We start from the raw sequence: 120,922 nt of genomic DNA, 5'->3' as shown, positions 1-120,922 counted from the left end.
CCGAGGAGGACGGGGGAAGCCTCAATAGGATCCGGAGGCTTCCCCCACCTGAGATGAGTATCCCCCCAGGGGAGTTTTTTTCATTACAGATTTTCTTTAGAGTAAGAACTCAAACATATTAAACCCCTAAAAATTATTTAAAATTACTTTTTTATTGCTCCTGAAACTTTAAAGGGACTCCGAGCAGTGCAGAAACTATGGAAAGATGCATTTCATTTTAAAGCTCTCTTTCTCCTCTTTCCAATGATATATAAACCGCTGCCCTACGCCTTTTAGTTTTCGCTATTTTCGCAATTGAAATTGCTGCGGCCGCGATTTAAATCGCGAAAATAAAGAAAACTAAAATGCGTAGGGCAACGATTTAGGTGTCGCCAGAAAGAGGAGAAAGAGAGCTTTAAAATGATATCCATCTTTCCATAGTTACACTGTATTACACAGGCCGACTTTTTCTGCTGAATGGAGCTGCTGACACTGGGGAAAGTGTCGTCCTGTGTAATACAAGTAACTATGGAAAGATGGATATCATTTTAAAGCTCTCTTTCTCCTCTTTCTGGCGACACCTAAATTGTCGCACCACGTCTTTTAGTTTTCTTTATTTTCGCGATTGAAATCGCGGCCGCGGCAATTTCAATCGCGAAAATAGCGAAAACTAAAAGGCGTAGTGCAGCGGTTTATATATCATTGGAAAGAGGAGAAAGAGAGCTTTAACCACTTGCCGACCGCACGCTTATACCGTGCGTCGGCAAAGTGGCAGCTGCAGGACCAGCGACGCAGTACTGCGTCGCCAGCTGCAGGCTAATTAATCAGGAAGCAGCCGCTCGCGCGAGTGGCTGCTTCCTGTCAATTCACGGCGGGGGGCTCCGTGAATAGCCTGCGGGCCGCCGATGGCGGCTCGCAGGCTAAATGTAAACACAAGCGGAAATAATCCGCTTTGTTTACATTTGTACGGCGCTGCTGCGCAGCAGCGCCGCAAGGCAGATCGGCGATCCCCGGCCAATCAGCGGCCGGGGATCGCCTCCATGTGACAGGGGACGTCCTGTCACTGGCTGCACAGGACGGATAGCGTCCTGTGCAGCCTCGATCGCCGGGGGGGCAGCAGGTAGGAGAGGGAGGGGGGAATTTCGCCGCGGAGGGGGGCTTTGAGGTGCCCCCCCCGCAACACCCAGCAGGCAGAAGAGATCAGACCCCCCCAGCACATCATCCCCATAGGGGGGGAAAAAGGGGGCAATCTGATCTCTCTGCCTGCTACCTGATCTGTGCTGGGGGCTGCAGAGCCCACCCAGCACAGATCAGTAAAAACAGCGCTGGTCCTTAAGGGGGGGTAAAGGGTGGGTCATCAAGTGGTTAAAATGATATGCATCTTTCCATAGTTTCTGCACTGCTCGGAGTCCCTTTAAAGCAAACCTAAGCTGAAAAATAAAAGTCAAAATGAACATACGCCCGTTATACTTACCTCCCGCATAGTCTTCTAACATGAACAGTACCTTACACATCAGTTGTCTTTTCAATTATAACTGACAGCAACTGATATAGTGGAAAAGGGTCCTAAGGCTCTCAGCTTCAGGAGATTACAACTACATCTGGTCAGAACTGGAAGGAATTGTTGTAAGAAGAAAATTATGAGCTTCTGAGAAAAAACTGAAGGTGAGGTTAGTATGTAATATTCATTTGCAGGAACATCAAGTGTTTATTTTAAATAATTTTACTTGGTTCAGGCTTCCTTTACATTTCTGTCACAATACTAACCACGTTGGGAATTTAAAAGAAACCTAATGACATCAAGTACATTTTTAGTGATTTTTGCACCACATCGAAATATTTTTGTATTTTTGTTTTGTGAAAAGTGGTATTGAAATTTGTAATGCCTGAAGGTGTCACTGTTGCTGTCTTTCTGATGCTGAAATGAGGTGTAGCTTACTTCAACAGGAGAGAAAGACCTGTCAGAAGGTTTTTCCAAGGCTACCATAGCAACAAAACACAAGTACACATTTTATATAGTTTATTTTATTTTTTACATTGTAGTTAAACCAAACATATCATATGCCTGTGATCCTGCCAGCTAATATAATAGTTGTTTTCTTTTGCCCAACCCTTATTAATACACCTGCCTCTATTCCATTCTTCACACCTGTTTATATTGTCAGGTGTAAGTGAAAGCATACTCAAATGACTTTCTTTGTGTTAATGTCTTTTATGTACCAAATAAAAGGATGGTTTATATTTAGGTTATAAGTGAGAGCCATGTAGGAATGTAGTTGTTTCTGGAATGTGATATCAGAAACTCGAAGCTCCCCTTTTTAACCCCTTAAAACACTTTCATATGTGAGGATATTCATCTGTTTATTTGCTTTGTTCTCAGACCATTCTTGACCTAATTGTCCATTTTTACTGAAGTTTCCATAGCTTATCCATAATGTTGCTCATGACTAAACCATATGCTGGCAGGTCAAAGGAGAGATCCATACTCAGACTTGATAAGGAACAGTGAACAGTTTATTGTCCCATCACACACGTACAGAGATCTGATCATATACAGGCATGTATATCTGTCCTAGCCTTGATATAGGGGACCGGATTGGCCCTGAAATGATTGTTGGTTTACGGTCAGATCTCTGTATGTACGTGTGTGATGGGACAATATACTCTTCACTGTTCCTTATCAAGTCTGAGTGTGGATCTCTCCTTTGACCTTGTGGATTACAGTTGCCTTGGGATCCTGCACCAGCATCCGCTGAACAAAGGTGTGCGCTTAAACCAAATGCTGAACCTACACTGGCCAAAAATAATGGATGCAAAGCAAGCTACTGATAATGTCAGACTTCCATTAAACATGTTTCAGGATGCTAAGCTGTTCGACAATTGTTGAAGGGAACTTGTTAACCTGCATTTTACACAAGGGTCGATGGGCCGCTACCCATAGTGTGAAGCGGACTACCAGTTTATGGCCCCTGAGATTGCCCCACCAGATACAGAACAGAGAACAACATTCGGGGGAGCTGGAAAATGAGACTGAAAGTAGAGCTTAGCCCCCCAAAAGTAGAGTCAAATATGGGCCAGAAGTCAGGCCAGGCAGCAGGCAGACACAGGTGAATACTTGATGGTGCACTAACGTACATATGCCCCAAACTGCCACCACAAAGCCACAGAGGGATGCATGCACATGTAAGGACACCCACACGCCCCATGGTATAACCAGAATAGAATAATGCTGTTGAGCCTTGATTTCTCAAAGGCCTTTGGCTCTGTGGCATGGTCATATCTGATCTTGCTTGACAATGAAGACTATCCCTGACACCATGATTATATTTTCCATTCAGGCTTGCTTTAATTAAACTTGTTGCATTGAATTGTACTGGATGGTAAAAACTAGCTAGCATGCCACTGCCCTAACTTTAAAGAAAAATGTCACTTTTCTTTAGAAAATCTCAATTCATCTCTACATATTGGAAGGATTAATGGCCACGTGATCTGTTTGATTACCTTATTTTTGTGCACTCTTATTGACAGTATTTCTAACTAGGAGATAGGAGTGTAAACATTTACTGTCAGACAGTGGACTAGTGCAGGTGTTAAATATGAGCAATAAAACTGCTGCTTTGTGCAACTAAATACTCCTAGAGCAAGGTGGACGTTTCAGGACAGTATATGGCAAAAGTACTCCAAGAATAATCTGTTTTAGAAATTCTTAGCTGGCTGCAGATTGCAGTGTAAAGATATGTTTATAATATTAAACTACAAAATGACTTTAGCAGCCTGTATTTATGGCTATTGTATTACTTGACTAACATAAGGGGCTTGATTCACTAACCGGCGCTAAGTGTTAGCGCCGGTGTGAAAAGCCCTTTTTGTCCGCTAGTGTGCGCAAACCTACTTTGCGCGCGGCCCCGTGCACCGGGTGCGCCGATATTAGTGCGCGGTGCGATGATAACGTTGCACCCGCTGGCCCTTAAAAGTCGCACCCGATGCGACGTAAATGACGCATCGGGTGTCCCCGAAGTGGCGCATCATAGCACTGCTTAACGGGCACCCGATGTGTCATTTTTGTTGCATCAGTGAGACTTTTAAGGGCCAGCAATGCGCACTATTATCCGCGCAGTGAGCGGGATTATTTCAACTGTGTGGGCGCAAACCACCTAACGCCGTGGTTTGCGCACACTAACACTTAGGGCAGACTAACCTGCTTAGCGCCGGTTAGTGAATCAAGTCCCTGATGTCTTAGACCTTCTACAACCATCTGTGCAGCAATAAAACAAATGTTTGGTGCTCTAGGCAAGGTAAGTCTTTCCAAATCTTGCAAATAGGAAAATGATAGTGTTTATTCATTTGTTTTGTAGCCCCCAATAACAAATTGATACAAAAAGGTTGAATCTGAAAATAAGTCAGATACAAAAATGATAATCAGCCCAAACGCACAGAGCCTACGTAACACGCCCTGCAATTATTATCATATGCCAGTGGGTAATCATCATAGCACCTGAAAAGTCAGTGTTGGTTTCATCAAATCAGAGCACCTTTTATACATGGTAGCCATAGGTGTACTGGATTCTTTCTAATGTTTGTAATGTATGTGCGTATAATAATGAATGTTTTTATATAGCAGTGTTGCTCCTGGAATTTTTCAAACGTTTTGGGTATTTTACTATAACCCCAAGTTGGTGCTTCTGGAGAATTTTATGGTGAACTAGGTTTATAGATATTTTGTTTTCATAATGCTCTTTGAATAGATCTGTTGTCTAAAAATATCTGGGGCTTTCTAGAAACAGGCGTGTGTATGAGATCATGTTACACTGTAGTTGTACACAGGTGGAGTCCATTAAGCTAATTATGTAATTCACATCAAGGGAGCAGGGAGAATACTTAGTCCTCAGAGGGAGAGAGGTAAATTATGTAAGTATTATATTTATAGAACAGCAACAGCAGCAACATGTGGAATTCTCTGAACAAAAGCATAATGATGTAATTGTTGGGGGATCCATTTTTGTACGTACCCAGTTTATTGCTTTTCTACATGATGCTATTAGTTTGTCTGCTAGCTCTGTAAACTGGTTTCTGCTGCACCCCATTTTTCTTGTGGGTGCTGCAGCACACTAAGGACTAGGCAAAAAGCGCTCAAAGTAGTAACACATATAGTCCTATATATGCTGGTGGTCTTCATACATTTAACAGTTCATCAATGTCAGGGAAAACATTAGAGAGTCGTTCCCCTCCTCATCACCAGACTCACAGCCTCTCAGGCACAAATGCTGGGCACTTGGAAATCCGCCCCCTCAGTTTTAGATGTACCTCAGGGACGTTGCTAGCCCCAAAGATCAGTGGCTTGTGCCCCGGATCTATTCTGGGGTCCCCCAGGCTGATTCAGCTGTGGTGCCTCAATGGCAGGCTTGCTGGGAGCTGTGGTGAATCAATTGGGGGTATGCTGGGTGCTGTGGTGCCTCTATGTGTGCATAGTGGGTGTTGTGGTGCCATGCTGGGTGCTGTGATGCCTTTGTTGGGGCATGCAGAGAGCTGTAGTTCTTCCATGGGGGCATGCTGGGTGTTGGGGTCACGGGTGCCTCAATGGGAGGCCCATGAGAGCATGAGGGGGTCCACTAGAAGGTCAACAACCTGGCAGTAGGCCAGCCTACCCAACAGAAATTTAGACCAGCCAGCAAGGAAGCCAGATAACTCTGCCTAGTTATGTTGAAATGAATACTTGCATGGAAAATCTATGAAACATATGTTTAAATTACACTGACTATTTACAGTATGTGATATGCTGCATTTTTATTTATTTATTTTTTGTATTAATGGAAAGAAGGCTTCATCCAACATTTTGCTGGGCAGACCTACTTAGACCACTGTTAAGTTCATGTAAATTTGGCTCCACCCATGACCACGCCCACATTATGGTGCATGGCCACACCCATTTTCTCTTAGGACCCTAGCAACACCCCTGATGTACCTCCAAATAAAAACGCTGGACATAGTGTAAAAGCACTAGACTTCTGTCATTTATTGTAAAAAAAACAAAACAGCTGCAGAGCTATGGAGCAAAGTGACTTTACGTGCTGACGCCACTGGACGCGGTGACATGCGCGTTACGCGTGGCTGCTTGAACTACACAGCCGTGAATGGCGAAGGTTTCACTATTGCGGCAGTTTTCCCGTTTAGGCAATAAGCGACTGCTTGGAACGAGCGGCTTGTCCCAGGGGGGTGCTGCTTGCTTGCAGCACAAGAGGCCTTGCCAATTTTTGTTTTTAAAACTTTTTACAATAAATGACAGAAGTCTAGCACTTTTACGCTATGTCCAGCATTTTTATTTGGAGGTACATCTAAAACTGAGGAAGCGGAATTCCAAGTGCCCAGCAGTTGTGCCTGAGAGGCTGTGGGTTGGCCTATACCCCAGATGCGCAGTCCGGGCCTGTTGGCCTTTGGATCCGGTGAGTCCGGTGAGTCTGGTGATCACTGGGGGGAATATCTAATGTTTTCCTTGACATTGATGAACTGTTAGGCCTCTTGCACACTGCATGCATTTCCGATTCAGATTCCGCTTTTTAATCTGTTTTTACATTTGATTCCGATTTGCAGTTTGCTCCCTGCACACTGCAAATCGGAATCTGAATCAGATGTAAAAACTGATTAAAAAGCGGAATCTGAATCGGAATCACTTGCAGTGTGCAAGAGGCCTTAACTGTATGAAGACCACCAGCATATATAGGACTAGGGGCTTGATTCACAAAGCAGTGCTAACCTACTTAGCTCGATTCAAAGAGTAAAGGGTTGCCGGCACTACAAAATTTGTAACCGTATCACTGGGAATAAGGAAGGAGAGATGTTCTAAAGGCCACCTTGTTATTGTAATAAATACTGCGTGCTCATGACAGATGAATGGAATACACACATTGGATCAGCATCAATAGGAAAAACAGTTGAGTCAGGCACTGCAGTGATTGCTGTATTTAATGGTGTTTCAGGTTGAAAAAAATCACCATAGTTGTATCAAAAATTGTGACATTTAAAAGGTAGGTACAAAACATCATCATCAATGAAAAATTCGTCAAGTGCAAAATTCGTCAAGTGCAAGCATCTTGTGCATTCAAACAGTTGCAAGAGGAGGATGTCCTACCATGTCAAGTGGTGGCGGTGGTGGGTGCAGGGCAAAAACGGTAGCCTAACGGCCGTTTCGCACGGCGGTGCTTCTTCCGAGGCTGATCCACGTTTATACACATGAAAACACAGGCTTTTATTTCCTGTGTCATGAACTGGGGGCGGGTACGCTATGACGTACGCATTTCCGGCCGCATGTGTAAAAACGTTAGCATTAACCAGCCGTTTACGCGTACAAAAGAGAAACGCGTTAATGTACGCGTAAAAAACGCGCGTCAAATGCGAACTATGCATGTCAGCATGGAACGCATGCGGACGCGTAATTCCGTATGCGTGCAATCTAGAAAAGAGGCGTATTCACAATCTAAAAGGAGCAAATTTCTCCGGATTGCAAAATTAATCGCGAGAAAATAGAGGGGCCGTTTGAGGCTAACTGTGAAGTACAGTGACTCAAACGTGCATGTGGAACGTGAGATTGCATAAAAACACCGAAAATGCGGGGGGGATAAAAAGGAGGAAAAGATTACTGGACAACGGGAGCAATTATTACAAGGATCATCCATCCTTGTTGCAAACCTGTTTGCGAAAAGTAGCAACATCTGAAATTGCATATAAAGAAATACATATTTGCTTAAGAAATAATCTCATTGCATAGATGGCTACAGTTATGGGTCTAAGAAACATGCCAAGTCATTGTGGTCGTTGAAACCCAATGGGCCTAGGGCTTCACTTTTAATAATCAATAACGACTCTTTTCTTAATAGGAGTCGAGAGCGATCTCCGCCCCGTTTGGGAATCATAACTTGTGCCAAACCACAAAATTTTAGTACGTTTGGGTTGCTTTCATGTATTTCTCTGACATGCTCTATCATTCTCGTGGCGCCTTTACCGTTTTCGACGGAACGCCAATGTTCTTGTATTCTCTCTTTTAGGGGGCGAGTGGTTTTACCAATATAAAATCGGCCACAAGGGCACCACAGAGCATAGACCACAAATTTTGTATTACAGGTAATTAAGTCACGCACTGTCCACTGCAAGGCACCTACACGATAAAACGTGCCGGTGCACATAAATTGGCAGTGGGAGCAGAATTGACATCTGTGGTTGCCCTTAGGCCGACATCTTTGTAACCAGTTCTCGGTGGAATTAGGCGTGCATTCACTTTTAGTGACATAGTCCCCAATTGTGGGCGCACGCCTGAACGCTACTAGGGGGGAAGGAGGCAACAAAGATTTCAGAATGGGATCTTTTACTAGGACGGACCAATTCTTTTTGATAACGTTTCTAACTGTGTTGGCCATTTGTGTATAATTAAACGTGAAGGCGATTTTGTCATCGTGTTTAGGGCCTCGATCCTTGAACAGGAGGTCATCTCGATTTTTATGTAGAGCTTCACGGAAGGCAGTATCTAGATCATTCTCAGAATACCCTCTACTGCAAAGTCGCTTCTTCAAAGCATTTCCCTGAGCTATAAAGTCTTCCAATTCTGAATTATTTCTCCTCAGACGGAGGAATTGGCCGTAAGGCAATGATTTAGTAACATGGTCAGGGTGGAAGCTGTCCCTTCGCAGGAGCGAGTTGGTTGCTGTGGGCTTGCGGTGACCTCTCGCCATTAGGCGAGAACCGCAAACCCGCAGCTCCAAATCAAGGAAGGCAATTTTGTCGGGGCCTATTTCAAACGTAAAGGCCATATTGACCTCATTCAGATTGAGATAATCTACAAATTGGGTAAATTCTGAAGGGGACCCAGACCAGAACACCAGGACGTCGTCCACGTACCTGGACCATCTCCTGATACAGCCTCTGTAGGGATTACGTCTACTGTAGACGTAATCCTCCTCCCAGGCCGCTAGAAATATATTAGCGTATGTGCATGCGACCGGTGTTCCCATTGCGGTACCTGACACTTGCATATACCACACGCCGTCAAATTTAAACGCGTTATGAGTGAGAACAAAACGCAAACAGTCACATACAAACGTGACGTGATCATGATCGGACCAAACCTGGTTTAAAAACCGTTCGACTGCCTCTATGCCAGCATTGTGGGGTATGCGGCTATAGAGGCTTTCAACGTCGATGGACATTAATAAGTAACCTGGTGACCATTCATAATTTTCGATTCCTTGAAGGACCTCTAAAGTGTCTGACATATGTGAAGGCACTAACTGTAAAAGAGGCCTCAGGAGATGGTCCAGGTAACGAGAAAGTCTCTCGGTGACAGAACCGACACCTGAGACGATCGGGCGTCCTGGTGGTCTGGTCCGTGATTTGTGGATTTTGGGGAGGCAGTACCATACTGGTTTTCGTGGAAATTCAGGAAGCAGATTAGTTGCTAAACTTGGGGTCAGAAAACCCCTTTCGACCCCTTGCCTCAGGAGTGACCTTAACGCCCCTTGATATTTGAAAGTGGGATCAAAACTAAGTGATGTATAGACTCGGGGGTCCCGCAGTTGCCGCATCGCCTCCTCCCTATATTGGGTGGCCGACATGACAACTACGGAGCCACCTTTGTCCGACTTTTTTATCACTAGATCGGGACGATTTTTTAGCCATTTAAGGGCTCTAATTTCAGGCTCAGTAATGTTTGGGGGCAATTTAGGATAGCAAAGTGCTTTCATTTCATTCTCCACTATGGTCTGGAAGTGATCTAGGCTTGATCCAGTTTGTACCGTAAAGGGCTTGATAGATTTACAAGCCCTGTACGGTTGTTTTAGTTTAGGTAGGAGGATAGGCTGATTGGGAGGGAATATGGGTACGGGAACAGAGGTTAAGGAACCAGGGATGGACGGGAAGGGGGGGGTTTGGGATGGTGGGGAGGAAGGGGAAAGAACAGGGGGGGTGGGATCAGTGGAAGGACAATCAGACATCATGTTGTCTAGTTCCTCCTCTATTCTTGTATCGAGTTCCATTTCCTGTAAGATTGTTAGAATGTCCTGATCTTCTTTTGGCCATGTAAACTGGGTACTGAACCCCAAAGGGCTAATTTCATCAGCTTGGCTCTGAATTTTCATGCTGTTAGGCGTCTGAGTCCCCTGCTTCTGAAAGATTTGCTTAATATTCACTTGTCGTATGTTTTTGTATAGATCCACTTTAAATTGCGCAAAATCAAACTCTTGAACGAGTGAAAAATTAAGTCCCCTCTGAAGTAAAGGTATACATCCGTCTTTCAGCTCCACATCTGAGAGGTTGATAACTTCCAGATTGGGTGATATTTCTGTGATTACCGTCTCGGATAACGGCGCCTGTTTTGGTCTCTCCATGTTACTCTTTTCCTTTTTGGCTTTCTTTTTACCTCTTCCCCTCCTGATGCGCCTTCTAAAGGGGCCCCCGGTGTATCTTTTGGTGTTCCCTTAGGGGTGATAGGGACTTTCTGAACTGGTACTTCCTCGCCACTCGAGTCTGAGTCGGTAGTCCAATACCCAGATGGTGGCTTGCGGGGTGGAAAAGGGAGACCGAGAGCCCAATATAGTGTAGTATGTTGTATAAATAGAGAAAAATGTTAAAAGTAAGTATTATACTTACAAACCTGGGTTGCTCTAAGGCAACCACTGTATACGCAGGTGGGGAGATTAAGCCTGACCCCACTCAGGACTAAGATGTCGCTCTCTGTAGATAGGAAAAGAGGGTATATCACCCTTCCACCAAGGGTGGACAACTTAATATGCAAGGATACAGAGGCGCCAGTAGGATTAAACAAGATAAAAGGTTTAAAACGGTTTAGGTGGCGGTGGTGGACCGTCCACACACAAACAGACAAAAAATCGCTGTTGATTGTAGAAAAAAAATTCACAATTTATTCACATACTCCTACATAAAAGTGCAACGCGTTTCACGGGCAAACATCCCGCTTCATCAGGCAATAAACGAACGGAGTATCTCACAGCTCTGAGTATATTGATAGCTTGGCACCTCTGTGTGCACAGAGGTGCCAAGCTATCAATATACTCAGAGCTGTGAGATACTCCGTTCGTTTATTGCCTGATGAAGCGGGATGTTTGCCCGTGAAACGCGTTGCACTTTTATGTAGGAGTATGTGAATAAATTGTGAATTTTTTTTCTACAATCAACAGCGATTTTTTGTCTGTTTGTGTGTGGACGGTCCACCACCGCCACCTAAACCGTTTTAAACCTTTTATCTTGTTTCATGCGGGGTGGAGTTTGCCCTCTAGGAAACGGTTTCCTTCTAAAGGTAGCTTGCCAGGCGAAATATTTACCCGGAGCAAAGTCCTCTTTATCCCTAAGAAATTTTCGTAATTTTCTTTCTTTGATGTTGTTTTGCAGGGAAGTTAATTTTTTATCGATTTTCCCAACGGTTCCGGAAAACTTTTCAGAATTCACCAGTGTTTTATATTGCTGTTTAATCGTGTCGATTTGCTTAGTAACATGGGCATGTTCCTGTTGCGTTCTTTCTAGAACAATTCCTTGAAGTACTGCGGCATGAGTTAGATAGGCCTTCCGCCATTTTTCCACGAAGGCGGGGTCATCTTGATACTCAGATGGTTCCTCATATTTACGGAAACCTCTTGCAGAGATTTGATAATGCTTATATTGCTTTAAGGTCTCCACTGTCCAGAATAACTTGACCTCCCTCTCGCATAGTCGGTCTAGTCTGGTTTCCAATACCCATGCACCCACCGCTTTATTGGTTTTAGAGGCTACTGACAGATTCTTAAAGAAGTTCGTCAGATCCGTCCTTCCTGAAGCGACTGTGTTGTCGTCTTCCTCAGTGATATCCTCCTGGATTTCTGCTTCCTCATCTATATCGATGGGATCCTCTCGGCTGGACATATTCGTGTGCTCTGGCGGTCAGTACAGGTAGATCGATTCAAAGAGTAAAGGGTTGCCGGCACTACTAATTCATCTGTCATGAGCACGCAGTATTTATTACAATAACAAGGTGGCCTTTAGAACATCTCTCCTTCCTTATTCCCAGTGATACGGTTACAAATTTTGTAGTGCCGGCAACCCTTTACTCTTTGAATCGATCTACCTGTACTGACCGCCAGAGCACACGAATATGTCCAGTCGATATAGATGAGGAAGCAGAAATCCAGGAGGATATCACTGAGGAAGACGACAACACAGTCGCTTCAGGAAGGACGAATCTGACGAACTTCTTTAAGAATCTGTCAGTAGCCTCTAAAACCAATAAAGCGGTGGGTGCACGGGTATTGGAAACCAGACTAGACCGACTATGCGAGAGGGAGGTCAAGTTATCCTGGACAGTGGAGACCTTAAAGCAATATAAGCATGATCAAATCTCTGCAAGAGGTTTCCGTAAATATGAGGAACCATCTGAGTATCAAGATGACCCCGCCTTCGTGGAAAAATGGCGGAAGGCCTATCTAACTCATGCCGCAGTACTTCAAGGAATTGTTCTAGAAAGAACGCAACAGGAACATGCCCATGTTACTAAGCAAATCGACACGATTAAACAGCAATATAAAACACTGGTGAATCCTGAAAAGTTTTCCGGAACCGTTGGGAAAATCGATAAAAAATTAACTTCCCTGCAAAACAACATCAAAGAAAGAAAATTACAAAAATTTCTTAGGGATAAAGAGGACTTTGCTCTGGGTAAATATTTCGCCTGGCAAGCTACCTTTAGAAGGAAACCGTTTCCTAGAGGGCAAACTCCACCCCGCAAGCCACCATCTGGGTATTGGACTACCGACTCAGACTCGAGTGGCAAGGAAGTACCAGTTCAGAAAGTCCCTATCACCCCTAAGGGACCACCAAAAGATACACCGGGGGCCCCTTTAGAAGGCGCATCAGGAGGGGAAGAGGTAAAAAGAAAGCCAAAAAGGAAAAGAGTAACATGGAGAGACCAAAACAGGCGCCGTTATCCGAGACGGTAATCACAGAAATATCACCCAATCTGGAAGTTATCAACCTCTCAGATGTGGAGCTGAAAGACGGATGTATACCTTTACTTCAGAGGGGACTTAATTTTTCACTCGTTCAAGAATTTGATTTTGCGCAATTTAAAGTGGATCTATACAAAAACATACGACAAGTGAATATTAACCTCTTGAGGACTGCAGGGCTAAACCCCCCTAGTGACCAGGCAATTTTTAGTTTAAAAGGCCACTGCAGCTTTAAGGACAAGCTGCAGGGCCGCACAACATAGCACACGAGTGATTCCCCCCCCCCTTTTCTCCCCACCAACAGAGCTCTCTGTTGGTGGGGTCTGATTGCTCCCCCCATGTTTATTTTTTGTTTAATAAATATTTGTGTTGCCGTATTTTTTTGAAAAAACCCTCTTCCTTTAAGTCCCTTCCCTCCCTCGCTCCCTCCCTCCCCACAGCCGGCCAATTACGGCGATCGGCTGTCATAGGCTTCTGCCTATGAGAGCCGATCGCTCTCTTGTCCCCCATGGGGACAGCCGTGTCACACGGCTGTCCCCAGTGCAGCGCTGCTGCTGATCGCAGCGCTGCATAGAGTAAATAGACGGCGATCACGCCGTCTAACAGTCTCCCGAGCGGCAATAGCCGCTCGGAGACTGAAGGCGGGGCGGAGCTCCGCCCCCCAAGCAGGAGATGCGCGCGCAGCCTGCGCGCGATCTCCTGCAAAACAGAGCCCCAGGACTTTACGCCAATTGGCGTTAGGCGGTCCTGGGGCTGCCGCCGTGGCCACGCCTACTGGCGTGACGCGGTCGGCAAGAGGTTTAGCAAATCTTTCAGAAGCAGGGGACTCAGACGCCTAACAGCATGAAAATTCAGAGCCAAGCTGATGAAATTAGCCCTTTGGGGTTCAGTACCCAGTTTACATGGTCAAAAGAAGATCAGGACATTCTAACAATCTTACAGGAAATGGAACTCGATACAAGAATAGAGGAGGAACTAGACAACATGATGTCTGATTGTCCTTCCACTGATCCCACCCCCCCCTGTTCCTTCCCCTTCCTCCCCACCATCCCAAAACCCCCCCTTCCCGTCCATCCCTGGTTCCTTAACCTCTGTTCCCGTACCCATTTCCCCTCCCAATCAGCCTATCCTCCTACCTAAACTAAAACAACCGTACAGGGCTTGTAAATCTATCAAGCCCTTTACGGTACAAACTGGATCAAGCCTAGATCACTTCCAGACCATAGTGGAGAATGAAATGAAAGCACTTTGCTATCCTAAATTGCCCCCAAACATTACTGAGCCTGAAATTAGAGCCCTTAAATGGCTAAAAAATCGTCCCGATCTAGTGATAAAAAAGTCGGACAAAGGTGGCTCCGTAGTTGTCATGTCGGCCACCCAATATAGGGAGGAGGCGATGCGGCAACTGCGGGACCCCCGAGTCTATACATCACTTAGTTTTGATCCCACTTTCAAATATCAAGGGGCGTTAAGGTCACTCCTGAGGCAAGGGGTCGAAAGGGGTTTTCTGACCCCAAGTTTAGCAACTAATCTGCTTCCTGAATTTCCACGAAAACCAGTATGGTACTGCCTCCCCAAAATCCACAAATCACGGACCAGACCACCAGGACGCCCGATCGTCTCAGGTGTCGGTTCTGTCACCGAGAGACTTTCTCGTTACCTGGACCATCTCCTGAGGCCTCTTTTACAGTTAGTGCCTTCACATATGTCAGACACTTTAGAGGTCCTTCAAGGAATCGAAAATTATGAATGGTCACCAGGTTACTTATTAATGTCCATCGACGTTGAAAGCCTCTATAGCCGCATACCCCACAATGCTGGCATAGAGGCAGTCGAACGGTTTTTAAACCAGGTTTGGTCCGATCATGATCACGTCACATTTGTATGTGACTGTTTGCGTTTTGTTCTCACTCATAACGCGTTTAAATTTGACGGCGTGTGGTATATGCAAGTGTCAGGTACCGCAATGGGAACACCGGTCGCATGCACATACGCTAATATATTTCTAGCGGCCTGGGAGGAGGATTACGTCTACAGTAGACGTAATCCCTACAGAGGCTGTATCAGGAGATGGTCCAGGTACGTGGACGACGTCCTGGTGTTCTGGTCTGGGTCCCCTTCAGAATTTACCCAATTTGTAGATTATCTCAATCTGAATGAGGTCAATATGGCCTTTATGTTTGAAATAGGCCCCGACAAAATTGCCTTCCTTGATTTGGAGCTGCGGGTTTGCGGTTCTCGCCTAATGGCGAGAGGTCACCGCAAGCCCACAGCAACCAACTCGCTCCTGCGAAGGGACAGCTTCCACCCTGACCATGTTACTAAATCATTGCCTTACGGCCAATTCCTCCGTCTGAGGAGAAATAATTCAGAATTGGAAGACTTTATAGCTCAGGGAAATGCTTTGAAGAAGCGACTTTGCAGTAGAGGGTATTCTGAGAATGATCTAGATACTGCCTTCCGTGAAGCTCTACATAAAAATCGAGATGACCTCCTGTTCAAGGATCGAGGCCCTAAACACGATGACAAAATCGCCTTCACGTTTAATTATACACAAATGGCCAACACAGTTAGAAACGTTATCAAAAAGAATTGGTCCGTCCTAGTAAAAGATCCCATTCTGAAATCTTTGTTGCCTCCTTCCCCCCTAGTAGCGTTCAGGCGTGCGCCCACAATTGGGGACTATGTCACTAAAAGTGAATGCACGCCTAATTCCACCGAGAACTGGTTACAAAGATGTCGGCCTAAGGGCAACCACAGATGTCAATTCTGCTCCCACTGCCAATTTATGTGCACCGGCACGTTTTATCGTGTAGGTGCCTTGCAGTGGACAGTGCGTGACTTAATTACCTGTAATACTAAATTTGTGGTCTATGCTCTGTGGTGCCCTTGTGGCCGATTTTATATTGGTAAAACCACTCGCCCCCTAAAAGAGAGAATACAAGAACATTGGCGTTCCGTCGAAAACGGTAAAGGCGCCACGAGAATGATAGAGCATGTCAGAGAAATACATGAAAGCAACCCAAACGTACTAAAATTTTGTGGTTTGGCACAAGTTATGATTCCCAAACGGGGCGGAGATCGCTCTCGACTCCTATTAAGAAAAGAGTCGTTATTGATTATTAAAAGTGAAGCCCTAGGCCCATTGGGTTTCAACGACCACAATGACTTGGCATGTTTCTTAGACCCATAACTGTAGCCATCTATGCAATGAGATTATTTCTTAAGCAAATATGTTTTTCTTTATATGCAATTTCAGATGTTGCTACTTTTCGCAAACAGGTTTGCAACAAGGATGGATGATCCTTGTAATAATTGCTCTCGTTGTCCAGTAATCTTTTCCTCCTTTTTATCCCCCCCGCATTTTCGGTGTTTTTATGCAATCTTATGTTCCACATGCACGTTTGAGTCACTGTACTTCACAGTTAGCTTCAAACGGCCCCTCTATTTTCTCGCGATTAATTTTGCAATCCGGAGAAATTTGCTCCTTTTAGATGGTAATTACGCCTCTTTTCTAGATTGCACGCGTACGGAATTACGCGTCCGCATGCGTTCCATGCTGACATGCATGGTTCGCATTTGACGCGCGTTTTTTACGCGTACGGTAAAGCGTTTCTCTTTTGTACGCGTAAACGCCTGGTTAATTCTAACGTTTTTACGCATGCGGCCGGAAATGCGTACGTCATAGCGTACCCGCCCCCAGTTCATGACACAGGAAATAAAAGCCTGTGTTTTCATGTGTATAAACGTGGATCAGCCTCGGAAGAAGCACCGCCGTGCGAAACGGCCGTTAGGCTACCGTTTTTGCCCTGCACCCACCACCGCCACCACTTGACATGGTAGGACATCCTCCTCTTGCAACTGTTTGAATGCACAAGATGCTTGCACTTGACGAATTTTGCACTTGACGAATTTTGCACTTGACGAATTTTTCATTGATGATGATGTTTTGTACCTACCTTTTAAATGTCCCAATTTTTGATACAACTATGGTGATTTATTTCAACCTGAAACACCAATAAATACAGCAATCACTGCAGTGCCTGACTCAACTGTTTTTCCTATTGATGCTAACCTACTTAGGCGCTAAGTCCCATAGGCTTTAATGGCCACTTCGCGCGGAGCGCCCTGCGCTCTGTGCAGTGTGCGCATAAAGTTTTGCGCGTGAAAAGCGGGTTTAGACGTGCTAAGGGGGTATTCACAGGTGTGCTAACAGTTAGCACCGCTTTGTGAATCAAGCCCTATATGTGTTACCACTTTGAGCACTTTTTGCCTATTTCTTAGTTTACTAATCTGCTAAGCACTAATAGCTTGGTGAGTGCTCTACCTGGAAGGACTTTTCACTATCAGCTTATAGCTGTGTGAATTAGGTCTATATAGTAGTAGCACTGAATTAATCATTGATCAACATACTCTTTGTGAGCGCTAGTATATGTTTGCCTATTATTATTTAGTATTTATATAGCATTGACATCTTCTGCAACGCTGAACATAGTATATAGTCTAGTCACTAACTGTCCCTCACAGGAGCTCACAATCTAATCCCTACCAGAGTCCTATGTCTATGTAGGTATCATGTAGTGTATGTATAATAGTCTAGGGTCATTTTTAGGGGGGAGCCAATTAACTGATCTGTATGTTTTTGGGATGTGGTAGGAAACTGGAGTGCCTGGAGGAAACCCATGCAGACACGGGGAGAACATACAAACTCCTTGCAGATGTTGACCTGGCTGGGATTCGAACCGGGGACCCAGCGCTGCAAGGCGAGGGTGCTAACCACTACGCCACCGTGCTGCCTATTGCTGAAGCACACAGACAGTTTAAGAAGGGGGAGCCTCGTTATTGTGACCCTGTCACCTTCATACACATAGGGGAATATTCATTCATCTTTACAGTTCGCTGACAGCACACATAACACAGTTACACAAATAAGTATACACACTAGGTTTAGAGTGTGACTATAATGTGTTTTACGGGCTGACTTGGTCAGCACATACATAGTGTGTATAATGCAAGACACTCTATTTTAGTTACACGTATTCTCCAACTTGCATAATGTGGGAAAAAATTCATTATTTTTCAGTTTTCGGCCATTATAGTTTTTAAATAATGCATGCTACTGTGATTAAAACCCATGAAATGTATTTGCCCATTTGTCCCGGTTATAAAACCGTTTAAATTATGTCCCTATCACAATGTTTGGCGCCAATATTTTATTTGGAAATAAAGGTGCATTTTTTTCAGTTTTGCGTCCATCCCTAATTACAAGCCCATAGTTTATAAAGTAACCGTGTTATACCCTCCTGACATAAAAAATTAAAAAGTTCAGTCCCTAAGGTAACTATTTATGTATTTTTTTTAATTGTAAATTTTTTAATTTTTTTTAATTACAAAAATAAAAATGGGGAGTGTGGGAGGTAATGAGTTAATTTTTTGTGTATAAGTAATGACGCTTGGAGGAAGAACTTGGAGGCTGGGTTTTTTTTTTCACAATGATCGCGCTGCTTATCGGCAAAGCAGTGGATCATTGCGGGGCTTAGATCAACGAACAGGAATGGATTTTCCCGTTCATTGATCTCCGGGCGAGCGGCGTGTTTACGAGCGGGAGTGCGCGCTAGAGCGAGCGGGAGCGCGGGCAGCGGCGGGAGCGCGGAAAGTACGTATTTCTCCGTCCCTGGGGGTGAAAGGATGGAAAAAGGGACGGAGAAATTTGTACGGGCGGGGGTAAAGTGGTTAAGATCAGTATATCAATACCCCATGGTGAGGTCATTTTAGAACTGGGATACTTTTCTCTATGTTGAATGGTGCTGCTATGTCAAAAGACCCTCCTAAGGTGCGTACACACGCACTACTATAAGGAACGACGGGTCTATCGGACCCTCCCGCTAGGCGGGCGTCCCAGCGATAGTAGAGTGTACTGTGTACAGTCTGTCTGCAGACTGATAAGGCTGTTTCTTAGCGATCCACTCAGCGGACAGTGTTATCGAATCTGACAAAGAATTATATGGTGTAGATGGGACTGATTCTGGCTCATTCTCCCAGCAGCTTATGACTCTTTGCACAAACGACTCCCTGCACCGGGGTCTGTGTGGTTGCCTGGCAACAATGTAAACACATATTGAGAAGCTCAGCAGAGCTCAGCTGTTATAGCTATAACAGCGATTCCTGCTAAAAGTGGGTTATACTACTGAAAACTAGGTAGGCAGCAGTTATGGTTGTGAAATGAAAGTAAAAAAAAAAAACACCCTTAACAAATGGATTAGCCTCCCAGTCCGTCATCCGTCACTATTTACATTACATGTTGTATTGATGAAACCATTCTTTTTTTTTAAAAAAAAAAACTTTTTACACTATTTTAGAAGGATGTTTAATAGTTTATGCATAAACCACTTTTTATTTTTTTCCCCATTCGCGAAAGAACCCCATTAACATGCAAATATGAAGAGATTGCGTGCTAGGTACCAGCAAAAATTTACCTTCAAGGCCCTGTATTTAAGCAATAACCTAGCGCTGTTATAGAAGGAAAAACAATCACGTTCACCACTTTACTACTGGTAGTCCACCTGTCTTCTTCTGCTTTTAGTGATGTTGTGACATTTTATCTCATTACATCTTGTCACATAGTTTACCCAACACACACAATCTTGCCACCATATTTTATGATCATATTTTTATGGGCTCTTCCTCGCATGAAGGCCAGCAGACTGGCTCCCAACTTGCGCCACTACTCCAGGATGCCCGTACTGTGCTGCCTCACTTCCTCTGTTCCTTGTTGACGCTCCATCCTATACACTTTTCCACAAGAGGTCAGCGCTCACAGCTAATCAAAATGTAGAGTGTCCTCACTCCAAATGGAAAATACCGGTTCGCCTCCTCTATATACAATAATAAACAAATTCAAGAGGTAGCGCTCACAGTATAGGTAGTAAACAGTCCATTCATAAACAATTGCTAAGACTAATAAAATATCTAAAAAGGCTCTAAGTAGAGATCCATCTCCAAAATATGACACCAGTCACTCCCGATGATAATATGGAACTGCTTCTTTTAGAATAGGGAAGAACCACCACCGACACCCTTTGTGTGCCACTCACTGCAATCAAAGACCATCAAATTGGTCTATATGCGCATTGGGACCGTTCCCGGGTCGTCCCCCACCTCTCAGGCAAAAATGACAGGGAGATTCTTCCTCCGCAGTTCCCTCTACTAAAGCTCTGTGTCTTGTCAGTAACCTCAATGGAAAGAACTCCACATAGTGTAAAACCGTAGTAAAAATGTATTTATAAAAACCATATGCACTCACATGTCCAGAAGTAACATCAGCGCTTAGAGTAATTTATAAAACGGGCTCTCCCCCGTAATGGTGGCCAAGCTGGCAGGCTCCGGATCCCGTGTGCCTCACTACACCTCCGCCGCGCGCTCCGTAGGTGGTGAACATCGCCCTTTGCTTCGCCTCGTCGCCACTCTCACTCCGTAAGCAGATCCCACTTCCGCATCAAGCTCCACCCGATCGATTTCGTTCATTTCGCTCCATCCTATATAGTGACTCTTCAGGTGCCCCTAATGAGTCACTCTATGTGACGAAACATGTAGTCACTCTATGTGATCTTGATTAGTCACTCTATGTGAGGAAACATTTTGGTTGGGGATTCAGCAGTGCGGAAATGTTAACAGAAAATTATAAAACACGCATATGTAATGGCATAAAATAAAAGCAAGTTCAGAGTTTGGATAATTTGAACACCAAAAGCCAAGTCTGTTGTTGCCAGGGTCAGTCGACTCATCAGTGACTTTCTCAGATATCTAAAACAATGCTAATGATAGTGGGGATCTACTTTCAACTGCCCTGTAGTATTTTTATCCTGTAATCTGTGGAACGTTCTCCTCCGTTTAAGGAGGAAAGACATGGGACACGTGGGATGTACTGTACAAAAGGGATTGACAAAGTCCTAAAGTGTCCTGGATGGCATGTGTAGTTCCCTTCAGCTTCTAGTCTTCACAACACAGTCAAGTTTGCAATCAATCTGTTTTGCATGTTTAAGTGCAGCAAGGTGTTTATAGGCATGATTCATTTACATTTACAATGTAATGCTGATAATGCATGTAATTGTTAGTATGAGTCATGGAAGCACGTTATGCAGAGGATGTATGGATTGTCCATTTTTCATGCAGGTACCTTGGATAACCTATATTGTTTGCGTAATGTTCTTACACTTTTTGTGTTAGGGTCCTGTTAATCTCCACACTGGAGGTTGGTGTGGGCGCTCCTAGGGTGTGGAGTCTAAGTGACCACAGATCTTCACCAGAGAACCCTGAAAGGGATAATGAGGCTACCATGCTGCCTAGTGGCCACTGGCCACCAGGTTACAATGCCCAGGACTGCCATATCAGTAATGGAAAGAACAGGAAGGAAAACCCTGCAGTGTGGAAAGGGAAAACTGACAGGACTTGCAAGGCAGACTGGACAGGAGAAACCAAAAGGGCGGACTGGATAGGAGGATCTGCCAGGACAAACTGGACAGGAGGAACCGGCAGGATAGCCTGGACAGGACTGACTGGATAGACTAACAGGGCAGTAGCTGACCGGCAACCTACCGCCTGACAAACAGCATGGCAACATGCCGCAGTTGTATAGTCTGTAGAGTGAGAGTAACACGTGTTACACAGTTTGCATAACTCACGCTGACATGTATGAGTGTTATTAATGCATTATTAATGAATGAGCAAGGTCCTATGTTGCATAACTACAAGTCCAACAAAGTAGCCATTGTAGATTGTGAGAAAAAAACAGTTTTGTGTATGTTATCTGGGGTAAATTAGAGGTGAGAAATCAGGTCAGCAGTCATGTGCAAGCGAAACCATTCACTAGGCTACTTTTATGAGGGACTATAAAGATAACTCCTAATAACTTTTCCTTTGCAGCATCAGGCTTAATGACTGTAATATGACCCATACATTCCTCTAAGAGTAGTCACATGACGCGCTGTGTAGTCACAGCGGAAGAAGAGGAAGCCTCTACCGCCGGCTGCCTATGAAGATAAGGTATGTATTTGCTGAGGGAAAATGGATCCGTTCAATCATTGATCAGATCCGTTTTCACTATGTGAATGGGCCACGGACTGAGCCATCCGGATCCGGTGAAGCGGAGACCGGATCCGCTCACCGGATCCTTTTTGGCAGACAACGCAGATGTGAACCGGGCCTATGTCCATGCCCATCCTGAAACCGATTGGACACCACAAAAAGTATGGATGATCACTAAGCAACTTGACAAAGGCCAGAGGAGGCCGAAACAGCGGTCTGTTGTTGCTATCATGCTTGCACCAATAAAACTCTAAAGCGCTATAAGTACTTTGTGTGGTGCCGGTCGTGTGTGTGAAACTAAAAAGTATGGATTGTAAAAATCAATTTGTATCCTACCTAGCAACAGGAAGGGCTCTCATTGGTCCGCCTTCAACCAATGAGAATTTCCCTGTTGCAGCAGGATTCCTATTGGTCATTTGCAAACCAAAGGGGTGCCCCCATGCTTTTTGTGAGCGTTTTCCATGCGGCAATGAACGGACAGTGTCCGACATGGGCTTCCAGTTTGCAGCATTTGCGGTGCGTTTGCGTTACAGAAACATGCAGCAGATCAGAACTTTGCATTTGTGATCTGTCTGCATTGCATTTGTGTTCCGATTGACAGTGTGAACCCATCCTATTAGTAACATAGGATGAGTTCACGGTCTAATTTCGCGGTTTAATGTATTCTGTATTCCTGCATTATTTTTCTGCAGTGTGAACGGAAACTGCACTATAGTCCGGCAGCTGTCTCTGCTAAGTGCTACATGTTTGTGTTCACACTGTTACATCTTAGAGGCACTGCTTTGGCTCATGCAGAATAGTTGTGCCCTTCTTCATCCATTTCGCCTTCCTGTCAACAAGCTTCATAGGGGTGTTTCCTGTACTGTGTTGTTACATGGAATAATCTGGCCTTTACTTCACATTGACCACTTAAAATGGAAACAGTAAAAAAGGGCACAGGAGGCTAGTGGACAAATCGGGTGCCGCCATCCACTCCCATAATAAATATCGTTTACTGGGCGCCGAACGGGAAAAAAGGGCGCCCGAGAATAATAACGTTTTCCAACGACGCCCGAAGATTTTTAATGTTTTATAACTGCTTGTGATGATTTACGTTTCCTATTTGAATAAAACATTATTTTAAATGTTATCCCTTACTGTTTGTAAAACATTATTATTCACAAAATAAAGCGATCAGTACGTAACATAAATTGTAATATATTTTATCCCTTACTGTTTCTAAAACATTATTCTACACACAATACAGTGATCACTAAGGAGGGTCTTAGGTTTAGGCACCACCAGGGGGGTCTTAGGTTTAGGCACCATCAGGGGGGTCTTAGGTTTAGGCACCATCAGGGGAGTCTTAGGTTTAGGCACCACCAGGGAGGCCTTAGGTTTAGGCACCACCATGGGGGTCTTAGGGTTAGGCACCACCAGGGGGGTCTTAGGTTTAGGCACCACCAGGGGGGTCTTAGGTTTAGGCACCACCAGGGGGGTCTTAGGTTTAGGCACCACCTGTCTAGGGGTCAGGGGTAGGTACAGGGAGGGTTACTTACTATTTTTTTTTTAAATGTTATTATACATTTCACTTTTTAAACGGAAAATTAACGTTTTCACAATTGCCGATTTCATGCACATTATTTAATGATTTATAACTTTATAAAAACGAATATTTAAATGAAATATAGTACATTATATTTTTAAACGTTATCCATGTTTATCGTTTAAAACCCCGCGCCCTTTTTTCCCAGCACCCCTTTTTAACGTACGCACTTAAAACAACACCGATTACTAACTTGGCACCCTGAATAGTAGAGAGGCACTATGTCACTTTTGATCTTTATATGTATTGCAGCTTCAATCAACCTTGGAGGTCCTGGTGTGAAACTAAGCAGATGTGTGTGAGGTGAAAATAATGTGACATAATATAAGAAGAAGCACTCCTCTGTGTTGTGTTTACACTTATAGCAGGATATTTACAACAGGGGAATTACTACACTTACATTTTCCATACTTCAGCAAGCAGCTTTTATAGTCTCTTACTGTAGTGGAAGTTTAATAACTTTCTGGTCTTTCTTTCTGCTTTCACTGCTTTTCTTTGATTTTAGCATTTGGAAGTAAGTATTATATCAATTCAGAGACTGGGAATACATTTTAGAATAACATAAACACAGTTTTAGAAGAAATGCATATACTGTATGTAGTCAAAGGAAACCAGAGATCAAAGCTAAATACAATTTCATACATACCTGGGGCTTCCTCCAGCCCCCTCCGGCCTGATCGCTCCCTCTGCGCAGTCCTCCGCCTCCTGGATCTTCGGTACGGGGTCCCAGTAACTTGGCCAGTCGGGGCTTATTGTGCATGCATAGCCTGGCCGTGAACGCCCGCCCCCATTGCCGGAAGCGGTCTGCGCCTGCGCAGTATTAATGCGCAGGCACAGAACTCTCCTGGCTTCGGGAGCGAGATGGGGAGCATGCGAAGCCATACTGTGCATGTGCAGACTTGCCCCTACTAGCCGAAGATACCAGGACCCCGTATCGAACATTCAGAAGGCTGAGGACTGCTCCAAGGGAGCGATCAGGCCGGAGGGGGCTGGAGGAAGCACCAGGTATATATGATTTTTTTTAAGCTTTCGTCTCTGGTACACTTTAAGGATCTGCTCATCAGTCCTGAAAAAAACACAAGTAAAGAGGAAAGAAGGGCATTGGTTTCAAAAGAGGGACTTTCCTTCCAAAAATAAGGACAATTCGGAGCCATGCTATAAAGACTACTATGCATATGCTCATGACTTCAGTTTGGTTTCAGGTTGCACTTAGTTTTTTTTCATAAGCTGATGTCCAAGATACTGAATACTAGTGAATGGCAAACTCAGTTCACAATGAGAATTAATTTTGGTTAAATTGAACAAAGACGTCTCAATTTAAGTCAAACTGACAACAAACACATGTTATGCAGAAAACCTGTTTAGGCACTAGAGTTAAATATAGCTGTATCAGCATCAGGGCTGGATTTAAGCCAAGGCCACCTAGGCCATGGCCTAGGGCACCACAGGAGTAAGGGCATGAAAAGCAGCAAGCAAAACTGATGCAACATTTGCAAGCTTGCAAATGTTGCAATGTAGGGAAATCAGGCAAGCTTCTGAATGCGGTACTCTGCTGCTAGCTGCCTGTGTGACTGTGCGACAGCCATCTTGCTCTCTGTGCACGTTTGCATTGTGGCTGGCGGCTACAGACTTGGGCAGCATTGGAGACAAAAAGGAAGAGGAAGCTTCTGCACTGGAGACGAGTAGAGAAATGAATGACACTGATGGCTGCTGCGGCGTGAAGGTGAGCTGACTACCTATACTGAAAGGAGGGGTGGTATAAGGAGGGATAAAGGCAGTCATCTGGCTACCTATACTGGAGGGAAAGGGGGGAGGAGTCATCTGGCTACCTATACTGGAGGTAAAGGGGGGAGGGGTCATCTGTCTACCTATACTGGAGGGAAAGGGGGAGGGGTCATCTGGCTACCTATACTGGGGTGGGGCTCATCAGGCTACCTATACTAGAGGGAAGGGGAGAGGGGTCATCTGGTTACTTATACTGGAGGGAAGGGTTTATCTTGCTACCTATGCTGAAGGGGGGCAGCTGCCTTGGGCAGTAAAGAGTACAAATCCGGCCCTGATCAGCATAATATTAATGTATAAAATACTGTAGACAACATAAGACATTTAACACTGCAGAAACTGTATTATTCCTGCTCAGGTGAGGGCTAAGCCTGCCTTGCCAACAACATACATTATTCAGAATTATAAGTTTGCCAGCTCATGCCCTTAATTACTGTCATAGAGTTGTGAAGTTTTGCTGGTTACCGTAATTGCATACAATTAGTGTCTTACCTGCACTTAATTAGCCACAGAAACTAGATAATTCATATGTGTCAGTAATTAAAAGGGTGAGTTAGCAACGCAGCAGAATGGTCTATTGCACAAACCCATCCTTCCCTTGCTTGCCTGTCATCCACAACTTACAGAGATGTCAGTAGTGATCAGGGATGCTTAACCACCCTGGCGTTCTGATTAAATCGCCAGGGTGGCTGCGGGAGGGTTTTTTTTAAATAAAAAAAAAAATATTTCATGCAGCCAACTGAAAGTTGGCTGCATGAAAGCCCACTAGAGGGCGCTCCGGAGGCGATCTTCCGATCGCCTCCGGCGCCCAGAATAAACAAGGAAGGCCGCAATGAGCGGCCTTCCTTGTTTTGCTTATATCGTCGCCATAGCGACGAGCGGAGTGACGTCATCGACGTCAGCCGACGTCCTGAAGTCAGCCGCCTCCGATCCAGCCCTTAGCGCTGGCCGGAACTTTTTGTTCCGGCTACGCTGGGCTCAGGCGGCTGGGGGGACCCTCTTTCGCCGCTGCTCGCGGCGGATCGCCGCAGAGCGGCGGCGATCAGGCAGCACACGCGGCTGGCAAAGTGCCGGCTGCGTGTGCTGCTTTTTATTTGATGTAAATCGGCCCAGCAGGGCCTGAGCGGCAGCCTCCGGCGGTGTTGGACGAGCTGAGCTCGTCCAGACCGCTCAGGTGGTTAATAAGATGATAATACTTTCAAGTTGATGCAAGGGTTATGCTAAATATATGCACATTTATGCAGATTAGAATTAGACCAATCAAATGTAGTAGCGGATTATTTTGATTTGTTCAATTCCAAGCTACATAAATGTGCACACAATAAGCATAACATTAATGTAAACAAGAAATTATAAGCATCTCATTGGTATCTCTTGTGCTGGTTGCATGTAGCAAAATGAGTTAAAGAAAAAACGTAACCTAGGATTGAACTTCATCCCAATCAGTAGCTGATACCCCCTTTCCCATTAGAAATATTTTCCTTTTCTCAAATAGATCATCAGGGGACTCTGTATGGCTGATATTGTGGTGAAACCCCTCCCACAGAGTGATGTCAGCACCTAGGTACGGACATCACACTGTGGGAGTCTTGTTGCATTGTGGGAAATAACAGCTGTTTCCAGCTGTCAAAAATGCATAATCTCTTTCCACAGACATCACCTGCCAGCAGTGAAAATGTTGCCATGTAATAAATGTCAGAATGTAAATCGGGGAGAGGAAAGATTTATACAATAGGCAAAAATTTACTAAATCATTTATAAATAAATATTGTAAAAACTAAGCACTTTTTTTCACTACGTTATTTTCACTGGAGTTCCACTTTAAGGTGAACATGAAGTGAGAGAAATGCAGAGGCTGCCATCATCATTCCCTTGTAGTTGCCTCGCTGTTATGCTGAGCTTTTGACTTTAGTTTCTTTTTTCTTTAATCAAACACCTGCAGCCCAGCCAAAGCATCTGATCTGCATGCTCATTCTAGGCCAGTAACTTAACCACTTGAGGATCTAGCCTTTACCCCCCCCTTAAGGACCAGCGCTGCTTTTTCAGATCTGTGCTGGGTGGGCTCTACAGCCCCCAGCACAGATCAAATGACAAGCAGAGCGACCAGACCACCCCCCTTTTTTCCCCACTAGGGGGGATGATGTGCTGGGGGGGGTCTGATCGCTCCTGCATGCTGTGGGTGGCGGCACCTCAAAGCCCCCTCCACCGCAGGATTCCCCCTCTCCTCCCTCCCTTCCCCGAGAGATCGGAGGCTGCACAGGAACGGATCTGTCCTGTGCAGCCTCTAACAGGCTCCCCGCTGTCATGTGACAGCGATCCCCGGCCGCTGATTGGCCGGGGATCGCTGATCTACTACAACGCTGCTACTGTAGCAGCGTTGTAAAAATGTAAACAAAGCGGATTATTTCCGCTTGTGTTTACATTTAGCCTGCGGGCCGCGATCGGTGGCCCGCAGGCTAATCACGGAGCCCCCCGCCGTGAAATGACAGGAAACAGCCGCTCACGCGAGCGGCTGTTTCCTGATTAATTAGCCTGCAGCCGGCGACGCAGAACTGCGTCGCTGGTCCTGCAGCTGCCACTTTGCCGACGCGCGGTATGAGTGCGCGGTCAGCAAGTGGTTAAAGTATTAGCCAGGTTCCCTTTAAATTTGTATTGCAGCGGCTTACACTGCTCATAAATCAAAATGAAAAAGTATTGTCAAGTTTAATTTAAAATCTGCTCTACTACTTTATCTTCATAGAATTTGTAAAAAAAAAAAAAAAAAGCTAAAGCAGAGAATCATGAATGTCCCAAATATACCTTTTATAAAGATAAAGGATAGATCTATTTATAAGTTACACCTTTCAAAGATGCCTGTCTTTAGCCCTCCTAAATTCTCCAAAGAATCCTGGTACCTTCATCCTCCCATCTGTACCTGCAACAACGTGATGATTGCAGGAGATGGCCCTTGCCTTATTTAGTTACCTGGTGCTGCTCCTTCCAGGTGATGCCATCTAATATCAAGCATACAGGAGACAAAGCTTGAAAGAAAGGAGGAGAACCGAGAGCCCAATATGGTGTAGTATGTTAATGAGGTGATGTCTGATGCAAACACACACAATGGTTATACTCACAAGGACGGGTCGCCTCCAAGGCAACCACTGGATAAGCAGGCGGGGAGAATTGTAACCTGACCCCGCTCAGGGTTAAAGAGGAGCTGTTAGGTATAGGGTCTCAGAGAAAATAAACACATATATCAGTAGCTAAAGAGTGGCTGCACTTACATTACATATGCATTTCACTGTCCACGTTTGGATTTCACAGAATTTGTATATAGTATATGCAGAGATAGATGCTCCTGACAGCTCATGGCAGGCTCCATGTTTTTCTGTCAAATGTGTCGTCATGTCCTGCCTGCTTCCTGATCACAGATAAGCTCCTACTTGAACAACACAGTGTGCAGTGAATATTAATGAGCCATGTGGCTAGGAACAATAGCTGACTCCTGCAGTGTACTCTGCCCGAGATTTATCAGTGCTACGCGATTACAAGCTGCTGTAACGTCTCATTAGCAGCCGAGGGGAGAGCCCCAGAATGCTTTGCAGTATGGTATGCGGCTTGCGTCTTCTTAAGAATAACAGACTTGCTGATAAGCACACATCAAAGGTAACTGAGATTTTTATCTTCACTAATTGCTTTTGGGCTTCCTTCTAAACTGTTTAACACAGGAGAATAGAGGTTTAAATTAGCTTCTGCAGCCTGACAGTTACTCTTTAAGAAGTCTTTCTCTGTAGATAGAAGGAAATGGGGATACACCCCTCCACCAAGGGTGGACTAAACAATTATGTGGTATAACAACAGAGGCGCCAAGTAGAGTAAAATTTGTTAAAATTGTTAAAAAGGGGGGAAGTGGGTGGACTCACCTCCCTTCTGAAAAAATGGCCAGACAACGGGCAGGTTACTTCAAGTTTAAAGTAACATTTATTATGAGCTCCAAAAGTGCAACGCGTTTCACGGGTAACAGTCCCGCTTCTTCAGGCAAACAATTTTTGGAGGGAGCTGGGGAAGGGAAACAAAAGAGAAAAGGGGAATGCCAGAGGAACGCTAGATACAAGCACCCGAAGATGCACCAAAACTACAAAAATGTCATGAAAGACTTACAAACAGCGGTAAGGCTATGCATAAATCATAAATTGCATAATAACTTATATAATACTTTACAGCAGAATCCATAACACATAAATAAAATGACTGTGCAATTGTAACAGGTACATGGGGGTGCATCATAAAAACAAACGGCAATAATATAGTCAGTGGGTATGAATGAAGGTGTTGTTATGCATATAGAATGGATTGTAATGGTGTTATTCGAAATGCATATGTGAGGTAGCGTGTAAAGTAGCATAGCGCTGCAGTTAACTCAAGGATTTTGTGTGCTTAAAAGCCACTGAGCTGCATATAATATGGACAAGTGCAAAGTAGTGTAGAATATACAAAACATAATGGTACTATGCATCAAAATAAATGAATATACTAAAACAATTATATATGTACATGTACATTGGCAATGTGATACACCGTTCTGATAAATTAGCTATCAGTGGAGGAGGGGAGGAGATGTATAAGAATGTGCTTATACAACAGTGGTAAGACTATGCATAAATTATAAATTGCATAGTAACTTACATAATAAATAACAGCAGAGTCCATAGCACATATATAAATATATATTTTTTATTTTTTTTATATTTATTTATTTTATATATGTGCTATGGCCTGCATACAGCAAGTTAGAATAACGCCTTTCCGTTACAATGCAGTACTGTGAACAGGCCCATAGAATTGTATGGGCAGTGAGTTGACATGCAGAATTATTCTGCAATGCAACTGAGCACTGTGACCTAGCCCTAAGTCCATATAAGAACACTGTGTAATATGACATGTGCTGTTGTCCATCTGAAGTATGTTTACCTAATTTTAAAGGAGAACTGTAGTGAGAGTTATATGGAGGCTGCCATATTAATTTCCTGTTAAACAGTACCAGTTGTCTGGCAGCCCTGCTGATCTATTTCTCTGCAGTAGTGTCTGACTAACACCAGAAACAAGCATGCAGCTAATCTTGTCAGATCTGACAATAATGTCAGAAACACCAGATCTGCTGCATGCTTGTTCAGGGGCTATGGCTAAAAGTATTAGAGGCAGAGGATCAGCAGGGCTGCCAGGCAACTGGTATTACTTAAAAGAAAATAAATATGGCAGCCTCCATATACCTCTCACTACAGTTCTCCTTTAAGACCTGTTAATGAATGTATCATTTTTTATCATGCACTGTGGCAAAACCTTAGAACTGAAAGAGGATGTGCACACTGCATTATTTTTCTCATGACTGTTACCTTATTACATCTGCTGAAATAGCAACTACTGTACTGCAAATGTTCACATGTAGTTTGTATTGTAAGTATCCTCTGATTATGTCATTTGTTAATAATGTATCTGATATTTATAAAGACGTGAGGAATCTCATCACTAGAGCTTCATCTGATCTTTTTTGCCAAAATAGCGAGAAGTTTAATTATTTTTTTTTGGCAGTAGTCTGTTTATTGGATTATGGATCTCATTTATGTACAGCGACATTGCATGCAACTCAATCTGGGCCAAATGTCCTGTTGATATGCACACTCATTCATCTCTGAGTATTTCTTCCCCTCACTTGAACTGATTAGGCCGCCTGACTCAGGATGGTCAATGAGAATCAAATAACTCAAAATTTCTGTAGGATTATGCAAATGATGTCTGCACATTTATACAGTTCGAAAAAAGAACCAATAAAATCCTGCCAAGGTGAAATTATATTGGTTAATTTTAAAGCTGCATAAATTTGTATACAAGATGTTCACAATCCTGCACCAAGTTATTTGCATCTGATTGACCATCCCTACACTTGACTAGAGATGAAAGGTTTTCAGGAATGCAGGAAAGAAAACATCCAGCTAAAATTGCCCTACTTTCCTGTCTGACACACTAACCCAGACACACTGACTACCTAAAGAGGAACTCCAGTGAAAATAATGTAATAAAAAAAAGTGCTTCATTTTTACAATAATTATGTATAAATGATTCAGTCAGTGTTTTCCCATTGTAAAATCTTTTAAATTCCAGATTTTGACATGTATCACATGGTGACATTTTTACTGCTAGCAGGTGATGTTGCTGCTGCTTGCTGTTTTGGCAGTTGGAAACAGCTGTAAACAGCTATTTCCCACAATGCAACAAGGTTCACAGACAGGAAACTGCCAGGAGTACCATAGTTACATAGTTATTTTGGTTGAAAAAAGACATACGTCCATCGAGTTCAACCAGTATAAAGTACAACACCAGCCTGCTCCCTCACATATCCCTGTTGATCCAGAGGAAGGCGAAAAAACCCTTACAAGGCATGGTTCAATTAGCCCCTAAAGGTAAAAATTCCTTCCCGACTCCAGATGGCAATCAGATAAAATCCCTGGACCAACATCATTAGGCATTACCTAGTAATTGTAGCCATGGATGTCTTTCAACGCAAGGAAAGCATCTAAGCCCCCTTTAAATGCAGGTATAGAGTTTGCCATAACGACTTCCTGTGGCAATGCATTCCACATCTTAATCACTCTTACTGTAAAGAACCCTTTCCTAAATAAATGGCTAAAACGTTTTTCCTCCATGCGCAGATCATGTCCTCTAGTCCTTTGAGAAGGCCTAGGGACAAAAAGCTCATCCGCCAAGCTATTATATTGCCCTCTGATGTATTTATACATGTTAATTAGATCCCCTCTAAGGCGTCTTTTCTCTAGACTAAATAAACCCAGTTTATCTAACCTTTCTTGATAAGTGAGACCTTCCATCCCACGTATCAATTTTGTTGCTCGTCTCTGCACCTGCTCTAAAACTGCAATATCTTTTTTGTAATGTGGTGCCCAGAACTGAATACCATATTCCAGATGTGGCCTTAATAGAGAGTTAAACAGGGGTAATATTATGCTCGCATCTCGAGTTTTTATTTCCCGTTTAATGCATCCCAAAATTTTGTTAGCTTTAGCTGCAGCTGCTTGGCATTGAGTACGATTATTTAACTTGTTGTCAATGAGTACTCCTAAGTCCTTCTCCAAGTTTGATGTCCTCAACTGTATCCCATTTATTTTGTATGGTGCTAGTCCATTAGTACGTACAAAATGCATGACTTTACATTTGTCAACGTTGAATTTCATCTGCCATGTATGTGCCCATATAGCCATCCTATCCAGATCCTGTTGCAATATGACACTATCTTCCTGAGAGTTGATGATTCTGCACAATTTTGCATCATCTGCAAAAATAGCAACATTGCTCACTACTGCATCCACTAGGTCATTAATAAATAAATTGAAGAGCACTGGACCCAGTACAGACCCCTGTGGGACCCCACTGCTAACAGTCTCCCATTTTGAGTACGATCCATTGACCACAACTCTTTGTTTTCTGTCCATTAGCCAGTTCCCTATCCATGAACACAGACTCTTCCCCAGTCCTTGCATCCTCAACTTTTGCACCAGACTTTTGTGGGGAACAGTGTCGAAGGCCTTTGCAAAGTCCAAGTATATCACATCTACAGCATTCCCAATATCCATATTCGCATTCACTACCTCATAAAAGCTGAGCATGTTAGTCAAACAGGACCTGTCTTTAGTAAACCCATGTTGATGCTGAGAAATAAGATTATTTTCTACTATGAAGTCATGTATAGTATCTCTTAGTAACCCCTCAAATAGTTTGCATACAACTGATGTTAAGCTTACAGGTCTATAATTTCCTGGATCAGATTTTTTGCCCTTCTTAAATAATGGGAAAACGTGGGCTGTACGCCAATCCACTGGGACTCTGCCAGTTGCAAGAGAGTCACAAAAGATAAGATAAAGGGGTTTAGCTATAACTGAACTTAATTCCCTTAGGACCCGAGGATGCATGCCATCCGGGCCAGGTGCCTTGTCTATTTTTAATTTATTTAGTCTTGCCTTCACTTCTTCCTGCGTTAAGTATTTAATATTACAGTGAGAAGATTGAGACTCTTCCGCATCTGTAGTTTGCAACAGTGCTGTTTCTGTGAAGACAGAAGCAAAGAAAGCATTTAATAACTCTGCCTTACCTTGGTCATCCACCATTGAGTTCCCCCCCCCCCCCCCCCTCATCCTTTAGGAGTCCTATACAGTCAACCTTTCTTTTTTTAGAGTTAATGTACTTGTAAAACTTTTTTGGGTTAGATTTGATATCCTTAGCGATTTGTTTTTCAGCTTTAATCTTTGCCTGCCTAATTTCTTTTTTACAATTTTTATTGCACTCCTTATAATTGCTTAGTGCAGCCTCGGTCCCCTCCTGTTTTAAGGCCTTATAGGCATTCTTTTTCCTCTTCATTTTATCTTTAACCTTTCTATTCATCCATAGAGGCCTTTTTTTATTCCTAGACATTTTGTTTCCATATGGGATATACATACTACAATATTGATTGCGTATAAGTTTAAAAGCTTGCCATTTCCCTTCAGTGTCTTCCCCTTGTAGTACATTATCCCAGTTCACCAAACTTAGTGCCTGCCTAATCTGATTGAACTTTGCTTTTCTAAAATTCATAGTTTTAGTGGTCCCGCTGCCCCGTGGCCTATCAGTCACCAGATCAAACGTTATCATGTTGTGATCACTATTTCCCAAATGTTCTTGAACCTGCACATTTGATACATTATCTGGTCTATTAGAAATTATCAGATCCAGTAACGCATTCCCCCTAGTTGGTTCAGTTACCATTTGAGTCAAGTAGTTGTCCTGTAGTGCTGCCAGAAATCTGCTGCTTTTACCAGAATGGGTAGCCTCAATACTCCAGTCAATGTCTGGAAAGTTGAAGTCGCCCATAATTATGACCTCATTTTTACTTGCAGCTTTTTCAATCTGCTGTAGTAATCGCAGTTCTGCAGCTTCATTAATAAGAGGTGGCCTGTAGCATACCCCAATAAGCAATTGGCAACTTTTATTTCCACCATGAATATTTACCCAAACGGACTCCACATCTTCGCAATCTTCCTCCATCTCATCGTTGAGGACAGCTGTAAGAGAATTCTTAACAAAGAGACAAACCCCTCCACCTTTTTTCCCTGTTCTATCCCTCCTAAACACATTGTATCCTTTTAAATTAGCTATCCAGTCATGGCTTTCATCCATCCATGTCTCGGTTATTCCCACAATGTCATAGCCTTTGTCATTCAGAATGAACTCTAGTTCATCTATTTTATTTGCAAGGCTCCGAGCATTGGTTACCATGCACTTTATATTTTTACCACCACATTTACCAATTTTGTTTACATGAAATGGGCTACTTGAATTTTTACCAACCTCCTTAACCTATTTTGGTTTCTGGACGTAGAAACTACGTCCAGAAACCATGTGCGCTACCGCGCGCCCCCGCGGCCGATCGCGCGTGTGCACGCGCACTCCCTGCCGCGGATTCGGTAGACAGGGAATCAATATATCGGGCTATAAAGCCCGATTACTGATTCCTCTCCCCCGCTGAAAAAGCGACAGCTTCTCTCGGAAGCTGCGCCTTTTCTGGCCGTTCCCTTCCTGATGCGCCACTCTAAGCGTGTGTTACGCTTAGAGTGACGTCATGTAAACAAACTCATGGCCGCCATCTTGTGGCCAAAAAGTAACACTACACCTGAAAATGAAAATAAATTAAAATCAACACACATTTACATTATAAATCTATTGTTTACCCCCCACCCTCCCAAAACTACCCAAATAAAATGTTTACTATAAATAAAAAAAACCATTACAATAAAAAAAAAAAAAACATGTAAATATTTACCTAAGGGTCTAAACTTTTTAAATATCAATGTAAAGATGAAATATTTCTATATGTTTTTTATTTTAAACTTGTTAATAGTGATAGATGCAAAATGGAAAAAATGCACCTTTATTTCCAAATAAAATATTGTCGCCATACATTGTGATAGGGACATAATTTTAACGGTGTAATAACCGGGACATATGGGCATATACAATACGTGAGTTTTAATTATGGAGGCATGTATTATTTTAAAACTATAATGGCTGAAAACTGAGAAATAATGAATTTTTCCATTTTTTTCTTATTCTTCCTGTTAAAATGCGTTTACAGTAAAGTGGCTCTTAGCAAAATGTACCCCCCAAAGAAAGCCTAATTGGTGGCGGAAAAAACAAGATATAGATCAGTTCATTGTGATAAGTAGTGATAAAGTTATAGGCTAATGAATGGGAGGTGAACATTTCTCTCGTGAAAACCACGGAACCTGAATGGGTTAATCTTTACACTGTCCCCACCCCCCTCTCCACCTTCCATAATGATAGGTTCCCACTGTCTTTTTACCTCATCTTGTCTACGTAATGAGACTTTATCCTCCCGCCTCCCCCCAGATCCTAGTTTAAAATCTCCTCCAACCGTTTAGCCATCTTCTCCCCCAATGCATCTGCACCCTCCCCATTAAGGTGCAGCCCATCCCTGCTGTAGAACCTGTAGCCGACTGCAAAGTCTGCCCAGTTCTCCAGGAACCCAAACCCTTCCCTCCTACACCAATTTCTCAGCCACTTATTTAACTCCCTAAGCTCCCTCTGTCTCTCAGATGTAGCACGTGGCACTGGCAGTATTTCAGAAAACACCACCTTGGAGGTCCTTGCTTTAGGTTTATCTCCAAGTACCTGAAAATCATTTTTGAGGACCTTCCATCTCCCACTAACTTTGTCATTGGTGCCAATGTGTACCATGACAGCCGGGTCTTCCCCAGCCCCACCCAGTAATCTGTCAATTCTTTCCGCTACATGCCGAACCCGAGCACCCGGGAGGCAACAGACTGTACGGCATTCACGGTTTCTTCGACAGATTACCCTATCTGTGCGCCTAATAATTGAATCCCCTACCACCAGTACCTGTCTAGCCTTAGCTGCACTCCTATTCCCTTTCTCGTTACAGCAGTCTGCCCCTTGGTTGCTAAGGAGCACATCCTGCTGCAGCATTGCTACTCCTGAATCATCCTCCCCAATATTACGCAAACAAGCATACTTATTAGTGAGGGACAACTCGGGAATAGCCTCCCTGCCACTTTTTCCCCTACCCCTTCTAACTGTGACCCAACTAGCGGCTGCCTCTGCTTCTTGATCCGGCTGTACTCCACCCTCCTCATCTTCAACGGTTCCATCCAGTGTCTGGATCGTGAGATCCAAGCTCTTCTCCATGTTGTGTATGCGTCTCAGTGTTGCGAGATGCTTATTTAGCTCTGCGACTTCCGCCTCTAACTGAGCAACACGCACACACCCTGGGCAACAGTAAACACCCTCAATCCGCTGATCAAGGCATGCATACATGTTGCAGGATGTACACTGTAAAGCATAGTCCAACATGATGACTTTTGTGTGGGGAAAAATTATTTAGAGTAAACTGTGGCGGTAAAAGATGAAACGGGAGAGTGAGTGTAGCTGGGGAGGAGGAAAGGGAGAGTAAGTGAAGTTGGGGAGTGAGGGGAGGAGGGGGTGGGGGGAGTGGAGGGGAGGAGGGGGTGGGGGGAGTGAGGGGAGGAGGGGGTGGGAGGAGTGGAGGGGAGGAGGGGGTGGGAGAAGTGGAGGGGAGGAGGGGGTGGGGGGCGGGGAGGAGGGGTGGGGGGGAGTGAGTGAAGTTGGGGTGGAGTCCTCAAAATTTAAAGACTACACCACAACGTGCCTAGCACATTCTAACCAATGCAAAAAAAAACGCAATATTGGTTAAAGGTTTTTTTTTTTTTTATTTTTTTTTTTTTTTTTTTAGTCCTTACCTACTTCCTCTCACCACTCTCTTTGTGCCTGTGTTGTAACGCCTGTTTTTAACGCCTATGCCACTTGTGTCGCAGCCACTTAGTGAGCAAGCCACAGACTGAGCAAGCTTAGTGCTGAGTCCTGAAGCTGACCAAATACCTCCTGTTGCAGCTAGTCCCTCCCCCTAGCTAATTTCCTGCTGCAAAGCAAACTAGAGGGAAAAGAAAAAAAAATTGTACTTTTAAAAACTGACACTTGCTTGCTTAATATCAGATGAACCACAATAGACAATCCACCAGATATCGCAGCAGCAAAAAACAATATACAAACAGCAATGTAAAATAATTAGTGCTCACAATTCCCAGCAGTGAAGTGAAGCAGCCCTCCACCAAGCTTAGAGCTTTGGCCTACACTTCCTGTTTAATTTAATTTAACACCTGTGTTGCAGGTCCTCAGAGTTTCTTGTGGGAGGGGTTTCACCACAATATCAGCCATACAGAGCCACCTGGTGATCCGTTTGTGAAAAGTAATAGATTTCTCATGTAAAAGGGGGTATCAGCTACTGATTGGGATGAAGTTCAATTCTTGGTCACGGTTTCTCTTTAACTAAAATACTGTAGTGAGGAAGTAGAGAGCAGACTTCCAGATTTTGCAGGTGACAAGGGCCCAGGGAATTCCATGATGGGTGTTCAAGATGGTGCATCAGAGATTTGTAATGAATCCACAACCAACATTCACTTCTGTAGATCCACCACATCTGTAGATGCACCACCACATACAGTTTCAGATGATTCATCGTCTCAATTCTGATGTCATACATGAAGCCTGTAAGCACTATTATATATTAACTTTTCAACTTTAGCACATTATTTGGTCTCACCGACCGTGTCTATTCCAGTCTTCAGTCCTGGTGGCAAGGTAGACACCTACATTGTTTTCATGGATTTGGTATTATATTTTGTAGCTCAGGAATCTTCCACAGTAGCAGTGCTTCACTGGGTACATAGCCTACTTTGTTGTTTTCATAACACAGCAACGTTTTATATATTTATGATGCCCTGTACCACATGAATTGTTTGTAAAAAGAGATCTCTTTAAAGTGAATATCAAAATATATTTTGCTATTGAAAAACTAAATTCAAGCATGTTTTTTTGATTTTATAATGTAAAGATTGTAGCGGCAGTGTAAATTCGTGTTATTACAGCACCATCACTTCCTAAATGCTAGACATGTAATTTCTTATTGGCCTTTTAGTAAAGCAATGTATAATACCATCTCATACATCTTATAATAAATAGTTTAGTGCAGAATTTTCATAGCACTATTCTTAACTTAGAAATCACAAATAAAGGTTGCAGTGAAAATCAGAGCCTTTTTCCTCAGAACATCATTTCACCAGTAGAAAATAGAATAAAACTATAGCAATGCCTAAAGCCTTATATACTTGCTAGATGAAACTCAGCTGAGGTTTCCGATAACGACCGCCTCTGTCAAGAATCTATTACATGCAGAGGCTGCGCCAGGGGTGTGCCTTGGGGTGCTGAAGCACCCCCTAAAATTCCCCGAGCACCCCCAGCCGCTCGCCACCCCGCTCTCGCTCCCTTCTTTAGTGCTACAAGAAAATGACCGCCGATGTCCACGAGTGCGGACATCGGCAGGCATTTTCTTGTAGCACTACAGAGGGAGAGGAGGCGGGGAGACTCAGACGCCTGAAGCAAGAGCAGTGCCGGCGGGAACAGCCATAGAGGTAGCGGCCGCCAGCTCAGAAGGATGCACGAGCGGCGGCCGTGGGAGGGGCGAGCAGGCTGGGGTAGCATACTACCTATGCTGGGGGCAGATCTAATACCTACACTGGGGCAGCATACTACTTACGCTGGGGGCAGATCTACTACCTACACTGGGGCAGCATACTACCTACCCTGGGGGCAGATCTACTACCTACACTGGGGCAGCATACTACCTACCCTGGGGGCAGATCTACTACCTACACTAGGGGAAGCATACTACCTACGCTGGGGGCAGATCTAATACCGACACTGGGGCAGTATACTACTTACGCTGGCGGCAGATCTACTACCTACACTGGGTCAGCACACTACCTACACTGGGGGCAGATCTACTACCTACACTGGAGCAGCAGCATACTACCTACGCTGGGGCAGATCTAATACCTACACTGGGGCAGCAGACTACTAGTGATGGCCTGAACGATTCGCATGTGAACTTATTCGCACGAACATCACGGGTTCGCGTTCACGATCTAACGCAAACTTTATGTGAGTTTGACCCGCCCCCTATACTACATCTTTGGGGTAAACTTTGACCCTCTACATCTCAGTCAGCAGACACATGGCAGCCAATAAGGCTGCACTCTCTCCTGGAGCCCCTCCCCCCTTATAAAAGGCAGCAGCGTTGTCCGTTTTCTTACTCAGTCTGCTGCTGAATCAGTGAGAGTAGGGAGAGAGGTTGCTGCAGAGATAGGAAAAGCTTAGTTAGGCTCTTGTTAGGCTTGTTAGCTTGCTCCTTGCTGATATTTATTGCTAAAAAGGACCCCAAAACAGCTCTTTTGAGAGCTAATGTTCTGGTGATGTGTTTTTTATTTTTGTGGGCCACAGACACTTGCACATACAGCCCTGTCTGTCGCAGCTGGCCCTTGCTAATTGCTATACTGTGCTAGGCCCAGCACAATCACTGCATACCTGTTCACTGTACCTGTGTGTGTGACAGCTGCACATTTGTAATACCAGTCTGTGCATACCTGTTCACTGCACCTGCATGACAGCAAGCAGTTTTATATACCAGTCACTGCATACCTGTTCACTGTACCTGTGTGTGTGTGAAAGCTGCACATTTGTAATACCAGTCCGTGCATACCTGTTCACTGCACCTGCATGACAGCACACAGTTTTATATACCAGTCACTGCATACCTGTTCACTGTACCTGTGTGTGTGACAGCTGCACATTTGTAATACCAGTCCGTGCATACCTTTCACTGCACCTGCGTGACAGCACACAGTTTTATATACCAGTCACTGCATACCTGTTCACTGCACCTTTGTGTGTGACAGCTGCACATCATATTGATACCAGTCCATGCATACCTTTCACTGCACCTGTGTGACTGCACATTGTTATACCATACCAGCAGTCACTGCAAACCTTTTCACTGAACCTGTGTGACTGCACATTGTTATACCAGCAGTCACTGCATACCTTTCACTGCACCCGTGTGACTGCACATTGTTATACCAGCAGTCAGTGTATACCTTTCACTGCACCCATGTGACTACACATTGTATTAGTCAAGTCAGTGCATACCTTTAACTTCATCCCCCCCAATGTGGACAAACGAGGCAGACCCAGAGGCAGGCCACCCGGCAGGTCTGTTCAAGGTCGTGCTGTTGTGATTTTGTGTGGCCCTGGACCAAAGTACAGTGTTCAGAAGGCACATGCCATCAACCCCCAAGATTGTCAGGACGTAGTTGACTATTTAACACAGAACACCTCATCTTCCTCAGCTTCCGCATGGAACCGTGACATATCTTCCTCCTCCTGCTCTGATTCTTGCACCCCACTTAACACTCAGTTGGCCGCCACCACCGAAGTGCCATCATCCCAGGGCTCAATGGTGTGGAAAATGTTTTGTGTGTCTGCCTCAGATGAGAGCAATGCCATCTGTACTCTCTGCCACCGAAAATTGAGCCATGGAAAGACCAAGACCCGAGTAGGGACAACTTCCTTACGAAGGCAAATGATGACAAAGCACAAACTGCAATGGGATGACCACCTGAGGAAAAGCAGCACACAAAAGCAAAGCCACACACCGCAGTGGAAGATACCAGGCCGCAATTATTTCTCAAAAAAGGCGATACCCAAACTGTACCATGATGTTGAAAGGCAAGTGGTGTCATGTCTGGCACACAGCGTTGGGTCAAGGGTCCATCTGACCACGGATGCCTGGTCTGCAAAGCACGGTCATGCCTGCCCGAAGACTAAGTCAGTCCCCACACGCAGCATCTCTGCCTGCCCCAGTAAGTCGGTCCCCACACAGCATCTCTGCCTGCAGGCCACTTGACTGCCTTCTCCGCCACCACCAACAGGTTCCAGGATTCCAACAAAAACAATAATATTTTTTTCTGGTGTGTGTACATGCCTGCCTAATTTTTCTAGCTGCACTGTGGCTGCAACAACAAAACAAAAGGCATGTACATGTGTCAATTCCCCTTCGTGATTGTTACCTTGCTGTGGTGAAGGGGCTTGCGTATCACAATGAAGCAATGACCGCCAGCTATATGAGTGTGTTGGGGGCACACCCAAGATAATAAGGTCGTTGCTTCATTGTGGACAGACCAAATTCGATCAGTTGAACAGGCACTGTTGTTCTGTCATTGAGCTTCCTCAGCCCAGCCACCATATGGGCTTGAAAACCGCCATGGCCTGCACCCTTGCCATGGTGCGCACCAGTCCACCATGGCCATCACTACACAAACAGCTGTTTGCGGCGCCTAACACAGTGAGTTTGGTCTGTCAGTGTGAAGCAGTACACTAATTACACTACCTGATTGATGTATACACACGCAAGATGTTTTGAAACATCTTTTCCATCACTTTTGTGGCCATAATTAGTGTTTGTAGTTTTGAAAGTTTGCCTGCCCATTGAAGTCTATTGCAGTTCGCAAAGTTTGTATGCATCTTTCATGCAGGCAGTAATTCAGGATATGGCACTGCAGCTTGCAGCCCCGTTGCTCATAACATGTATAGAAACCAATCAATCTGACATATATTAATATTATTACTAGTTTATAAAGCTTACTTTTAGGAAGTATTATATGACACAGGAACTTTAATTTTTTTTTTTTTTTACTTCTTTGGGCTGACCAGATTAAAATCTGGTCATTTTCGATATCTTGACAGGTTCCTTGCCGCACCTTAAAGTGACTGTGTGGTGACAGGGATGTGGAGGCTGCTATATTTATTTCCTTTTCAACTATGCCAATTGCCTGTCTGTCCTGCTGTTCTTTAAAGGATACCCGAAGTGACATGTGACATGATGAAATAGACATGTGTATGTATAGTGCCTAGCACACTAATAACTATGCTGTGTTTCTTTATTTTCTTTCTCTGCCTGAAAGAGTTAAATATCAGGTATGTAAGTGGCTGACTCAGTCCTGACTCAGACAGGAAGTGACTACAGTGTGACCCTCACTGATAAGAAATTCCCCTTTTTATCTCTTTCTTGCTCTCAGAAGCCATTTTCTGCTAGGAAAGTGTTTTATAGTTGTAATTTCTTATCAGTGAGGGTCACACTGTAGTCACTTCCTGTCTGAGTCAGGACTGAGTCAGCCACTTACATACCTGATATTTAACTCTTTCAGGCAGAGAAAGAAAAAAATGAACACAGCATAGTTATTTGTGTGCTAGGCACTGTACATACACATGTCTATCTCATCATGTCACATGTCACTTCGGGTATTCTTTAACAGTGTCTGAATTAACTCCCTGAATCAAGCAGTTAGGCCTGGTTCACACTATTATGTAGAGTACAGAAAAGAACACCCACGGACCCAAGGGCATATCAGAGGCCTGAGCCCCCCAGAAAAATTATTGTGGTGCCCCCCCATTTCATGGCTGGACAATCCGTAGTGACTAGCTATTCTGCTTCTTCTCCCCCCTCTTGTGAAGAGTGAGAGCAGGAAGCACTGCTATACTTACCTAATCCATAGCGCATCTGGTCTCCACTTCCTCCTACGAGCCGCCTGCGAGCTCTGTGCTGCCACCCTTAAGGTGGCCAAACACTGGCCTGATTCGCGGCCGTTTCGACAGCAGATTCGATCCTGGGATCGAATCTGCTGCCAATCGTTTGCGGTAAACGCACCCGCCGATCCGATTTCCTCCCGAAATCGGATTGGTCCGTCGATCGCGCCGTGCGGGAAATTACCCTCGATCGCCCGCGGGTAGGGAGCGCGTCGCTAGCGGCGGCCGATCCGATCAGGTATACATTACCTGAAGCTGGCTCCCGGGCATCTTCTCCGCGCTGCACGGCTCTGTTCCGGCTCCATCTTGGCGCTTCCTGTGTCACTCCGTGACCAGGAAGTCCAAATAGAGGGCGCTCTATTTGAACAGAGCCGTGCAGCGCGGAGAAGATGCTCGGGAGCCAGCGTCAGGTAATGTATACAGGGGGGGGGGGGGGGGCAGGCGGCAGGAGTAGCTCAACAGATTGTGATCGGTTTCAGGCTGAAATCGATTCACAATCTGTTTGCAGTAAAGGCAGCCATACGATCCCTCTCTGATCAGATTCGATCAGATAGGGATCTGTCAGCTGGTCGATCTAATGGCAAATCGACCAGTGTATGGCTACCTTTAGGCTCCTGATGACATGACATTCATTGGGAATCTTGGTACGTCAGCATGAGGCACATGAATGCCAGTAGACCAGGTGCAGTGTGCACTAGGTGCCTACTCTGCACAAGAGGGGGGTAGGAGGAGCAGGCCCCTGAGCCTTACTAAGCCTTACTATAGTCATACTATAGCAACTGACCTACATACTCATTGTGCAAAGTTGTTTAAAGTATTGGAGGAAGAGAATCAACAGGATAGACAGGCAACTGACATTGTTTAAAAGGCTGAAAACATGGCTGTTCCTACATTGCCATTTTAGGCAGAATTTTAACTTTTCAGGCATTTTCGGGATTAGGTGGTCAGTGATATGCATACAATTCCAAGTTGATGCAAATTTTATAGTACATTCATGCAAAAGTAACATAGCTCAAAATTGGGCCATCAAATGCAGCTGCAGCAGGAACTGCACACATTTACACCAAGTTATCATAATATTTGCATTAACTCCGAATTAATTGCCTCTTATTATTGACCATCCTTACATATCTAGCATGATGGTTTATTAAGTAAAAATTGTAAAATATTATTTTACTTTAGCGTCTTCATGGGGATTTAAACATTAAATCCAAGGAAACAGAGAATTGCCAGTTCCGAGGCAGAAAGTGTAGTGAGTGAGCACCACAGCTATGTCACAAACTGGAAAGGGCAGATGGAATGAACATAATAGTTTAGCTAGACATAGGAAAGTAAGACAGTGAAACACCATGAATAAATGACAAGTGTCAGTGTGGGAAGATAGGCGTTGAGGGAGAATGCCATGACATTAGCTTGCTCTGACTGGGCAGTGAACAGGAGTACCATTTATAATTCAAACTTATCATCTGCACAATTTTTCATTTCTCCTCACACTTTGTCTCTCTCCAGCCAGTTGTCTGACTCATGCTATGCGTGTGAGTCAGATGGCTAGACAAACAGACTACTTGGTGTGCAGATCCTTTAGCATTCAAGACAATGACATGCAGTATCTGGGTACCGCCAGGTAGAAATTGTTTAACTTAAAGATAATGCTTTGGTGCTGTTAATCAAGCAGTTTGTTTATCTTTCACAGGCATTTCAAGAGCATGAGTCATGCAACTAGAGAGGGTTAAAAATAGGGTTAAAAATATTAAACATGTACCTGCGATTTATAATGTAGAGCAAGTGTCGCAGCGTTTTGCAATTTTGGTTCAATCAATGTTCAATAGATTTCCTGCTGAGATCTACTGAATATTGATGTGCTGTGTACGGTAGGGATAAAATCAGATTCTGATCAGAGAAGAATCGATCATTTTGCCACATCGGGTGACAAGTCTAAAAGTGTAACACCACCTTAAAGGATACATGGATAGACGCTTTACTCACCTGGGGCTTCTTCCAGCCCTTAGAAGTCTAACCGTTCTGGCACCACAGTTCTGCCAGCCATGCTCGAGACCACCCCTGTCCCCACCATAAGATCATAATCCGCAGCTGGGTCGTGGTCTTCTACACGTGTGGTGTGCTTGCGCACCTCTCGTGATTGTGCTCCCCTGGCTGGGAGCACTCTGCGCATGTTCAAGTGTTTGTGAACTGGCAAGCAAAGAGCGTTCCCAGCCATGGGAGCACGATCATGAGATGCGCGAGGCCTGCCTGCGCATGCACAGAAGACCATGACCTAACCGCAGGTCGCCATCTTATGGGTGGTACAGCAGTGGCCTCCAGCACGGAGGAACTTTGGCGTTGAAACCGTTAGACTGCAAGGGTCTGGAAGGAGCCTCAGGTGAGTAAAGAATTCCTCTCATTTTTTGCCTCCTGTAACCTTTAACTGTTCTCCAAATGCTCAGTTTCCATAATGTTTTGCAAGTAACAACAGCAATTTTAACACAATTGTAAATGAAAAAAATGCTGGTGTTGTCAGAAGTCTTGACTTTTGTAGCAGTTGACACAGTGGGAAAACCTTAATGAAATTATAATGTAGACCAGAGCTCACCAACCCTGTCCTCAAGGCCCACCAACAGTGCATGTTTTACAGAAAAAACACAAACATGCACAGGTGAGGTAATTAGTGTCTCAGCAGAGCCGATTACCTACCTCTCTGGATTTCCACAAAACATGCACTGTTGGCGGGCCTTGAGGACAGGGTTGGAGAGCACTGATGTAGATTATAATTTCTTGATGTTATTAAACTGAAAACATTAGCCTAAAGCAGCGATGGCGAACCTATGGCACGCGTGCCAAACCCGGCACGCGTAGCTGAATCTGCTGGCATGCCATCGCTGCTGCTCTATGTCCCGTCAATTGCATGAACTGGCCACGGCGTCTACTGTACTAGACACCGCGCCAGTTCATAGCCCGCAGCCCCGCTCCAGCCTGCATAGTCTTCCGGCAGGCATAACAGGGCTACGGGAAGATGGCGTCCGAAGCCCAGTACTGGAGACTATTTGTGTCTCCAGTACAGGGCTTCAGGCGCCATCTTCCCGTAGCCCTGCTATTGCATTCAGCGCGGGAGATATGCAGGAGCAATATCCCTGGGAAGCTGCGCCCCAGAGGCCGGCCAGGAGAGGAGACTTCTGTTAGGTGAGTAAATTCCTTTTTTTGCAGGTGAAATGTTGCTCACTGCATTTATTTTCTGGTGAAATGTTGCCCACTGCGTTTATTATCTGCTGAAATGTTGCCCACTGTGTTATTTTCTGGTGAAATGTTGCCCACTGCGTTTATTTTCTGCTGAAATGTTGCCCACTGCGTTATTTTCTGGTGAAATGTTGCCCACTGCCTTATTTTTTGGTGAAATATTGCTCACTGCGTTTATTTTCTGCTGAAATGTTGCTCACTGCGTTATTTTCTGGTGAAATGTTGCTCACTGCGTTTATTTTCTGCTGAAATGTTGCTCACTGCATTATTTTCTGGTGAAATGTTGCTCACTGCGTTTATTTTCTGGTGAAATGTTGCCTACTGCGTTATTTTCTGGTGAAATGTTGCTCACTGCGTTTATTTTCTGCTGAAATTTTGCCCACTGCGTTATTTTCTGATAAAATGTTGCCCACTGCGATTATTTTCTGCTGAAATGTTCCCCACTGCGTTATTTTCTGATAAAATTTTGCCCACTGCGATTATTTTCTGCTGAAATGTTGCCCACTGCGTTATTTTCTGATAAAATGTTGCCCACTGCATTATTTTCTGCTGAAATGTTGCCTACTGCATTATTTTCTGCTGAAATGTTGCCCACTGCATTATTTTCTGCTGAAATGTTGCCTACTGCATTACTTTCTGCTGAAATGTTGCCCACATTGCGTTTATTTTCTGGTGTCTGGGGTAACTGTTGCTGCATTTATTATTTAATGGTCATAGTTGGCTATATTTGCTGCTTTGGGGTTACAGCGGGTATACTAATAAATAGCATCACACAGTTTCTGCACACCCAGGATGCGAATCCTCGTTTCACCACATCATGGCGGAAACACTGCTTTCTTATGCCATGCTGTTACATCATTACATTAGCTCCGCCCATGCAATGTCATGGCCACGCCCATTTTTTCGGCAAACAACCCCCTCCCCTGTCCAAGATGGAACCCAGAAAAATCTGGTCATTGTAGGTTTGAGGGCCTGGTATTTGTCATCTCTTATGTACTGAGGAGGGGGGGGGGGGTTCATTTTGTTCAAATTGGCGTGTTGGCACTTTACGAGAGACAAGAGACTTTTGAGTTGAAGTTTGGGCACTCGGTCTCGAAAAGGTTTGCCACCACTGGCCTAAAGATTTATTATTGGCCGATGAATGGCTTGTTATACTTATTTATCATCATCACAAAATAGTGAACTGACACATTTAAAACATTCAGAGATTATATTTGAACTTTTTTTTTTTTTTTTTTTTTTACTCCTGAAGTACCACAGTCATGACTTTGAACTAAGAGAAATCTGTTTTAAATTTCCATAACATACATATGTGGACACAGACAAGTACAATGAAGGATTTGTTTGAAATGAACGATTGAAAAGAGATATGTGCAAATCCGATGCCATTTTAAATAACAGGTATTGATATGATAATACAGATGCATTGTGGGTAATGACACGCTGTCCTAGTTGCAGCCTTCTTCTACCCACTGAATCATAAGATGTCACTTGGTCAGTAGATCGATGGTGTCAGGCTATCCTACTGCGGGGTCTCCTCCCTGTCAAAGCAAATTGGAGATCAGGTATTATCTATGACATAATAATAGCTATGAAAATAGTTATTTTATATATTTACATAAAATAAGCCAGTATTCCAAAAATATTATTTTGTAATCAGGTATCAGCTTCATTTGCTATGATAAACTAGAGAACATGGGGGCTTGGCACACTTAGCTTGAATTTATAGAGTCATCTGGTATTAGGTGATAAAAGTGAAGCAGGAAAAAAGGGCACAGAAGCCATTTCGGTAAAAATGGTGCCGCCAAGACACATTTTGTGGCATAATAGAGAAATTTGGGCACATGGCAGAGGCCGCTAGCAGGAGCCTCAAAGCGCAGATTTTTACCTTCTTTGCCACAAATAGCGGCTTTTAGAATAGCCGTGATATGCAGCTATGAAGGTACATTTCTGAGCCCAGAGGCTCCCTATTAGCGGAAATTTTCTGAGCTGATACAAATGTTTTTCTAATTACAGCTTAAAAATGGTCCAATCAAATAAGTTGCTGCCAATTTCGATTGGTCTGATTGCAAATTGCATACAGACTGAAATAAATTGTCATCAAGTCGGGAAAACATAATATATCACTGATCATGATTAATTATTTCTAATTGAGTGCAATTGCATGCATGGTCCCACAGTTGCCTTTCAGCAACCCATGATATAGTCCAATATGACCTAAGCAGGGTTTGCAAACTTACTGACTCACAACTAACAGTTTTTATCAAACCCAGGCCAAGCGTCCAGGAGAAGTTATATTCTCAATGCTCTCTACCTTTAGATGTCCTTAATAGATTAGGCCTCATCGGCTTATTTAAAGTAGTACTGTATAGTTTGTGTAAGGCATGCTCCCAACTTGGAGCAAATGCAAAACGCAAGCAGGCCGGGAATGTACCACAGGGCCTTAAACGCCTTTAAATAAAATGGTCAAATGTATAATTTATACAACTTGACAAAGCTCTGATTTACCAATACCTGGGGCACAGGAATAAGGGGCACATTGTTAGGTACAGTACTTTTCCATTTATAACATTTCTTTCAAAAACCAAAGTTCATTTTTGAAAGGCTATTATATCCCCTACACAAATCTTATTAAAATTGGTGCCTAGAGTACATATTTCATTGTTTTCTTTTATTTCATTAGTATTAGGCAGCTTGTAGGGGTTGAGTAGTGATGAGTATTGCTTTTCCTATAAGTCTACTAATGAGAAATAATTCCACATGATCGATGTATATACAGTATAAAGGTCTGTGGTAGTGTACTACCCAGACTGGGGCCACTATGGTCATTTTTTAAACAAAAAGCAGTTTTATCTATATATATAAAATCGGATATATGTGTGTGTGTATGTATGTATGTATGTGCCGCAATCACATGAAAACGTCTTTACCGATTTGAACGAAACTTGGTATACCGATTCCTTACTACCTGGGATGAAGAGTAAGACCCCTGAAGAGTTGCCATAGCGACGAAATGCGTAGGGCGGAGGTACGGAGTGGTGCAACGTTTGACGTCACCGGACTCAGTGAATGATCGACGCGCCTACACTGTTTGATTTAGCGGCGGTCCTTGCGGGTTCACAAGCCGGGGTAACGCTTTTTGACAGCCGATCCGCATTGTGCATTGAGCTGCTTGGTATCCCCCAGTCCCGTGCAGCTGGGCTCGCTACATGATTTAAAAAAAAAAAAATTTAAAAGTGCTGCGCCGCCCCCTTGCCGACACAATTGGAACGGCAAGGGGGTAATCTATTTTTTAAATAAATGTGGGGTCAATCCCTTAACCCTTTCGGGACCGGCCGCCTAACCCCCCCCCTTCTGGATCAGGCAGCCGGATCCCTGCAGGGTCTGGCTGGGCAGTGTCCCCCCATGGTGGCCAGGTGTCCCCCTGTGTGCAGCAGCCTTCACTCACCTTCCAGGCTCCAGCGATGAGCCGCAGCCGATCCCTCCGCTCCGGCCGGCATGTCAGCTCCTACTGCCGCTTTGTTCCGGGTCGCGGCCTGATGACGTCATCAAGCCGGGACCCGGTGCTGACGTCAGAAGGAGCAGAGATGCCGGTAAGAGCGGTGGGGGGTGCCGATCGTCGCGGGAACGGCAGGGAGGTGAGTGGATCCTATTCTTTCCCCCTATCGCTGCAACTGTCAAATTGATCACTACGATCCGACGGCAATCGTAGTGATCACGTGATCAGCAGCAATACGCGATGGCTGCTGATCACTGAGGGGAGATGCCAGCTGTAATATGACAGCTTAATCTCCCCTTTCCGATGTGCACAATCGCGTCGGGACCGATCATTAGCGCGGACACTGAATCAACATCCGGTCAGAACGGTAGCACCACCTGCTGTACGTTGATTCAACGTACCTGGTCCCCGAGGGGTTAAGCACTTTTACGCTATGTGAAGCTATTTTTCCACTTGGAGGTAACAGCAACATCTACCTGAGAAGCAAGCCGGGAGTAGTCGCTGCCGAGGTGTAGAGATTGCCGGAGGGGCTGAGGGGTGGCCTATATCCCTGAGGTGAAGTCGGGCCCATTCAGGCCATACATTCTGGTGAGTCTCTCCACGTTGGGGGGGGGGGGGGGGGATAGCACCATTGATGTTACGCTGCTGCTTCTGTTTACTACCAGCCACAGTATTTGAATACTGATTTACAGTAGAGACTTCTTTGAGCGCTAACCCAATTAGTCCTTTATTACCTGGGATGATATGTTCTGGGGGTCTCGCGTCCCCCCTGCCCACTTGGGCGGAGCTACAAACAGCAAATCAGATTTCACCCATTCATGTCAATGGAAAAAATGTAAAAGGCTGCCATTCTCAGAGAACTCAAACCAGAGTCCCCACACTTGGCACAGTTGGTCACTTGGTGACCGAGGTTACTAATCCAGGAAAAGTAGGCGGAGCATAAAACAGCCAATCAAATTTCAGCCATTCATTTTAAATAGGAAAATGTAAACTGCAGCCATTCTTACACTGTTAATAGCAGGGCTTTCAAGCTTGGCACACTTGGTCACTGGGTGACTGGGATTAATATTCAGAAAAGTGGGTGGAGCCTACAACAGCCAATCAAAATTCACCTATTGATTTTCACAGGGCCACCATCAAAAATTTTGGGGCCCCTCACACATCATCGGGCCTGGCCCCCCCCCCCTCCCTGGTTCCTGTGCCCGCCCAGTAGCCGCCCCACCCCCATGTCCGTGCGCGAAGTGCACTGCGGCGAAAAATGTGCATGGCTCCAACACTGAAGAAAGTGGCATGCATAGCGTGATGCGGCAAAAAGTGGGCGTGGCCATGTTGTGGGTGGAGCCAAATACTAGCAAAATACAGATAGTCCCCAGTTAACAAATGAGATAGGGACTTGTAGGTCCATTCTTATCCTTTATCCGTTCTCTTTTGTCCCCCTCTTTTCTTCCTGTGCCTCTTTTGTTCCCTTCTGTCTCACCTCAGTTTGTGCCTCTTTTGTGTCCCTCTGTGTGACCTCATGTTCCCATCTCATCTCTTTTCTCCCTGTGCCTCTTTTGTCCGCCTCTGTTCCCCCTGTGCCTCTTTTATCCCCCTGTGTTGCCACTTGTCCTCTTCTGTCTCAGCTCATCCCCCTGCCCTAGCCAGGTATAGGTGCCCACAGTATAGGTATCCAGGCATAGGTGCCCCCAGTATAGGTAGCCAAGTATAGGTTCCCCCAGTGTAAGTAGCCAGCAAGATACAGGTGCCCCAGTATAGGTATTCAACTATGGGTGGTGCCCCGGTATAGGTAGCCTGGTATAGTTGCCCCCAGTATAGGTAGCCTGGTATGGGTGGTGCACCAGTATAGGTAGAAAGCTATAGGCATCCCAATATAAGTAGCCAAGTATAGGTGGTGCCACAGTATAGGTAGCCAGGTAGAGGTGGTGCCCCAGTATAGGTAGCCAGGTAAAGGTGGTACCCCAGTACAGGTAGCTAGGTATAGGTGGTTCCAGCCCCAGTATAGGTAGCCAGGTATAGGTGGTGGCCCAGTATAGGTAGCCTGTAGCCAGATATAGGTGGTGCTCCAGTATAGAAAGTCCGCTGTAGTGGGCTCACTCATCTACTCCCCACGTTCAAGCGCTGATGTCACTCTTCTCTCAGTGCTGGAACGCGGTGTGCTGGTTAGGGAGCCACAGACCGTAGCCAGCACACGCGGCCCTTCCAGCGCTTTGGGGGGGGGGAGGGGCAGGGCCCTCAGACGTCCTGAGGCCCCTCACTGCAGTGTCAGTTGTCCCCCCCCCCCCGATGGCTGCCCTGGATTTTCAAGGGGAATATTGAAACTGCTGCCATTCTTACACTGTTTATGGCAGAGGCTTCAAACTTGCACCAGTCAGTCATTGGGTGACTGGGGTTCAAATTTGCCAAAAGGGGGCGGAGCCACAAACAGCCAATCAGATTTCCTTGGTGAATAAACTGCTTCCACCCACTTTTTGTAACCTGGCTTCACCCACTTTTTGTAACCTTAACACATGGTCACTCAGTGACCAAGTTTATGAGCTTTCAGGTTCCTGGCATCAAAAATGTGTGAATACACATTTTTCCTTGGTGAATAAACTGCTTCCACCCACTTTTTGTAACCTGGCTCCACCCACTTTTTGTAACCTTAACACATGGTCATTCAGTGACCAAGTTTATGAGCTTTCAGGTTCCTGGCATCAAAAATGTGTGAATACACATTTTTGATGCCAGGAACCTGAAAGCTCATAAACTTGGTCATTGAGTGACTGTGTGTCAAGGTTACAAAAAGTGGGTGGAGCCAAAACCACACTTCACTGGTCAAATATAAACCGCAGCCATTCTTACACTGTTAATGGCAGGGCTCTCAAACTTTGCACAGTTGGTCACTGGGTGACTGGGATTATTATTCAGGAAAATAGGTGGAGCCTACAACAGCCAATCAAAATTCTCCTGTTGATTTTCATGGGGAATATTTAAATTGCTGCCATTCTTACACTGTTAATAGAAGATACCTCAAACCTGCTACAGTTGGTCACTGGGTGACTGGGGTTCAAATTCAGAAAGGGGTTGGAGCCACAAACAGCCAATAAACTTTGCTTAATTTCACTGGGAATATACATATTATCGATACCAAGGACCCCAAAGCTCACAAACTTGATAATTGAGTGACTGTATGTCAAGGTTAGAAAAAGTGGGCAGTGTCAATAACTACATTTTTTACATGGGAAAATGTAAACTGCAACCATTCTTACACTGTTAATGGCAGGGTTCCCAAACTTGACCCAGTTTGCCACTGGGTGACTGGCATTAATATTTAGAAAGTGGGAGAAGCCTACAACAGCCAATCAAAATTCACCTATTGATTTACATTTCTACCATTGTTACACTGTTAATGCCAGAGGCCTCAAACCTGATACAGTCAGTCATTGGGTGACTTGGGTCCATATTCACTAAAGGGAGTAGAGCCACAAACAGCTAATCAGATTTGTCAGATTGATTTCAGCCATTCTGTCATTGGCAGGGTTCTCAAACTTGACCCAGTTGGTCACTGGACGATTGGGATTAATATTCAGGAAACTGGGTGGAGCCTACAACAGCCAATCAAAATTTAATTATTGATTTTCAAGGGGAATATTTACATTGCTGCCATTCTTACACTCTTAATGGCAGATGCCTCAAATCTGGTACAGTCAGTCACTGGGAGACTGGGGTTTACATTCTGTAAAGGGGGCGGGCCACAAACAGCCAATCAGATTTGTTTAATTTCAACGGAAAAATGCAATTTATTGATGCTAAGGACCCCAAAGCTCATAAACTTGGTAATTGAGTGACTATATGTCAAGGTTATAAACAGGGGGCAGAGCCAAAAACAACTAACTTTTTACATGTAAAAATATAAACTGCAGCCATTCTTACACTGTTAATGGCAGGGTTCTCAAACTTGACACAGTTGGTCACTTGGTGACTGCCTGGGATTAATATTCATAAAAACAGGTGGAGCATACAACAGCCAATCAAAATTCACCTATTGATTTTCAAGGCGAATATTGAAACTGCTGCCATTCTTACACTGTTAATGGCAAAGGCTCAAATTCACTAAACGGGCGGAGGCACAAACAGCCAATCAGATTACTTTGCTGGATAAACTGCTTCCACTCACACTATTTTGATGCCAGGAACCCGAAAACGTACAAACTTGGTCATTGAGTTACTGTGTGTTAAGGTTACAAAAACTGAGTGGAATCAAAAACAGATTTCCCTGGGAAAATGTAAACTGCAGCCCTTCTTCACTGTTAATGGCAGGGTTCTCAAACTTTGCACAGTCGGTCACTGGGTGACTGGGATTAATATTCAGAAAAGTGGGTGGAGCCTAAAAATGCCAATCAAAATTCGGCTGTTGATTTTCAAGGGGAATATTTAATTTGCTGCTACTCTTGCACTGTTAATGGCACAAGCCTCAAACTTGGTACAGTTGGTTATTGGGTCACTGAGGTTCAAATTCAGGAAATGGGGTGGAGCCACAGCCAATCAGATTTGTTTTGTTTTTTACTGGGAAAATACAAATGATTGATGCCAAGAACCGCAAAGCTCACAAACTTGGTCACTGAGTGACTGTGTCCAGGTTACAAAAAGCGCACAGGGCCAAAAACAAATTTCACTGGGGAAATGTAAACTGCAGGCCTTCGTACACTGTTAATGGCAGGGTTCTCAAACTTTGCCCAGATGGTCACTGGGTGACTGCGATTAATATTCAGAGAAGTGGGTGGAGCCTATAATAGCCAATTAAAATTCATCTGTTGATTTTCAAGGGGAATATTTAAATTGCTGCCATTTTTACACTGTTAATAGCAGATGCCTCAAACCTGCTACAGTTGGTCATTGGGTCACTGGGGTTCAAATGCTGGAGAGGGGTGAAGACACAAACAGCCAATCTGATTTGTTTAATTTTTATGGGAATAAACAAATTATTGATGCCAAAGCTCACAAACTTGCTCATTGAGTAATTGTGTGTTAGGGTTAGAAAAAGTGGGTGGAGCCAACACAGCCAAATACATACCCGGGCAAGGCCGGGCCATCAGCTAGTTGTTTATAAAGAGAAACAATGAACAGAGTGTAGAACAACATAGAGGCTCCAATGAGGAGGCCAGTATAAACAGTAGTTGACAGTTGTTGGGATAAAGCTTTACAGTTATACATATTAGAAGGCATACAATATAAACAACTATCAAGCAGTATTATGGATGTATATACTAGGGTCATTTGGCAATACGATTTGTATACACGAATCCTTGAAGAGACTCTTGTGCTGAGTAAAGGAAGAAGAAGAAGAAGGCAGCAAGAAGGCAGGTGAAGAAGTGAGAAGAAAGATAAGTGAGGAGAAGGCAAAGAGAGGTAGAAAGAAGGTTATGTAGGCTACGAGATCATCCCTCACCCAGCTTTATACAATTAGAAAACTGAAGCAAAATGGGCAAGGGATTAATACACTATTGTCATTTTTAGCAGAATCCTGCAGTATTTGTTTTTAAAACAGTTGAGTGCTTTTTTATCAGATACAGATCACACATAAGAGTGCATGGTTGTGTATGGATGTAATAATCATTGTGACTACAATAGTAGTAGTAGTAGTAGTAGAATCTCACATAGTTTGGTATTCTCGGTCTGGTCCACGGAGGTGCTTTAGGGCGAAGTATCCCACAGTCTGCAGCACTATCACCAAAACACCTCCTCCAATAAAGCTCCCAGTGTGGAAAACCGGAGGAGGAGCCATTGTGTCGGAATTAGGGGAGTCTAAGGAAGAGAAATATTTATGATGTTATTTATTAAGCAACATGAAAACCATGAAATACAGTACATCAGAAATACTGTACATCAGGTTAAAAGAAGCATTTAATGATATATTATTTTAGCTGTTATAAGTTTCCAGTTCTTTGACTGCTATGCTGACCGTCTGTTAATTGTGCTCACTGACAAGGCACAAGTACGGATTTAATGCAAGGCACTGTTTTAAGGACAGAAATCGCATTGAATGCTAAATTGCAGGACTAAAGTGCTTTAAAACATCTTGCATGGGTATACATCAATCAGGGAGTGTAATTAGAGTACTGCTTCACACTGACACACCAAACTCACTGTGTAAGGCCTGGTTCACATTAGAGTTCGCTGTCCGGATTCGCCTGATCGGATCCGGACCGTATACTGTACAAACGGAATGTACGTTCCGCATAGCAATGCAAAGTCTATGCGGACGTTCACATGTGTCTGTTCCGTACAGAACGGAGCCGGATCGGATCCGGACACTTTTCCAACATGCTCTATTTTTCTTGTCCGGATCATCCAGCCCACGCACCCGGACCGGAGCCTGACTGCACCATCCGGAAATAGAAACCAATGGGAAACGGAAAGCACAGAACACACTGGCTACAAACACCTGACGTTCTACCCCACTTCCTATGCGTATTCTAGCGGCCATTTTGGATGGGGACACATGGGCCAAGCATTTGTGGAGTGGAGCAGCAGTGACTAACGTGCTGGAGCTGTTTGGCAGTATGTTGGAGGTGGAGGTGAGGCCTAAACAGCGGAGGACCTGATTCTACAGGTGCACCTTCTGCTGATCTCCCAGACCCCAACAATTATATAGTTTTATTTATAACTTTTACCAAACGGATCCGGATCGCAACCGTATATATACCTGATGCAACCGGACCGGATCCGGATCCGGTCCGGACACCCGGTCTGTTTGGCACAGAAACGCAAGTGTGAACGGAGCCTAACGCACCGCAAACAGCTGTTTACGTAGTGACGGCCGTGCTGGACTGGTGTGCACCATGGTTGTGGAGATATATTGAGGTGCTGATGATATTAAGGATAACAGGAACATATTTCCTTCATTTTTTGACTGTAACATATGGGATTGTCTGTTAGCCAGTCTTCCTGGAATTCCGTATAAAGTGTAAATTACCTATCATTGTCTGCTTCTAATGAGGAAACCCTTAATTAGACAGTTGCTGTGAAGCCTATACAGGTGGTCAGACCATGTTGTCTGAATAATGCCTCAGATGTGTATTGGGCTTGGGAGTAATTGGTCACCTGGCCAGAGTAAACTGAAGTCTGTCTAATGTAATTCTGTATGTAGATGTCCATTACCTCTGCCCCATTGTCCAGCAGGGGAAACTGTGTCTACTGCTAATTACCTGCCAATTGAGGAAGAATAGGCTGGTCGGCATGGCTTTTGAGTCTGGTGTCAGCCATTGGGACAAGGCAAGCCTGCTAGAGTCTTGGGGGCAGGGGGAAGCTGACACCTGAATGTTTGAAATGTATTTGACAGCCTACTGGAAATTATTGAAGAGGTGAAGTCCTTTTGATACCATTTTCTACCTGTGGAAATTGAATTATTGGTGGAGTTGAAAAGCCTCATTTAACAATCTCTTGATGTAAAGACATTGTAACCTGGGGAAATTGGGCTAAGGAAGTCTTTTGTTGGGTGTGTGGACTATAGTGGATGTTGGATCTCTGGAAATCCAATTATGACTGAGGATGTAATTAAATCCAGCTTCCCCCCCCGTCCACACAGGCTTACAGCCTCGAGGCGAATATTTCATTATAAAAACCAGGGGACAGCTACCTCAAAGCAGTTCTCTTCTGACGGTAGTGGCAGCCGGTCTCCTGGCCCAAGCTAGTGAACTCCTGGTCTAGCCAGACTGTGTCCGTCCACACCAAAGTCCACGATTCTTCTATCGGGATCCCTTTATTTTGGTAAGCAAAATCGCTTTGTGTGTTATCTTTGTACATTTTATCTTGTAACTATTTTTACTTTGTTTTTTTGTAATCTTTTTGTATATCTTCAGTTTTGCACTGTTCTATGTTTTTCTAGAATATTAAATTATTATTTAATAAGTTTGACTTCTGCCGTACTAAACTAACCCTCATAGCCTAGAAGAGACTGAAGTGTAACCGTGTATAAGTTCATGCCTAATTGTACGCTTGAGCAACACTACCGTAGGAAATTGTAATTGCATTGTGTGTGGGGGCGTTTGTCATACGTTGGCCTAAGCGCGCAGCTGACCCAACGTACGAACAACGCCAGTGCGAGTAGCTAACAGTATCGTTCGGAACGACTGTTAGTGGGTCTTTGCTTCACGACAGTGTAAGATTGCAACTGTGTGTGTGTGTGGGTGCGTGGCGTTCCCGTATTTGGCCTAAGCGCAAAGCTGACCCAAATACGAAAAACGCGGAGTGCGCGCTGAGGACTCGACAGCAGAGTGGAAGTGTCTAGCAACGCTAGTGGTGGCAGTGAGAGGTGTTTTGAGGGGTTCCAGCCTTGTTTGTAGCTTAAATAAGGCTGTTCCCCGCTTAATCTGGTCAAACCCGCAGTCGGGAACCGTATACGCAGGCGTGCCGCGGGCCGGTTCCTGACATAATTGGCTGGCAGTGGTGGGATCGTTTAGTACATTAGTACGCAGTTTAGCTCGCTATTCTGAGTACTAAAGGCTGGAAGCTTGCTAGAAGCAACTAGCCTACAGAAGTCTACTCAGTGCAGAAACTATATACGTTTTTTTTTTGTTCAAAGATACACACTTGGTGTTTTGCTTTCCCTTCCCCCCTTTTTTCTTTTTATTTTTTGCAACACGATGGCTCAGAAAGCATCCAGCTATGCAAGGCAAAACAAAGAGATACTACTCAACCTGTGTGAGCACAAAGGCATCGAGACGGTGAGCGGCCAGACTAAGGAGCAGTTAGTTCGTGCGCTCGAGGAGTATGATGAGGCAGAGCGAGCCCGTGCTTCAACGTCAGCGGATGCAGCTCACGACACGCCAGAGGAGGAATCGCTCCCGCCACAGAATGCGAGTGGAGACGATGTCCTGGATGATCCACCGAACACGGAGATGCCATCTCTGGAAGCTGATCTACAGCTACTGAACTCGGCTGATCCTGAACTGCGCCTAAAGCTAATCCTACTGCACCGACAGGCAGAGGAGGGGAGAGCTGAACGGCGACGCCAGGCCGAGAGTGAAAGACGCCGGGCGGAGGAGGGAAGAGCTGAACGGCAACACCAGCTGGAGCTGGCTAAACTTCAGCAGCAGAACCGGTCTGCTGGACCCGCAGAACGCGAAGGTGAGCGAGTCCACAGAATCCCCCTGGATAAGTTCCCCGCTATGGACAAGGACTCTGACATAGACACTTTCCTACAGGGGTTTGAAAGGACCTGTCGGCAGTATGGGGTGCCCCGTGAGCAGTGGGCAAGATACCTCACACCAGGGCTGAGAGGCAAGGCCCTGGAGGCATTTGTGAGTCTCCCCCAGGAGGAAGAAACAGACTTTGAGGCAATTAAGAAAGCCATCATTGCGCGATACCACCTCACGCCAGAGGTGTATCGCAAACATTTCAGGACAGTGCAGCGAGGTCCTAATGACAGCTACCTGGATCATGCTTGCAACCTGCGCACTGCCTTCCAGCAGTGGCTAAAAGGACTGTCAGTTAAAACCTTGGATGCCCTGCAGGAGCTGATGATAAAAGACCAGTTCCTACACACCTGTCCTGTTGAGGTCCGGCTGTTTGTGCTGGATCGAGAACCAAAGACAGTGGATGAGGCTGCGGAAATGGCCGATGCCTACACCGCCCATAGAGCACCTGAGTCCCGGAGGACTACTACGCCCAGCTGGAGAGGAGAACAGATTGCTAAACCTGTTTCACCCAGCACCCAGAGGAGGCAAGCACCGCTGTCTCCTGGATTCAAGCAACCTGACACTCGGAAATGCTTTGTATGTGACAGGGTGGGTCATATCAGCACGACTTGCCCAGAGAGGAAGAGGGAGGCCCCAAAATCCAATGAGGCCTCAAACGCCAGTGAAGTCCCAACTGCTCTGTGTGCTACCAGGAATGCCACTGGCTATGCAGAGAATCTGCAGCTGGTCACGGTTGGGGGTACAGTTGCCACTGGGCTGAGAGACACTGGAGCAGAAGTGACTCTCATACATCCCCAGCTTGTGAACCCGGAGCAGTACATACCTGGGAAAATGATTGCTGTCAGAGGAATTGGGGGTGTCACCCCAGCCATACCCACCGCCTTGGTCCACCTGAATTGGGGGGCCGGCAGCGGACTGAAAGAAGTTGGGGTAACTGACAAAATCCCCACCAACGTTTTGCTGGGTACTGACCTGGGACGGTTAGTGGCCCGGTATGAGCCTACTCCAAACCCTGTGGAGCCTGCATCCCCAGCAGAAGTTCTGGACTCGTGCAAGGTACTGTTTGATAATGCTGTGCAAGTAGGGAGTGCTAGTGAGGCCCCAGGGGCTATGGACTGTTTGCTAGGAGCCAGCCCTAGTGATTCTCCAGTGCCTAGGCCTGGAGTGGGACATGTTGATCCGGAGAATGCAGAAACTGATGATGTCCTTTATGACGCATGGACTATCGAGGCGATCGATGCAAGAACTAGTGATGCTACTTGTGAAGTGCTGGGTAGCACTGGGTATAATGCAGCAGATAATGTTGATGTGGAATGTAATGTTCTAAATGTCAATATGTGTAAGATGGATAATGCTGATGTCATATGTGTTGTGCTACATAATGCTGTGTGTCAGGTGGACACTCCGTCGGCTGCAGGAGTAACCAGCCGGGCTCGCTGGGCTGCAGCAGATGGATTGCCCACTGAAGGGGCAGACGGCACCAGGCCAGATCTTTCCCCTTCAGATGTTTTTAAGACCAAATGTGATGTGATTCATGATGTGTATAATGTGGGCACTCCCTCAGCTGCAGTGGTAACCCGCAGTGCTAGCGGGTCTACAGCAGAGGGACTGTCCACCGAAGTGGCCAATGTTGCTGGGTCAGCCACATCCAATTCGGAACCTGGCCCGGATGGCCCAGGAGCCTCTCCGTCTGCAGCCTTCCTAGAATGTGTGACAGGCAGCACTGAGCTCTCTGGGGCTGTTCGATTTGACAGCAGCCTGGAAGAGCTCAGGGGGCTAGCCAACAGGTCACCAGCTGGGAGGGGCGGGCTGAGAGGGTTCTGGGAAGTTATTCCCTCGGAGCTGTCCGAAGTGGAGGAGGCAGACCGGCAGATACTCGTTCCCCAAAGGGACCGAGAGATAGCTCCTGCCACTATAGAGAGAGTGCGTGTAGCGACGGTTGGAACCCTTCCCCAGTTGCAGCACAGTCTCTATGGTTGCGAATTCACGGTCGCCACTGACCCACATTCCCCTGGTTGGTTACGTCAGGTTGCCAAGGGCAACGACACCTTGCAGCAACCTGACCTAGCTTTCCAGTCGTGTAGCTTGGAGCTAACTGACAGGTGGGGAACCCTCCTGAGGATGCTAAAGGGTTTCCCCACCCGGCCAGGCCGTCAATGTAGGCTTTGGCAGGATGATGCGTTAGATTCACCTGCCAGCGCCATCTGGAAGGGGAGCAATCATGGGAATGCGGACGGGCTGTCCCGTCAAGCAGAACCAACAGTGTAGGTGCAGGCAGGATGATCTGGGAAGATCATCTGCCTTGCACCAAGTTAACGGCGGAGGTGTGGAGATATATTGAGGTGCTGATGATATTAAGGATAACAGGAACATATTTCCTTCATTTTTTGACTGTAACATATGGGATTGTCTGTTAGCCAGTCTTCCTGGAATTCCGTATAAAGTGTAAATTACCTATCATTGTCTGCTTCTAATGAGGAAACCCTTAATTAGACAGTTGCTGTGAAGCCTATACAGGTGGTCAGACCATGTTGTCTGAATAATGCCTCAGATGTGTATTGGGCTTGGGAGTAATTGGTCACCTGGCCAGAGTAAACTGAAGTCTGTCTAATGTAATTCTGTATGTAGATGTCCATTACCTCTGCCCCATTGTCCAGCAGGGGAAACTGTGTCTACTGCTAATTACCTGCCAATTGAGGAAGAATAGGCTGGTCGGCATGGCTTTTGAGTCTGGTGTCAGCCATTGGGACAAGGCAAGCCTGCTAGAGTCTTGGGGGCAGGGGGAAGCTGACACCTGAATGTTTGAAATGTATTTGACAGCCTACTGGAAATTATTGAAGAGGTGAAGTCCTTTTGATACCATTTTCTACCTGTGGAAATTGAATTATTGGTGGAGTTGAAAAGCCTCATTTAACAATCTCTTGATGTAAAGACATTGTAACCTGGGGAAATTGGGCTAAGGAAGTCTTTTGTTGGGTGTGTGGACTATAGTGGATGTTGGATCTCTGGAAATCCAATTATGACTGAGGATGTAATTAAATCCAGCTTCCCCCCCCGTCCACACAGGCTTACAGCCTCGAGGCGAATATTTCATTATAAAAACCAGGGGACAGCTACCTCAAAGCAGTTCTCTTCTGACGGTAGTGGCAGCCGGTCTCCTGGCCCAAGCTAGTGAACTCCTGGTCTAGCCAGACTGTGTCCGTCCACACCAAAGTCCACGATTCTTCTATCGGGATCCCTTTATTTTGGTAAGCAAAATCGCTTTGTGTGTTATCTTTGTACATTTTATCTTGTAACTATTTTTACTTTGTTTTTTTGTAATCTTTTTGTATATCTTCAGTTTTGCACTGTTCTATGTTTTTCTAGAATATTAAATTATTATTTAATAAGTTTGACTTCTGCCGTACTAAACTAACCCTCATAGCCTAGAAGAGACTGAAGTGTAACCGTGTATAAGTTCATGCCTAATTGTACGCTTGAGCAACACTACCGTAGGAAATTGTAATTGCATTGTGTGTGGGGGCGTTTGTCATACGTTGGCCTAAGCGCGCAGCTGACCCAACGTACGAACAACGCCAGTGCGAGTAGCTAACAGTATCGTTCGGAACGACTGTTAGTGGGTCTTTGCTTCACGACAGTGTAAGATTGCAACTGTGTGTGTGTGTGGGTGCGTGGCGTTCCCGTATTTGGCCTAAGCGCAAAGCTGACCCAAATACGAAAAACGCGGAGTGCGCGCTGAGGACTCGACAGCAGAGTGGAAGTGTCTAGCAACGCTAGTGGTGGCAGTGAGAGGTGTTTTGAGGGGTTCCAGCCTTGTTTGTAGCTTAAATAAGGCTGTTCCCCGCTTAATCTGGTCAAACCCGCAGTCGGGAACCGTATACGCAGGCGTGCCGCGGGCCGGTTCCTGACAATGGTGATAGCGTTTTTCAAGCCCATATGGTAGCCGGGCTGTGGTAGCTCAATGATAGAACAACAGTGACTGTCCAGCTGATCAAATTTGGGCTGTCCACAATGAAGCAACGACCTAATTATCTTCTTGTATGTAGGTAGGCATAGGTAGGTGCCCCAGTATAGGTAGGTAGGCATAGGTAGGTGCCCCAGTAGTTAGCTAGGCATAGGTAGGAGTCCCAGTAGGTAGGTATAGGTAGGTAGGCAGAGGTAGGAGCAGGGTCGGACTGGGACACTGGGGGCCCACCAAAGAAATTTCAACCTGGGGCCCACACATCCCATGATTGCGGTGAAAAAAGGGCGTGACCATGCACCGGAAGGTGGGCGTGGTCATGATGTATTATCGACAGGGCCAAATGTACATGATCTTAGCAGCATTGTAATTCAGAGACACTGCTGCCTAGCAAACCTTTGCATAGAGTCCCCTCCTTCAATATAAAGTGATGTCCTACTTTGCAGAGGTTGCGACCGCAGAGGTTGCGACCGCAGAGGTTGCGACCGCATCAGGGCCCTTGGGGCCCCGAAGGGCCCTCCCTCAACTACAGTATTACCTCTCTATTGGTCCTGTGCTCATAATAATCACTTCTATAGATACTTTGAACAGTGGTAATCATTAGCAAGCTATTTCCCATCCCCTTCTTGCACCTCTGACACTGTAGTTGCCATTGGCAGGTTTTGGTGCATCATATCAATTGTTATGTATAGAGTGCTTGGGGGGCCCCATTGTAAAATTTGCATCAAGGCCTACAGATCCTTAGCTACGCCACTGCTCTCAGCATGAGTGATTACACTACTGAGAAGATAATTTTTGTGCTGCAGGCAGCAATTGGAGCTCTGTCAGAGGAGGGGGGCCCACCAAAGACCTGGAGGCAGGGCCCACCGAGGGAAAAAACTGTACTACTGTGGCCCAGTCTGACCCTGGGTAGGAGTCCCAGTATAGGTAGGTAGGCAGGCATAGGTAGGTGTCCCAGTATAGGTAAATAGGCATAGGTAGGTGTCCCAGTATAGGTAGATAGGCATAGGTAGGTGCCCCAGTAGTTAGCTAGGCATAGGTAGGAGTCCCAGTATAGGTAGGTAGGCATAGGTAAGTGTCGTCAAGAAGAAAAAGTGAGTGTGGCACTCCTAAAGGGTCAGGAATAATCCGTGGGTAGGGACAAAAAACTCCCGCTGTAGGATATCTCTTACACCATTTGACACTCAGCCATTGACGTGTGCCTCGCATATGTAGCAAGAAGGAAGCAAATCACAGATTCATTGTTGGCAAGAAGCAGATTCGGGCACCGTCCGTCATTCAGCTTATTTATTGTAAAACAATTAGTGCAGTACAAGGTATCAAATGGTTGTCACCTGGTATTCCATGGCGATACTGTGCGGGGTAAGGTGGAGGTGGGTGCTCAGGGCTGCAGAAGGACGGACGGACGGACGGTGCCCGAATCTGCTTCTTGTCAACAATGAGGCATAGGTAAGTGCCCTAGTATAGGTAGGTAGGCATAGGTAGGTGCTCCAGTAGTTAGCTAGGCATAGGTAGGAGTCCCAGTATAGGTAGGTAGGCATAGACAGGAGTCCCAGTATAGGTAGGTAGGCATAGGTAGGTGTCCCAGTATAGGTAGATAGGCATAGGTAGGTGCCCCAGTAGTTAGCTTGGCATAGGTAGGAGTTCCAGTATAGGTAGGTAGGCATAGGTAAGTGCCCTAGTATAGGTAGGTTGGCATAGGTAGGTGCTCCAGTAGTTAGCTAGACATAGGTAGGAGTCCCAGTATAGGTAGGAAGGCATAGGTAGGAGTCCCAGTATAGGTAGATAGGCATAGGTAGGTGTCCCAGTATAGGTAGATAGGCATAGGTAGGTGCCCCAGTAGTTAGCTAGGCATAGGTAGGAGTCCCAGTATAGGTAGGTAGGCATAGGTAGGAATCCCAGTATAGGTAGGTAGGCATAGGTAGGTGTTCCAGTATAGGTAGATAGGCATAGGTTGGTGCCCCAGTAGTTAGCTAGGCATAGGTAGGAGTCCCAGTATAGGTAGGTAGGCATAGGTAGGTGCCCTAGTATAGGTAGGTAGGCATAGGTAGGTGCCCTAGTATAGGTAAGTAGGTGCCCCAGTAGTTAGGTAGGCATAGGTAGGCGACCCAGTATAGGTAGGTAGGCATAGGTGGGTGCCCTAGTATAGGTAGGTAGGTAGGCATCGGTAGGTGTCCCCGTATAGGTAAGTAGGTGCCCCAGTAGTTAGGTAGGCATAGGTAGGAGTCCCAGTGTAGATAGTTAGGCAGGGCCTGGCTGGCACAGTAATAGCAATTACCAAGGTCCAGCTGCAACAGATAGGGCTGCATAATGAAGTGTAAGTGGGCAACACAAAAAAAACAACACATCAGGTGAACATTAGCTCTGAAAAGAGCTGTTGAGGGGTGCTATTTTAGCAATAACAATCAGCCAGGAGCAAGCTAACAAGCCTACAAGAGCCTAACTAATCTTTCCCTATGAGAGTCTGCCAGCAGCTGTCCCTTCGCTAATTAATGCAGGCACACGAGTGAGTGTAAAGCCCGGGGCTGCCTGCCTTTTATAAGGGGGGAGTGGCTCCAGGAGAGAGTGTAGCCTAAGTGGCTACAATGTGCCTGCTGACTGTGATGTAGAGGATCAAAGTTGACCCTAATGGTGCACTATGGGGGGCGAACCGAAGTTCCGGAAAAGTTTGCGTTCCATGGCGAACGCAAACCACCGGAAGTTCGCCTGGAACCTTTTGGCGGCGAACCGTTCGGGCCATCTCTACTGAGCACTTGGTGTCTGCAGGAGGATACTTTTAAAGCTATGCAAGATATGTTTTGCCAGCGCTGAGGTTTTTTTGACCATCCAGAGCTGTGCAATTAACAGCTATCATTTACCTGACCATCAGTGTTGCCAACTCATCTCTATAATTAGTGACACATATGAATTAAACAGGTTTTGTGGCTAGGTAGATGCCGTTAAAGGGGAACTGAAGAGAGAGGTATATGGAGGCTGTCATGTTTATTTCCTTTTAGACAATACCAGTTGCCTGGCAGCCCTGCTGATCCTCTGCCTCTAATACTATTAGCCATAGCCCCTGAACAAGCATGCAGCAGATCAGGTGTTTCAGTGGTTCAGACTTATAAGTCTGATCTGACAAGACTAGCTGCATGCTTGTTTCTGGTTTTAATCAGATACTACTGCACAGAAATAGACCAGCAGGGCTGCCAGGCAACTGGTATTGATTAAAAGGAAATAAACATGACAGCCTCCATATACCTCTCTCTTCAGTTCCCCTTTAAGGCACTGATTATGTGCAAATAGCCCCCGAACCTGTATAACTTAGATGTGTCAGTAATTAAAGGGATGAGTTGTCAACACTGCTGAGCATGCTGCCTGTGCATTCAAATCTTGTTGCTGACTTTGGCTTGTTCCCTTTTGTGCCTTTGTCTGCACACCTCCCACTGGCCAATGCTGACTGGAACCCACTTGATTGTCCTGTTGCCTGCTACTTGGCTGTATTACTGGGACCAGTGTTGCCAACTCATCCCTTTAAATACGGACGCTTATGAATTATACATGTCTTGTGGCTAGTTAGATGCAGTTTAGGCACTGATTATCTGTGAGAAGCCCCAGAACCTGTATAACTTAGATGTGTCAGTATTTAAAGGGATGAGTTGGCAACCCTGACTGGGACTCACCCAGATTGCTGTCTACCCGGTCTCTGCCCGCTGCCTCAGTAGCGGTTATCCATCTGTTGCTGACCTATGGCTGAATCAAGTTTGGTCCCTTTCTCTGATCTGTATTTACCTACTTGCCTGTGGGCACAGGACTGCTGCAGGGGGCTGGTAGAAGCCCCAGGTGAGTAAAACTAATTTTTTTTTCTGGCTTAAGGTTCACTTTAACTTTGTCATAGCAGCATTTTGCCTATTTGTGTCTGTGATACCTAATCCCACTTTCAATATTACTACATTGCAAGCTTCAAGAAAGGTTGACCTCATCATACCAAACCTCCCACAAAGGCATATGATAAAAATAGCCAGGCTTTAGACTTATTACATATTAATGACATTTTCCTTTTAGATTATCCCTCACCCCATATATACTACACTAGCATTTAATGGAGTTTAGTCAGATGGATAGTTTAACGATTAAGAAGTATTACACAGAGTACTAAAGGGAACTCTTCTCTAGCATTTCCTTACATCTCTCCAGTGTTAACATCACTTCATTCTTCCCGTTGAAGTGCAAGCTGCTACTGTTGCCAGGCTGCTAAAAACTGGAGCGCCATTAACAAAGCCTCAGTGATGTGGAGTGATGGGGCAAGGCTTGACTCTCCTATAACACAAGCAAACCTGAAGACATTCTGTGGAATTCTCATTAATATATCAGGCTAGCAGGTGATATTTGTTTGTGCAGGTAACGTAGCATTGAAGTTAATTTCAGAGTGTGGCTAAGAAATATTATACTGTACTGTATCAGGAGAAATACTATTGTAAAGAAAGAAGTAAAGAAAGAAGTGCGCAGACTAGAAAGGAAGTGGCGAAAATCTCAGAATTCAAAAGATAAACACACCCTTGTCTCTCACTTGGAAAGCTACCAAAATGCGATCCCCAAGAAAAAATCCTCCTACCTATCACAGGAGATCGCAAAGGCCGCCAACAGACCAGCCCAACTATTCCGCACAGTTGATAGACTATGTAATCCATCCTGTCTAAAACCTACTATAACTCCCTCAAAGGAGCTATGCGAGAAATTTGCTTGCTACTTTGCTGACAAAGTATCTTCTATTCGGTCTCTCATTCAGTCCACAGCACCCAAGACTCATGCAACTAATGGAAATAGCTGCAAAAACAGCCTAACACCCTGGACTGACTTCAAAAGTATTAGTGAGGAAGAGATCTTAGACATCCTCTGTCGTCTCCGCCAGACAACCTGCGACCTGGACCCTGGACCAACTAAACATATGCTGAAATGTCCTGACCTGCTTGGTCCAGCATTTCACAAAATAGTAAATTGCTCTCTGCAAGCAGGGAGGTTTCCTACCTCTCTAAAAGAAGGAATCATCAAGCCCCTTCTTAAAAAACCTTCCACGGATCCAGATGCTATGAGCAGCTACAGACCTGTCTCCAACCTCCCCTTCTTAGGTAAAGTTATTGAAAAGGCTGTCTATCTGCAACTTGAAACCAGGCTGTCAGTAAACAACATCCTGGACCCTCTACAATCTGGCTTTAAGAAACACCACAGCTGTGAAACAGCCCTCATCCAAGTCTGCAACGATCTGCTCATGGCAAGGGACAGAGGGGAATGCTCCATCCTAATCCTGCTGGATCTCTCAGCTGCTTTTGATACAGTTGACCATGAAATCCTGCTTAACAGACTGCAGGAGTACTGTGGCATCAGTGGATCAGTCCTCCAGTGGTTCAGATCATTCCTGACTGACAGAACACAGAGAGTATGCCTAGGACCTATAATGTCCAAACCTGCACCTCTACAATTCGGAGTGCCACAAGGATCAATCCTATCCCCTCTGCTGTTTGCAATCTACATGTTGCCACTCGGTACACTTATCCAACGACATGGCCTGACGTACCACTGCTACGCCGATGACACACAGCTATACCTGTCCTTCAAACCTGGTGGAACAGACCCTACCCCAAAAATAAACTCTTGCTTAGCTGAGCTTCAGGCATGGATGAATGATAACTGGTTGAAACTGAATGCTGACAAAACTGAGGTCCTGTTTGTCCAAAGCCAGTGCTCGCCATCAAAACAGCTCTATCCTAAAGCAACACCAATCAGGATTGGGAATTCAGACATAAACAGCTCCAACCTTGTGCGCAGCCTTGGCGTACTAATCGATGGGGAATTGAGTTTCAGAAACCAAATTTCATCTGTAGTTAAATCCTCCTTTTTTCATCTGAAGAACATTGCAAAGATTAAACATCTGATTCCCCCAGAGGATCTTCAAACCCTAGTCCACGCCTTCATCACATCACGGCTGGACTACTGCAATGCCCTTTATGCTGGCCTCCCCAAAAAGGACCTGCGTCGCCTGCAATTAGTGCAGAATGCTGCTGCCAGATTGCTAACAAACCAGCCTCGCCACTGTCACATTACACCGATCCTTCGCTCACTGCACTGGCTACCAGTAGAATGGAGAATACTCTTCAAAATTGGACTGCTGACATTCAAATCCCTGCACAATCTGGGCCCTGGATACATGAAGGACTTGCTGAAGCTGCACCACACCTCTCACAACCTCAGATCAGCAAGTTCTATAAACTTGGTCACTCCCAGAGTGCACCTCAAAAAATCTGGAGACAGAGCCTTCTGTCATGCTGCCCCTACTCTTTGGAACTCCCTACCACACCCAGTAAAGACAGCACCATCCCTGGAGCTATTCAAATCCAGACTGAAAAGCCACCTGTTTAGCCTGGCATTTCCAGATTTATAAAATTCTTCCTCTGTACCACGATGGTCTGAGCCATGCTTATGCGCTTTGAGTCCCACGGGAGAAAAGCGCTTTACAAATGTTATTTGTTGTTGTTGTAACAAATTACATATTATTAAATGAGGTCACACTGGGAATAGAAAAAAAAAAAAGAAACAGCATTAAACAAATTGACAAATAGGCATTTTAATTAATCATTATACAAGAAAGTAGCTTGTACTCTATGACAAATACATTGTGTATTAAAACCTACCTAATAATTGCAGGATCAGAGTGTAGTTCAGCATACAGGCACATTGCCAATACAAATAGAACAAACCCTGAATTCAAGTAAATCACATTCAAAAATCCCTCTGTGCTGAATCTCTATAATAAAACTTAACGTTTATTGATGTATAAAAATTATCTGGCTGATAATATCTATAAACTTGCAAATATTGCTGGACCCGCTCTGTCAGTAATGTATATGGATAGCTATGCTGCCATCCCAGGTCCTATCGCAATATAGATAATAGTTAAATTACACAACCCCCACCAAACAACCCGACATGTTTCACTTCTAGATGAAGCTTTTTCAAGGGAAAGTGCTTAAAAAGTGCTCATAGTGATAAGGTGCAAAGATAACATTCTTAAAAACAAGTATCAAGATATAGCCTATCGGCTCATAGCATAGTAGCAGCCAAACGAAATGGCAGATTGCTTCGCCTTTTATACTTCCCTATGGGGTGGAGCTACATACCCCTCCCCTAATTCCCCATCCCCAGTCACTCCCACCACAAGGGCCAGTTCCCCATTGGTGCCCTTTCAAGTCCATCACTTGGGCCACCAATGGTATCAAAGAAGTATATGACTCCATAGGTGAAAATTATCCCCTTTAAATAGATACTAGAGTCCCCTAAATACATATGCAGGGCTAAGGATGTACACTGAAGGTATTAGCGGAAAGGAGGCGCTCCCCTATTCATACCCTCGACTTTAGAAGGGGATGTAAACAGGTTCCGTGTTCGCCGCCTGTTGATTGGTCAGCCCGCGTACTAACGCTGGGAGTCTCTCGCCCAATCAGGGGCATGTAAGGGCGGGACTTAGCCTCTCCGCTCTTCCGTGTAGAGTACACTGGAGCGCATACGTCATCGCCCCTTCTTCACTTCCGTGTTAGGCCTCTGTCACGTGGGTAGCGTGGATGTTGCCTAGTTACAATGGCAACAACACAGCCCATACTCTTCCACCGCACTAAAGAACCGCTTCTATTGTCAGCACGGCATAAAGTAACAAATGTAGCACGGGCAGAAGCCACTGTAAGTAAACATTGCCCCATTATACTGCACTATATCATACGCTGCAGGAAAGGCTGCAACGATATATAACCCCTCAGAAAATATAGGGGACCCACATCAAAGATAGGGGATCGGGAAAGGTCAGTAAAGGGGAGACGGGGGAAGGGAGGGGGGGGAGGGAAGGAAGAAGATATAGGGGTCAGGACACGAAGGTGCTGCTGAGCAGCCCCTAGGGTGAGTATCCTCATTGATGGCACCTACTGTAGAGGTTTATTACCACATATAAGTGGATATAGATTTAGATGGATGAAATATCCATAATGAGAGTAAAACATATAAATAAATAACATTGACAGTTAGGTACCACAGGATACCAGAAGTTAATGCCCTGAGATAAAAGAAGAAGTATGAAAATATGTAAGAAACGTCATAGCTCAAAACCATCCTCAAAACAGTCCATCACAGAAACGGAGAAAAGGTGAAGCCTTCATTGAGCCCATCTGGGCTCAGGGTGCCCAGTCTGTATATCCACCTGGATTCAAGTTGTCTTAGCTTTTGGTCCAGGTTACCCCCACGGGGTCCCAGATGCCAGTCCTGAATAACCCAGTATTTGAAGGAATTGATGTCACCCCCATGTTGTTCATTAAAGTGGCGGCCGACAGATGTATTTCTCTTGTGCTTAATGTCCCCTAGATGTTCTAAAATCCTTACTTTCACTGCTCTGGTAGTTTCACCAATATACATCAGGGGACATGAGCATTGTATGGCGTATATGACCCCCTCAGTATCACAATTAAAGAAATCCAATAGGTCAAATTTACGACCATTTTTGGGGGCATGAAAATCCTTGCACTTCATGACATGGGGGCAGGTTTTACATTTGCCACATTTATGCATGCCATTTAGTCTATGATCCAACCAAGTTTTCTTCTTAGATTTTTCTGCCGGGTTCCTAATTTTTTCAGGTAAGAAGGAGTGTACTAGTGAGTCACCTAGATTTTTTCCTCTCCTATAAGTGATTTGTGGATTAGAGGGAATGAATTTTTTAAGGTCTCGATCGAGTTGAAGGATAGGCCAGTGAGCACCAATTATTCTCTTGATGGCCGGTGATTGCTTAGTATATGTACTGATAATTCTGGTCATACCCGAATCAGAGTCTGGTTTCCCCTTAGGACACAAAAGTTCTGTCCTTTCGATCGTCCTAGCTTTTAGTTCCGCATCTTCCAGCACTTTTTGGGGATAGCCCCTATCTCTAAATCTTTTGTGTAAATTTTTACATTCTCTATCAAATTCCATCAAGTCCGAGCAATTTCTCCGCGCTCTGAGAAACTGACCCTTTGGTATACCCCGTTTTAGGGGGTCTGGGTGGTGACTCTCCCATGACAATAGTGAGTTTGTCGCTGTAGGCTTGCGGAAGATACTTGTGTCAAGACCATCAAAATCATTCTTTACAATATGCACATCCAAAAAATCAATGGAGGTCGAACTTATCTCGTGAGTAAAGAACATACCTATGTTGTTGTTGTTGAGTTCCGCCACAAACTCAAGGAACATGCTCCTGGGGCCGTCCCACAAGATGAACACGTCATCTATGAAACGGCCCCAGAACAAAATGTGAGAGGCATACACTGCCATGCCCTCCCCAAATACGGTCACATCCTCCCACCAGCCAAGGAAGAGGTTGGCATATGAGGGGGCACACGCCGTCCCCATAGCACAACCCCGTTCCTGTAGGAAGTATTGGTTCTGGAAGAGAAAATAGTTGTGGGTGAGAATGTACCTCAAAAGGTCCAGAATAAACAATGAATGCTCCCGTACATGGATACTCCGTGACCTCAAAAAATAGTCAACTGCCTCAATCCCTAGATGATGTTGTATGTTGTTGTAAAGGGACTCAACATCCAAAGTTGCTAGCCAGGTATTCGCTGTGACTCTGATGTCTTGTAGTTTATTAAGTAGATCCATGGTGTCCCTTAAATATGAGGGGAGGCTTTCTACAAATGGTCTAAGAAAGAAGTCTATGTATCTGCTCGCATTCTCAGTAAGGCTATTATTTCCTGCCACAATCGGTCTACCGGGGGGAGACGATATGTTCTTATGGACCTTGGGGAGTGCATAGAAAATGGGGACAGTAGGGTACTTCGTGTTAATACATTCAAAATCACCCTTATCCAGAATCTGTTTGTCCTTTGCCACTTTCAATATAGCCTCAAACTCACCCTGAAATTTAATTGTAGGGTTACAACTTAACTTACGATATTGCCTGACATCATCGAGAAGTCTCGTACACATATCAATGTATCCTGCCCTTGACATCACAACAATATTCCCCCCTTTATCAGATTTTTTGATTACGAGTTCACTGTTACATGATAAATCTTCAAGGGCCTTCCTCTCAATCCTTGTCAAGTTGTTGATCGCATCTCCATTTTTCTTCCCCCCTCTTGCCAGATCCTCAAGTTCTTTAGTGACCACATCCACAAATGTCTGTATGGAGGGGTATTGGCTAATAGATGGACAGAATTTGCTCTTTCCCTGTAAATTACTGACTGGCGTGCAATTCTGTATCTCCCCCGAGGCGTTTTCTTCAAGGAGAGCATTCAAGTTGGCTAAAGCTTCCTCATCCTTCCTAAAATTCGATCTACTCTGTGCATTTGGGGTACTCATAAATTTCTTAATAGCCAGCTTTCTGGCGAACAGGTTAATGTCCTTAACAGCCTCAAAGAGATCAAATTGCAGAGAGGGGACAAATGAGAGGCCCTTAGACAAAACCCTAATTTCTGTCTCATTAAGTACATAATCGGATAAATTAATAATTTTCATTTCATCAGATGTAACCGATTCAGTTACCATTCCTCCTCTTTTTGCTTCCAATAACGGGGTTTGTATCCCCACCTGTCCCTGTTGCGTAGGTCTCTCGGGGTCCCCACTGGTCTTGATTGTTGACCTCTTGGTTTTCCCCTTCCCTTGGGTTTCTTGGGGGCTTTGTTTGTCTCCCCTGATTCTGACTCAGAGTTTTGTTCACTCTCAGATTCTGTATTTGTGTCTGTTTCTGTATCTGTCTGTCCAGAGGCCGGTTGTGGTCTAGGTCTCTTAGGAATACGTCCCCAATCATACACTTTATTAGACTTAAAATCTTTGTAATCCCTGGTGTATTTTTTATGTTTTTTACTCTTGATGGACTCTTTGTGGTTATGAACCTTATTGTGTAATTTTTCCTCAAGGTCCTTATATAATGGGTGTGATTTAAAGGTTAAAACCTTCTTATGTTCATCCGCCAATTTTTTATTTATTTTTTCTAATTCTTTTAGCTCAAAATCTCTCAAATATGCCATCAGCTCAAGGCTTTGTTTCGTTTTTAATTTATTCCATCCATCCATGAAATCATTATTCTCCGTATGTTTATGAGGGGTAACTAGATTCCTCAAGCCTCGTACCGTGATTTTCTCTTTCAAATATGTATTAAAGCTCGTTATTTCCCACCAGCTCCTGTTATGTTCTTTATATATACTAAATATGCTTTTAAACACTTCATTAATTTCGGAATCTGGTGTGGTATTGACAGAAGGAACACTCTGCTCAGACTCCTCTACGGAAAAGACCTGTTTGGCTTCAGCAATCAATTTATCTATATCAGGGATAGTATCTAAAAAGCCTGCCATACTATAAAATAGAACAAGATTCAGAAAGAAGAAAGGGATAAGGTGTCAGGACACCTAAACTTATTATAAATAGAACAAACCCTGAATTCAAGTAAATCACATTCAAAAATCCCTCTGTGCTGAATCTCTATAATAAAACTTAACGTTTATTGATGTATAAAAATTATCTGGCTGATAATATCTATAAACTTGCAAATATTGCTGGACCCGCTCTGTCAGTAATGTATATGGATAGCTATGCTGCCATCCCAGGTCCTATCGCAATATAGATAATAGTTAAATTACACAACCCCCACCAAACAACCCGACATGTTTCACTTCTAGATGAAGCTTTTTCAAGGGAAAGTGCTTAAAAAGTGCTCATAGTGATAAGGTGCAAAGATAACATTCTTAAAAACAAGTATCAAGATATAGCCTATCGGCTCATAGCATAGTAGCAGCCAAACGAAATGGCAGATTGCTTCGCCTTTTATACTTCCCTATGGGGTGGAGCTACATACCCCTCCCCTAATTCCCCATCCCCAGTCACTCCCACCACAAGGGCCAGTTCCCCATTGGTGCCCTTTCAAGTCCATCACTTGGGCCACCAATGGTATCAAAGAAGTATATGACTCCATAGGTGAAAATTATCCCCTTTAAATAGATACTAGAGTCCCCTAAATACATATGCAGGGCTAAGGATGTACACTGAAGGTATTAGCGGAAAGGAGGCGCTCCCCTATTCATACCCTCGACTTTAGAAGGGGATGTAAACAGGTTCCGTGTTCGCCGCCTGTTGATTGGTCAGCCCGCGTACTAACGCTGGGAGTCTCTCGCCCAATCAGGGGCATGTAAGGGCGGGACTTAGCCTCTCCGCTCTTCCGTGTAGAGTACACTGGAGCGCATACGTCATCGCCCCTTCTTCACTTCCGTGTTAGGCCTCTGTCACGTGGGTAGCGTGGATGTTGCCTAGTTACAATGGCAACAACACAGCCCATACTCTTCCACCGCACTAAAGAACCGCTTCTATTGTCAGCACGGCATAAAGTAACAAATGTAGCACGGGCAGAAGCCACTGTAAGTAAACATTGCCCCATTATACTGCACTATATCATACGCTGCAGGAAAGGCTGCAACGATATATAACCCCTCAGAAAATATAGGGGACCCACATCAAAGATAGGGGATCGGGAAAGGTCAGTAAAGGGGAGACGGGGGAAGGGAGGGGGGGGGAGGGAAGGAAGAAGATATAGGGTTCAGGACACGAAGGTGCTGCTGAGCAGCCCCTAGGGTGAGTATCCTCATTGATGGCACCTACTGTAGAGGTTTATTACCACATATAAGTGGATATAGATTTAGATGGATGAAATATCCATAATGAGAGTAAAACATATAAATAAATAACATTGACAGTTAGGTACCACAGGATACCAGAAGTTAATGCCCTGAGATAAAAGAAGAAGTATGAAAATATGTAAGAAACGTCATAGCTCAAAACCATCCTCAAAACAGTCCATCACAGAAACGGAGAAAAGGTGAAGCCTTCATTGAGCCCATCTGGGCTCAGGGTGCCCAGTCTGTATATCCACCTGGATTCAAGTTGTCTTAGCTTTTGGTCCAGGTTACCCCCACGGGGTCCCAGATGCCAGTCCTGAATAACCCAGTATTTGAAGGAATTGATGTCACCCCCATGTTGTTCATTAAAGTGGCGGCCGACAGATGTATTTCTCTTGTGCTTAATGTCCCCTAGATGTTCTAAAATCCTTACTTTCACTGCTCTGGTAGTTTCACCAATATACATCAGGGGACATGAGCATTGTATGGCGTATATGACCCCCTCAGTATCACAATTAAAGAAATCCAATAGGTCAAATTTACGACCATTTTTGGGGGCATGAAAATCCTTGCACTTCATGACATGGGGGCAGGTTTTACATTTGCCACATTTATGCATGCCATTTAGTCTATGATCCAACCAAGTTTTCTTCTTAGATTTTTCTGCCGGGTTCCTAATTTTTTCAGGTAAGAAGGAGTGTACTAGTGAGTCACCTAGATTTTTTCCTCTCCTATAAGTGATTTGTGGATTAGAGGGAATGAATTTTTTAAGGTCTCGATCGAGTTGAAGGATAGGCCAGTGAGCACCAATTATTCTCTTGATGGCCGGTGATTGCTTAGTATATGTACTGATAATTCTGGTCATACCCGAATCAGAGTCTGGTTTCCCCTTAGGACACAAAAGTTCTGTCCTTTCGATCGTCCTAGCTTTTAGTTCCGCATCTTCCAGCACTTTTTGGGGATAGCCCCTATCTCTAAATCTTTTGTGTAAATTTTTACATTCTCTATCAAATTCCATCAAGTCCGAGCAATTTCTCCGCGCTCTGAGAAACTGACCCTTTGGTATACCCCGTTTTAGGGGGTCTGGGTGGTGACTCTCCCATGACAATAGTGAGTTTGTCGCTGTAGGCTTGCGGAAGATACTTGTGTCAAGACCATCAAAATCATTCTTTACAATATGCACATCCAAAAAATCAATGGAGGTCGAACTTATCTCGTGAGTAAAGAACATACCTATGTTGTTGTTGTTGAGTTCCGCCACAAACTCAAGGAACATGCTCCTGGGGCCGTCCCACAAGATGAACACGTCATCTATGAAACGGCCCCAGAACAAAATATCTTCTTCCTTCCCTCCCCCCCCTCCCTTCCCCCGTCTCCCCTTTACTGACCTTTCCCGATCCCCTATCTTTGATGTGGGTCCCCTATATTTTCTGAGGGGTTATATATCGTTGCAGCCTTTCCTGCAGCGTATGATATAGTGCAGTATAATGGGGCAATGTTTACTTACAGTGGCTTCTGCCCGTGCTACATTTGTTACTTTATGCCGTGCTGACAATAGAAGCGGTTCTTTAGTGCGGTGGAAGAGTATGGGCTGTGTTGTTGCCATTGTAACTAGGCAACATCCACGCTACCCACGTGACAGAGGCCTTACACGGAAGTGAAGAAGGGGCGATGACGTATGCGCTCCAGTGTACTCTACACGGAAGAGCGGAGAGGCTAAGTCCCGCCCTTACATGCCCCTGATTGGGCGAGAGACTCCCAGCGTTAGTACGCGGGCTGACCAATCAACAGGCGGCGAACACGGAACCTGTTTACATCCCCTTCTAAAGTCGAGGGTATGAATAGGGGAGCGCCTCCTTTCCGCTAATACCTTCAGTGTACATCCTTAGCCCTGCATATGTATTTAGGGGACTCTAGTATCTATTTAAAGGGGATAATTTTCACCTATGGAGTCATATACTTCTTTGATACCATTGGTGGCCCAAGTGATGGACTTGAAAGGGCACCAATGGGGAACTGGCCCTTGTGGTGGGAGTGACTGGGGATGGGGAATTAGGGGAGGGGTATGTAGCTCCACCCCATAGGGAAGTATAAAAGGCGAAGCAATCTGCCATTTCGTTTGGCTGCTACTATGCTATGAGCCGATAGGCTATATCTTGATACTTGTTTTTAAGAATGTTATCTTTGCACCTTATCACTATGAGCACTTTTTAAGCACTTTCCCTTGAAAAAGCTTCATCTAGAAGTGAAACATGTCGGGTTGTTTGGTGGGGGTTGTGTAATTTAACTATTATCTATATTGCGATAGGACCTGGGATGGCAGCATAGCTATCCATATACATTACTGACAGAGCGGGTCCAGCAATATTTGCAAGTTTATAGATATTATCAGCCAGATAATTTTTATACATCAATAAACGTTAAGTTTTATTATAGAGATTCAGCACAGAGGGATTTTTGAATGTGATTTACTTGAATTCAGGGTTTGTTCTATTTATAATAAGTTTAGGTGTCCTGACACCTTATCCCTTTCTTCTTTCTGAATCTTGTTCTATTTTATAGTATGGCAGGCTTTTTAGATACTATCCCTGATATAGATAAATTGATTGCTGAAGCCAAACAGGTCTTTTCCGTAGAGGAGTCTGAGCAGAGTGTTCCTTCTGTCAATACCACACCAGATTCCGAAATTAATGAAGTGTTTAAAAGCATATTTAGTATATATAAAGAACATAACAGGAGCTGGTGGGAAATAACGAGCTTTAATACATATTTGAAAGAGAAAATCACGGTACGAGGCTTGAGGAATCTAGTTACCCCTCATAAACATACGGAGAATAATGATTTCATGGATGGATGGAATAAATTAAAAACGAAACAAAGCCTTGAGCTGATGGCATATTTGAGAGATTTTGAGCTAAAAGAATTAGAAAAAATAAATAAAAAATTGGCGGATGAACATAAGAAGGTTTTAACCTTTAAATCACACCCATTATATAAGGACCTTGAGGAAAAATTACAGAATAAGGTTCATAACCACAAAGAGTCCATCAAGAGTAAAAAACATAAAAAATACACCAGGGATTACAAAGATTTTAAGTCTAATAAAGTGTATGATTGGGGACGTATTCCTAAGAGACCTAGACCACAACCGGCCTCTGGACAGACAGATACAGAAACAGACACAAATACAGAATCTGAGAGTGAACAAAACTCTGAGTCAGAATCAGGGGAGACAAACAAAGCCCCCAAGAAACCCAAGGGAAGGGGAAAACCAAGAGGTCAACAATCAAGACCAGTGGGGACCCCGAGAGACCTACGCAACAGGGACAGGTGGGGATACAAACCCCGTTATTGGAAGCAAAAAGAGGAGGAATGGTAACTGAATCGGTTACATCTGATGAAATGAAAATTATTAATTTATCCGATTATGTACTTAATGAGACAGAAATTAGGGTTTTGTCTAAGGGCCTCTCATTTGTCCCCTCTCTGCAATTTGATCTCTTTGAGGCTGTTAAGGACATTAACCTGTTCGCCAGAAAGCTGGCTATTAAGAAATTTATGAGTACCCCAAATGCACAGAGTAGATCGAATTTTAGGAAGGATGAGGAAGCTTTAGCCAACTTGAATGCTCTCCTTGAAGAAAACGCCTCGGGGGAGATACAGAATTGCACGCCAGTCAGTAATTTACAGGGAAAGAGCAAATTCTGTCCATCTATTAGCCAATACCCCTCCATACAGACATTTGTGGATGTGGTCACTAAAGAACTTGAGGATCTGGCAAGAGGGGGGAAGAAAAATGGAGATGCGATCAACAACTTGACAAGGATTGAGAGGAAGGCCCTTGAAGATTTATCATGTAACAGTGAACTCGTAATCAAAAAATCTGATAAAGGGGGGAATATTGTTGTGATGTCAAGGGCAGGATACATTGATATGTGTACGAGACTTCTCGATGATGTCAGGCAATATCGTAAGTTAAGTTGTAACCCTACAATTAAATTTCAGGGTGAGTTTGAGGCTATATTGAAAGTGGCAAAGGACAAACAGATTCTGGATAAGGGTGATTTTGAATGTATTAACACGAAGTACCCTACTGTCCCCATTTTCTATGCACTCCCCAAGGTCCATAAGAACATATCGTCTCCCCCCGGTAGACCGATTGTGGCAGGAAATAATAGCCTTACTGAGAATGCGAGCAGATACATAGACTTCTTTCTTAGACCATTTGTAGAAAGCCTCCCCTCATATTTAAGGGACACCATGGATCTACTTAATAAACTACAAGACATCAGAGTCACAGCGAATACCTGGCTAGCAACTTTGGATGTTGAGTCCCTTTACAACAACATACAACATCATCTAGGGATTGAGGCAGTTGACTATTTTTTGAGGTCACGGAGTATCCATGTAAGGGAGCATTCATTGTTTATTCTGGACCTTTTGAGGTACATTCTCACCCACAACTATTTTCTCTTCCAGAACCAATACTTCCTACAGGAACGGGGTTGTGCTATGGGGACGGCGTGTGCCCCCTCATATGCCAACCTCTTCCTTGGCTGGTGGGAGGATGTGACCGTATTTGGGGAGGGCATGGCAGTGTATGCCTCTCACATTTTGTTCTGGGGCCGTTTCATAGATGACGTGTTCATCTTGTGGGACGGCCCCAGGAGCATGTTCCTTGAGTTTGTGGCGGAACTCAACAACAACAACATAGGTATGTTCTTTACTCACGAGATAAGTTCGACCTCCATTGATTTTTTGGATGTGCATATTGTAAAGAATGATTTTGATGGTCTTGACACAAGTATCTTCCGCAAGCCTACAGCGACAAACTCACTATTGTCATGGGAGAGTCACCACCCAGACCCCCTAAAACGGGGTATACCAAAGGGTCAGTTTCTCAGAGCGCGGAGAAATTGCTCGGACTTGATGGAATTTGATAGAGAATGTAAAAATTTACACAAAAGATTTAGAGATAGGGGCTATCCCCAAAAAGTGCTGGAAGATGCGGAACTAAAAGCTAGGACGATCGAAAGGACAGAACTTTTGTGTCCTAAGGGGAAACCAGACTCTGATTCGGGTATGACCAGAATTATCAGTACATATACTAAGCAATCACCGGCCATCAAGAGAATAATTGGTGCTCACTGGCCTATCCTTCAACTCGATCGAGACCTTAAAAAATTCATTCCCTCTAATCCACAAATCACTTATAGGAGAGGAAAAAATCTAGGTGACTCACTAGTACACTCCTTCTTACCTGAAAAAATTAGGAACCCGGCAGAAAAATCTAAGAAGAAAACTTGGTTGGATCATAGACTAAATGGCATGCATAAATGTGGCAAATGTAAAACCTGCCCCCATGTCATGAAGTGCAAGGATTTTCATGCCCCCAAAAATGGTCGTAAATTTGACCTATTGGATTTCTTTAATTGTGATACTGAGGGGGTCATATACGCCATACAATGCTCATGTCCCCTGATGTATATTGGTGAAACTACCAGAGCAGTGAAAGTAAGGATTTTAGAACATCTAGGGGACATTAAGCACAAGAGAAATACATCTGTCGGCCGCCACTTTAATGAACAACATGGGGGTGACATCAATTCCTTCAAATACTGGGTTATTCAGGACTGGCATCTGGGACCCCGTGGGGGTAACCTGGACCAAAAGCTAAGACAACTTGAATCCAGGTGGATATACAGACTGGGCACCCTGAGCCCAGATGGGCTCAATGAAGGCTTCACCTTTTCTCCGTTTCTGTGATGGACTGTTTTGAGGATGGTTTTGAGCTATGACGTTTCTTACATATTTTCATACTTCTTCTTTTATCTCAGGGCATTAACTTCTGGTATCCTGTGGTACCTAACTGTCAATGTTATTTATTTATATGTTTTACTCTCATTATGGATATTTCATCCATCTAAATCTATATCCACTTATATGTGGTAATAAACCTCTACAGTAGGTGCCATCAATGAGGATACTCACCCTAGGGGCTGCTCAGCAGCACCTTCGTGTCCTGACCCCTATATCTTCTTCCTTCCCTCCCCCCCCTCCCTTCCCCCGTCTCCCCTTTACTGACCTTTCCCGATCCCCTATCTTTGATGTGGGTCCCCTATATTTTCGGAGGGGTTATATATCGTTGCAGCCTTTCCTGCAGCGTATGATATAGTGCAGTATAATGGGGCAATGTTTACTTACAGTGGCTTCTGCCCGTGCTACATTTGTTACTTTATGCCGTGCTGACAATAGAAGCGGTTCTTTAGTGCGGTGGAAGAGTATGGGCTGTGTTGTTGCCATTGTAACTAGGCAACATCCACGCTACCCACGTGACAGAGGCCTAACACGGAAGTGAAGAAGGGGCGATGACGTATGCGCTCCAGTGTACTCTACACGGAAGAGCGGAGAGGCTAAGTCCCGCCCTTACATGCCCCTGATTGGGCGAGAGACTCCCAGCGTTAGTACGCGGGCTGACCAATCAACAGGCGGCGAACACGGAACCTGTTTACATCCCCTTCTAAAGTCGAGGGTATGAATAGGGGAGCGCCTCCTTTCCGCTAATACCTTCAGTGTACATCCTTAGCCCTGCATATGTATTTAGGGGACTCTAGTATCTATTTAAAGGGGATAATTTTCACCTATGGAGTCATATACTTCTTTGATACCATTGGTGGCCCAAGTGATGGACTTGAAAGGGCACCAATGGGGAACTGGCCCTTGTGGTGGGAGTGACTGGGGATGGGGAATTAGGGGAGGGGTATGTAGCTCCACCCCATAGGGAAGTATAAAAGGCGAAGCAATCTGCCATTTCGTTTGGCTGCTACTATGCTATGAGCCGATAGGCTATATCTTGATACTTGTTTTTAAGAATGTTATCTTTGCACCTTATCACTATGAGCACTTTTTAAGCACTTTCCCTTGAAAAAGCTTCATCTAGAAGTGAAACATGTCGGGTTGTTTGGTGGGGGTTGTGTAATTTAACTATTATCTATATTGCGATAGGACCTGGGATGGCAGCATAGCTATCCATATACATTACTGACAGAGCGGGTCCAGCAATATTTGCAAGTTTATAGATATTATCAGCCAGATAATTTTTATACATCAATAAACGTTAAGTTTTATTATAGAGATTCAGCACAGAGGGATTTTTGTACATTGCCAATACAGGCAGATGGATTAGCAGTGTGAAATACAGCAAAGGTAAATAAACCAGGAGCACAGAGGTACAAACATGACAAGTGCAATCAGGTGGTCACGGTGTGTGGGGATTGCATCTGCTCGGGCCATATGTAGAAAAAATTGCTCTGCTATGTTAATTTTACAGAGCAGTACTACTGTGTTAATGGCTCTTACCTGATCCCTGTGGGATAGAATATCTGGCTGAATCCTGTCGAGAACTTTCTGGGCTAGATGTAAAATTTCAAGTAGAAGACGTTTGCTATATTTGTCTAGGATGGTCACTGGAAGGATATTAATTAATCATAGTTTTGGGTCACTCACAGGAACAGTGTTCCCATGACATTATGTAGAAACATTGACTCTTGCTTCCATTAGCCTTGAATGATTAAGCATGCCCAGCCGTGATGGAAAAAGCTACACACAGCTTCATTTAGGGCTTGTTCACACCTAGGGTGTTTTGCGGTTTTGTTTTGTTTTTGAGCACCAGCGATTTTTCAAAACGCCCTGAAATCACTAGTGCAATGAATCCTTATGGGGCACTTCATATCAGCGCGTTTCGTCCGCTTTCCGCTCAGCTCTGCATGCACCATTTTTGGGGCGATTTTGCTACAATGGTAGGTATAGGAAAAGCGCAAAACGCTCACAAATCGCTTTATCCGGCAATTGCGTTCACGCTTTAAAGAATAAATATGTTGTATTTATTCTTTTCCGGGTCAAAGAGTTCACTTCCTGACTTGTGTCAAAAAAGCAGAATCGCTCTGCAAAGCTCTTTAGAGAAGGCTTTTTAAAAAACCGCAGTACCCACCCGAAAAAAAAATCAATGGCGTCAGCGATTTTGATTTTAGATGTGAACAAAGCCTTAAAGAGACTCTGTAACAACATTTTCAGCCTTATTTCTTCTATCCTATAATTTCCTATACCTGTTCTGATGTGGTCTGGCTTACTGCAGCCTTTTGTAGTTGCACTGTCTTTGTAATATATCTTGGGCTTAATTCACCAACCGGCGCTAAGTGTTAGCGCTGGTGTGAAAAGCCCTTTTTGGAATGCTAGTACTTGGCGCGCAGCCCCGGGCACTGCGCGTGCAGCGCGGGTGCACCAACATTAGTGTGCGGTGCAACGATAACGTTGCACCCACTGGCCCTTAAAAGTCGCACCTGGTGCGACGAAAATGGCGCATCGAATGTCCTCGAAGTGGCGCATCATAGCGCTGCTTAACGGGCACCCAATGCGCCATTTTCGTCGCGACTTCTAAGGGCCAGCAGCACGCACTATTACCCGTGCTGCGTGCTGCGCAGGTAATAGCTTAGCGCCGGTTAGTGAATCAAGCCCCTAATCTTCTTTTCTTTGTCAAGCTTTGTCGACCCAGAGAGGAATGCACTGCCTCTGCTATGATAGGGAAAAGTTATACATGCCCCCTCCACACCCCCTGCAGGCTTTGTGTGTGTGCTTTGTTTATCCCTCACAGGCAGGTCTCTGCTCTCAATTTCAGCTTGTCGGGGGGGGGGGGGTGGGAGCTGGCCCTGCTGAGAAACTGTGAGACTCCCTGACTGGAGTGCAGAAAATTCACTATGTAATGAAAAAACTTGTAGTATACTGTAACATGATATGTATATACATATGCATCACTTCCTGGTTAGCCACCATGTTTTTTGTTTGTAAGCACTGCCTAAAACTGGCGATTAAAAGACAGGATCACGGTGGGGAGCGGCGGAAACTGCAAAGAGGGATCCAGGAGATCACAGTGACTCGATTGGTATATTTTTTATTGTACAAATCGGACAGTACAGATTCTCTTTAAGGCAGATATATGCAAAACCTTGATGGATCTGCAATGTTTTTCCGTTAAAAATACCCTGCAGTATTAGGGCTTTTTCACAACAAAAAGTGCTTTGTGATTTTAGAGCAATTTTTGGCAAGCAATTTTGAAGCGATTTTCATAGCGCTTTTGTTTCTCTATAGTTTCCACAGAATCACAATAGTTGCAAAAATGGTACATGCAGTGTTTTTTTTTTTTTTTTAAACAAATCACTCCAGTGTATGGTTCTGACCTATTTCTGTATAACTGGAGATGGCAGACAAATGGCTCAGCAATCAAACTGTATTGGGAGCACAGAGAGGTACACACTACATGTGTTGGGTGTTGCCATTCCTCAGGTGTACCACCCCTCACCTAGGTGACACCTTTATACCCACCCACATGAAGTAATACAATTATATCACATGATTAAACAGAAATGAAATCACAAAATGCTAAATTATGGAAAAAAATTAAAAAATATGCCAGCCGACTGCACCGCAGTTCCAGCCTTGGTGCCAACCACCCTCGGCCGACCACTCAGTTCCTGATCATCTGCTGTGGACTAGGCCATAAGCTAGGGGCTAAATTTTGCACGCATGGCCCCGACCAGGACTGTTTCCACCCATGGGACCTCTCTGTCTCTCTCCCCTCTCTGTTTTCTATCTCCTTTCTCTTCTCTCTCTTCACCGGCACTTTCCAGGACCTATGGGGGGGGGGGGGCTTCTGTAAATTGCTGCAGAGCAGGTGAGCGCCGCATGGATGTGTGGCAGCTCCACTCAACATATCACTCAGACGGTCCCCTCAGGTCCTTCTCCACTGTATCTTATGTAACGTGTATGGATATGATGATGATGTAACGTTTTGTGTATATGAGGATGATGTCAACTAATCTGAGGGCCAGATTTATCTAAGCATTACCAACAGTTTTTTCTTCTTAAACAGTTCTATCCAGCAGGGGAACTGTTCTGCATGATAATAAGAAACTTCTTAAATCCTAATTAATAGTGGCATTTAGCATGAATTTCTAGAACTGTACTACAGTTAAGAAAATTGCAAATCCATATTCCTAAAGTGCTGTAGATTAAAGGTGGCCACTGGCCATACACTCGTTAGATTAGCAGCAGATAGATCATCAGATTGATTTCTGATCTATCTGATGTGTTTAGGAACATTTTTTACTAGGAACAGATTTCCAATAGATTGCAATTTGAAATTGATTGAAAATCGATCGATCGATCGATCAGCGAAAAATCGTCCCCTTAAGAAGTGCTTAATAGCAGTTCCATAGATTGTGCAGCAGTGCAGGGTAGACACGATTTGTCAAGTGCTCCTACTTCCTGCTGAATTTCTCACTCAGACCATGACGGTATCAATACAGCAACATTGGTTATCTTAGCAGCAGCAATTTCCCTCACACACTGCACTGTCTGAGAAACCTTCCTAGCTCCTCCTATTGTCCTAATGTCCCCGTGTATCTCTACTGTATGTTGTTACTGTACCATCGCCACCATATTAGCCACATCCTTATTTCAAGGGTGAGATTAAAAAACTACTGCAGCCAAAATGATCAGCAAAATTGCCAGGTGACTGTCATTCTTTAAAAGGAAATAAATATCCAGCCTCCATATCCCTCTTACTACAGTGACCCTTTAAAAGCAGTCTGCCAAATAACATGGCCATATCCTGTTCTTGGTTAAGAGCTCTGCCTCTGACACAGGAGACCAGGGTTGGAATCTCACCTCCTCCTGTTCAGTAAGCCAACACCTATTCAGTAGGAGACCTTGGACAAGACTCCCTAAAACTGCTACTGCCTATAGAGCACGTCCTAGTGGCTGCAGCTCTGGTGCTTTGAGTCCGCCAGGAGAAAAGCACAATATAAATGTTCTGTGTCTGTTCTTCCTATTTCTCAAGTCGTGATAAAGATGCAACAACTGAGCCACATGTTGCAGATGGAGAAACTAGGAAATTCTATGCTTTTCAAGTTTTTTAATTTTGGAAAGCATTAAGGGTGGTTATAAACATAGCTGCTTGGTCGTGTAAAGGTATAAATGTCCTAAGGAGTAGAAGCACAGGAATCTCTTGCACTATGTACCTTATTTAGGCGACAAGATCATTTTGAAGATGTTTGTTTGGCCTACAGTATTTACAATGAGTTCCAGGCCCGCAGTTTGGACTTAGTGAGAGAAAAGGGTCAATGTTGAGACTCACAAGTCTCCCACCATTCTGGAAACTTTAATTCCAAGCAGTGGCATAGCAAATAGGGGATGCAGAGGCTGTGACTACACCAGTGATGCTTGGACCAGAGGGGCCCACTAGGGACCCTCCCATAACAATAGCAGTATTAGTTCTTCAATGGTGCTATGCTAGTAATGATCACTTCAATATATGCGTTGAATAGTGGTAATCACTAACAAACTGCTCCCCTCATCTGTGGAGGTCTTGGGCAGGTTTTGTTGTACCAGATGAATTGTTTTGTATGAAATGCTTTGGAGGCCCAATGTAAAACTTGCACTGGGGCCCAAAGCTCCTTAGCTATGCCACTGATTCCAAGGAAGGTAATGTCATCGACTCACAGAGTGGCAGCTTTCAAATGAGTGGGTGGGAGGATGTGAGTATATTAGACTTGGACTAATTAATAAGTAAAGCCAGAGTATTCTTGGAACAATTTTAACATAATGCCTGGAGTTTAACTTACCTGACTCCAAAAGTGTGCACATTTCAAAGTTCATTGTGTAAGCTGAACACACAGGGGTGCAAGGCTGCTGCTTGGCATGGCCACAATGTCGTATAGAACATAGACAAATAACATTTACATTGCGCTTTTCTCCTAGCAGACTCAAAGCACCAGAGCAGAAGCCACTAGGATGTGCTTAGTAGACAGTAGCAGTGTTAGAGAGTCTAGTAGTCCAATGTCTCCTTACTGAATAGGTGCTGGCTTACTGAACAGGAAGAGCTGAGATTTGAACTCAGGTCTCCTGTATCAGAGGCAGAGCCCTTAACCATTACACTATACAGCCCCTACATAACATGCAGACCTTACCATTTTCTTTAACATGAACTACCTATAGGGCTACAGGTCTCAAAGTTTATTCAAAGGTGTTGCCCTTAATTCTGGTAATTGGTTATTAGGAGTTTTGAAACAGCATACGTCTCAGGTGTTTCCCTTCGGCCCACACTTTACTACATTTCACAATACTGTAATAATATACAAAGTTTAGCTGATTATTATAAAAATCAGATAAAGTTTTTTAATTTATGTCACGTAAGCAAACAGAACACATTGTGCTTTGTACTCCTATTTTAGTCTAAAATTGCTGATCTCATTGAACAAATGTCATAAGAAAAATTAAATTATACATGACAGTTCTGAACAGACTTGGCTACAGCAATTTGTATGTATTGTACAGTGTGATTCAAACACCTTTCTGTTATTCAACGGCATAAGTCAGAATAAAAGAACATATTTTAATATAAATTTCTCTTTTATTTATGTGTATTAATGGCTCATTTTTAGGCACAGTGCTAAGATATGCATTTAACACTGTTTTATTACTTTTTGCTGCCTTTTTTTCATTTATAAACAACAACAAAAAGGAAACATGCGTAAAGCACTTTTCTCCCGAAGGGAGCCAAAGCGCATAAGCTTGTCTCAGATCAATACATAGTGATGTGTACTGGGAAACAGGGACACCATCAGAATTTTCTGGGTCCCAAACTGGGCAAACCTACTGGTCCCCCATCATTCCAAATCACAATCTGCAGAAAAAAAAGCTATTTAAAGGCCTGAACACACAAATGCTGCTGTTCACTCTTCTTATCAACTCTAATAGTGCTCATACACGGTATAATAAATACGTTCAATTTTCCAATTTTTTCAATCTAAAGGATTGAATCAAATGAAAGTTGAAAATGTTTTTTTTTTCCGATCAAGAAATTCGAACGATTATCCTGTTTTTTCAAGAAAAATCTGATCGGACATTTAGGAAAATTTTTGATGATTGTGTGTTGTAATTGTATCATGTATGGTAAATTGTATGAAAAGTTCTTTCAGATTTAAATTGTTAGAAATGTTTCAAAGTTTTTTATCTTTATTTGTATTGTTAAAAATAACATGATTGAAGATTTAAAGTGGATCCGAGATAAACTTTTACTCATTGCATAATTGTGTTCCTTTCATATAGTTTATAGGGCATTCCTCAAGCCAAATACTTTTTTAAGGGGTTTTGTTTTAATACTCTAATTCCCTATAAACTAAACACGCCTTGCCCACAGCTTTTCAGAGTCCCTTGGCATTTTCAGACAGTAACAAGGGCTTATGGGAACTCAGTTTGGGCAGGAGGAGAGGGAGGTGTTACTAGCCAGAGATTTCAGAGGCAGAGGGGAGGAGGGAGGAGGGGAAGTTAGGTTTTCACAGGCTGAGGGCTGGAGATGCAGATCAGCTTGCCTGTGTGTAATGTTTACAAACAGAACATGGCCACTGTCATTGTATCACAGGAAGAAATAATCATATTCTGTTGAAGCTGTTTGCAGCTCGATTTGCTTTGTAAATTATCTAAACTTCAGATAAGATATATAGACAAGTTACTTGTTATTGTAACAAACGTATCTGGTGTGGTCTCTGGAGGCTGTTCTGATAGCGTGGAGCAGCTGGAGGAAGCTTCCTCTTCATCTTTTGTCGGTCGCATCACCGGCTCCCCTGTAGACCTGAATCAGCATGTTCGCATCCCGGCTCCCCTGTAGATGTGGGTCAGCGTAGTCTCTCTAGAAGGACGTGCACAGCTCAGAGCTGCCTTTATAGGTTAAGTGTAACACTCTGTAGGAATAGGAGACCAATACGCTGAGGACAGCAACCCTTGCGGCTCACTGACTGGATACCCTGGAAGTGAGACAGGGAATTCCAGTAAGCAAGGGGCAGGAGCGCTTGTGAAACCAGTGGCGTGACTTCTTTGGAAACACAGCACTCCCGCAGGCTGAGTCTGGTACTGCAATGACTCAGACACCAGGTAAGTTCAGAAGCAGGCACCAGATCGAAGATGAGGTTGGGTCCTAGACAGGCAGAAGTCGGCAACGGTGCAGGTACTCGTACAGGCCGGGGTCTGGCAGAAAGTCGGGTTCTCAGGCAAGCAAGGGTCGGCAGCAAATCGGGTAATCGTCCTAAGCCAAGGTCAGCAGGTAATCGGGTAGTCAGACGAGCCAGGGTCAACATCCAGGGGGTCAGAAAACGGGCAGAGCAGGAACTCACGCACGGGAGTGCAACACACACAAAGCTGCAATACTACAGCACCGAGGTGTGCACTCTCCAGACTTAAATAGGCCGTTTGGCGCGAATAGCGCAATGCGTCACGCGCATGCGCACACGCGCGCACACCACCCGCGCATGCGCACGCACGGACGCACGCAACCATCCGCGCATGCGCACACGCACGCAATACGCGCGCATGCGCACACGCCGCGACAACAATCAGCCATGCATAAACAGCCATCCTGTCACAGTCACTAACCTGGTTCTGGCGGCAGGTACACACGGGGTCCAGCGCGTGCGTGTGTGTGGGTGTGTTGACATGCTCTCCTTCCGGGGGGGTGTGTTGACGCACATCGCGTCCGCTGGCGCATGCGTGTGGAGGTCCGCGTTGGACGCGGATTCTTTGTGCGCGTGCGTTGGTGTGACGCGTAGCACGTCGCGTCTGCTGGCGCATGCGTATGGGGGTCCGCGTTGGATGCGGATTCTTTGTGCGCGTGCGCTGGCGTGACGCGTAAGCACGTACGCGCATGCGTACACCATTTTGGCGCCTAGAGGCCTATATAAACCAGGAAGCAGCACTCACAACTTGCTGTAGTATTGCAGCTTGTGTTGTTACGTGACCTGATCCTTCTCTGCCCTGATTCCTGAATCCTGTTGATGACCCTGGCTTGTATGACTACCCGATCTGTTGCCGACCTCTGCCTTGTCCGACTTCCTCTCTCTGGTGTTGACCCCGGCTCGTCTGAGAATCCGAGTTGCTGCCAATCTTTGCTTTGTCCGAGTTCCTGATCTGTTGCCGACCTCAGCTACGTTCACCGACCAAGAGCTGTTCCGGAGATTATTCATTCATGCTTTAAGACTCCCTGGTGCTGGTCCAGTCTGCCTATCGTTCCTTCATCAGAGATATACTTCATCAGCCACTGAAGTACACGGATCATTATCTGCATCTCCGGCTCTCCTGCCCTTTGCTGCCTGGCGCCTCCTGTTCCAACCTCAGGGGCAATCGGCAGTGATCTGCAAGGGAAGCTGTCCTCCACGTTTTGGTATCCGAAGATTCAGGTACGTGAGTTCAACTAACCTGACAGAATACTACAGCCACAAAATGGATACCACGGAGGCAGTTTCCGTCCTGTCAACCCTGTGCACTCAAGTTACAGCCCTCACAGACTCCATCAAGCAATTACAAACCGGATACACTCATCTAGAAGGGCGTCTGGATTATCTTGCTTCCACCGCTTCAGCTCCTCCAGTAAATCTTCCTCCTGCACCAGTAGTTCCAGCCCCATCTACTGCACCTTCGTTATTACTTCCTGCACCTGAGCCACGTGTTCCGTTACCTGAACGTTTTGCTGGGGATCGTGCCAAGTACAGAGCCTTTAGGAATGCTTGCCAGTTGTTCTTCTCCTTACAACCCAGGACATTTGCCTCTGAAGAGACTCGAGTAGGGTTTATTATCTCACTATTATTAGAGGAACCTCAGGCTTGGGCTCATAATCTCATGGAACGAAAAGATCCTGCTCTGATCTCAGTAGTCGAGTTTTTCAAAGCTATGTCTACCTTGTATGATGATCCCCAGAAAGAAGTCACAGCAGAGAGTACGTTAAGGCATCTTCGCCAGGGCCGTAGGCCGGTTGAAGAATACACGGCAGAATTCCGCCGTTGGGCTATTGATACTACATGGAACGACTCCGCCCTCCGCTATCAGTATCGTATGGGACTTTCCGAGAGTTTAAAAGATGAGATAGCTCGGGTTGGATTACCAGAGACATTGGAAGGCCTGATTCAGTTATCAATTCAGATAGACCGGAGGTTCCGTGAACGCCAACTTGAAAGGGCGGGATTTTCCCGTCCACCCTGGTTCTCTGCTGCCAGCACCAATCCAGCTAGTTCTCCCACCCAGACCCATCAAGGTGCGTCTACTGATTCCAGTGAGCCAATGCAGTTAGGAATGATGCGTCCATCCCTCTCCCCGGATGAAAGAAACCGTCGCAGAAAGGAAAATCTCTGCATGTACTGTGGAAATCCTGGGCACTATGTAAGAACATGCCCCGTAAAATCGTCAGGTAAGAAAACAACCTCATCAAGTGAACTCCCTGTTCCGGTCCCTGGCAGTGATAATAACTTTACTCTTCCTATTACCTTACAGTTCCCAGGAGGGATCGTTAAGACATCCGCCATCTTAGACTCTGGCGCCTGCAGTTGCTTCCTTGACTCCACCTTTGCCGCCTCTCATCGGATTCCCCTTCAGCACCGCTCCTCTCCGTTACATATTCATCTTGCAGATGGTTCATCAATTAGCTCTGGACCCGTCACATCCGAAACCATTCCAATCCTCTCTACCCTACCAACACAGCATTCAGAATTATTAAGATTTGATGTTGTCTCCTCCCCAATATATCCTGTTATTCTGGGACTACCTTGGTTTAAAGCACACAACCCTGTAATCAACTGGTCCACCAAACAAGTTACCTTTTCTTCGGACTATTGTCATAGACACTGCATCCAATCTAATAGCCCAAATCCAGTCAACACTTTGTTAAATGTTTCGGACATCTCAGCTCTGGTTCCGATTAGTTATCACGGATATCTGGATGTATTCGATAAACAGAAAGCTGAACAGCTACCTCCTCATCGCCCATACGATTGTCCAATTGACTTACTTCCCGGATCTCCAATTCCGTATGGTCGTACCTTTTCTCTTTCTGAACCTGAGGAAAAAGCATTAAAGGATTATATTACTGAAAATTTAGCCAAAGGATTCATCCAGCCTTCTTCATCTCCAGCAGGTGCTGGGATTTTTTTTGTTGAAAAAAAAGACAAGACTCTCAGACCATGTATAGATTACAGAGACTTGAATAAAATCACAGTCAAGAATCGGTACCCGTTACCTTTGATGTCAGATCTTTTTCAGAAATTGCGGGGAGCGAAAGTTTTTTCAAAACTCGATCTACGAGGAGCATATAATCTCATACGGATTCGGGCAGGAGATGAGTGGAAGACAGCCTTCAGGTCGAAATTTGGACACTTTGAATATCTGGTTATGCCGTTCGGCCTTTGTAACGCTCCTGCCACCTTTCAGCATTTTATGAATGACGTCCTCAAAGACTTTATTGATTATTTCGTCATTGTTTATTTAGATGATATTCTGATCTTTTCTGATAATTTGGAGAATCATCGAAATCAAATAATACAGGTTTTGGAACGATTACGTCTGCACAAGTTGTACGTCAAGGCAGAAAAATGTGAGTTTGAGAAGCATAGTATTCAGTTTCTAGGCCTTGTCATTTCTTCTCAGGGTATTGCAATGGATCCACAGAAGGTTCAGGCAGTTCTAGACTGGCCTCCTCCAGGTGATAAGAAAGGTGTGCAAAGATTTGTAGGGTTTGCAAACTTCTACAGGAAATTCATTAAAGGATTCTCGGCCATTATCCTTCCTATCACACAGCTTACCCGTCAACAAATAAAGTTTGTATGGTCCGTAGAGGCACAACAAGCATTCGAAAAATTAAAAGTGGCTTTTACAACGGCACCCATCCTTAAACATCCAGATCCGTTACTACCATATATCCTGGAAGTTGATGCATCTGAATCAGCAGTGGGAGCACTCCTCTCACAAAGGCAGGGAGCAAAATCATTACTACATCCTGTTGCATTCTTTTCCAAGAAATTAAGTGAGTCTGAAAGAAATTATGACGTTGGGGACCGAGAACTACTGGCCATCAAGGAGGCCTTAGAAGAATGGAGGTATTTGTTGGAGGGAGCAAGTCAACCAATATTGATATATACGGATCATAAGAACCTTGAGTATTTAAAGACTGCTAAAAGATTGAATCCTCGACAGGCAAGATGGGCACTTTTTTTTTCCAGGTTTAATTTCCATATCACTTTCCGTCCTGGCCCAAAGAATGTGAAGGCCGATGCCTTATCTCGTATGTTCTCGGAAGAATCTCAACCTCAGAAACCTGATACAATCCTCAAAGAAAACAACTTTTTTTAATACAAGCAGATTTGATCGGGAGACTTAAAGCTGAATCAGCATGTCCGCCAGAAGAGGCGGGAAGATTTCTATTTAAAGATGGACTATATTTTTTCCAGAACAAAATATTTGTTCCCAAGAAATGTCGTGTAGAAGTACTTCAGACCTTGCATGATCATCCGTTAGCAGGACATTTTGGGGTAAGGAAGACTCTGGAGTTAATCAAAAGATCATTCTGGTGGCCTGGAATGATTCCTGACTGCAAGAACTATGTAGATACTTGTGTTACCTGTAACCGAAGCAAGACCTCACAAAATAAGCCTTGGGGATTGTTGAATCCATTACCTATTCCGGAGAGACCCTGGAGTTCTATATCTATGGACTCTATTGTTGAATTACCACCGTCTGAAGGGTTCACAACTATCTTCGTGGTGGTTGATCGATTATCCAAGATGGCCCATTTCATTCCTATGAAGGGCACTCCATCTGCTTTGTCCACAGCTAATATGTTTATCAGAGACATTGTTAAGCTACATGGAGTTCCTGGTGATATTATCTCAGACAGGGGAGTACAGTTCACTTCAAGATTTTGGAAAGAATTATGCAAAACCTTAAAGATTAAACTTCAGTATTCATCAGCTTATCATCCACAAACTAATGGACAAACGGAACGCACTAACCAATCTCTGGAACAATATCTCCGTTGCTTTTCATCATTTACACAGGACAATTGGGCTTCTCTCCTTCCGCTTGCAGAATTTGCTTATAACAATTCAGTTCACTCTTCCACCAACCAAGCACCGTTCTTCTCCAATTATGGGTTTCATCCAACATTTCTACCAGACATGATTATTGAATCCACAGTACCCGCAGTTGAAGATAAGAGGAAATTTTGGGAGGAAAATAATAAACTGTTGCAAGACACTATGGCCATGGCCCAGGAAAGGTTTAAAGGATACCACAGCCCACAGGCTGTGGTAAAATAAATGCAGCATGTGTAGGGAAAAAGAAAGGACATACTCACCGCTCCCCTCGCTCCCAGCCGTCGGGTCCCGCTCGTCTGCTACAGCTCCCGGTACCGGCCGACTCATCTGACCCCTGACCCGGACATACTGCTATGCGCATGTGCAGTATGTCCAATCATCTTCCCTTCTGCCGTCGCATCATGACGGCAGAAGATCGGACACTCCCACGCCTCCTCCCTGCCCAGCGTGTGCGCTCCACTAATAAAGCTAGCGTGACATGCTAGCTGGAGTCACGCTGGGAGCGGCGATTTAGAGAGAGAGTGGAGGGGGAGTGAGTTGGGATGGACGGGAAGCGGGCACTTTCATAATAAGTGCCCGCTTCCCGTCCATCCCAACCCACTCCCCCTCCACTCTCTCTCCAAATCGCCGCTCCCAGCGTGACTCCAGCTAGCATGTCACGCTAGCTTTATTAGTGGAGCGCACACGCTGGGCAGGGAGGAGGCGTGGGAGTGTCCGATCTTCTGCCGTCATGATGCGACGGCAGAAGGGAAGATGATTGGACATACTGCACATGCGCATAGCAGTATGTCCGGGTCAGGGGTCAGATGAGTCGGCCGGTACCGGGAGCTGTAGCAGACGAGCGGGACCCGACGGCTGGGAGCGAGGGGAGCGGTGAGTATGTCCTTTCTTTTTCCCTACACATGCTGCATTTATTTTACCACAGCCTGTGGGCTGTGGTATCCTTTAAGCATTATGCAGACATCCACAGAAGAGGAGACCTAGAATTGAAGGTGGGAGATCTAGTCTGGCTGGCAACCAAAAACCTGAAGCTACGTTGTCCATCCAAAAAGTTAGGACCAAAATTCATTGGTCCTTTCCCTGTGAAGAGAAGTATTAATCCTGTAACTTTTGAACTGTCACTACCTAAGAAATATAGAATTCACCCTGTATTCCATGTATCTTTATTGAAACCAGCACTGAATAACCAGTTTTCGGAGCGTCAGGAGGATCCGCCACCACCGATAATGGTTAATGAGCAAGAGGAGTATGAAGTAGAGACAATATTGGACTCTAGAAGAAGAGGCAACAAGATTCACTACCTTATCAAGTGGAAAGGATATGGTCCAGAGGACAATACTTGGGAACCAGCCTCTGAGGTACACGCCAAGAGATTAGTTAAGAACTTTCATCTGCGGTACCCAGGTAAACCAGCCCCAAGGGGCATCCTGAGGCTGCCCTTAAGAGGGGGGCACTGTCACAGTCACTAACCTGGTTCTGGCGGCAGGTACACACGGGGTCCAGCGCGTGCGTGTGTGTGGGTGTGTTGACATGCTCTCCTTCCGGGGGGGTGTGTTGACGCACATCGCGTCCGCTGGCGCATGCGTGTGGAGGTCCGCGTTGGACGCGGATTCTTTGTGCGCGTGCGTTGGTGTGACGCGTAGCACGTCGCGTCTGCTGGCGCATGCGTATGGGGGTCCGCGTTGGACGCGGATTCTTTGTGCGCGTGCGCTGGCGTGACGCGTAAGCACGTACGCGCATGCGTACACCATTTTGGCGCCTAGAGGCCTATATAAACCAGGAAGCAGCACTCACAACTTGCTGTAGTATTGCAGCTTGTGTTGTTACGTGACCTGATCCTTCTCTGCCCTGATTCCTGAATCCTGTTGATGACCCTGGCTTGTATGACTACCCGATCTGTTGCCGACCTCTGCCTTGTCCGACTTCCCGCTCTGGTGTTGACCCCGGCTCGTCTGAGAATCCGAGTTGCTGCCAATCTTTGCTTTGTCCGAGTTCCTGATCTGTTGCCGACCTCAGCTACGTTCACCGACCAAGAGCTGTTCCGGAGATTATTCATTCATGCTTTAAGACTCCCTGGTGCTGATCCAGTCTGCCTATCGTTCCTTCATCAGAGATATACTTCATCAGCCACTGAAGTACACGGATCATTATCTGCATCTCCGGCTCTCCTGCCCTTTGCTGCCTGGCGCCTCCTGTTCCAACCTCAGGGGCAATCGGCAGTGATCTGCAAGGGAAGCTGTCCTCCAAGTTTTGGTATCCGAAGATTCAGGTACGTGAGTTTAACTAACCTGACACATCCCTCACGCGCGCGCGTACGCAGCACTCACGCCAACGCCTTGCAGCGCCACCGCTTGCGCCGCGCCACGCAACGCTCGTGGGCAAGCACCGACAGACCGCCACACAGGGAAGCCCGCCGAGACCCGCCAGGACGGCTGCCAGCATCCGTATGTGCCAGCCGCCTCGTCTGGACAGGTAACTGACCGTGACAATGCCCCCCCCCCAAGGGGCAGCCTCCGGATGCCCACTGGAACAGGTTTATGCGGGAATTTCTTATGAAAGTCCTTGATTAGCCTAGAAGCATGTAGGTTCTTGGCAGGTTCCCATGTATTCTCTTCTGGTCCATAACCTTTCCATTTTATGAGGAACTGGACCTGACTACCCCTCATCCTGGAATCCAAGATTTCTTCCACCTCGAACTCCTCTTCCCCATTGATCATAACAGGTGGGGGAGGAGGTATTACCCGATCAGGAAACGGATCCACTGATGTTGGTTTCAACAAGGAAATATGGAATACTGGGTGAATCTTTAAACTTGGAGGTAAGTCAAGTTCATATGCCACCTGGCCAATTCTTCTTTTCACAACAAAAGGTCCAATGAATTTGGGTCCCAATTTCTTGGATGGGCAGGACAATTTCAAATTCAAAGTGGATAATAATACACCATCTCCAGGCTTAAACTCCAAGTCACCCCTTCTATGGCTATCCGCCTTTCTCTTAAAAGTACGTTGTGCTTGGGACATCATTTGCTGCAAAAGTTTGTTATTTTCCGAAAAGAATTTTACCACGTCAACCGCGGCTGGTACAGAGGTTTCGGGAATAAGGTCTGGCAAAAATGATGGATGATAACCGTAGTTGGCGAAAAAAGGTGATTGCTGGGTGACGGAATGGATAGAATTATTGTATGCGAATTCGGCTAATGGAAGTAACTGAACCCAGTTATCTTGAGCCGCGGAAGAAAAACACCTAAGATATTGTTCGAGAGTTTGATTGGTGCGTTCCGTTTGACCATTAGACTGAGGGTGGTATGCAGATGAAAAATGAAGTTGCACGTTCAATGATTTGCAAAGGGCTTTCCAAAAACGTGAGGTAAACTGTGAACCCCGATCTGAGGTAATATCGGCTGGAACTCAGTGGATACGAACAATCTCCTTGATGAATGTGTTAGCAGTTACTTGGGCTGAGGGAATACTGAGCATTGGAGCATTGTGCCATCTTTGATAGTCGGTCGACTATAATAAAGATTGTATTACACCCATCTGACATAGGTAGTTCAATGATGAAGTCCATAGAAATGGAGTACCATGGCCTGGGAGGAACAGGAAGAGGATTTAACAATCCTAACGGCTTCAGCCTGGAATCTTTACAGCGATTGCAGACTAAACATGTAGAGACGTAAACTTTACAGTCTTCTTTGAGATTTGGCCACCAGAAGTGGCGTTGGACTAGCTCCTGGGTCTTAGCACAACCAAAGTGGCCGGCCAACTTGTGATCATGGCAAAGCTTGAGTACCAAAGAGCGAATTCCACTAGGTACGAATATCTTGTCTCTGTTTAGCCAAAGTCCATCCTTCTGGATTAATGGGACCTTAACCTCTTCGGCGAGCACAGCGGAACCATGCCGGATCTGGTCAACCAGTTCTGATTGTATCATCAGAAAATTGTTCTTGGTTAAAATAGTATCAGATGTAGTTGGAAATTCTTCGTCGGGAAACATACGTGAAAGTGCGTCTGGTTTTATATTCTTTGAGCCGGGTCTATAGGTAATATGAAAGATGAATCGAGAAAAAAAAAGTGCCCATCTGGCCTGTCTGGGATTCAGACGCTTGGCTGTCTTAAGATATTCCAAATTACGATGATCAGTGTATATCAATATTGGGTGAATTGCTCCTTCTAGTAAGTACCTCCACTCCTCCAGGGCATCCTTGATTGCCAGTAGTTCTCTATCTCCCACGCTGTAGTTCCTTTCGGCATCTGACAACTTCCTTGAGAAGAAGGCTACCGGGTGAAGTGCTGCTTTCAGACCCTGCCGTTGAGAAAGTACTGCGCCTACTGCAGTTTCTGAAGCGTCTACTTCCAGGGTGAAGGCTAAGGCTGGATCCGGGTGCTTAAGAACAGGAGCAGTAGTGAAAAGCTACTTGAGTTTGTCAAAGGCTGCTTGTGCATGCGACGTCCAGAGGAAACGAGTCTGCTGACGTGTGAGTTGGGTGATTGGTAGGATGATTTGTGAGAAATTTCTGATAAATTTGCGATAAAAATTTGCAAAGCCTATGAATCTCTGTATGGCCTTCTTATTACTTGGAGCTGGCCATTCTAGGATTGCCTGAATTTTTTGAGGATCCATAATGAACCCTTCCCGTGAAATAATACGTCCCAGAAATTGGATTGATTGTTGTTCAAATTCGCATTTCTCTGCCTTCACGTACAGATGATGGAATCTAAGCCTTGCGAGTACCTGTGAGACTTGGCAGCGATGCTCTTCTAGAGATGAGGAGTACACCAGAATATCATCCAAGTAAACAATTATGAATAGGTCAATTAAATCTTTAAGAACGTCATTGATGAAGTACTGGAAGGTGGCTGGGGCGTTGCATAGTCCAAAAGGCATTACAAGATATTCATATTGTCCATAACGGGATCTGAATGCGGTCTTCCACTCATCCCCTTCCCTTATTCGTATCAAGTTATACGCCCCTCTCAGGTCCAATTTTGTAAATATTTTGGCGTCTCGTAGTTTTTGAAATAGTTCTGGAATCAATGGTAACGGGTATCAGTTTTTGACGGTTATTTTGTTGAGTTCCCGGTAATCAATACAGGGGCGAAGTGACTTGTCTTTCTTTTCAACAAAGAAAACACCCGCCCCAGCCGGAGAGACAGAAGGGCGGATAAATCCTTTTCTCAGTTCTTCCTCGATATATTGTTTAAGGACCTTTTGCTCGGGTTCGGATAAGGGAAACATTCGGCCGAATGGAATGGCTGCGCCTGGCAAGAGGTCTATGGGGCAATCATACGTGCGATGTGGCGGAAGTTGGTCTGCTCCCTTCTTATCGAACACATCCAGGAATTCATGGTACTGGGAAGGAACAAGTTCGACCAAAGATGAAGTGCATAACAGGGATCCAGAATCCCTTACCCCTTTCAAGGAACAGAAGTTGTTACAGTATGGAGAGGAAAATGAAACTTGTCCGGTAATCCAGTTTATCGCAGGATTGTGGGCCCGAAGCCAAGGTAACCCCAAGATGATTGGATATAAAGGGGATGCCACTAAGTCGAATTTGAGATATTCTTGATGATTTCCAGATATATGAGTAATGATTGGAGTTGATTCCATTGTTACAGGACCGGAACTGATCGATGTTTCATCGGCCAAGTGAATGTGAAGAGGTTCTTTCCGGGTTTGAATGGAAAACTGGTGAGATGTGGCAAATGAAATGTCCATAAAACAGCTGCAAGCGCCGGAATCAATAATGGCAGTGGATTCAAGGACTCTTCCTGGGAGCTGGAAAGAAATAGGGATAATGAGATGGTTTGAACTAACAGGAGGATTAATTGAAGATAAGGGATTGGTAGCAAGATTCTTACCCATTGGTCTGACTGGACATGAGCGGATGAAATGACCAGTGGCTCCGCAGTAGAAACAGAGATTGCCCTGTCTTCTTCTTGTCTTTTCCTCCATGGATAATGCAGGACGAATCACACCTAATTGCATGGGTTCGGGTAAATCCAAAGAGGAGGCGGATGCCGGGGCAGGAGAAGAAATTGAAGGAACCCAAGTTGAGCGGTTGGTACCAGCTGATCTCTCTAATTGGCGTTCCCTGAAGCGTCGATCAATCTGGATGGAGGTCAGGATGAGCTCGTCCAGTGTACCAGGTGTGCCAACTCTTGCCAATTTGTCCTTCAGGTATTCGGATAGACCGAGACGATACTGGTGACGAAGGGCCGACTCGTTCCAGGCTATGTCCGTTGCCCAGCGGCGAAACTCGGATGTGTATTCCTCCACGGGTCGTCGTCCTTGACGGAGATTACGTAAAGACGCCTCGGCTGTGGTATTTCGCTGGGGATCATCATAGAGAACTGCCATACTCTCAAAAAAGGTGTTCAGGATGGCTAGACACTGATTCTTCTGCTCCATTAGTTGGTGGGCCCAAGACTGAGGTTCTCCTTGTAGTAATGAGATTACAAACCCGACTTTGGTTTCTTCAAAAGCAAAAGTTCTTGGTTGGAGAGAGAAATATAATTGACAAGCGTTTTTGAAGGCCCTGAATTTTGCTCGGTCACCTGAGAAACGGTCTGGAACCGGCACCCGCGGTTCAGGTAAAGGGTTTCCTGATGCAGGGTCCACAGGAGCGGGGGCAGGAGCAGCAGCAGGAGGAGGCACAGCAGGAGCAAGGGCTGGAGCAGCGGTAGCAGCAAATCCGGCGGGTGGAGTAACATTAGACAAAGTATTGATCCGATCTTCTAACTGGTTGTGGGCTGCTTGAAGTTCCTTGATAGCCTCTGTCAAGTTGCTCATTTGTTTACATAAGGTGCTCAGCACACTTGCTGCCTCAGCGGTCTCCATTCTGTGGCTGTAGTATTTTGTAACACTCTGTAGGAATAGGAGACCAATACGCTGAGGACAGCAACCCTTGCGGCTCACTGACTGGATACCCTGGAAGTGAGACAGGGAATTCCAGTAAGCAAGGGGCAGGAGCGCTTGTGAAACCAGTGGCGTGACTTCTTTGGAAACACAGCACTCCCGCAGGCTGAGTCTGGTACTGCAATGACTCAGACACCAGGTAAGTTCAGAAGCAGGCACCAGATCGAAGATGAGGTTGGGTCCTAGATAGGCAGAAGTCGGCAACGGTGCAGGTACTCGTACAGGCCGGGGTCTGGCAGCAAGTCGGGTTCTCAGGCAAGCAAGGGTTGGCAGCAAATCGGGTAATCGTCCAAAGCCAAGGTCAGCAGGTAATCGGGTAGTCAGGCGAGCCAGGGTCAACATCCAGGGGGTCAGAAAACGGGCAGAGCAGGAACTCACGCACGGGAGTGCAACACACACAAAGCTGCAATACTACAGCACCGAGGTGTGCACTCTCCAGACTTAAATAGGCCGTTTGGCGCGAATAGCGCAATGCGTCACGCGCATGCGCACACGCGCGCACACCACCCGCGCATGCGCACGGACGCACGCAACCACCCGCGCACACGCACGCGCACGCAATACGCGCGCATGCGCACACGCCGCGACAACAATCAGCCATGCATAAACAGCTATCCCTCACGCGCGCGCGTACGCAGCACTCACGCCAACGCCTTGCAGCGCCACCGCTTGCGCCGCGCCACGCAACGCTCGTGGGCAAGCACCGACAGACCGCCACACAGGGAAGCCCGCCGAGACCCGCCAGGACGGCTGCCAGCATCCGTATGTGCCAGCCGCCTCGTCTGGACAGGTAACTGACCGTGACATTAAGGAGGCGTGTCTGAGGTGTGTCAGCTGATTCCTGCGGTCAGCTGCAGGGATGTTGCTGATTGGTCTGATTTTAATGGGGGCTTGGTCTGTGCTCTATATATCTGTCCTTAGTTAGTATTGTATATTGTATTACTGTGATTGTTCTCTGTGTATGACCCGGCAAGCCCTCCACTTTGATTAAAGTCTCATCCCTCTGTACTCCTGTCATCTGATACTCAATATTGACCTCGGCTAGCCTAACGACCCTGTCTCTGCCTAATCCTTAACTGTACCTCAGCCATCTCACCTATGTGTCGCACCTGTCTTAGCCTACTGTACTTTAGCCATCTGATTACCAGTGTATGATCCTAGCCTGTTCTTCACCTTGTTCTGCCTCTGTCCCTGTGTACCGCATATCTCTGACTTCACGTGTATGACCTCAGTTGACAATTTGACCTCAATTATCGTATATTTAATGTACCCTTCATAGCCTGCATCAGCCAGCGTTACAGTTATAGTTAGTTTTTCATCTCGGATCCACTTTAAAGTGAACCTAAAGTCACCCCCAAAAATTGAGATAAACTCACCTGGGGCTTCCCTCAGCCCCCTGCAGATGATCGGTGCCCTCGCAGCTCCGCTCCAATGTCCCAGGACCCGCCGGCGAGCACTTCCGGTTTGGCCGTCACCGGCCGACAGGCATGGGAACGCGAGTGATTGTTCGCGTTCCCAGCCTGTATATCGCCCCCTATGCTGCTACTGCGGCCAGGAGGCCGCAATATATATATATATATATATATATACACACACACAGAGTCCCCAGTTAGCTTTGATGCACTTCACGTGCTCTGTGATGTGCATGGACATGTGAAACTTTCATATTAACACGCATTTCTATCCTCTGCATTGCCACTACAGGATGCATTTTTACAGATGACTTACTGATCTCTTATATATATATATAAGAGAAATATTGTCTGTAACCTAAATTGATGTTCAGCGCTGCGTAATATGTTGGCGCTTTATAAATTCAATAAATAATAATAATAATAATAATCTCTTGTGTTTCTGGGCTGTTTGTAACTTAAAATGAGTTCAATGAAACAAAAAAGAAAAAAGAGCAAAGGCACCACTCCTTAAAAGCTCTTTAACCTTTTGGGGACCGACATTGGTTGAATCTACGTCCAGCAGGTGGTGCTGCCGCCCTGACTGGACGTTGATTCAACGTCCGTGCTAAAGAACCGTATATGGCTGCTGATCACGTGATCACTATGATTGCCGGTGGATCATAGTGATCCCTTACAGAGCTGCGGAGGTAGGGGGGGAGGAAGAGGATCCACTCACCTTCTTGCCATTCCCCCGACGATCGGCGCTCCCCTCCGCTCTGGCTGGCATCCCTGCTGTATCGGCGCTAAGTGCCGAGTCCCGGCTTGATGACGTCATCAAGCCGTGACCTGGGACTTAACGTCAGTACGAGCCAGGAAGCCAGCGAGAGCGGAGGTCTCCACAGCTGCTCATCGCTGGAGCCTGGGAGGTGAGTAAAGGCTACCATCAATAGGGGGGGACACCTGGCCACCCAGGGGGGACCATACCAAAGTTCCCACAGTAGGGATCCGGCTGCCTGACCCCCCCCCCCCCCCAATGCGTGTAAAATACCTGGTCCTTAAGGGGGGGGTAGGCAGCCGGTCCAGAAGGGGTTAATGCAGTATGGGTAGTTACAGAAAAATCAGGGGGAGTAAAAAAGAGCCTGACGGCTGTTTTTACAAGCTTGTCGCTTCCTCAGAGTCAGTAAAACTACTGCCTCTGAAGAAGCGACAAGTTTGTGAAACAGGAGTTACAAGGGGAGGGAAGGTGACTGAAATGAATAATGATGAGCAGATGCATTCACAACAGGGGGGTTAGGTGGTCTGTGTGAGAGACAGCAATGACTGTGTGCTTTGCTGGTGCTACTACTGAATGACATTCAGAATCTATATTATACCAGCAAGCAACCCCCCTCAGAACTTGCAACTCACTTTGCTTTATGGAAGGGCCCTGCTGGCCGGGCCTCAGAATCCCTCGGGCCCCTTACACTTCTTTCCCATGATGCCCTATTGGCTACCGTGTGTGCTCCTTTGAGGGATAGTTAGTGTCATGACTGTAGACTCTGTAAAGTGTTGAGGAAGAAATCTGTGCTACATAAATACAGTATATAATATTAAAATATTGTTAACTACTAATTATATAAAACTGTTTTATAAATTGCACCACATGTCTTGAAACAGGAAAGGAAAAATACAGATCGTCTTTGAATGGAAAGCGTGTATGCAGCTCATGCGTTTATGTTCAGGTAGTGTTTAAAATTAACTTGCCAGCCAGAAAAGAAGAAAGTTTTTTTAAAGCAATTATAGAGATGAAAATAATTTTGAAGCACTATGATATTTAACAATGCTCATGTCCTACCACATAAAAGCCAATTTAATTCTATCTATATAAAGCAATTCAACTACACCCTAATTACATTGAAGAGAATACTTTTTTATTGTAAAAAGTACTTTATTTGACAGTGTGATTTATCTATACATATTTAAGGGAGAATTTTTCTGTACCCTGTGAAGACTGGTGAGGATGACTGTACTTTGCTCAGGCTTGCTGGATGCCACAGCAGACATGGGAATGGCTCTTAGAATATCCCTTATGCCCATTTCAAGTTTACTTCATTTATTAAATTTTTTAATAACTGCTTCAGGTAACTTGAATTTTTTGTTAATATTCTGGTTTGCAATTTAAATGTGTGTGTGTGCGTGTGTGTGTGTGTGTGTGTGTGTGTGGGGGGGGGGGGGGGGCATATGGTTCTCAACCTCCTCTCTGATCATATGCAGGAAATTGTGAAGCGAAAGAGAAGGCTTATTGTGCACCGATATTTTACTATAGCTAAACCTAACCCTATTCTCACACAGAGCCCTTCCTCTGCCGGTGCCTAACCCTACTGAACCCCCTATCGATGCCCAAGCTTAACCACATTCCCTGCTGATGCCTGAGGCAAACCAACCCCCTTGCAGATGCCTAACCATAAACTTTTCTTGATACCTCCCTCTCCCCCCCCCCAATGCTTGAATTAATTTTCTTAACACCCATAAGAAATTGAAAGGTTATACACAGAAATTATGTTATTTCTCAAAACAAGTCTATAAAGCATAAATAAAATATTATTATTAGGCCAGAAACTCCTATTGGGGCAGTATGTTGAGGCCTCAATCCCTGGAAGATTTGATCACAGTAATCAAATCTGCCAGGGAATATCATGTAGTGTATGGGCATCTAAAGACTAGAGAACGGTGTAGAACATACAGTGGCTTGCAAAAGTATTCGCCCCCCTTGAAGTTTTCCACATTTTGTCACATTACTGCTACAAACATGAATCAATTTTATTGGAATTCCACGTGAAAGACCAACACAAAGTGGTGTACACGTGAGAAGTGGAACGAAAATCATACATTATTCCAAACATTTTTTACAAATCAATAACTGCAAAGTGGGGTGTGCATAATTATTCAGCCCCCGAGTCAATACTTTGTAGAACCACCTTTTGCTGCAATTACAGCTGCCAGGCTTTTAGGGTATGTCTCTACCAGCTTTGCACATCTAGAGACTGAAATCCTTGCCCATTCTTCTTAGCAAAACAGCTCCAGCTCAGACAGATTAGATGGACAGCGTTTGTGAACAACAGTTTTCAGATCTTGCCACAGATTCTCGATTGGATTCAGATCTGGACTTTGACTGGGCAATTCTAACACATGGATATGTTTTATTTTAAACCATTCCATCGTTGCCCTGGCTTTATTTTTAGGGGCGTTGTCCTGCTGGAAGGTCTCAAATATTTTGCAGACTCCAAGAGGTTTTCTTCCAAGATTGCCCTATATTTGGCTCCATCCATCTTCCCATCAACTTTGACCAGCTTCCCTGTCCCTGCTGAAGTGAAGCAACCCCAGAGCATGATGCTGCCACCACCATATTTGACAGTGGGGATGGTGTGTTCAGAGTGATGTGCAGTGTTAGTTTTCCGGCACACATAGCGTTTTGCATTTTGGCCAAGAAATTCCATTTTGGTCTCATCTGACCAGAGCACCTTCTTCCACATGTTTGCTGTGTCCCCCACATGGCTTGTGGCAAACTGCAAACGGGACTTCGTATGATTTTCTGTTAACAATGGCTTTCTTCTTGCCACTCTTCCATAAAGGCCAACTTTGTGCAGTGCACGACTAATAGTTGTCCGATGGACAGATTCCCCCACCTGAGCTGTAGATCTCCGCAGCTCGTCCAGAGTCACCATATGGGCCTCTTGACTGCATTTCTGATCAGCGCTCTCCTTGTTCGGCCTGTGAGTTTAGGTGGATGGCCTTGTCTTGGTAGGTTTACAGTTGTGCCATACTCCTTCCATTTCTTAATGATCGCTTGAACAGTGCTCCGTGGGATGTTCAAGGCTTTGGAAATCTTTTTGTAGCCTAAGCCTGCTTTAAATTTCTCAATAACTTTATCCCTGACCTGTCTGGGGTGTTCTTTGGAATTCATGGTGTTGTTGCTCCCAATATTCTCTTAGACAACCTCTGAAGCTGTCATAGAGCAGCAGCTGTATTTGTACTGACATTAGATTACACACAGGGGCACTCTATTTAGTCATTAGCACCCATCAGGCAATGTCCATGGGCAAATGACTGCACTCAGACCAAAGGGGGCTGAATAATTACGCACACCCCACTTCGCAGTTATTTGTAAAAATGTTTGGAATCGTATGATTTTCGTTCCACTTCTCACGTGTACACCACTTTGTATTGGTCTTTCACGTGGAATTCCAATAAAATTGATTCATGTTTGTGGCAGTAATGTGATAAAATGTGGAAAACTTCAAGGGGGCCGAATACTTTTGCAAGCAACTGTATGTGATGCAGCAAACCTGGACTGAATTTCCTTTTAGCTGGCAAGTTGCTAAGAGGCTACTAAATTAGCAGTTGCAGGACAGTTGTGTGAGGCAGTGTTTCTCAACATTATTGTAGCACATACCCCTTTATGAAAGGTGGTGTTTGCTAAATACCCCCTATTCTGGATAACAAAATCTCAAGCATCCCTTGACACATGTATTAGTATGGAGTACCACATATTTGTTTATAAACACATTTCAAACATTTCCATTAACTAAAAATACTTATCCAGACTTATTTAAATATAATTTACCATTTCTTTAGTTCCGAAACTCACTGCAATAGATTGACTGTGACAGATTCAAGTATCCTCTAAACCTATCCCAAGTACCTGCCTGATTTACAGTACAGGAGCCTATAGGCATATAAGCTCCGGCGCGCTAAACCCCACCCCTTAACACAGGCCACATCCCTCACACACCCCCATAGACATTCAGATGTGCTTCCCTTCCCCCACCCCCGTGCCAGCTATAAGTGCCACAGTCTAGGTTAGATAGATATAGTTGCTCCAGTATACATTAGGCAGCTATAGGTGGCACAGTATAGGTTAGCCTGTTATAGGTGGCTCCAATGTAGGTAGCCAACTATAGGTGCCCCAGTATAGGTTAGCCAGCTATAGGTGCCACAGTATAGATTAGTCAGCTATAGGTGTCACAGTATAGGTTAGTCAGTTAAAGGAGCCACAGTATAGATTAGCCACAGTATAGGCTAAAGTTATAGGTGCCCCCTCTGCTCCCCCTCCCTCTGCAGAGCACAAGCGTAGCGGTAAGAAGAAATTTAACATTACTTATACTGTACATTCTAATGGTTTTTAACCGCAGTGATGATTATAGCGTTGTTTACTGTTTCTTGTTTACAGTTGTCCCCACTTTATTGCCTGATGAAGCGGGCGTTGCCTGTGAAACACGTTGCATTTTTGGGGTACCATATAATAAATGTTTTTGTTATTATTCAGACAGTCTTTCGTGTCTGCTTTCTGGAGGTTAGTCCACCACTTCCTCCGAGCAAATTTTAAGCTTTTTATCTAATTTTATCCTGCTGGCGCCTGTGTTTCTCATACAACTATCCCAAAATTAGTTTTAGCTGCAGCGGCTTGGCATTGAGTAAGATTGTTTAACTTGTTGTCGATGAGTACTCCTAAGTCCTTCTCCAAGTTTGATGTCCCCAACTGTATCCCATTTATTTTGTATGGTGCTAGACCATTGGTATGACCAAAATGCATGACTTTACAGCTTTCAACATTGAATTTCATCTGCCATTTATGTGCCCATATAGCCATCCTATCCAGATCCTGTTGCAATATGTCCCTATCTTCCCGAGAGTTGATGATTCTGCACAATTTTGTATCATCTGCAAAAATAGCAACATTGCTTACTACTGCGTCTACTAGGTCATTAATAAATAAATTGAAGAACACTGGGCCCAGTACAGACCCCTGTGGGACCCCACTGCTAACAGTCACCAATTTTGAGTATGATGCATTGACCACAACTCTTTGTTTTCTGTCCATTAGCCAGTTCCCTATCCATGCACACAGACTCTTCCCCAGTCATTGCATTCTCAACTTTTGCACCAGACTTTTGTGTGGAACAGTGTCAAAGGCCTCTGCAAAGTCCCAGTATATAACATCTACAGCATTCTCAATATCCATATTAGCATTCACTACCTCATAAAAGCTGAGCATGTTAGTCAAACAGGACCTGTCTTTAGTAAACCCATGTTGATGCTGAGAAATAAGATTATTTTCTACTATGAAGTCATGTATAGTATCTCTTAGTAACCCCTCAAATAGTTTGCATACAACTGATGTTAACCTTACAGGTCTATAATTTCCTGGATCTGTTTTTTTGCCCTTCTTAAATAATGGGAAAACGTGGGCTGTACGCCAATCCACTGGGACTCTGCCAGTTGAAAGAGAGTCACAAAAGATAAGATAAAGGGTTTATCTATAACTGAACTTAATTTCCCTAGGACCCGAGGATGCATGCCATCCGGGCCAGGTGCCTTGAATATTTTTAATTGATTTAGTCTTGCCTTCACTTCTTCCTGCGTTAAGTATTTAATATTACAGTTGGAAGATTGAGACTCTTCTGAATCTGTTATTTGCAACAGTGATGTTTCCCTTGTGAAGACAGAAGCAAAGAAAGCATTTAATAACTCTGCCTTACCTTGGTCATCCACCATTGAGTACTGTAAAACTTCTTTGGGTTAGATTTGATATCCCTAGCGATTTGATTTTCAGCTTCAATCTTTGCCAGCCTAATTTATTTTTTTTACAACTTTTATTGCACTCCTTATAATTGCTTAATGCAGCCTCGGTCCCCTCCTGTTTTAGGACCTTATAGGCATTCTTTTTTCCCTTCATTTTATCTCTAACCTTTCTATTCATCCATAGACGCCTTTTTTATTCCTAGACATTTTGTTTCCATATGGGATATACATACTACAATATTGATTGAGAATAAGTTTAAAAGCTTGCCATTTCCCTTCAGTGTCCTCCCCTTGTAGTACATTATCCCAGTTCACCAAAATGAGTGCCTGCCTGAGTTGATTGAACTTTGCTTTTCTAAAATTCCTAGTTTTAGTGGTCCCGCTGCCCCGCGGCCTATCAGTCATCAGATTAAACATTATCATGTTGTGATCACTATTTCCCAATTGTTCTTGAATCTGCACATTTGATACATTATCTGGTCTATTAGAAATGATCAAATCCAGTAACGCATTCCCCCTAGTTGGTTCCGTTACCATTTGAGTCAAGTAATTGTCCTGTAGTGATGCCAAAAATCTGCTGCTTTTACCAGAATGGGTAGCCTCAATACTCTAGTCAATGTCTAGAAAGTTGAAGTCACCCATAACTATGACCTCATTTTTACTTGCAGCTTTTTCAATCTGCTGTAGTAATTGCAGTTCTGCAGCTTCATGAATATGTGGTGGCCTGTAGCATACCCCAATAAGCAATTGGCAACTTTTATTTCCACCATGAATATATTTACCCAAACGGACTCCACATCTTCACAATCTTCCTCCATCTCATCGTTCAGGACAGCTGTAAAAGAATTCTTAACAAAGAGACAAACCCCTCCACCTTTTTCCCTGTTCTATCCTTCCTAAACACATTGTATCCCTCTAAATTCGCTATCCAGTTATGGCTTTCATCCATCCATGTCTCGGTTTTTCCCACAATGTCATAGCCTTTGTCAATGAGAATGAACTCTAGTTTGTCCATTTTATTTGCAAGGCTCCTAGCACTGGTTACCATGCACTTTATGTTTTTACCACCACATTTTCCAATTTTGGTTACATGAAATGGGCTACTTGAAGTTTTACCAACCTCTTTATTCTTTACACTGTCCCCACCCCCCTCTCCACCCCCCATAATGTTAGGCTCCCACTGTCTTTTTACCTTATCTTGTCTACATATTGAGACTTTACCCTCCCGCCTCCCCCCAGATCCTAGTTTAAAATCCCCCCCCAGATCCTAGTTTAAAATCTCCTCCAACCATGCTCGGTAGCACTCAACTTTTAAACTACACTGCATTAGGCTTAGGCAGCCACAAGTGTGGCGTAGTTTTAGCTATCAGCAGTCCTGAACCGGTTTAAGATCCATTAGGGCCCCTTTCCACAAAGAAATTGTGATTGCATCTCTATCTGTCTTCTACAACCGTAATTCTGCCATGATTCCGCCACAATCCGTTGAGTGTACAGCGTGATTGTGCTTTTTTGAAAAAAAATCTGAATTGCCAAGTCGTGAGAAAATCGTATAATGGCGCGATTGCTATATGATTTTCTATTCTTTGCATAAGAGCAAAAGCACAACAAAAATGCAGCAGGACGGCAATTGCGATCGGGAAAAAATTGTGTTGCAAACGCTTCGCACTAATGGAAATGTTCGACATTGATTCCAATAGTTTCACTTACCTAGCTCTTGCCATCTGCAAGCAACCGGAATGGGATCGCAAGATGCTGATAGGGGAAAAGGGCCCTTAGATTTATTGAATCACTTGTGTTTGCCACTGTTCTCCAACTTTAGTTAATCTGATTTACCTGAGTGCTCTGAAGCTTTTTTTGGAAAAATATGGATCTGGTGCTATAGAAAGACATTGCATTCTTGCCAGCACGAGAATAAAGATAACGGTAGTAGCCCAGAAAGTTTTACTTATCTGTCTTATGTAATTAAATCACCTCTTTTAACTCAGCTTACAGAGATCTCCAGTGTCAAATTAGTCTAATGTTTTGTGAGCCATCAGTCATTACTCACCTTCAGGAAGTAAATCTTCTGGTTCAGCTGATCTGCTATCAGGGACTGAAAGAAAGAAAGAATATATCATCATCCTACTCTTTACATTTTAATAGCTGGTTAATGCCATTTCATGCGTTGCCAAGTGATTTTCCATCTCAATTATTACAGAATTCTGGCATATAAAGAGAAATAATGATTGTTAGAAACTACCCAGGCCATATTATATAATCATTGGGGCCTATTTATAAAGAGTGGCTATCTGAAAACAGGTGGACAATTTTTGTTCTCCATTTTTTAATATCTGATTGCCATTTTTATAATGCCAGATTTATAAGAGACTGTTTAGATTTTGTTCCTTGGCAATCAGTGCCTTCATCAGCACTCTATACTGACAAACTGCAGCTCTATTCACTTCAATGAAGTAATTATTGCCAGCTGCAACTTTTACTTCTTACTAGAAAAAGTATCATTGCATGGCCCATTGATATGCATTGTGGCTGCATAACACTACTTCTTAAAGTGGCAATATGTGGCAAACTGGCAAACAGTGTATTTGAACCAAACTCTACTGTTCTCCACTTAAAAATTGGTGAACGCAATTAGTCCGCCCACAAGGTTTCGAAAGGCTGATCATTACTTTAACCTCTTGCCGACCGCGTCACGCCAGTAGGCGTGGCCGCGGCGGCAGCCCCAGGACCGCCTAACGCCAATTGGCGTAAAGTCCTGGGGCTCTGTTTTGCAGGAGATCGCGCGCAGGCTGCGCGCGCATCTCCTGCTTGGGGGGCGGAGCTCCGCCCCGCCTTCAGTCTCCGAGCGGCTATTGCCGCTCGGGAGACTGTTAGACGGCGTAATCGCCGTCTATTTACTCTGTGCAGCGCTGCGATCAGCAGCAGCGCTGCACTGGGGACAGCCGTGTGACACGGCTGTCCCCCTGGGGGACAAGAGAGCGATCGGCTCTCATAGGGTAAAGCCTATGAGAGCTGATCGCCATGATTGGCTGGCTGGGGGGAGGAAGCGAGGGAGGGAGGGAAGGGGTTTAAAGGAACAGTTGTTTTTTTTAAAAAAACACAAACAAAAATATTTATTAAAAAAAAAAAAAACATGGGGGGAGCGATCAGACCCCACCAACAGAGAGCTCTGTTGGTGGGGAGAAAAGGGGGGGGGGGGAATCACTCGTGTGCTGTGTTGTGCGGCCCTGCAGCTTGGCCTTAAAGCTGCAGTGGCCTTTTAAACTAAAAATTGCCTGGTCACTAGGGGGGTTTAGCCCTGCAGTCCTCAAGAGGTTAAATATAGCGCAATCATCTCTAAGCTGTGATTGAATAATAGCAAAGTAATAATTGCAGGAAACATATTTTATAAGTGCCATTATTTACAATAAAATAAATGTTCTTTTCTGGTAAACATTCTTTTCACTTTCTTTATACGTAGGCAACAAAGTGTACAGGTAGCCATACACATAACAATTTTTGCCCAATTAGACAAATTCAATCAGACAAAATGTCTATTGGATCATAAATTGAAGTTGATTTAAATATGTGTGATTGATATTATGATTGATATTAAGGGCTAAAATCAATAGAAAAATTGATATGCAATATTGGTCTTTAGTGAATTATAAAATAATCGATTGTAATATAGATCAAATGACAATTGAAAACAAAACTGACAGATAATTGAGCAGAGCATCAATGATAGGTGTGGGGTGGCTGCATTTTGGGAAAGGGGGAGTTATTTGCTGCATGTGAGGGTTTATTTTATGTATTTTGTAAACTGATGTCAATGATTTGCAGGTGAGGTGGCTTCATTTAAGGGACTGGGGTTATTTGCTGCATTAGGGGGTTTATTTTTTTTATGTATTTTGCCCACTAACACCAATGATTGGAGGGCACTGATTGCATGGGGGGAGAAGCTGTATTGATGCAACACACTGAGCAGTGGTAGTTGCACATTAAGGCCTCTTGCACACTGCAAGTGATTCCGATTCCGATTCCGCTTTTTAATCAGTTTTTACATTCCGATTTGCAGTGTGCAGGGAGAAAACTGCAAATCGGAATCTGAATCGGATGTAAAAACTGATTAAAAAGCGGAATCTGAATCGGAATCACTTGCAGTGTGCAAGAGGCCTAAGGGAGATGGGAAAGCATAATTTGCTGGATTTATGTGTGGTGTAATTTGTGCATTTTATATGTGGGGTAATTGGTGCAATTTATATGTGGGAGTAAAAGTTTGCTGCATTTATGTGGGGTAATTGCTGCACTTGCATAATGGGTAGTGACTGCTGCATCTGTAACCTGGGAAAAGCATTGCTGCATTTGTAACTTGGGATAGTGATTTCTGCGTGTGTACCTTAGGATAGTGATTGCTGCATTTGTAATTTGGAGTAGTGACTGCTGCATTTGTAATGTGAAGTAGTGATTCCTGCATTTGCAATGTAAGGTAGTGATTTATAGATAAAGAATGTAATCTTTGTTAAATCTTTTCAACCTGTTAATCTAAGTGGCACAATTTGAATTCATAGTTTTTTGTGAGGGGAACATTTTGTAAGGGATTCTTAACTCTAAAAAGGTTGAGAAAGGCTGGAATAGAGTATACTCAGTTTAACTGTGTAAAGGCTAAAGTAAAGGCTTGCTTTTGTACTTTATGGGGTAGTACAAAGCTTGCAGCTGCAGCAGTGATATATATATGAAACAAGATTTCTGGCGAAATCTTGTCTGATATCTGCTGGGGCAGAGTGTTTAGGACAGGTAAACAATATCTTCAGCATACTGACTGTTTACCTGATCTAACACAAATAGAGGTGTACCGAATGGTTCGCCGGCGAACGGTTCCAGGCGAACATTGGGGGTTCGCGTTCGCCTGCGCCAGGCGAACTTTTCTGGAAGTTCGATTCGCCCCATAATGCACTATGAGGGTCAACTTTGACCCTCTGCATCACAGTCAGCAGGCACATTGTAGCCATTCAGGCTACAGTAAGCCCTGGAGCCCCACCCCTGCTTATATAAGGCAGCCTCCGGCGGCCATTACAGTCACTCGTGTGCCTGCTAGAGAGAGGAAAGGGACAGCTGCTGCAGACTTTTTCTCTTAGGGACAGATTAGTTAGGTTCTAGGCTGCTTTGCTTGTTCCTGACTGATTAATATTGCTTTTAAAGCACCCAGCAACAGCTCTTTTCAGAGCTCAACCTGTACATTTTTTTTTTCTGACACTTTTGTTGCATGCACAGCCTTGCTAATTGATAGTGTGTGTGCCACTGCCAGCAGCCCAGCACATTCAGTGACTGACTGCCTGTGTGTGTGACAGGGAGCTGCACATTGTACTACCCAGTACTGCATATACCCCAGTACCTGTTGTGTTTACTTAACCCACCTCATCACTGCATATACCTAGCTTTGTGTTGAGTGAACCCAGCTCACTGCATCTAACTACCCAGTACCTGTTGTGTTTACTTAACCCACCTCATCACTGCATATACCTAGCGTTGTGTTGAGTGAACCCAGCTCACTGCATCTAAGTCTAACTACCTGTTGTGTTGAGTGAGAACCCACCTCACTGCATCTTAAGTACCTTTACTGTATACTGTTCAGTGAACCCAGCTCACTGCATCTAACTACCCAGTACCTGTTGTGTTTACTTAACCCACATCATCACTGCATATACCTAGCGTTGTGTTGAGTGAACCCAGCTCACTGCATCTAACTACCTGTTGTGTTGAGTGTGAACCCACCTGGCCACCTCACTGCATCTAACTACCTGTTGTGTTGAGTGAGAACCCACCTCACTGCATCTTAAGTACCTTTACTGTTGAGTAAACCCAGCTCACTGCATCTAACTACCTGTTGTGTTGAGTGTGAACCCACCTGGCCACCTCACTGCATCTAACTACCTGTTGTGTTGAGTGAGAACCCACCTCACTGCATCTTAAGTACCTTTACTGTTGAGTGAACCCAGCTCACTGCATCTAACTACCCAGTACCTGTTGTGTTTACTTAACCCACCTCATCACTGCATATACCTAGCCTTGTGTTGAGTGAACCCAGCTCACTGCATCTAATTACCTGTTGTGTTGAGTGTGAACCCACCTGGCCACCTCACTGCATCTAACTACCTGTTGTGTTGAGTGAGAACCCACCTCACTGCATCTTAAGTACCTTTACTGTTGAGTGAACCCAGCTCACTGCATCTAACTACCTGTTGTGTTGAGTGTGAACCCACCTGGCCACCTCACTGCATCTAACTACCTGTTGTGTTGAGTGAGAACCCACCTCACTGCATATAGCTAGCATACCCCCGAGATGGACAAAATGGACAAACCAGGTAGAGGAAGAGGTAGAGGCAGACCCAGAGGAAGGCCACCAGGCACCGGCAGGTCTGTGGCTGTGCGAGGTGGTGTTGCTGTGATTTCATGCGGACCTGCCCCAAAATACAGTGCTCAGAAGAAGGCACGTGCCATCACTTCCCAAAATCGTGAGGAGGTGATTGAGTATTTAACACAGAACACCTCATCTCCCGCAGCCACCAGCGCTACCACAAGCACCACATCCGCTGCAGTTGACACTTTGCAGGAGTTATTTGGTGGTGGTGGTGAAATCACTGATTCCCAGCCACTACTGCAACAACAACAAGAAGGCGCAGGTACACCACCTCATACGTCTGAGTTAGGTGGCGATAGTATGGACGTAACGTGTGTGGATGGGGATGATGGCGGACCACCTGAAGTTGGTGCACTTGAGGAGGTGTCTGAGGAAAGCGCAGCTGGCCAGGAGGATTATGATGACGATTATACGGATACCACATATGTTCCCGGTAGAGGAGATGACCAGGGGGACAGTTCAGAGGAGGAGTCAGAGAGGAGTAGGAGGAGACGACTCCATGATAGAAGCAGAGGGAGCTTGTCCTCAGAAACAGCTGGGGGCAGTGTCCGGTGCCATGTATCGCCAGCTATGGCCAGGGAGCACACATGCCCTTCAACGTCAGCTGCTGTTGATGCCACCGTAGCGCCATCACCCCAGGGGGGCTTAGCGGTTTGGAAATTTTTTCACGTGTGTGTCTCAGATCGGAGCAAAGCCATCTGTTGTCTCTGCCAGCAAAAATTGAGCCGTGGAAAGGCCAACTCTCACGTAGGGACAAGTGCCTTACGAAGGCACCTGGAGAGAAGGCACAAACAGCTATGGCAAGAACACCTGAGTAAAAGCAGCACTCCTCAAAAGACAAGCCAAACTCCTTCTCCTCTTCCTCCTTCAGGTGCATCGTCTTCATCCACTTTCTCCCTTGCACCTTCACAGCCACCCTCCTTCACACCGCCTCTTCCCTTGAGCGGTTCCTTCTCCTCTGCCCACAGCAGTACCCAGCTGTCCGTGAAGGAAGTATTTGAGCGGAAGAAACAAATGTCTGCCAGTCACCCTCTTGCCCGGCGTCTGACAGCTGGCGTGGTGGAACTATTAGCTCGCCAGCTATTACCATACAAGCTGGTGGAGTCGGAGGCTTTCCGTAAGTTTGTGGCCATTGGTACACCGCAGTGGAAGATACCAGGCCGCAATTATTTTTCTCAAAAGGCCATACCCAAACTGTACCGTGCAGTTGAGAGGCAAGTGGTGTCATCTCTGGCACACAGCGTTGGGTCAAGGGTCCACCTGACCACGGATGCCTGGTCTGCCAAGCACGGGCAGGGCCACTACATTACATACACAGCCCATTGGGTCAACCTGGTGACCGATGGCAGCAAGCAGGGAGTACGTGGCTGCGCAGAGGACCGACTTGTCACACCTCCACGGCTTGCAGGCAGGCCTCCAGCCACCTCCTCTCCACCTGCTATCACCGCTTCGCTGTCGTCATCCTCCTCCTCCTCCTCCTTGGCTGGTGCCGCCATCTCCTCCCCAGCTACACAGCCCCAGCACCCCAGGGCCTATGCATGCCAGGTGCGACGGTGTCATGCAGTGTTAGACATGTCTTGCCTGAAAGCGGAGAGTCACACTGGAGCAGCTCTCCTGGCTGCTCTTAACAAACAGGTGGAGCAATGGCTGACCCCGCACAAGCTTGAGATCGGCAACGTGGTGTGTGACAACGGCAGCAATCTCATTGCTGCGTTGAATTTGGGAAAGCTGACACACATACCCTGCATGGCACATGTGCTTAATCTGGTCGTGCAAAGATTTGTGTCCAAGTACCCAGGCTTAGAGGACGTCCTGAAGCAGGCCAGGAAGTTGTGTGGGCATTTCAGGCGCTCTTACAAGGCCATGGCACGCTTTGCAGAGATTCAGCGTAGAAACAACTTGCCGGTGAGACGCCTGATTTGCGATAGCCCGACTCACTGGAATTCCACCCTGCTGATGTTCTCTCGCCTGCTAGACCAGGAGAAAGCCGTCACCCACTACCTGTATCATTACAGTACAAGGACAAAATCTGGGAGGATGGGGATGTTGTGGCCCAACAACTGGACACTGATGCGAAATGCATGCAGGGTCATGGAGCCCTTTGAGGAGGTGACCAAACTGGTGAGTCGCGATGAGGGCACCATCAGCGACTTGATCCCCTACGCCTACTTCCTGGAGCGTGCCGTGTGTAGAGTGGTGGATACAGCTGTGGAGGAGCGTGAACAAGAAGAGTTAGGGCAGCAGGATTCATTGGAGCCATTTACACACGAACTCGATGTTTCCACAACACCGGCGGCAGCACAGAGGGGGGAGGAGGAGGAAGAAGAGGAGTCGTGTGGGGAAGGAGAGGAGTCAGACTCTGATGATGGTGATGATGAGGAAGGTGTTTCTGTGGAGGAGGAAGAGGCGGCGGAAGGAGAACAACCGCGGCAGCCATCACAGGGGGCTTCTGCTGCTCCACGTTCCCGTGGTATTGTTCGTGGCTGGGGGGAGGAAGAGGAGTTGCGTCCCGTCACTGAGGAAGAGCAAGAGGAGATGGAGAGTACCTCTGCATCCAGCTTTGTGCAGATGTCCTCTTTCATGTTGTCCAGCCTGTTGAGGGACCCCCGTATCAAAAAACTCAAGACGAATGACCTGTACTGGGTGGCCACGCTACTAGACCCTCGGTACAGGCACAAAGTGGCGGACCTCTTACCAACTCAACAAAAGGCGGAAAGGATGCAGCACTTGCAGAACAAGCTGTCGATGATGCTTTACAATGCGTTTAAGGGTGATGTGGCTGCACAACGCAATCAAGGTACCACTGGCAGTAACCCTCCTCCTCCCAAGTCCACGCAGGCAAGAACAGGACGCTCCAGCGATCTCAGGGTGATGTCGGACATGCGGACGTTCTTTAGTCCAACTCCTCGCCATAGTCCTTCCGGATCCACCCTCCACCAACGCCTGGACCGGCAGGTAGCCGACTACCTGGCCTTGAGTGTGGATGTAGACTCTGCGAAAAGCGACGATGAACCCTTGGACTACTGGTTACGCAGGCTTGACCTGTGGCCAGAGCTGTCCCAATTTGCCATACAACTTCTCTCTTGCCCTGCCGCAAGCGTCCTGTCAGAAAGGACCTTCAGTGCAGCTGGAGGCATAGTTACTGAGAAGAGAAGTCGCCTAAGTCACGACAGTGTTCAGTACCTGACCTTTATCAAAATGAATGAGGAATGGATCACGGAGGGCTACTGCACGACCGAAGACTAAGTCAGTCCACTCCCCACACACAGCATCTCTGCCTGCAGGCCGCTTGACTGCCTTCTCCGCCACTACCAACAGGGTCCAGGACTCTAGGCGTATTCCTGAATTTTTAAGGCCGCTGCTAGCAGCGGCCGCTACACTAATTTTTCTGGTGCGTGTACATGTGCCCATCCCCCTTCGTGATCATTACCTTGCCGCGGTGAAGGGGCTTGCGCATCACAATGAAGCAATGACCGCCGGCTATTTGAGTGTCTCGGGTGGGGGTGGCACACAAAAGATATTAAGGTCGTTGCTTCATTGTGGTCAGACCAAATTTGATCAGCTGGAAAGTCACTGTTCTGTCACTCAGCTACATCAGCCGGGCAAGCATATGGGCTGAAAAGCCACCATCACCTGCACTCTCGTCACGGTGCGCACCAGTCCAGCACGGCCGTCACTACACAAATGGCTGTTTGCAGTCACTGCATACCTTTCACTGCATCTGTGACTGCACATTATACCTGGCAGTCAGTGCATAACTTGCACTTGAATGGATACACTTTCAAACAATTCAAAAATACAACCATCTAAACTTTCAAACAATTTAAAAATACAACCATCTAAACTTTCAAACAATTTAAAAATACAACCATCTATCATTTTCAAAAAAATTAAAAAAAGGGCAAAAAAACTTGCCCTCCGTAAAACATTCTTGGCAAATGCTTTCGACTTGGTTTGTCTTCCGCTGGCTCAAGGGTCCATCTGACCACAGATGCCTGGTCGGCAAAGCACGGTCAGGGCAGCTACAGCATAGGTCTCAGCAGGCTCCCACTTCGGGCCGGAATCCAACCTTCATTCCCCACGGTGACAATGGCAGGCTTGCCCTCCATAACGGATTCCTGTTAAAGGATTTAAAGTTAGTTCATTTCAATTAGGGCCGCAAAAGGTCCTCCTGAGTCCTGTATTGTTATTTTTGGTCACTACCTCGGGGCGGGCGTGCATGCCTGCCTGCTTCCCTCCTTGCCTGGATGTGTGGTGGTAGACGTTGAACAGGCTCCAACTCCGGAACGCAATACAAGAGGGAGCTCGTCCTCAGAATCAGCTGGGGGCAGTGTCCGGCGCCATGTATCGCCAGCTATGGCCAGACAGCCAACATGCCCTTCAACGTCAGCTGCTGATGCCACCGTAGCACCATCAGCCCAGGGGGGCTCAGCGGTTTGGAAATTTTTTCATGTGTGTGTCTCAGATCGGAGCAAAGCCATCTGTTGTCTCTGCCAGCAAAAATTGAGCCGTGGAAAGGCCAACTGTCACGTAGGGACAAGTGCTTTACGAAGGCACCTGGAGAGAAGGCACAAACAGCTATGGCAAGAACACCTGAGGAAAAGAAGCACCCCTCAAAAGACAAGCAGCGGAGAACAACCGTGGCAGCCGTCACAGGGGGCTTCTGCTGCTCCACGTTCCCATGGTATTGTTCGTGGCTGGGGGGAGGAAGAATGGATACACTTTTAAACAATTTAAAAATACAACCATCTAAACTTTCAAACAATTTAAAAATACAACCATCTAAACTTTCAAACAATTTAAAAATACAACCATCTAAACTTTCAAACAATTTAAAAATACAACCATCTATCATTTTCAAAAAAATTAAAAAAAGGACAAAAAAACTTGCCCTCCGTAAAACATTCTTGGCAAATGCTTTCGACTTGGTTTGTCTTCCGCTGGCTCAAGGGTCCATCTGACCACAGATGCCTGGTCTGCAAAGCACGGTCAGGGCAGCTACAGCATGGGTCTCAGCAGGCTCCCACTTCAGGCCGCAATCCAACCTTCATTCCCCGCGGTGACAATGGCAGACTTGCCCTCCATAACGGATTCCCGTTAAAGGATTTAAAGTTAATTCATTTCAAATACACAGCAGGGCCTCGAAAGTCCGCCTCCTGTATTGTTATTTTTGGTCACTACCTCGGGGCGGGCGT

The 120,922-nt window shown here is 45.1% G+C and overlaps 1 long non-coding RNA gene across 1 annotated transcript; it reads right to left on the bottom strand.

Annotated features, from left to right (window-relative positions):
* Positions 1-47,542: 47,542 nt before the first annotated feature.
* LOC137544411 (uncharacterized) lies at positions 47,543-111,425 on the bottom strand. Its single transcript, XR_011025857.1, has 3 exons — positions 111,378-111,425; positions 55,327-55,474; positions 47,543-47,732 (listed from the first exon to the last, which is right to left on the bottom strand). It is a non-coding gene; the product is annotated as an uncharacterized lncRNA (long non-coding RNA).
* Positions 111,426-120,922: the final 9,497 nt, after the last annotated feature.

The sequence above is a fragment of the Hyperolius riggenbachi genome, chromosome 2 (genome assembly GCF_040937935.1).
Source record: "Hyperolius riggenbachi isolate aHypRig1 chromosome 2, aHypRig1.pri, whole genome shotgun sequence".
In the NCBI taxonomy this organism is placed as follows: Eukaryota; Metazoa; Chordata; class Amphibia; order Anura; family Hyperoliidae; genus Hyperolius; species Hyperolius riggenbachi.
This window is presented reverse-complemented; position numbering and strand designations above follow the sequence as displayed.